This window comes from Carassius carassius, chromosome 34 (genome assembly GCF_963082965.1).
Source record: "Carassius carassius chromosome 34, fCarCar2.1, whole genome shotgun sequence".
NCBI classification, from domain to species: domain Eukaryota; kingdom Metazoa; phylum Chordata; class Actinopteri; order Cypriniformes; family Cyprinidae; genus Carassius; species Carassius carassius.
The window spans coordinates 3096239-3238551 of NC_081788.1; the positions used below are offsets into that span (position 1 = coordinate 3096239).

Sequence of the window (142313 nt, forward strand, 5' to 3'; positions counted from 1 at the left end):
TGTTTTAAAATTTTTTGTTTTTATTTTAGAAGATAGTACACTAGTAGAATTAAATAGTGCATTAAGAAGTACTAGGTTATCAGCACCGGGCATAGATCAGATATGCTATATATTGTCAAAAAAATCTAAGTGAATCATCAAAGGGTATTCTTTTAGAGTTATATAATAAGGTATGGGAAAGGGGACAATTACCTAGGTGCTGGAAAGAAGCTGAAGTAGTTACAATATGTAAAGCTGGGAAAGAAGGTAATATTGTATAAAATATAAAAGTATGCACTTTATACAATCTGTGTTTCTTATACAGGGGCCTGCTCGAAACAAGGAGGGACTTCACAATATTCTCATACAGGGTGCATAGCTCAATACCATGTTGAGGGTTCTTGCAATTAATATCATAACATGCCATAGAATCTTTAGGTAATTCAATGTTATTCAACAAGATGTCAGACTGAATATAATATTCCTTAAGGTCTTCCTCATTCAGATTAGACCAATCTATTTTCCCCACACACATGTTATCTACAGACACAAAAGCAGGTATATTGCCTAAGCTTACAGAAAAAGAGAAAGGCACATGATCAGTAGTAGCAAATTAATTAATTAATTTTTATGGCCTCTATAGAATCATGTGCATCAGCCGTGCAAATGCAGTGATCTAGCCATGAGGTTGTGTGCCATGCCTCACTGACATAGGTGTAGCTACTATCAGGCAAAAGCACTTTGCTAGAAAGAATTAGACCATTATCAGAACAGAACTGCATTAAATGTTTGGCAAATAAAGCGCTGCCATCAGAAACATCTGCATTCATGTCACCCACAATAAAGAAGCATGTGGAAGCATTATCTTGATTAAAGGACATAACACAAGCCAGCCTATTAAGATATTCCTCTTCATTTTGAGAACACTCATAGGGTGTGTAAATGTTTAAGATAATGAAGTTTTTATCACCACAATTAAACTCAATTCCTATAGCCCAATCAACATCCAGTCTAACCACCTTAACCAGCTGATCAAATTTTTTATGCCATAACAGGGCAACACCACCAGGTATTCTACCATAAACAATTCTGGTACTCAGGTCAGTAGTAGATTCACCCGCCCCATAAAAGTCCTTATGCAGGGAATTTAGACCCTCTAAATCCTGCTTAGGTAAAAAAGTTTCTTGAACACATAGTACATCACAGGCCTCCAAAAGTTTATCCACTACTAGGCGGCGTGATTTTTCTGCTTCACTGTGCCCAACGCCCAAATCTAGTCGCAAAGACACTCACCAGCTTCGTTTTAATTACTGGAATGTTACTCACTGTGCCGGTACCAACTATTCCCATTCTGCGTTCTCGCTTTCGACGGATGTGCATGCCGCCAGGTATCGGTTGCATGACCACTTTTGGGGGCTTCTGAGACTTACGCCTCTTTTCCTTCGCGACAATATTCCATGCTGGGGACGGGGGTTGGATACTCATAGCCTCTCCCAGAGACTGGCGGACAAGACTCGCCGACCCCTGCGTTTCTCTCTCCTGAGATCCTGACGCATCACCAGCCCGGTCAGAAACTCTGTGGATTTCCTCAATATCCTTCATCCGTCGATCTAGAGCCGCAGTAGCTTCCCCAAGGTTTTCACTCACGCTTGCCTGCGTTTCCAGAATTCCCCTTAAAGTAGACACTTCCCGACTCAATCGTTCCATCCTGCCAAGTAACGCCGAGGCATCCATGTTGCCAAACCCAACAGGTGGAAGTTCATCCAGGAAGTGTGAGACAAACCTGGGAATGTCTTCACCGCGCTCATTGAGCAATTTCAAACAGTCCTTGATATTATTAACGTCCTTCTGTGCGCCTTTGTGCTTGACATTGCGTTGCGTTGTCGGGCACAGTTCAAACAGAAGTCTCTTGGAATGCTCAATCCAGTCAGAGGAGAAGTTGTTTGAGGCTACCAAAACAATTTCATCCTGTGATAGTGTCTTGATTTTAATAGAAATAAAGTTTAAAAACTCATCTTCCACTATCACTTTCCCATCAGAGGTTTCATAAACCTCAGGTTTTGTACGGGAACATACAGCACCAGCATCACACAACACAGCCGCAGCCGCCATCTATATTATGTAAGGAAATGGAAAAAATGGAAAAATGGAAAAAAATTATAAATCAGAGACTAACACATTATATGGAAACTAAAGGGAATATTTGTAACTATCAAAGTGGGTTTAGAAAAGGTAGATGTACTATGGACCCTACGGTATGTCTGGAACATGAAATACGAAGAGCTCAGGCTAACAGAGAAAGTGTAGTTGCATGATGTGTTTGAATATCCCTTGGGGGCAGGGATATTTAGATCCAATTACTTTCTATGTCCTAAAGAAATTGTTCGGCAGCAGACTATGCAGTGGAGCACAGAGTGGATGGAATGATGTGTCACTGAAAACAGTTTCCCAGTGAAGCCTAACTCTGGAACTTTGATGTCTGCACAACTTGTGTTTCTATTGTGGTGAGGCCAGACATCATAAGTTGAAGTGCCCACACAAGACTCAGACGTTCTCCAATCCCATACCCCAGGTAAATATTAATTAGTTATTTCTCCTGCCATTTAAAACACTCACCATTCCTGTTCAGTTGGCTTCTGATGATAACTAAATTTTGTTGACTGCACTGATCGACTGTGGAGCTGCCTTAAACCTCATTCACAAAGACATCGTCATCAAATACAATATTCCCACTCAACCTTGTAAACAAACTATCAAGATCTGACCAATTGATAATTAACCCATTGGAGATGGCATAATGGAACAAACTCACCCCATTCAACTCCAGGTCGGCCTGTTCCATCTCCTATTTATGTAATCGACTCTCCAAGAAATTGAATCATCCTAGGGTTTCCTTGGCTGTCAGTTTATGACCCAGTTATTTCCTGGCATCATGGTGAGTTAACCCATTGTATGCACTCCAGTTAGGATTTAGACCTTATCATAGTACTGAGACTGCTCCCCTTAGAGTTACAAATGACCTGCTCTTATCATCTGATCGTGGTTGTATCTCTCTATTAGTTCTATTGGATCTTAGTGCTGCATTTGACACTATTGACCACAACATTCTCTTGCATAGACTTGAACACTTTGTTGGAATTAAAACCTCTTAGCCTGCACCCCAACGCCCTCGTCCTGACAGCCTCTCAACTTCCACATGTCAGTGTTAATGAATAGATTAAATGAAACGGGACAAATTTAATCTTGACAAACTATGTATCATTATAAAGATCTAAGCCTCAAGCATCAACGACATATTGCTGTTTTTCAATGGAAAGCTTATAAAGACTGTATTTGCTACATTTGTGTAAGCAGTACACATAAAAAACATGAACATTAGAAACGCTGTACATACCAGATCCGTCGTAATAACGAGTCATAAACACATACACAGCTGTAAATCCCGGTTTAGTTAGAAAGGTAAGGGTCCACTGAATGACATCTCATGGAGCATGTTTAGTCCAACAAAGCAATAACGTTGTAATATGGATCATAATTCCTTTGTTTACGTTTCAGTTCTTCAGCGACAGAACTGTTTGCGTCCGTTATGGAATAACTCACGGTCAGAAACTGCGTCTTGGTAATAAAACAACGGCATGGTTTTGCAGCGTACAGTGTCACAAACAGAATGAGACAATCCACCAGAAAAAACAATGAATGAAAGATAGGCGAAAGATAGTTTATTTGAATTTTGGCGCTCCCTCGTGACGCGCTCTGACGCACCTGTCAGCTGATGGAGGCGGAATTTATAGCGATCGCCTTTTTCTTTGTTTGTTTTATTTTTCAACAGTTTTTATATATGTGAGAGTGTGTTTTATGTTGAATGTGAATGTATCTACATGATTACCATCTGTTTGAGTGCAAATCAGCCCAAATCAACTCGCTATTACTGTATGATCACGGCTATCAAAGTGAACCCGTCTATGTGAATAGAGAGAGTGGATTATTTAGTTTATGGCACATTTGTGTTATTACCATCAGCACATCAGCACTTATTTGCATCGTAATTCATTGTAAATACTGCATTTCTAGCAATCTCAGGATGTTCTGTAATTGGCAAACAAATTTAAATATTTTTATATTTTTCTTATTATTCTTATTTTTCTTACTCAAATTATTCTTATTGTATTTTTCTAGTGCTCAAATAAATCACTTATATGATGTCTAAGTTTGTGTCTAGTGTTTTATAACTGAAAAAAAAACTATTCAGTGGTATGTTTACTGACTAAATAGTTTGTAGAAGCCTTCAATACTGTTGGTAAATATTTTTTTTTTATATTTGGGGGGTGAGGGGGTCTAGACATGGTCTCAGAAAAATATTTGCAGCAGTCTCATTTTTCATGATATCTATCTTAGAAAATAGAAACTCATGAGACATGTGGCTTTCAACCCATTCCTTTTCTAGATTGCTCCAGGACTCATTTAATGTTTTTTATCAAATAAAAAAAATATTTAAGTGTGGTAAAAAACATTTCAAGGCACTTCAGTGTCTATAACTTTTAATATTTTTGAGCATTATCAAATCTGGTTGATAAAAAGTAAAGCCCAAAAGGTCTTCTTTCCAAAGACACCAAAATTATGTTTGTAACACACTGAAGTAGGAAACTGTTACAATTATAAGTTAGGTAGAGCACTTTCAGCTGTGAGTCCCATAATGGGGGGTGCTGGCTAACAGGTTAATGGAAGTGCATTAGCATGGTTTAAATCGTACTTATATGACCACCATCAATTTGCAGCAGTGAATGAAGAGGTATCATATCGATCACAAGTGCAGTTTGGAGGACCTCAAGGCTCAGTACTAGGGCCGCTACTCTTCACGCTTTATATGTTACCCTTGGGAGATATCATCAGGAAACATGGTGTTAGCTCTCACTGTTATGCTGATGATACTCGGCTCTATATTTCTTCGCGGCCCGGTGAAACACACCAATTTGAAAAAATAATGGAATGCATAGTCGATATAAAAAACTGGATGACGAGTAATTTCTTACTGCTAAATTCTGAAAAAAAACAGAAGTGTTAATTATAGGACCTAAAAAATCAGTATGTATTAACATAGAAGACTGTCTAAGACTTGATGGCTGCTCTGTCAATTCTTCGTCATCAGTTAGGAACCTAGGTGTGCTATTTTATAGCAATCTTTCCTTAGAAAGCCACGTTTCTAGCATTTGTAAAACTGCATTTTTCCATCTCAAAAATATATCTAAATTATGGCCTATGCTCTCAATGTCAAATGCAGAAATGTTAATCCATGCATTTATGACCTCAAGGTTAGATTATTGTAATGCTTTATTGAGTGGTTGTTCTGCACACTTAGTAAACAAACTACAGCTAGTCCAAGGAAGGACCTCTACAGCCCTGAAAGACAGCGGAGACCAGGACAACTAGAGCCCCAGATACAGATCACCTGTAAAGACCTTGTCTCAGACGACCACCAGGACAAGACCACAGGAAGCAGATGATTCTTCTGCACAATCTGACTTTGCTGCAGCCTGGCATTGAACTGCTGGTTTCGTCTGGTCAGAGGAGAACTGGCCCCCCAACTGAGCCTGGTTTCTCTCAAGGTTTTTTTCTCCATTCTGTCTCCAATGGACTTTTGGTTCCTTGCCGCTGTTGCCTCTGGCTTGCTTACCTGGGGTCACTTCATCTACAGCGATATCGTTGACTTGATTGCAAATTAATGCACAGACACTATTTAAACTGAACAGAGATGACATCACTGAATTCAATGATTAACTGCCTTTAACTGTCATTTTGCATTATTGAAAGTTGTTCAGTTGCTTTGACGCAATGTATTTTGTTTAAAGCGCTATATGAATAAAGGTGATGACTTGACTTGACCAGTCATTCATTAATGAGATACTTCATGATTTGTTAAATCTATATGTGATTGCTCATATCGATGACATCTTAATCTATTACAAGTCAGAAACAGAGCACATCCAACCCGTCAAGATGATTCTTTCACGTCTCCTCGAGAATCAACTCTTTGTCAAGGCAGAGAAATGTGAGTTCCACATTTCCAAAAATTATTTCTGCGGTTTAACATCAGCCATAAAGGGGTAGAAATGGATGAATCCAAATGTAAGGCAGTCAGCAAATGGCCAAAACCCACTACCATCAATGAACTGCAGAGGTTCTTGGGATTTGATAACTTTTACAGACGTATCATCCCTGGTTACAACTCCATTGCCTCCCTGCTGACTTCCTTCCTCAAAGGTAAACCATCCAAACTGAAGTGGACAGAAGATGCAGCCAAGGCCTTCAATACCCTCAAGGCTAGCTTCACAGCAGCACCCATATAATGACATCCAGACCCTAATCTCCCCTTTGTGGTTAAAGTGGACGAATCTGATAGTGGCATTGGAGCTGTACTCTCCCAGCGCAATCATGATGTGGGTAATAAGGAGCTGTTATCTATGAAGGCCACCATTGAAGGGTGGATACACAGGTTAGAGGGAGCAGTCCATCCATTCCAAGTTTTCACATACCAAAAGAACTTGGAGTACATCAAAAGTGCCAAACGTCTAAATCCTCGCCAAGTTTGATGGTCCCTGTTTTTGCCAGGCCAGCAGAGGGAGTATTAACTGTCTCACTCCCTCTGCTGCCTCATTGGTGACTTCCTGTTTGGCAGCCATAAAGCATGTAGTGAAGTATTGCCAGTCTCACTGCCTTACCGAGCGCTCTAGTATCATTGCCTGTTGATATTGTTTATGACTTCTTGCTTGTTTGATTCTACTTCTGATTATTGGATAACTGCCTGATTTCTGATGCTAATTCTGGATTGCCCTTTTAATAAACTTCTGCATATGGATTCTCATTCGGCTTCAGCCTCTTTGTTACAATAGGGTTAATTCAGATCATTCGGGACACTTTTGCCATTGAGATCAATGCTCATAAATGCTTGTAAATGTTAATGACATTTGTTAGCAATTAAATGTACATTAGCAAATAAGCTTTTCCTCATTGTATAACATGATCATATGAATTGGAAGTTTAATGACATCTCTAAGTTACATTAATGATCTGTTAATCGTTTTGTAATGTTTTATAAGTTTACAAGCATGTTATCTTGCAGCTATTTGAATATATATTAACGAATGATCTGTTAATCATTAGATAATAGGGGTGTAACGGTACGTGTATTCGTACCGGACCGTTTCGGTACAGGGCTTTCGGTACGGTGCACGTGTGTACCGAATGACAGAATGCAATATTTTGTCTGCGGAACATAAGTACATTTTTGTGTTTCCAAACGAACATATTAAGTGGCAGAAGTCTCCGCGTTCAGCGCAAATCCCGCCCTGCAGCTGATTCTAAGGCCGGCGACACACTGCGTGGCGTGAGCGTGGCGTTTCTGTGTCAGTTGCGTGACGGCTGCTTCGCGTTTTCTGTGTCTTTACACACCAGAATCGTGCCTGACGCAGTGCTGGCGCGCTGCTCCTTTTGTACGTGACATAGAGGGAGGCCGCCGACAGACCAGGATCTTGTCTTCACTACAACAATATCTATACTGAATGTTGAGCATAAATATAAGGCCTACTGATAAAGGACTCCGTCAGCAGTATTGACGGCAAAATAGACTATGTTTGACAGGTGCAATATGCCAGTGTGTCACCGGCCTAAGGTTTTCAAAAGGCATCACGCGAATGTGAACATCACTACAACTAGGAAAAAAAACGATTGTAATTCAAACGCAGCTCCCGTCGGCATTTAAACAGACCTTTGCTCTTAATTCCAATCGGTCCAACGCAATAACGAAATCTGAGCAGGTCTAAAAACTGAAACTGTTGATGCTGCACTTTACACTTTGGAAAAGTTATATATATTTTTTAAATATGAGCAGGCCTACAAGCTGGGATTGGTAATGCTGCACTGTAACAAACTGTCTCTGACTGTAATCATAGTTATGTATTTATATTTTTCATTATATTTTATTATATGATATTGGTTTGAGACTGACAGTATTTTATTTAGTGGAGAACTTTGCAGCAGTATTTTATTTCTTATTCTTTTTTATTTTATATATATTTTATTAAAAAGTATTTAAAAAAAGTGTAAACAAATTGTTAAAAAAAGTTTATAGTAATAAACAACCTGCAGTTTAATGTTTGCATTTCTTTCCCTTACTGTACCGAAAATGAACCGAACCGTGACTTTAAAACCGAGGTACATACCGAACCGTGATTGCGTACTGTTACACCCCTATTAGATAATGTTTGGGGAAGTCGTGGCCTAATGGTTAGAGAGTCGGACTCCCAATCGAAAGGTTGTGAGTTCGAGTCCCGGGCCGGCAGGAATTGTGGGTGGGGGGAGTGCATGTACAGTTCTCTCTCCACCTTCAATACCACGACTTAGGTGCCCTTGAGCAAGGCTTCGAACCCCCAACTGCTCCCCGGGCGCCGCAGCATAAATGGCTGCCCACTGCTCCGGGTGTGTGCTCACAGTGTGTGTGTGTGTGTTCACTGCTCTGTGTGTGTGCATTTCGGATGGGTTAAATGCAGAGCACAAATTCTGAGTATGGGTCACCATACTTGGCTGAATGTCACTTCACTTTTGTTAATGCTTCATTAACGAAGCTTTTTGTCATTGTAAACGATGTCAAATTAAATTGAAGATTTTCAAAGTGTATGATCATATGAATTTAAAGTTTAATGGCACTTGTAAGCATTTCAGTTTACATTATACAATAATAATGGTGTGTTAATCAGTATGTAATATAAGTTCATTAATAATGTTATACAGTACTGATTGTGTCCTTGAAGCTTTAGTCGAAGTCGAACAGGAAAATAATTTGTCAATAATACAAGAGGACTATAACAGTCAAATTTATTTATTTGTATTTTTTCTATAGCCAGAATCAGTTAATTGATGATTTAGTGCCGTCATCTTCCAGTTCAGCTCTCTTCCAGTAGTAGTTCAAAGGGCCAGAGGAAACCAGCATGGTATGGTTTAATATTTGGTTTGTGCTGAGGACTTGTCTGGTTCCCGTGGTCTTGATTGTCAAGGTAGTAAACATTAATGTCAATGTCAATGTCACCTTTATTTATATAGCGCTTTAAACAAAATACATTGCGTCAAAGCAACTGAACAACATTCATTAGGAAAACAGTGTCAATAATGCAAAAATGATAGTTAAAGCAAGCCAGGGGCAACAGCGACAAGGAACCGAAACTCCATCGGTGACAGAATGGAGAAAAAAACCTTGGGAGAAACCAGGCTCAGTTGGGGGGCCAGTTCTCCTCTGACCAGACGAAACCAGTCGTTCAATTCCAGACTGCAGCAAAGTCAGATTGTGCAGAAGAATCATCTGTTTCCTGTGGTCTTGTCCTGGTGCTCCTCTGAGACAAGGTCTTTACAGGGGATCTGTATCTGGGGCTCTAGTTGTCCTGGTCTCCACTGTCTTTCAGGGATGTAGAGGTCCTTTCTAGGTGCTGATCCACCATCTGGTCTGGATACGTACTGGATCCGGGTGACTGCAGTGACCCTCTGATCTGGACACAGACTGGATCTGGTGGCCACGGTGACCTCGGAACAAGAGAGAAACAGACAAATATTAGCATAGATGCCATTCTTCTAATGATGTAGCAAGTACATAGGGTGTTATGGGAAGTGTTTCCGGTTCCGGTTTACCTAATTAATGCAGCCTAAAAATCCTTTAACGGATTTGGATAATAAAAGCATATTAGTATGTTATGTGTATGCCAGGTTAAAGAGATGGGTCTTTAATCTAGATTTAAACTGCAAGAGTATGTCTGCCTCCCGAACAATGTTAGGTAGGTTATTCCTGAGTTTGGGCGCCAAATAGGAAAAGGATCTGCCGCCTGCAGTTGATTTTGATATTCTAGGTATTATCAAATTGCCTGAGTTTTGAGAACGTAGCGGACGTAGAGGATTATAATGTAAAAGGAGCTCATTCAAATACTGAGGTGCTAAACCATTCAGGGCTTTATAAGTAATAAGCAATATTTTAAAATCTATGCGATGCTTGATAGGGAGCCAGTGCAGTGTTGACAGGACCGGGCTAATATGGTCATACTTACTGGTTCTAGTAAGAACTCTTGCTGCTGCATTTTGGACTAGCTGTAGTTTGTTTACTAAGAGTGCAGAACAACCACCCAATAAAGCATTACAATAATCTAACCTTGAGGTCATAAATGCATGGATTAACATTTCTGCATTTGACATTGAGAGCATAGGCCGTAATTTAGATATATTTTTGAGATGGAAAAATGCAGTTTTACAAATGCTAGAAACGTGGCTTTCTAAGGAAAGATTGCGATCAAATAGCACACCTAGGTTCCTAACTGATGACGAAGAATTGACAGAGCAACCATCAAGTCTTAGACAGTGTTCTAGGTTATTACAAGCAGAGTTTTTAGGTCCTATAATTAACACCTCTGTTTTTTCAGAATTTAGCAGTAAGAAATTACTCGTCATCCAGTTTTTTATAACGACTATGCAATCCATTATTTTTTCAAATTGGTGTGTTTCACCGGGCTGCGAAGAAATATAGAGCTGAGTATCATCAGCATAACAGTGAAAGCTAACACCATGTTTCCTGATGATATCTCCCAAGGGTAACATATAAAGCGTGAAGAGTAGCGGCCCTAGTACTGAGCCTTGAGGTACTCCATACTGCACTTGTGATCGATAGGATACATCTTCATTCACTGCTACGAACTGATGGCGGTCATATAAGTACGATTTAAACCATGCTAATGCACTTCCACTGATGCCAACAAAGTGTTCAAGTCTATGCAAAAGAATGTTGTGGTCAATTGTGTCAAACGCAGCACTAAGATCCAATAAAACTAATAGAGAGATACACCCACGATCAGATGATAAGAGCAGATCATTTGTAACTCTAAGGAGAGCAGTCTCAGTACTATGATACGGTCTAAATCCTGACTGGAAATCCTCACATATACCATTTTTCTCTAAGAAGGAATATAATTGTGTGGATACCACCTTTTCTAGTATCTTGGACAGAAAAGGGAGATTCGAGATTGGTCTATAATTAACTAGTTCTTTGGGGTCAAGTTGTGGTTTTTTGATGAGAGGCTTAATAACAGCCAGTTTGAAGGTTTTGGGGACATATCCTAATGACAATGAGGAATTAATAATAGTCAGAAGAGGATCTATGACTTCTGGAAGCACCTCTTGTAGGAGCTTAGATGGTATAGGGTCTAACATACATGTTGTTAGTTTAGATGATTTAACAAGTTTATACAATTCTTCCTCTCCTATGGTAGAGAATGAGTGGAACTGTTCCTCAGGGGGTCTATAGTGCACTGTCTGATGTGATACTGTAGCTGACGGCTGAATGGTTGCAATTTTATCTCTAATAGTATCGATTTTAGAAGTAAAGTAGTTCATAAAGTCATTACTGCTGTGGTGTTGGGAAATGTCAACACTTGTTGAGGCTTTATTTTTCGTTAATTTAGCCACTGTATTGAATAAATACCTGGGGTTATGTTTGTTTTCTTCTAAAAGGGAAGAAAAGTAATCGGATCTAGCAGTTTTTAATGCTTTTCTGTAGGATATGTTACTTTCTCGCCAAGCAATACGAAATACCTCTAGTTTTGTTTTCCTCCAGCTGCGCTCCATTTTTCGGGCTGCTCTCTTTAGGGTGCGAGTATGCTCATTATACCATGGTGTCAAACTGTTTTCCTTAACCTTCCTTAAGCGTAAAGGAGCAACTTTATTTAAAGTGCTAGAAAAGAGAGAGTCCATAGTTTCTGTTACATCATCAAGTTGTTTTGGATATGCTAAGGAATTTGGATACATCAGGAAGATAACTTAAAAAGCAGTCTTTTGTGTTAGAAGTGATGGTTCTTCCATACTTGTAACAAGAAGTAGAATTTACAATTTTGGCTATATGAATTTTGCAAAGAACTAAATAATGATCTGAGATATCATCACTTGGCTGAATAATTTCAACACCATCAACATCAATTCCATGTGACAGTATTAAATCTAGAGTATGATTTCGACAATGAGTAGGTCCTGAAACGTGTTGTCTAACACCAATAGAGTTCAGAATGTCTATAAATGCTGATCCCAATGCATCGTTTTCATTATCAACATGGATATTAAAATCACCAACTATTAAAACTTTATCTGCAGCCAGAACTAACTCGAATGTAAAATCACCAAACTCTTTAATAAAGTCTGTATGGTTCCCTGGTGGCCTGTATACAGTAGCCAGTACAAACATAACAGGGGATTTATCATTAACATTTGTTTCTTTGGATAATGTTATATGAAGCACCATTACTTCAAACGAGTTATACTTGTAGCCTGCCCTCTGAGAAATCCTGAAAACGTTGTTATAAATTGAAGCAACACCTCCACCTTTGCCTTTTAGACGTGGCTCATGTTTATAACAGTAATCTTGGGGGGTGGACTCATTTAAAATAATGTAATCATCAGGTTTTAGCCAGGTTTCTGTAAAACAGAGTACATCTATATTATGATCAGTGATCATATTATTTACAAAAAGTGTTTTCGTAGAAAGGGATCTGATATTCAATAAGCCAAGCTTTATCATTTGTTTATCCATATTGCTTCTGTTTTTTATTTGTTGAACCTCAATTAAATTGTTAATCTTAACTTGGTTTGGACGTTTTTTCTAGTTCGGGGAACAGACACAGTCTCTATAGTGTGATATCTAGGTGAAAAAGTCTCTATGTGCTGAGAATTAACTGACCTCTGTGACGGGAGGCAGCTAGCAGACGGTCGGTTTAGCCAGTCTGTCTGCTTCCTGACCTGGGCCCCAGTTAGTCAAGTATAAACACTAAGACTATTTGCCATATTTCTAGAGAGAAGAGTGGCGCCACCCCAGGAGGGATGAAGACCATCTCTTTTAAACAGGTCAGGTCTGCCCCAAAAGCTCGTCCAATTGTCTATGAAACCTATGTTATTCTGTGGGCACCACTTAGACATCCAGCCATTGAGTGATGTCAATCTGCTATGCATCTCATCATCACGGTAAGCAGGGAGGGGACCAGAGCATATTACAGTGTCTGACATCGTGCTTGCAAGTTCACACACCTCTTTAATGTTATTTTTAGTGATCTCCGACTGGCGAAGTCGAACATCATTAGCGCCGGCATGAATAACAATCTTACTGTATTTACGTTTAGCATTAGCCAGCACTTTTAAATTTGCCAAGATGTCAGGCGCTCTGGCTCCCGGTAAACATTTGACTATAGTGGCTGGTGTCTCTATATTCACGTTCCGTACAATAGAATCACCAATAACTAGAGCACTTTCATCAGGTTTCTCAGTGGGTGCATCACTGAGTGGGGAGAACCTGTTTAATGTTTTGATCGGAAAAGAAGAGCGGTGTTTTGACCCACGACTACGCTGCCTCACCGTCACCCAGTTGCCCTGCTGCTGGGGCTCTGTTTCCGGAACCGAACAATGTACAGGAATCCCTGAGCTAGACGCATCCAAAGCCGTATCTAGAGCCCTAACATTCTTACTGTCCTCAATTAAAGTTTGGATGCGTGTCTCTAATTCTGAAATCTTCTCTGTCAGCCTAACTATTTCCCTGCATTTATTTCATGTGAATCCCTCATCTGCGACAGAGATAGATAAACTGTACATGTGGCAAGAGGTGCAAGTAACAATGACGGGAGAAGCCATTACTCACTGTGCTTGATGAAATATTCTTACTGCGGTTGTTTGATGAACTTGTGAAAAACTGGAACGAGGGAGAGGAGAAAAGAAAACAGCGATAGGTTCGAATGAAAACGCTAATGACAAGCTAACGAGTGCTAACGCTTTGCAGGTGTACTGCAATCACGGATTTAAAATAAAAGTGAACGATCAAAGTTAATCTGATAAGATTGATCGATAATATCAGAAATATGGTGTGAATTAAGTTATATTTTACCACTTTAAAAAACAGAGAGTGATAGTAAGATAAAGATTCTAGAGAAAAAATAAAATAAAAACAGCTACACGGAGCTACAATTTGCTACAGAGGGCCAACAGGAAGTAGAGAAAACACTGTCCAACAGCGACACCCATTAACAAGCACATTGTATCATAGCTATGTGAATATTTATTAACTAATGATCTGTTAAGCATTATACAGTGTTTTACAATGATTTATTAATGAAAGTTAATGTGAAGTGTTTCCACTGGTTTTATATAAACAAATCAGCCTGTGAATGGCATAGTAATAGTTGTTTCTGCATACAGTATTACACTGGGAAAAAAGTGTAAGTCTAAGTCAAAACAGAGAAGTCTTAATTAGGCTTCTGTCAGACTTGATTATTTTATTATTATTCTGGCAGAAGACCTAGATCTAGTATTAAATCTCAGTGCGGAACTTGAGAGTGGTGTTCTTCATTTTTACTTTGTAGACCTCATCAAACTGTTCATTTTGTGCTACGGTGAAAAGATTTTTCCAGTCTCCAACTTTACCTTTTGGAAAGAAAACCAAAAGAAGATTATAGCAAGTGAAATAACTCAATTCAGAAGGACTAAATTAATTTGATTTTGTGGTTTATTAACCTTTCCGCATGAAGGGTGAGATCTTGAAATCCATGACTGGGAGAGTGGAATAGTTGGTCATCTTGTTCTGTTTCATGGCATCAAACTGAACCCCTTTTGTTATTTTCTCCCTCTGTTCAGCTGAAATGGACAAACCCAAGAAGGAACACAAACGTTCCACCTCACGTCCTGTGTCCTAAGGAAGACATGCACATCTGACGTACCTTACAGATTTTATGCTAATATATTTAATAAAATGTATTTTTATATAATGAACTTACTTCAACCAAATCCTCATAGAACATGTATATTAGGTTAGAATATGTCTGTTCTTTCTCCCACCATCCACTGACATGGTCGTACCAAGGACCAAACACATCTATGGGGTAATTGTAAATGTTAAAACAAATTCTTTAGTGAAACATTTCATGATTAATGACATACAGTCAAGTATGGTGACCCATGCTCAGAATTCGTGCTCTGATTTTAACCCATCCAAAGTGCACACACACAGCAGTGAACACACACACACCGTGAACACACACCCGGAGCAGTGGGCAGCCATTTATGCTGCAGCGCACACACACACCGTGAACACACACCCGGAGCAGTGGGAGGCCATTTATGCTGCGGCACCCGACGAGCAGTTGGGGGTTCAGTGCCTTGCTCAAGGGCACCTCAGTCGTGGTATTGAGGGTGGAGAGAGCACTGTACATGCACTCCCCCCACCTACAATTCCTGCCAGCCCAAGACTCGAACTCACAACCCTTGGATTGTGAGTCCAACTCTCTAACCATTAGGCCACGCCTTTCCCCACGACTTTAGGGGTTGCAGATAATAGAGCAATCAAATCACTTTACTCTCCTAATGTTTATGTATTGCAGATTATAGATTGTATGAGGGTGGGGGGGCAAGTTAGTCAATTGTTAGTTATGGAATTGGTGCAATTGGAGTGCTTAGCCAAGTGCTAAATACTCTCAACATGTGTTTGTAGCGTTGAGTAATGTAGCCTATCACAGACATATCTGTTGGTCTCTTGAACGCAGTGGCCAATCAGAAACGTTTTGTCAGAATTCACTCACCACTGAAAACAGCTAGCGACCTGAGCGAGATCTAATTCATGGACCAAAAGAGTGTGCAAACTTTACTGAGATCGGGACATAGCAACCAGTTATTTAATTTAATTTCCAGTCATGGACAGAAGAAAGTTCAGCAATGAATGGTATGCGACTTATGACAGAATATTGTCCCAAAATTGCTCTTTTATTTTTTTCCTTGACGTGCGAAAAAGACACCGAAAACTTCAGTGAACATCAGAAAAGCAGCGTGCACATTTCTTGTTTAAAATTAAAGGCCATCAACTGACAAACGGGAAGCACTGCCATTCAAGTCAGCAGCAAGAGTCAAAGCTCCACAGTTTACTAAATGGTGGAAACCTCTTTAAGTTATTCTTGACTGTTTTGTATTGACTTTAATGTGTTGCAATGCAGTAGGGCATTGTTTTAATGCTTACATCAGAAAAAAAAATCCTTTTATTAATTTATTTTATTTATTTTTGCTTTTTTTCCTTGCCCCCCTTGACACAAGAGTCAAATATCACCCATGATTGTATGTTTATGTAAACATTATTTATGAACTTATTAAAAAATATCTGTCCCAGCTTGGCATGAAATAGCAAGGATGCAGCTTCTTTTTCCACTGTCATGCTATGAAATCAGAATAAATATTTTCTTAATAAATATTTTCCCTAATTGTAAGCAGGGTGATTCAATGTTGAGTGGTGCTCAAGTTAAAAAGCAAAAAGGTTGAAAAGTAAGTTTAGTAATATCCACATTATTAATGAACAATAAGATGTTGTTTCATTATTTAACTTTTCAAATATTTTACTTACTCTTTCCTTCCATAAATGTCTGTAAGTACGTGTTCCAGTCTCGTGGTTCAGGCTGCGCCATGTTCATTCGATCAAAATGAAAATAGGAAACTGCATTGTCTTTTGCATTCCGTGCTACATACACAATCTGAATGAGTGCAAAATAAATGACAAGAAACAAGATTTTCATTATATTCAGCTAATAACGTAACTATTGCTGTCCCAATCAGATGTAGTTAAAATTGGCCTGCAATACAGACCATAACTTTATTTTTTATGAAGTTCTAATGCTGTTTTGAGACAAGTTGTTTTGAGACATTTTCCAAGTCAAACTGACTTGCCTGTTTCAAGAGCAAAGTTCAATTATGTGCTGTAGTAAACTGCTAATTATGCCCATCATAATTTGCAGTTTAATATTAATTAACAGTTTACACTTTTCTGAAATTCACTTTGAGAAAAATTGCCTTTGTTTAGCCTTTGTCTACCTCTGATTTATGTATAGTTGTTAGGCTATCCATGAACCTCCTTCATAGCTATCTTGAATGTAGGCCTCCTCTCACTTTAGAAAATCCATCATGCTGATGCCTTCATCCATAGAGCCAAGTCATGCAGTGTTGCCAGGTTATTAGGCTACCTTAGAGTCTCTTCGTTAGCTGCCTTTACATAGGTGTATTATTAGGCTTCCTTTCACTATAGAGAGTCTTCCTGCTGAGGCCTCTGTTCCCTAGAGCCCCACCTGGACAGCAGTTGTTAGGCTCTCTGTAAGTCTCATTGATAACTGTCATGGTTGTAGGATGTAGTCATACCTCATCTTGTTTTAGAGAGTTGTCACGCTTAGGCCTCCATCCTTTGAGCACAGTCAGGCAGTAATACCAAGTTATTAGGCTCTCTGTGAGCCTCCTTGGCTAGTTACATCTGCAGAGGAGTTTTGCAAAGCTTCTTCCGACTATAAAAGCCTTTTTGCTGACTATATAATAATCTGAGATATTATCACTCTGTTGCAGAATTTCAACACCATTAACATCAATTCCATATGATAGTATTAATTCTAAAGTATGATTATGACAATGAGTAGGTCCTGACATGTGTTGTCTAACCTCAATAGAGTTTAGAATGTCTATAAATGCTGATCCCAATGCATCTTTTTTCATTATCTACATGGGTATTAAAATTAAGACATTATCTGCAGCCAGCACTAACTCAGATAGAAAGTCCCTTGATCACACTCAGCTCTGTTCTGATGTTGTAGTACTGAGAACATTCTCTTCAAGCCCAGCTCATTCAGATGTATAAAGACCTGTTGCAGATATCTGTCTTTCTCAGTCTCCACTGCAATTAGATTGAGCTTCGTGTCTATGACTGGAAGAGTTTCAGCTACCATATTTTCATGATGAGTCACCTCAACATCTTTTGAGTTTTCAGCATGCTTTCGACTCCATACCGCAGCTATGGAGCATCTGCCAGAGCAATGTACTTCCCTTGAGTATAAAATGGCTCCATGTCATACCTCGGCAGACGCATCGTTAGTCGCTGAATTCTTGGAGACATTTGATTTAAGTTCTTAAGATTATATTATTATTATGGCTTTTAATGGTTTGTGATCAGTCTCTGCCACAAATGTCGGTAACCCATACACATAGCTATGAAATCTATATCTGTTCACTGTGAGTGCCATCAGTCAAATCCATTCCACTTTATAAACTTAATAAATATAGGGCATTCCACATTTTAGCTACAGCCTTGACTTCCACGCTGCTGCTTCCTCAAATCCATTCCACTTGGCTGATTCAGAGTCCATATAAATTAAACTCCATTCCGTGTTTTCAGCACTTCAGTACTCTCGCTACACAGTAAGATAAACAAAACATCAGATCAAAGCATCTTTGCCGCTCAGGTTGGTCTGGCTGTGTGTTCACATAGGCTGCCTTCACCAAACAAGCTGCTATTTAACTGAATGTTCATTATTTGTTTTCCTGTTGCTTTTAAAGGCATCATATAGTCTTTTTTGCAGCACTGAATAACAGTTACATTTACACTATGTTGCCTTTAATTTTATGTTCCATGGCCCAGGAGCTGAGGAAATTCTGAATGCCATCCTCAAGAAGCAATATCAGCTGAAGGGTGTGTTAAATGTGCAATACCTTGTACTGCCATTATTTAGCCAAAAGCTCTGAGATGCATCCATCTTCATAAAGAACTTTGCATATGCCATCTTGCTTATGATTTCTTCTTGTGTCAGAGTTTGATAATGTTCTCACTTAAAGTTGTCATTTACATTTACATTACATTTACATTTATTCATTTAGCAGACGCTTTTATCCAAAGCGACTTACAGATGAGGACAGTGGAAGCAATCAAAAACAACAAAAATAGCAATGATATATAAGTGCTATAACAAGTCTCAGTTAGGTTAACACAGTACACCTAGCATGGGATTTTAAATAATAAAATATAAAGAAAACAGATAGAATAAAAAAATAATAGAGCAAGCTAGTGTTAGAGGTCTTTACACACACACACACACACACACACATACAATTGCATAATTAATGAAAAGAAAATAGAATATAAAAAGATTAGAAAGGTAGTTAGATTTTTTTAAAGAATAGAATTAGAATAGTGAGTGTTAAAGTTAGAGGGTCAAATAAAGATGGAAGAGATGTGTTTTAAGCCGATTCTTGAAGATGGCTAAGGACTCAGCTGTCCGGATAGAGTTGGAGAGGTCATTCCACCAGGAAGGAACATTTAATTTAAAAGTCCGTAAAAGTGACTTTGTTCTTCTTCGGGATGGCACAATCAAGCGATGTTCACTTGCAGAACGCAAGCTTCTAGAGGGCACATAAGTCTGAAGTAACAAATTTAGGTAAATGGGTGCAGAGCCAGTGGTAGTTTTCTAGACAAACATCAATGCCTTGAATTTTATATGAGCAGCTATTGGAAGCCAGTGCAAATTGATAAACAGAGGTGTGACATGTATTTTTTTTTGGCTCATTAAAAATAAATCTGGCTGCCGCGTTCTGAATTAATTGTAAAGGTTTGATAGAATTGTCTGGAAGACCTGCCAAGAGGGCATTGCAATAGTCCAGCCTGGACAGAACAAGAGCTTGAACAAGGAGTTGTGCAGCATGTTCCGAAAGAAAGGGCTTGATCTTCTTGATGTTGAATAAAGCAAATCTGCAGGATCGGACAATTTTAGCAATGTGGTCTGAGAAAGTCAGCTGATCATCAATCATAACTCCAAGGCTTCTAGCTGTTTTTGAAGGAGTTATGGTTGATGTGCCTAACTTGATGGTGAAATTGTGATGAAACGATTGATTTGCTGGAATCACAAGCAGTTCTGTCTTGGCAAGGTTGAGTTGAAGGTGATGGTCCATCATCCAGGAAGAAATGTCTGTTAGACAAGCTGCGATGCGAATAGCTACCGTCGGATCATCAGGATGGAATGAGAGGTAGAGTTGAGTGTCATCAGCATAGCAGTGGTATGAAAAGCCATGTTTCTAAATGACAGAACCTAATGATGCCATGTAGACAGAGAAGAGAAGTGGTCCAAAAACTGAGCCCTGAGGCACCCCAGTAGTTAGATGTTGTGACTTGGACACCTCACCTCTCCAAGATACTTTGAAGGACCTATCTGATAGGTAAGACTCAAACCATTGAAGTGTGGTTCCTGAGATGCCTTTTGCCAGTAGGGTTGATAGGAGGATCTGGTGGTTAACCGTGTCAAAAACAGCGGACAGATCAAGCAGGATAAGTACTGAAGATTTGGATTCCGCTCTTGCCAGTCTTAGAGCTTCAACAACTGAGAGTAAGGCATTCTCAGTTGAATGTCCACTTCTGAAGCCAGATTGGTTGCTGTCAAGGAGGTTGTTGTGTGTGAGAAATGTAGAGACTTGGTTGAACACAGCTCGTTCAAGTGTTTTTGCAATGAAAGGAAGAAGGGAAACTGGTCTGTAGTTCTCTAAAAGAGATGGATTGAGATTGGGTTTTTTAAGTAGTGGAGTTATACGTGCCTGTCTAAATGATGAGGGAAAAAACTGTTGTAGGGTGATTAGAAAGGATGAGTGTAATGATATAAACCTTCATATTCATCCGGAAGAAGGAGGCGGGAACCGGCGGACAATCAAAAACATTTTAATAACAAAATAAACACAAAAACAGCGCACCAGCCCCTCACGGACGACTGGTGCGCGCAAATAAAACCCAAAACACAACTAAAAGCCCAGGCCTGGTCCTCTCTCGTCCTTCACTGTCGTCGCTCCAGTTTTATATCCTTCTATCTCCTCCATGGGCCTCGAGACCGGTGGGTCGAACAGGTGTAGTTCATCTCCAATCACTCCCCCGGCCTCGCTCCCATGTCCCTCGGCCCCGCCCCACTCGTCACATACCCCCATCGCCCCTCGCAGGCCGGGGGGTACTCCCGAGACTGCGCTCTACTCCCCCCCCCCCTCCCTCCGGGGGGGCCGCTCACGGGGACCTGCGGGAACCTGGGGGTAGGACAGACGAGGCGAGAGAAAAGGAGATGGAAGGAGGAGCGACAGAGACGAGAGAGGGGAGAGAGGAAAAAAAAAAAAAAAAAATTCCGGTTCCCAGACGCACCGCTGCTCGGCCCTCCACCAGCTGGGCGATCTCCTCCGCGGTGCCTGGCGGTGGCACTGGACGGCCCTCGGCGGACGGCACGACACTCCTCCGGTTTTGGGCAGCCGGCAGGAGTCCCCCGTTCCCTGCTCCTCCCCGTTCCGGCGGATGGCAGCAGGCTCCGGCCACCTGGCGAACGGCGCCGACTCCTCCGCTCCCTCACGGACGGCAGCCGTCTCTCCACATCGTGGGCGGCCGGTAGCGAGCTCGCCCGTCCCCGGCAACTCGCTCCAGCCCACCGCCTCGAGCGTCCATGGCGGCACACTCCTCGCCAGCTCGATGGCACCGCGGATTCACCACAGCGGCGAGGGATCTTCAGCAGCGCGTCCCTCCTTCTCCCGGGCTTCGGCACCACTGTAATGATATAAACCTTCATATTCATCCGGAAGAAGGAGGCGGGAACCGGCGGACAATCAAAAACATTTTAATAACAAAATAAACACAAAAACAGCGCACCAGCCCCTCACGGACGACTGGTGCGCGCAAATAAAACCCAAAACACAACTAAAAGCCCAGGCCTGGTCCTCTCTCGTCCTTCACTGTCGTCGCTCCAGTTTTATATCCTTCCATCTCCTCCATGGGCCTCGAGACCGGTGGGTCGAACAGGTGTAGTTCATCTCCAATCACTCCCCCGGCCTCGCTCCCATGTCCCTCGGCCCCGCCCCACTCGTCACAATGAGTTTTTAGACTTCTGCCTCAGAGAGTGAAGAGAAAGATGTAAATGAGTGTAAGTTTGTTGGTGATATGAGCTTGACTGATTGTGGAAAATTGTGCACTAATGTGTTTAATTGTATTAATGAAAACGTTGCAAAGTCGTCAGCTATTAGAGATGAAGCAGGAGGGGGAGGAGGAGGACAAAGAAGTGAGTAAAATGTTTTTAAAAGCAGGCGAGAGTTAGACGAATTGTTAATTTTGTTATGGTAGTATGTCATTTTAGCAGTGGAGACATTTGCAGAGAAAGAAGATAGGAGTGACTGATACATATTAAGGTCAGTAGTATTTCTGGATTTGCGCCACACCCTTTCAGCAGCTCTAAGCTTAGAACGTTGTTCGCGTAGAACATCAGATAACCAAGGGGCATAAGGGGTGTTACGGGCTGGCCTGGAAGATAAGGGGCAAACAGCGTCTAAACAAGATGTAAGAGTGGAGCAGAAAGTATCAGTAGCACTGTTAGCATCCAAAGATGCAAACAGTTTAGGGGAAGGAAGTGAAGATGAAACCATTGGAGAAAGCCGGGAGGGTGAAAGTGTGTGTAGGTTACGTCGAAAGATGACATGTGGAGGGGTAAGTGAAGTGTCAGGGACCATGATGAGGTTAAGAGTGAGGAGGAAGTGATCCGACGTGTGCAGTGGAGTAACCAGAACATGATCAGTAGAGCAGTGTCGTGAGCAGAGTGTGGAAATCAGCATACAGAGGTTTATCTAGATGGATGTTGAAATCTCCAAGCATAATCATTTAAGACTTTTGGTTCCAGACACACATGTAGATCACCATTTGCTTTTTTTCATGCACACCATCGAATTGACCCAATCGGTAGGCTCTTCCACTTTTTTATGACTCCCATTGATATAATTCTTTCCAGCTCTTACCTAAGCTTTTCAGAACTGTATTCTGTATTTTATTAACTGTATTCTGTATTAACTGTATTTTGTAGATGAATGGTAATTCTCTGAACCCATCAGAAATGTCAGGAAACTGCTTCACTATATTTTCCACAATGTTTCTCTCCATTATTTATGATTTATATTCTTTCCACTAGACCTAGGTCTTCACATTACTTGTCTCCCAACACCAAATCATGTCCACCCAAAACAACCAGAATATCACAACATGAGGTGATATTCTTTATTTTGTTATTTGTTTTTATCTTGAGTCTGCATGTTCCTTTTGTTGGGATGTTCTGTCCATAATAGGCTTTGAGTTGCACCATTTTCTGTTTTATACATGGCTTGATTGTCATTGCTCTGACATCATCCTCTGAAATCAGACTGACTTTTGCTTCTAGCTTGAATGACACAATTATTCGATTTCTTTCCATTAGTATGTTCTGTTTTTTCCGGACTGGAATCGGCCTATGCCACCATTCCAACAATGAATGCGTCGCTGGGCATTGCTTTGGTGTTTTTTTTTCTTTTTTTCTGTCATATCTCTTACAGTTAAACAGTTCCTTCTCTTTTGTTGCTTCAATTTACTCATTCTGCATTCCCGCATCTTGTCTGTTACTACAGTCACAGCTGAACTCTCACTTCCACTCATCTTGGCGTTTTCATCAAAAGAGCTGAAGAGCTATCTCACTGGCATGACATATCCACACAGCTTCATTCAAAGTAAGCTCAGTCTCTCTCAAGAGCCTCTCCCTCACTTTTTTTTCATCACTGATGGCAAACACAGTTTGGTCAAGACTCATCGGATCTCGCAACAGTCCAAAATTGCATGTCCTTGCTTGCTTTCTTCAAGTGGCGCCGATACAGGATGGCTGCCTCCGTGACGTGCTCTGCATTTGTTTTTGTGTTTTTGTTAGTTTGTCCTGTCTTTAGTTATATTCCTGCAATCAGTTTCACCAGGGACGAATTGCTGGATATTCGGCAACACACATCTCCCGATATTTCACCGGTTTTCGACTATTCTGATGTTTTGCTGGACATTCTTGTCGGCGGAGCGGCTGCGCTGATCACACGCTTCAAGAGGACGCGCAGACGGGGAAAAAGAGCTGGCGCGCTCGTGAGACTCAGAAAACGCGGATTTCGAACGCCGTTGCCTAGCATCCATCTGGAAAATCTCCGCTCTCTACCCAACAAAACGGACGAACTGCTTCTGCTCTCTCGGACAAATAAAGATTTCTCTCACTCTGCTGCTCTGTGTTTCACGGAAACTTGGCTGAATGACACCATACCGGACAGCGCGCTCCATCTGCCGGAATTTCAGCTGTTTAGAGCGGATCGCGACGCAGAATCAACGGGGAAATTGCGCGCCGGCGGGACATGCTTTACATCAATGAACGGTGGTGTACAGATGTAACTGTGTTAAAGAAGACGTGCTGCTCAAATCTCGAAACGCTCTTCATTAACTGCAAGCCGTTCTATTCGCCGCGGGAGTTTCATTCGTTCATTCTGGTAAGTGTTTACATCCCTCCTCGAGCGCACGTGAGCTCAGCTTTACAGAAACTCGCTGAGCAGATCACAGAGACAGAACAACAACACCCAGACTCTGTTTTAATCATTCTTGGGGACTTTAATAAAGCCAATCTCTCCCGTGAACTGCCAAAATACAGACAGCATGTTACTTGTCCCACAAGAGACAGTAATATATTGAATCACTGTTACACAACAATAAAGGATGCATTTCCCTCTGTTCCACGAGCAGCTTTGGGACGTTCTGATCACCTTCTGGTTCATCTTATACCGACCTACAGGCAGAAACTAAAATCAGCTAAACCTGTATTAAGGACTGTAAAAAGATGGACTAATGAAGCAGAGCAGGCTTTACAATCTTGTTTTGATCTCACTGATTGGAGTGTTTTTGAAGCTGCTGCCACCGATCTGGATGAACTCACAGAGACCGTAACATCATATATCAGTTTCTGTGAGGATATGTGTATTCCTACCAAGACTCAACTAAATTACAACAATGACAAACCGTGGTTCACTGCAAAACTCAGACAGCTCCGTCAGGCCAAAGAAGATGCTTACGTGAAGGGGGACAATGTCGTGTATAAACAGGCTAAATACACACTGGAAAAGGAGATCAAAGTGGCAAAGAGGAATTATTCTGAACAAATGAGGACTCATCAGTGTGGAAAAGCCTAAAGAAGATCACCAATTACAAGACACCACCCCCCAGCACTGTGGAGAATCAACGACTGGCAGACGATCTGAACGAGTTTTACGGCAGGTTTGAAAGAACACCCATCACCTGCCCTGAACACCTCCCCACACAACCATTCACACCATTCACAACTCCTGCAACCAACCCTGAATGCCTCTCCAAACAACCGTTCACACCATTCACAGCTCCTGCAACCCATCCTGATCACCTCTCCAATCAACCGCTCTCACCATTCACAACTCCTGCAACCAACCCTGAATGCCTCTCCAAACAACTGTTCACACCACTCACAACTCCTGCAACCCACCCTGAACACCTCTCCAATCAAGCGCTCTCACCATTCACACCTCCTGCATCCCCCCTCTCCCCCACACCTGCAATACAGATCAGCAAGGATGCGGTGCGCCAGGTCTTACGGAAGCAGAAAAGGAAAAAAGCACCAGGCCCAGATTGCGTTACACCAGCCTGTCTGAAATCCTGTGCTGACCAGCTGGCCCCCATCTTCACACAGATTTTCAACAGATTGCTGGAACTGTACAAAGTCCCTTCATGCTTCAAACGCTCCACCATCATTCCTATCCCAAAGAAATCCAAAATTACAGGACTAAATGACTACAGGCCTGTGGCTCTCACATCTGTAGTCATGAAGTCATTTGAAAAACTGGTGCTGGCCCACCTGAAAGACATCACTGGACCCTTGCTAGATCCTCTTGAGTTTGCCTACAGAGCAAACAGGTCTGTGGACGATGCAGTAAACATCGGACTGCATTATGTTCTGCAACACCTAGACAGACCGGGGACTTATGGGAGGATCCTGTTTGTGGACTTCATCTCTGCCTTCAACACGATCATCCCAAACCTCTTCTTGCCCAAACTAACTCAGCTCTCCGTGCCCACCTCCGCCTGTCAGTGGATCAACAGCTTCCAGGCAGCAGCTAGTGAGACTGGGAAAATACACATCCAGCACCCGTACAATCAGCACCGGAGCTCCCCAGGGCTGTGTTCTCTCCCCACTGCTCTTCTCCCTGTACACTAACTATTGCACATCTAAGGACCCCTCTGTCAAGCTCCTGAAGTTTGCAGATGACACCACACTCATCGGCCTCATTCAGGATGGTGACGAGTCTGCTTACAGACAGGAGGTTAAAGAGCTGGCTGTCTGGTGCAGTCTCAACAACCTGGAGCTTAACACGCTCAAAACAGTGGAGACGATCGTGGACTTCAGGAGAAACCCCCCTGCACTCCCCCCACTCACCATCATGAACAGCACTGTGACTGCAGTGGAGTCATTCAGGTTCCTGGGCACCACTATCTCTCAGGACCTGAAGTGGGACATTCACATTGACTCCATTGTGAAAAAGGCCCAGCAGAGGTTGTACTTCCTTCGCCAGCTGAGGAAGTTTAACCTGCCACAGGATCTGCTGAAACAGTTCTACTCCACCATCATCGAATCCATCCTCTGCACTTCAGTAACTGTCTGGTTCAGCTCAGCTTCTAAATCTGACCTCAGAAGACTACAGAGGGTAGTCCGGACTGCTGAGCGAATTATCGGTACAACCCTCCCATCTATTCAAGAACTGTACTTATCCAGAGTGAGCAAAAGGGCTGTTAAAATCACTCTGGACCCCTCACATCCAGCACACTCCCTCTTTGAACTGTTGCCATCTGGTCGACGCTACAGAGCACTGAGCACCAGAACGACCAGACACAGGAACAGTTTCTTCCCTCAGGCAATCCATCTTATGAACAGCTGATAATAACTGTGGGACACACTACACTATTTATCTTTATATACACTACACTTTTTATCCAACACACATACTTAGCGTACACGTAAATATTTTGCACATAATATACATGTACATACATGGAACACACTACACTACTTATATTTATATTTATATTTATATACACATACACTTATTTATCCAACACACATACTTAGCGTACAGTTAATATTTTTCCACATAATATACATGTACATACATAAATGCTCATTTTAATATACCTGCCATACATTGTCAATTTGTATATTGTCAATCCTTACCCACCTATTTGTATTTTTTTGTATTTTTTATTCCTTATTGTGTTTTTTGTTCTGTCGCTGTTATGTTGCACTGTGGAAGCTCTGTCACGAAAACAAATTCTTCGTATGTGTGAACATACCTGGCAATAAAGCTCATTCTGATTCTGATTCTGATTAACTTTAAATCCATTAATAAACTGTCTCTCCTTGTTGCTAATTATGAGAACGAAAGCATAACTTTCAAAAGTGTTTTTTTTTTTTGGCAAGCAATTTGAATCAAACTTCTCAATAACCATGTCACATTTGCCTTTATCTTTGGCCTGTTCAAACACAAGCATGTTAAACACCTCTATAGATTGAGGTCCCACGACAGTGAGTAGCAGTGCGGGGTGTCGCTGTTGGACAGTGTTTTCTCTACTTCCTGTTGGCCTTCTGTAGCAAATCGTAGCTCCGTATAGCTGTTTTTATTTAATTTTTTCTCTAGAATCTTTATCTTACTATCACTCTCTGTTTTTTAAAGTGGTAAAATATAACTTAATTCACACCATATTTCTGATATTATCGATCAATCTTATCAGATTAACTTTGATCGTTCACTTTTATTTTATTAAAACACTGTCCAACAGCGACACCCATTAACAAGCACATTGTATCATAGCTATGTGAATATTTATTAACTAATGATCTGTTAAGCATTATACAGTGTTTTACAATGATTTATTAATGAAAGTTAATGTAAAGTGTTTCCACTGGTTTTATATAAACAAATCAGCCTGTGAATGGCATAGTAATAGTTGTTTCTGCATACAGTATTACACTGGGAAAAAAGTGTAAGTCTAAGTCAAAACAGAGAAGTCTTAATTAGGCTTCTGTCAGACTTGATTATTTTATTATTATTCTGGCAGAAGACCTAGATCTAGTATTAAATCTCAGTGCGGAACTTGAGAGTGGTGTTCTTCATTTTTACTTTGTAGACCTCATCAAACTGTTCATTTTGTGCTACGGTGAAAAGATTTTTCCAGTCTCCAACTTTACCTTTTGGAAAGAAAACCAAAAGAAGATTATAGCAAGTGAAATAACTCAATTCAGAAGGACTAAATTAATTTGATTTTGTGGTTTATTAACCTTTCCGCATGAAGGGTGAGATCTTGAAATCCATGACTGGGAGAGTGGAATAGTTGGTCATCTTGTTCTGTTTCATGGCATCAAACTGAACCCCTTTTGTTATTTTCTCCCTCTGTTCAGCTGAAATGGACAAACCCAAGAAGGAACACAAACGTTCCACCTCACGTCCTGTGTCCTAAGGAAGACATGCACATCTGACGTACCTTACAGATTTTATGCTAATATATTTAATAAAATGTATTTTTATATAATGAACTTACTTCAACCAAATCCTCATAGAACATGTATATTAGGTTAGAATATGTCTGTTCTTTCTCCCACCATCCACTGACATGGTCGTACCAAGGACCAAACACATCTATGGGGTAATTGTAAATGTTAAAACAAATTCTTTAGTGAAACATTTCATGATTAATGACATACAGTCAAGTATGGTGACCCATGCTCAGAATTCGTGCTCTGATTTTAACCCATCCAAAGTGCACACACACAGCAGTGAACACACTCACACCGTGAACACACACCCGGAGCAGTGGGCAGCCATTTATGCTGCAGCGCACACACACACCGTGAACACACACCCGGAGCAGTGGGAGGCCATTTATGCTGCGGCACTCGACGAGCAGTTGGGGATTCAGTGCCTTGCTCAAGGGCACCTCAGTCGTGGTATTGAGGGTGGAGAGAGCACTGTACATGCACTCCCCCCACCTACAATTCCTGCCAGCCCAAGACTCGAACTCACAACCCTTGGATTGTGAGTCCAACTCTCTAACCATTAGGCCACGCCTTTCCCCACGACTTTAGGGGTTGCAGATAATAGAGCAATCAAATCACTTTACTCTCCTAATGTTTATGTATTGCAGATTATAGATTGTATGAGGGTGGGGGGGCAAGTTAGTCAATTGTTAGTTATGGAATTGGTGCAATTGGAGTGCTTAGCCAAGTGCTAAATACTCTCAACGTGTTTTTGTAGCGTTGAGTAATGTAGCCTATCACAGACATATCTGTTGGTCTCTTGAACGCAGTGGCCAATCAGAAACGTTTTGTCAGAATTCACTCACCACTGAAAACAGCTAGCGACCTGAGCGAGATCTAATTCATGGACCAAAAGAGTGTGCAAACTTTACTGAGATCGGGACATAGCAACCAGTTATTTAATTTAATTTCCAGTCATGGAAAAAAGAAAGTTCAGCAATGAATGGTATGCGACTTATGACAGAATATTGTCCCAAAACTGCTCTTTTATTTTTTTCCTTGACGTGCGAAAAAGACACCGAAAACTTCAGTGAACATCAGAAAAGCAGCGTGCACATTTCTTGTTTAAAATTAAAGGCCATCAACTGACAAACGGGAAGCACTGCCATTCAAGTCAGCAGCAAGAGTCAAAGCTCCACAGTTTACTAAATGGTGGAAACCTCTTTAAGTTATTCTTGACTGTTTTGTATTGACTTTAATGTGTTGCAATGCAGTAGGGCATTGTTTTAATGCTTACATCAGAAAAAAAAATCCTTTTATTAATTTATTTTATTTATTTTTGCTTTTTTTCCTTGCCCCCCATTGACACAAGAGTCAAATATCACCCATGATTGTATGTTTATGTAAACATTATTTATGAACTTATTAAAAAATATCTGTCCCAGCTTGGCATGAAATAGCTAGGATGCAGCTTCTTTTTCCACTGTCATGCTATGAAATCAGAATAAATATTTTCTTAATAAATATTTTCCCTAATTGTAAGCAGGGTGATTCAATGTTGATTGGTGCTCAAGTTAAAAAGCAAAAAGGTTGAAAAGTAAGTTTAGTAATATCCACATTATTAATGAACAATAAGATGTTGTTTCATTATTTAACTTTTCAAATATTTTACTTACTCTTTCCTTCCATAAATGTCTGTAAGTACGTGTTCCAGTCTCGTGGTTCAGGCTGCGCCATGTTCATTTGATCAAAATGAAAATAGGAAACTGCATTGTCTTTTGCATTCCGTGCTACATACACAATCTGAATGAGTGCAAAATAAATGACAAGAAACAAGATTTTCATTATATTCAGCTAATAACGTAACTATTGCTGTCCCAATCAGATGTAGTTAAAATTGGCCTGCAATACAGACCATAACTTTATTTTTTATGAAGTTCTAATGCTGTTTTGAGACAAGTTGTTTTGAGACATTTTCCAAGTCAAACTGACTTGCCTGTTTCAAGAGCAAAGTTCAATTATGTGCTGTAGTAAACTGCTAATTATGCCCATCATAATTAGCAGTTTAATATTAATTAACAGTTTACACTTTTCTGAAATTTACTTTGAGAAAAATTGCCTTTGTTTAGCCTTTGTCTACCTCTGATTTATGTATAGTTGTTAGGCTCTCCATGAACCTCCTTCATAGCTATCTTGAATGTAGGCCTCCTCTCACTTTAGAAAATCCATCATGCTGATGCCTTCATCCATAGAGCCAAGTCATGCAGTGTTGCCAGGTTATTAGGCTACCTTAGAGTCTCTTCGTTAGCTGCCTTTACATAGGTGTATTATTAGGCTTCCTTTCACTATAGAGAGTCTTCCTGCTGAGGCCTCTGTTCCCTAGAGCCCCACCTGGACAGCAGTTGTTAGGCTCTCTGTAAGTCTCATTGATAACTGTCATGGTTGTAGGATGTAGTCATACCTCATCTTGTTTTAGAGAGTTGTCACGCTTAGGCCTCCATCCTTTGAGCACAGTCATGCAGTAATGCCAAGTTATTAGGCTCTCTGTGAGCCTCCTTGGCTAGTTACATCTGCAGAGGAGTTTTGCAAAGCTTCTTCCGACTATAAAAGCCTTATTGCTGACTATATAATAATCTGAGATATTATCACTCTGTTGCAGAATTTCAACACCATTAACATCAATTCCATATGATAGTATTAATTCTAAAGTATGATTATGACAATGAGTAGGTCCTGACATGTGTTGTCTAACCTCAATAGAGTTTAGAATGTCTATAAATGCTGATCCCAATGCATCTTTTTCATTATCTACATGGGTATTAAAATTAAGACATTATCTGCAGCCAGCACTAACTCAGATAGAAAGTCCCTTGATCACACTCAGCTCTGTTCTGATGTTGTAGTACTGAGAACATTCTCTTCAAGCCCAGCTCATTCAGATGTATAAAGACCTGTTGCAGATATCTGTCTTTCTCAGTCTCCACTGCAATTAGATTGAGCTTCGTGTCTATGACTGGAAGAGTTTTAGCTACCATATTTTCATGATGAGTCACCTCAACATCTTTTGAGTTTTCAGCATGCTTTCGACTCCATACCGCAGCTATGGAGCATCTGCCAGAGCAATGTACTTCCCTTGAGTATAAAATGGCTCCATGTCATACCTCGGCAGACGCATCGTTAGTCGCTGAATTCTTGGAGACATTTGATTTAAGTTCTTAAGATTATATTATTATTATGGCTTTTAATGGTTTGTGATCAGTCTCTGCCACAAATGTCGGTAACCCATACACATAGCTATGAAATCTATATCTGTTCACTGTGAGTGCCATCAGTCAAATCCATTCCACTTTATAAACTTAATAAATATAGGGCATTCCACATTTTAGCTACAGCCTTGACTTCCACGCTGCTGCTTCCTCAAATCCATTCCACTTGGCTGATTCAGAGTCCATATAAATTAAACTCCATTCCGTGTTTTCAGCACTTCAGTACTCTCGCTACACAGTAAGATAAACAAAACATCAGATCAAAGCATCTTTGCCGCTCAGGTTGGTCTGGCTGTGTGTTCACATAGGCTGCCTTCACCAAACAAGCTGCTATTTAACTGAATGTTCATTATTTGTTCGCCTGTTGCTTTTAAAGGCATCATATAGTCTTTTTTGCAGCACTGAATAACAGTTACATTTACACTATGTTGGACCCACCCACATTTTTGTTGCTTCTGATGCCCATGCTCTCAAGGACACTGTTTTTAAAGAAAAGTTTGGTACGAACTTTCCGACAAACCTGATCATCCCCATGACTCTTAGTACAGCTTTTCTTTCTGTGGGACTGGACATTTAGACTATTGCTTATACTTTACTCTTATCTGGTTCCACTCCCCCTTCCATCAACTTGTCTCCAAGAAACATTATTTCCTTAACTTCAAACTGACATTTGTCCTTATTCAATTTCAGGCCATACTTCCTTACTTGCTGTAAGAACTTTGCATATGCCATCTTGCTTATGATTTCTTCTTGTGTCAGAGTTTGATAATGTTCTCACTTAAAGTTGGCATTTACATTTACATTTATTCATTTAGCAGACGCTTTTATCCAAAGCGACTTACAGATGAGGACAGTGGAAGCAATCAAAAACAACAAAAATAGCAATGATATATAAGTGCTATAACAAGTCTCAGTTAGGTTAACACAGTACACCTAGCATGGGATTTTAAATAATATAATATAAAGAAAACAGATAGAATAAAAAAATAATAGAGCAAGCTAGTGTTAGAGGTCTTTACACACACACATACAATTGCATAATTAATGAAAAGAAAATAGAATATAAAAAGATTAGAAAGGTAGTTAGATTTTTTTAAAGAATAGAATTAGAATAGTGAGTGTTAAAAGTTAGAGGGTCAAATAAAGATGGAAGAGATGTGTTTTAAGCCGATTCTTGAAGATGGCTAAGGACTCAGCTGTCCGGATAGAGTTGGGGAGGTCATTCCACCAGGAGGGAACATTTAATTTAAAAGTCTGTAAAGTGACTTTGTTCTTCTTCGGGATGACACAATCAAGCGATGTTCACTTGCAGAACGCAAGCTTCTAGAGGGCACATAAGTCTGAAGTAACAAATTTAGGTAAATGGGTGCAGAGCCAGTGGTAGTTTTGTAGACAAACATCAATGCCTTGAATTTTATATGAGCAGCTATTGGAAGCCAGTGCAAATTGATAAACAGAGGTGTGACATGTATTTTTTTTGGCTCATTAAAAATAAATCTGGCTGCCACGTTCTGAATTAATTGTAAAGGTTTGATAGAATTGTCTGGAAGACCTGCCAAGAGGGCATTGCAATAGTCCAGCCTGGACAGAACAAGAGCTTGAACAAGTAGTTGTGCAGCATGTTCCGAAAGAAAGGGCTTGATCTTCTTGATGTTGAATAAAGCAAATCTGCAGGATCGGACAATTTTAGCAATGTGGTCTGAGAAAGTCAGCTGATCATCAATCATAACTCCAAGGCTTCTAGCTGTTTTTGAAGGAGTTATGGTTGATGTGCCTAACTTGATGGTGAAATTGTGATGAAACGATTGATTTGCTGGAATCAAAAGCAGTTCTGTCTTGGCAAGGTTGAGTTGAAGGTGATGGTCCATCATCCAGGAAGAAATGTCTGTTAGACAAGCTGAGATGCGAATAGCTACCGTCGGATCATCAGGATGGAATGAGAGGTAGAGTTGAGTGTCATCAGCATAGCAGTGGTATGAAAAGCCATGTTTCTAAATGACAGAACCTAATGATGCCATGTAGACAGAGAAGAGAAGTGGTCCAAAAACTGAGCCCTGAGGCACCCCAGTAGTTACGTAAGACTCAAACCATTGAAGTGCGGTTCCTGAGATGCCTTTTGCCAGTAGGGTTGATAGGAGGATCTGGTGGTTAACTGTGTCAAAAACAGCGGACAGATCAAGCAGGATAAGTACTGAAGATTTGGATTCCGCTCTTGCCAGTCTTAGAGCTTCAACAACTGAGAGTAAGGCATTCTCAGTTGAATGTCCACTTCTGAAGCCAGATTGGTTGCTGTCAAGGAGGTTGTTGTGTGTGAGAAATGTAGAGACTTGGTTGAACACAGCTCGTTCAAGTGTTTTTGCAATGAAAGGAAGAAGGGAAACTGGTCTGTAGTTCTCTAAAAGAGATGGATTGAGATTCGGTTTTTTAAGTAGTGGAGTTATACGTGCCTGTCTAAATGATGAGGGAAAAACTGTTGTAGGGTGATTAGAAAGGATGAGTTTTTAGACTTCTGCCTCAGAGAGTGAAGAAAAGGATGTAAATGAGTGTAAGTTTGCTGGTGATATGAGCTTGATTGATTGTGGAAAATTGTGCACTAATGTGTTTAATTGTATTAATGAAAACGTTGCAAAGTCGTCAGCTATTAGAGATGAAGCAGGAGGGGGAGGAGGAGGACAAAGAAGTGAGTAAAATGTTTTTAAAAGCAGGCGAGAGTTAGACGAATTGTTAATTTTGTTATGGTAGTATGTCATTTTAGCAGTGGAGACATTTGCAGAGAAAGAAGATAGGAGTGACTGATACATATTAAGGTCAGTAGTATTTCTGGATTTGCTCCACACCCTTTCAGCAGCTCTAAGCTTAGAACGTTGTTCGCGTAGAACATCAGATAACCAAGGGGCAGAAGGGGTGTTACGGGCTGGCCTGGAAGATAAGGGGCAAACAGCGTCTAAACAAGATGTAAGAGTGGAGCAGAAAGTATCAGTAGCACTGTTAGCATCCAAAGATGCAAACAGTTTAGGGGAAGGAAGTGAAGATGAAACCATTGGAGAAAGGCGGGAGGGTGAAAGTGTGCGTAGGTTACATCTAAAGATGACATGTGGAGGGGTAAGTGAAGTGTCAGGGACCATGATGAGGTTAAGAGTGAGGAGGAAGTGATCCGACGTGTGCAGTGGAGTAACCAGAACATGATCAGTAGAGCAGTGTCGTGTATAAATAAGGTCCAGTTGGTTGCCTGATTTGTGAGTAGCAGTAGTTGACACTCGGTTGAGATCAAAAGAGGCAAGCAGAGTGTGGAAATCAGCATACAGAGGTTTATCTAGATGGATGTTGAAATCTCCAAGCATAATCATTTAAGACCTTTTGGTTCCAGACACACATGTAGATCACCATTTGCTTTTTTTCATGCACACCATCGAATTGACCCAATCGGTAGGCTCTTCCACTTTTTTATGACTCCCATTGATATAATTCTTTCCAGCTCTTACCTAAGCTTTTCAGAAAAAAGTTCCGGAAGCCATCTTGGGGCTGTGTACCTTTTTTTAACTGTATTTTGTAGATGAATGGTAATTGTCTGAACCCATCAGAAATGTCAGGAAACTGCTTCACTATATTTTCCACAATGTTTCTCCATTATTTATGATTTATATTCTTTCCACTAGACCTAGGTCTTCACATTACTTGTCTCCCAACACCAAATCATGTCCACCCAAAACAACCAGAATATCACAACATGAGGTGATATTCTTTATTTTGTTATTTGTTTTTATCTTGAGTCTGCATGTTCCTTTTGTTGGGATGTTCTGTCCATAATAGGCTTTGAGTTGCACCATTTTCTGTTTTATACATGGCTTGATTGTCATTGCTCTGACATCATCCTCTGAAATCAGACTGACTTTTGCTTCTAGCTTGAATGACACAATTATTCGATTTCTTTCCATCAGTATGTTCTGTTTTTTCCGGACTGGAATCGGCCTGTGCCACCATTCCAACAATGAATGCGTCGCTGGGCATTGCTTTGGTGTTTTTTTTTTCTTTTTTTCTGTCATATCTCTTACAGTTAAACAGTTCCTTCTCTTTTGTTGCTTCAATTTACTCATTCTGCATTCCCGCATCTTGTCTGTTACTGCAGTCACAGCTGAACTCTCACTTCCACTCATCTTGGCGTTTTCATCAAAAGAGCTGAAGAGCTATCTCACTGGCATGACATATCCACACAGCTTCATTCAAAGTAAGCTCAGTCTCTCTCAAGAGCCTCTCCCTCACTTTTTTTCATCACTGATGGCAAACACAGTTTGGTCAAGACTCATCGGATCTCGCAACAGTCCAAAATTGCATGTCCTTGCTTGCTTTCTTCGAGTGGCGCCGATACAGGATGGCTGCCTCCGTGACGTGCTCTGCAGTTGTTTTTGTGTTTTTGTTAGTTTGTCCTGTCTTTAGTTATATTCCTGCAATCAGTTTCACCAGGGACGAATTGCTGGATATTCGGCAAAACACATCTCCCGATATTTCACCGGTTTTCGACTATTCTGATGTTTTGCTGGACATTCTTGTCGGCGGAGCGGCTGCGCTGATCACACGCTTCAAGAGGACGCGCAGACGGGGAAAAAGAGCTGGCGCGCTCGTGAGACTCAGAAAACGCGGATTTTGAACGCCGTTGCCTAGCATCCATCTGGCAAATCTCCGCTCTCTACCCAACAAAACGGACGAACTGCTTCTGCTCTCTCGGACAAATAAAGATTTCTCTCACTCTGCTGCTCTGTGTTTCACGGAAACTTGGCTAAATGACACCATACCGGACAGCGCGCTCCATCTGCCGGAATTTCAGCTGTTTAGAGCGGATCGCGACGCAGAATCAACGGGGAAATCGCGCGCCGGCGGGACATGCTTTACATCAATGAACGGTGGTGTACAGATGTAACTGTGTTAAAGAAGACGTGCTGCTCAAATCTCGAAATGCTCTTCATTAACTGCAAGCCGTTCTATTCGCCGCGGGAGTTTCATTCGTTCATTCTGGTAAGTGTTTACATCCCTCCTCAAGCGCACGTGAGCTCAGCTTTACAGAAACTCGCTGAGCAGATCACAGAGACAGAACAACAACACCCAGACTCTGTTTTAATCATTCTTGGGGACTTTAATAAAGCCAATCTCTCCCGTGAACTGCCAAAATACAGACAGCATGTTACTTGTCCCACAAGAGACAGTAATATATTGAATCACTGTTACACAACAATAAAGGATGCATTTCCCTCTGTTCCACGAGCAGCTTTGGGACGTTCTGATCACCTTCTGGTTCATCTTATACCGACCTACAGGCAGAAACTAAAATCAGCTAAACCTGTATTAAGGACTGTAAAAAGATGGACTAATGAAGCAGAGCAGGATTTACAATCTTGTTTTGATCTCACTGATTGGAGTGTTTTTGAAGCTGCTGCCACCGATCTGGATGAACTCACAGAGACCGTAACATCATATATCAGTTTCTGTGAGGATATGTGTATTCCTACCAAGACTCAACTAAATTACAACAATGACAAACCGTGGTTCACTGCAAAACTCAGACAGCTCCGTCAGGCCAAAGAAGATGCTTACGTGAAGGGGGACAATGTCGTGTATAAACAGGCTAAATACACACTGGAAAAGGAGATCAAAGTGGCAAAGAGGAATTATCTTGAAAAAATAAGGACTCATCAGTGTGGAAAAGCCTAAAGAAGATCACCAATTAAAAGCACTGTGGAGAATCAACGACTGGCAGACGATCTGAACGAGTTTAACTGCAGGTTTGAAAGAACACCCATCACCTGCCCTGAACACCTCCCCACACAACCATTCACACCATTCACAACTCCTGCAACCAACCCTGAATGCCTCTCCAAACAACCGTTCACACCATTCACAGCTCCTGCAACCCATCCTGATCACCTCTCCAATCAACCGCTCTCACCATTCACAACTCCTGCAACCAACCCTGAATGCCTCTCCAAACAACTGTTCACACCACTCACAACTCCTGCAACCCACCCTGAACACCTCTCCAATCAAGCGCTCTCACCATTCACACCTCCTGCATCCCCCCTCTCCCCCACACCTGCAATACAGATCAGCGAGGATGCGGTGCGCCAGGTCTTACGGAAGCAGAAAAGGAAAAAAGCACCAGGCCCAGATTGCGTTACACCAGCCTGTCTGAAATCCTGTGCTGACCAGCTGGCCCCCATCTTCACACAGATCTTCAACAGATCGCTGGAACTGTACAAAGTCCCTTCAAGCTTCAAACGCTCCACCATCATCCCTATCCCAAAGAAATCCAAAATTACAGGACTAAATGACTACAGGCCTGTGGCTCTAACATCTGTAGTCATGAAGTCATTTGAAAAACTGGTGCTGGCCCACCTGAAAGACATCACTGGACCCTTGCTAGATCCTCTTGAGTTTGCCTACAGAGCAAACAGGTCTGTGGACGATGCGGTAAACATCGGACTGCATTATGTTCTGCAACACCTAGACAGACCGGGGACTTATGGGAGGATCCTGTTTGTCGACTTCAGCTCTGCCTTCAACACGATCATCCCAAACCTCCTCTTGCCCAAACTAACTCAGCTCTCCGTGCCCACCTCCGCCTGTCAGTGGATCAACAGCTTCCAGGCAGCAGCTAGTGAGACTGGGAAAATACACATCCAGCACCCGTACAATCAGCACCGGAGCTCCCCAGGGCTGTGTTCTCTCCCCACTGCTCTTCTCCCTGTACACTAACTATTGCACATCTAAGGACCCCTCTGTCAAGCTCCTGAAGTTTGCAGATGACACCACACTCATCGGCCTCATTCAGGATGGTGACGAGTCTGCTTACAGACAGGAGGTTAAAGAGCTGGCTGTCTGGTGCAGTCTCAACAACCTGGAGCTTAACACGCTCAAAACAGTGGAGATGATCGTGGACTTCAGGAGAAACCCCCCTGCACTCCCCCCACTCACCATCATGAACAGCACTGTGACTGCAGTGGAGTCATTCAGGTTCCTGGGCACCACTATCTCTCAGGACCTGAAGTGGGACATTCACATTGACTCCATTGTGAAAAAGGCCCAGCAGAGGTTGTACTTCCTTCGCCAGCTGAGGAAGTTTAACCTGCCACAGGATCTGCTGAAACAGTTCTACTCCACCATCATCGAATCCATCCTCTGCACTTCAGTAACTGTCTGGTTCAGCTCAGCTTCTAAATCTGACCTCAGAAGACTACAGAGGGTAGTCCGGACTGCTGAGCGAATTATCGGTACAACCCTCCCATCTATTCAAGAACTGTACTTATCCAGAGTGAGCAAAAGGGCTGTTAAAATCACTCTGGACCCCTCACATCCAGCACACTCCTTCTTTGAACTGTTGCCATCTGGTCGACGCTACAGAGCACTGAGCACCAGAACGACCAGACACAGGAACAGTTTCTTCCCTCAGGCAATCCATCTTATGAACAGCTGATAATAACTGTGGGACACACTACATTATTTATATTTATATACACTACACTTTTTATCCAACACACATACTTAGCGTACACGTAAATCTTTTGCACATAATATACATGTACATACATGGAACACACTACACTACTTATATTTATATTTATATACACATACACTTATTTATCCAACACACATACTTAGCGTACAGTTAAAATTTTTCCACATAATATACATGTACATACATAAATGCTCATTTTAATATACCTGCCATACATTGTCAATTTGTATATTGTCAATCCTTACCCACCTATTTGTATTTTTTTGTATTTTTTATTCCTTATTGTGTTTTTTGTTCTGTCGCTGTTATGTTGCACTGCGGAAGCTCTGTCACGAAAACAAATTCTTCGTATGTGTGAACATACCTGGCAATAAAGCTCATTCTGATTCTGATTCTGATTAACTTTAAATCCATTAATAAACTGTCTCTCCTTGTTGCTAAATATGAGAACGAAAGCATAACTTTCAAAAGTGTTTTTTTTTTTGGCAAGCAATTTGAATCAATCTTCTCAATAACCATGTCACATTTGCCTTTATCTTTGGCCTGTTCAAACACAAGCATGTTAAACACCTCTATAGATTGAGGTCCCACGACAGTGAGTAGCAGTGCGGGGTGTCGCTGTTGGACAGTGTTTTCTCTACTTCCTGTTGGCCTTCTGTAGCAAATCGTAGCTCCGTGTAGCTGTTTTTATTTTATTTTTTCTCTAGAATCTTTATCTTACTATCACTCTCTGTTTTTTAAAGTGGTAAAATATAACTTAATTCACACCATATTTCTGATATTATTGATCAATCTTATCAGATTAACTTTGATCGTTCACTTTTATTTTATTTCCGTGAGTGCAGTACACCTGCAAAGCGTTAGCACTCGTTAGCTTGTCATTAGCTTCTTCATTCGAACCTATCGCTGTATTCTTTTCTCCTCTCGCTCCAGTTTTTCACAAGTTCATCAAACAACCGCAGTAAGAAGTTTCATCAAGCACGGTGAGTAATGGCTTCTCCTATCATTGTTTCTTGCACCTCTTGCCACATGTACAGTTTATCTATCTCTGTCGCTGATGAGGGATTCACATGTGATAAATGCAGGGAAATAGTTAGGCTGACAGAGAAGATTTCAGAATTAGAGACACGCATCCAAACTTTAATTGAGGACAGTAAGAATGTTAGGGCTCTAGATATGGCTTTGGATGCGTCTAGCTCAGGGATTCCTGTACATTGTTCGGTTCCGGAAACAGAGCCCTTGCAGCAGGGCAACTGGGTGACGGTGAGGCAGCGTAGTCGTGGGTCAAAACACCGCTCTTCTGTTCCGATCAAAACATTAAACAGGTTCTCCCCACTCAGTGATGCACCCACTGAGAGACCTGATGAAAGTGCTCTAGTTATTGGTGATTCTATTGTACGGAACGTGAATATAGAGACACCAGCCACCATAGTCAAATGTTTACCGGGAGCCAGAGCGCCTGACATCTTGGCAAATTTAAAAGTGCTGGCTAATGCTAAACGTAAATACAGTAAGATTGTTATTCATGCCGGCGCTAATGATGTTCGACTTCGCCAGTCGGAGATCACTAAAAATAACATTAAAGAGGGGTGTGAACTTGCAAGCACGATGTCAGACACTGTAATATGCTCTGGTCCCCTCCCTGCTTACCGTGGTGATGAGATGCATAGCAGATTGTCATCACTCAATGGCTGGATGTCTAAGTGGTGCCCACAGAATAACATAGGTTGCATAGACAATTGGACAAGCTTTTGGGGCAGACCTGACGTGCTTAAAAGAGATGGTCTTCATCCCTCCTGGGGTGGCGCCACTCTTCTCTCTAGAAATTTGGCAAATAGTCTTCGTGTTTATACTTGACTAACTGGGGCCCAGGTCAGGAAGCAGACAGACTGGCTAAACCGACCGTCTGCTAGCCGCCTCCTGTCACAGAGGTCAGTTAATTCTCAGCACATAGAGACTTTTTCACCTAGATATCACACTATAGAGACTGTGTCTGTTCCCCGAACTAGAAAAAACAAAAAACGTCCAAACCAAGTTAAGATTAACAATTTAATTGAGGTTCAACAAATAAAAAACAGAAGCAATATGGATAAACAAACGATGAAGCTTGGCTTATTGAATATCAGATCCCTTTCTACGAAAACACTTTTTGTAAATAATTTGATCACTGATCATAATATAGATGTACTCTGTTTGACAGAAACCTGGCTAAAACCTGATGATTACATTATTTTAAATGAGTCCACCCCCCAAGATTACTGTTATAAACATGAGCCGCGTCTAAAAGGCAAAGGTGGAGGTGTTGCTTCAATTTATAACAACGTTTTCAGGATCTCTCAGAGAGCAGGCTTCAAGTATAACTCGTTTGAAGTAATGGTGCTTCATATAACATTATCCAGAGAAACAAATGTTAATGATAAATCCTCTGTTATGTTCGTACTGGCTACTGTATACAGGCCACCAGGGCACCATACAGACTTTATTAAAGAGTTTGGTGATTTTACATCCGAGTTAGTTCTGGCTGCAGATAAAGTCTTAATAGTTGGTGATTTTAATATCCATGTTGATAATGAAAACGATGCATTGGGATCAGCATTTATAGACATTCTGAACTCTATTGGTGTTAGACAACACGTTTCAAGACCTACTCATTGTCGAAATCATACTCTAGATTTAATACTGTCACATGGAATTGATGTTGATGGTGTTGAAATTATTCAGCCAAGTGATGATATTTCAGATCATTATTTAGTTCTGTGCAAACTTCATATAGCCAAAATTGTTAATTCTACTTCTTGTTACAAGTATGGAAGAACCATCACTTCTAACACAAAAGACTGCTTTTTAAGTTATCTTCCTGATGTATCCAAATTCCTTAGCATATCCAAAACCTCAGAACTTGATGATGTAACAGAAACTATGGACTCTCTCTTTTCTAGCACTTTAAATAAAGTTGCTCCTTTACACTTAAGGAAGGTTAAGGAAAACAGTCTGACACCATGGTATAATGAGCATACTCACAGCCTAAAGAGAGCAGCCCGAAAAATGGAGCGCAGCTGGAGGAAAACAAAACTAGAGGTATTTCGTATTGCTTGGCGGGAAAGTAACATATCCTACAGAAAAGCATTAAAAACTGCTAGATCGGATTACTTTTCTTCTCTTTTAGAAGAAAACAAACATAACCCCAGGTATTTATTCAATACAGTGGCTAAATTAATGAAAAATAAAGCCTCAACAAGTGTTGACATTTCCCAACATCACAGCAGTAATGACTTTATGAACTACTTTACTTCTAAAATCGATACTATTAGAGATAAAATTGCAACCATTCAGCTGTCAGATACAGTATCATATCACACAGTGCACTATAGACCCCCTGAGGAACAGTTCCACTCATTCTCTACTATAGGAGAGGAAGAATTGTATAAACTTGTTAAATCATCTAAACCAACAACATGTATGTTAGACCCTATACCATCTAAGCTCCTAATAGAGGTGCTTTCAGAAGTCATAGATCCTCTTCTGACTATTATTAATTCCTCATTGTCATTAGGATATGTCCCCAAAACCTTCAAACTGGCTGTTATTAAGCCTCTCATCAAAAAACCACAGCTTGACCCCAAAGAACTAGTTAATTATAGACCAATCTCGAATCTCCCTTTTCTGTCCAAGATACTAGAAAAGGTGGTATCCTCACAATTATATTCCTTCTTAGAGAAGAATGGTATATGTGAGGATTTCCAGTCAGGATTTAGACCGTATCATAGTACTGAGACTGCTCTCCTTAGAGTTACAAATGATCTGCTCTTATCATCTGATCGTGTGTGTATCTCTCTATTAGTTTTATTGGATCTTAGTGCTGCGTTTGACACAATTGACCACAAAATTCTTTTGCATAGACTTGAACACTTTGTTGGCCTCAGTGGAAGTGCATTAGCATGGTTTAAATCGTACTTATATGACCGCCATCAGTTCGTAGCAGTGAATGAAGATGTATCCTATCGATCACAAGTGCAGTATGGAGTACCTCAAGGCTCAGTACTAGGGCCGCTACTCTTCACGCTCTATATGTTACCCTTGGGAGATATCATCAGGAAACATGGTGTTAGCTTTCACTGTTATGCTGATGATACTCAACTCTATATTTCTTCGCAGCCCGGTGAAACACACCAATTTGAAAAACTAATGGATTGCTTAGTCGATATAAAAAACTGGATGACAAGTAATTTCTTACTGCTAAATTCTGAAAAAACAGAGGTGTTAATTATAGGACCTAAAAACTCTGCTTGTAATAACCTAGAACACTGTCTAAGACTTGATGGTTGCTCTGTCAATTCTTCGTCATCAGTTAGGAACCTAGGTGTGCTATTTGATCGCAATCTTTCCTTAGAAAGCCACGTTTCTAGCATTTGTAAAACTGCATTTTTCCATCTCAAAAATATATCTAAATTACGGCCTATGCTCTCAATGTCAAATGCAGAAATGTTAATCCATGCTTTTATGACCTCAAGGTTAGATTATTGTAATGCTTTATTGGGTGGTTGTTCTGCACGCTTAGTAAACAAACTACAGCTAGTCCAAAATGCAGCAGCAAGAGTTCTTACTAGAACCAGGAAGTATGACCATATTAGCCCGGTCCTGTCAACACTGCACTGGCTCCCTATCAAGCATCGTATAGATTTTAAAATATTGCTTATTACCTATAAAGCCCTGAATGGTTTAGCACCTCAGTATTTGAATGAGCTCCTTTTACATTATAATCCTCTACGTCCGCTACGTTCTCAAAACTCAGGCAATTTGATAATACCTAGAATATCAAAATCAACTGCGGGCGGCAGATCCTTTTCCTATTTGGCGCCTAAACTCTGGAATAACCTACCTAACATTGTTCGGGAGGCAGACACACTCTTGCAGTTTAAATCTAGATTAAAGACCCATCTCTTTAACCTGGCATACACATAACATACTAATATGCTTTTATTATCCAAATCCGTTAAAGGATTTTTAGGCTGCATTAATTAGGTAAACCGGAACCGGAAACACTTCCCATAACACCCTATGTACTTGCTACATCATTAGAAGAATGGCATCTACGCTAATATTTGTCTGTTTCTCTTTTGTTCCGAGGTCACCGGGGCCACCAGATCCAGTCTGTGTCCAGATCAGAGGGTCACTGCAGTCACCCGGATCCAGTATGTATCCAGACCAGATGCTGGATCAGCACCTAGAAAGGACCTCTACATCCCTGAAAGACAGCGGAGACCAGGACAACTAGAGCCCCAGATACAGATCCCCTGTAAAGACCTTGTCTCAAAGGAGCACCAGGACAAGACCACAGGAAACAGATGATTCTTCTGCACAATCTGACTTTGCTGCAGCCTGGAATTGAACTACTGGTTTCGTCTGGTCAGAGGAGAACTGGCCCCCCAACTGAGCCTGGTTTCTCCCAAGGTTTTTTTCTCCATTCTGTCACCAATGGAGTTTCGGTTCCTTGCCGCTGTCGCCTCTGGCTTGCTTAGTTGGGGACACTTCATCTACAGCGATATCGTTGACTTGATTGCAAATAAATGCACAGACACTATTTAATTGAACAGAGATTACATAACTGAATTCAATAATGAACTGCCTTTAACTATCATTTTTTCATTATTGACACTGTTTTCCTAATGAATGTTGTTCAGTTGCTTTGACGCAATGTATTTTGTTTAAAGCGCTATATAAATAAAGGTGACTTTGACTTTGCAATCTGACACATTATCAAGGCCCACTGCTTGCAGGTACAGCTTAAATCTTCTTTAAACATTCTCCATTTTCAATCGATATTCCAAGTCCAGTACACAGCTCCAGGTGGTTTAACACTTTCCAAGACGACTGTGGGTGTCGGTGATCATAACCAACCCATAGTATCATGTATTGATTTCTTGATCCAGTAAAGAAGCAGTTTTGTAACAAACAATTTTTTATTATATTTTCAGGACAGGAACACAGGTTCACTTCTGATTCATGATCTACGCGCTCTTCTGGTAAGTGTAACACTGCTGATATCTAGTGGTTAGTTTTAGTACTGGCAAATACATTATGTCACTAAATGTGCCTCCTTGATAGCTATTCCTGACCAGGACATAGTTAGGCCTCCTCTCACTTTAGTTGTCATGTTAAGGCCTCTTTCCTTGGAGCTCGAATTAGGGTTGTGCTAGGTTGTTATTCTCTCTGGGGCCTCCCTGGTTACCTTAATTAAGACCGTTTATTAGGCATCCTCTCACTATTAGAGTAATCTCTTTGAGGCCTCCGCTCCTAAGAGCTCCGCCTGAATAGGACATCCGAGTGTCCTCTCATTTAAGAGAGGACTTCCTCTCACTTTAGAGATTTGTCATACTGAGGCCTTCATTCTTAGAGCTCAGTTAGGCAGTGATATTGAGTTGCAGGTTCTCTTTGTGCTTTCTTGCTATTCCTGGGTTGTTAGGCCTTCTTTCACTATAGAAAGTTGTCATGCTAAGGTCTCCACTCCCCTGAGCTCCGCCTGGTTGTTAGGCCCATTCATAGGCCTCCTTGACAATAGTAGAATGTAGCTAGACTTCCTCTTACTTTTCCTAATTGTTGAATGTAGTTATGCCTCCTCTTGCTTTAGAGAGTCATCATACTGAGGCCTCCATTCTTAGAGCTCCAGTCAATGACTAAATTCCCTTAAAGATATTCTCTTGAATACCAAACATTTGAGCACTGCCCACTTAGTTTATTTTTTGTCTTGGCCCTTCAGAGAAAGGAGGAAGGGTGCATACCAGGACTGATAGGGTATGTTGCCTGGGTTTTGGTTGTAAGGAATTAAGTCACAACAGCTATTGCTATTGTGCTATTGGGACTTTAATGTTAGCTATTTAGGCAATCATCTGATTTGATCAAGAAGCTGTAAAGACAGATTACAGTTACAGTGTTGATGAATCTCATGTCGGAGACCAGGGTCCTTTCCTCCAAGGATGAAAAAAAAACAGTAAAAACTGTGCAAAGATAAAACAACGCAAATATGACATTAAAAAGTGTATAAATCACTTGTTTTTCTAAAGAAACATTGTCCAACAGCAACACCAGTGGGTAAAGTTACAGTGGGAGTCGGCCTCTATCGTGTTTCCCCTGAGGCCATTGCATTTTAACAGACCCTCTAAAGCATGCAGTGGGTTTAGTGGGGGGTAATTGAGAATGATGAATAGGGAAAAGTCATGTGAGAGAAGGCAATGCTTGTCTCGGTTCATGAATGCACTGTCTCCTGCTGTATTCATGTTACGTCATGTTGATTGTTTCATGTGGGTGTTGCCGCTGATTGTCTGATCAGCGGCAGGTGCAGCTCATTCCAACAGCCTACTTAATGCCCTGTCTTTCGTCTCTTGTTTGTCAGATCGTTGTTTGAGGTCCTCCGTGTTGATGTCTGTTCAGTCTCTCGTTTTCCTGCAGTTGCTTTGTCTCCTGTTCGGCCGTCTCTGGATTGTATCTTTAACTCACGGATTATCTTCACCTCTCACTGATCTACCACCACCATCATCTCTACCAGCGCACTCAAACCACCTACTCACCAGTCTGTGCTGCCATCGAGGTCCCTGCGTCACTCTCCAACCTTCATCCATCACACCTCTCTTTAATAAACTCTGTTTACTTGCATTTGCCTCCTGTCCTCCATACGAGTCATTACAGAACGATCTGACCAACATGGAGGCAGCAAGTATTCAACCTTCCGCCCTTGAGGAATTTCTCAGCGGCAGTGTTCGGAGGATGGACTCCCAGGAGAGGAATCTTAACGACACTGGTCGCTTGGTTCAAGCCTTGGTGACGCAGGTGTCCGAGCTCACCCAACAGTTCCAGCTACTACGAGCTCCCACTGTGCCACCCACACCGCCTGTTCTACCAGTACCATCGGAGACCCCCTCCCAGCCGGAACCACGTCTCCCGATTCCGGAGACGTACTCGGGTGAGCCCAACTTCTGTAGAGCATTTTTAACCCGCTGTGACATTCACTTTTCCCTACATCCCAGAACCTTCGCCAATGAAAGGGCCAAAGTGGCCTTTTTGCTAACTCTGCTTTCTGGGAGGGCGGCATTATTGGGGACAGCGGTGTGGGAGAACAAGGATCCATGCTGCGCCTCGTTTCAGGCACTCTCCGCCGAGATGAGACGGGTCTTTGATCGGGCCGTCGCCGGGAGGGAGGCGGCCAGGAGGCTGGCAGAGTTACGTCAGCATGAAAGATCCATCTCGGACTATTCCATCGAGTTCCGAACCCTGGCGGTGGAGTGTCATTGGAACGAGGAGGCGCAGTGGGACATGTTCCTGCATGGGCTGGCTGACCGCGTCCAGAAGAAGATCTACGCCCTGGATCTCCCTACGTCTCTCAATGGACTGATTGAACTGGCTTTGCGGGTCGACGCATTTCTGACGCGGATGGAGAGGAGGAGCTTACCCAGCACCACATCCAGAACACCGGCGGACGTGCGGTTCAGCGGCGGGGAAGCGGCCAGCCCCTCCTACGATCACGATCCCATGCAGGTAGGGCGAGCTCGGCTTTCCCGGGAGGAGAAGGAGAGGCGGAGGTCCCTTGGCCTGTGCCTCTACTGCGGGGGAGCCGGACATCAAGCCTACACCTGTCCAGTAAAAGGCCAAGCCCGGTAGTACGTATGGGGCTACTATCGGGTGGGATCTCCGCCGAGAAGACCTCATCATCATCATCATTATCTACGCTCTTTCCGGTAAGGCTGAGATGGTCAGCACAGACCCACCACTGTCAAGCACTACTGGACTCAGGGGCAGAAGGTAATTTCATGGACAGCACTCTGGCACACAAACTCCACATCCCCCCTCAGACCCCTTCCGCACCACATTACAGTTCACGCCCTCAATGGACAGAAACTCCCAGCTATTTTGCACATCACTGAAGACATCACCCTCATCACATCAGGCAATCACTCTGAAACTATTTCCTTCCACATACTTGACTCTCCTCTTGCACCCATTGCACCCATTGCACGCACCTCGGTCACCCTTGGCTCCTCCTCCATAACCCCAAAATAGACTGGTCCTCCAATTCCATTCTTTCCTGGTGTAAAAAGTGTCATGAGACTTGTTTAGTGTCTGCCTGTCCGTCTGTGTCTATGTCTGTGTTACAGGAGGAGGCGGTGGATTTGTCTAACGTGCCCGCGGAGTACCTCCATCTGAAGGAAGTGTTCAGTAAGTCTTGTGCTGCTTCTCTTCCTCCACATCGTCCCTACGACTGTGCCATAGATTTATTGTCAGGTAAGTTATATAATTATATTCACTTTCTGTTCCGGAAAGGGAGGGTATGGAGAAATATATTTCTGATTCTCTAGCTTCGAAGTTCATCCGCCCTTCCTCTTCTCCTGCGGGGGCGGGGTTCATTTTTGTGGGAAAGAAGGACGGGTCACTGTGACCTTGTATTGATTACCGGGGACTGAACAACATCACGGTAAAGAATACTTATCCTTTGCCGTTGAATTTTCACAAAACTGGACTTACGCAATGCTTATCATTTGGTCCGTATCAGGGAGGGGGATGAATGGAAGACCGCCTTTAATACCCCCAGAGGGCACTTTGAATATTTGGTCATGCCCTTCGGGCTTTCCAACTCCCCAGCGGTCTTCCAGGCACTCGTCAACGACGTGCTGCGAGATATGATTGATCAGTTCATATATGTCTACCTGGACGACATATTGATTTTTTCTTCTTCTCTCCAGGAACATGTGCAGCACGTCCGACGAGTGCTTCAGAGGTTGCTAGAGAATGGGCTTTTTGTCAAGGCGGAGAAATGCGAGTTTCATGCACAGTCAATTCCATTTCTGGGGTATATCGTGTCGACTGAGGGAATACGCATGGATCCCGAGAAAGTTAAGGCTGTAGTAGAGTGGCCAAGTCCAGATTCCCGTAAGGCCCTACAGAGGTTTCTGGGGTTCGCCAACTTCTACCGGCGTTTTATTCACAACTTCAGCCATCTAGCCGCACCTCTGAACGCCTTGACCTCCGCCAAGACTGCGTTCAGGTGGTCAGACACAGCTGAGGCTGTGTTTGCCAAACTGAAGAGCTGCTTCGTTTCAGCCCCTATATTGATCACCCCTGACCCAACACGTCAGTTTGTGGTGGAGGTCGATGCGTCGGAGGTGGGGGTAGGAGCGGTGTTATCGCAACGTTCTCCCTTGGGAGTTGGGAAGTCGTGGCCTAATGGCTAGAGAGTGCACTTTAGATATGTTAAAAGCAGAGCACAAATTCTGAGTATGGGTCACCATACTTGGCTGAATGTCACTTTCACTTCACTTCACTTCATATCATTTATCTCCTGCCGAACGAAATTACGATATTGGTAACCGAGAATTGTTGGCAGTTAAGATGGCATTGGAGGAATGGCGACACTGGTTAGTAGGATCGGGGGTTCCTTTTATTGTATGGACAGACCACAAGAATCTAGAATACATTAGCACTGCCAAAAGGTTGAACTCCAGGTTGACTTTACCATCTCGTACCGCCCGGGTTCCAAAAATATTAAACCCGATTCTTTGTCACGTATTTTTGACCATTCCGAACGCCCGTCCACTCCCGAGTGTATTTTTCCTGAGACATTAGTGGTCTCCACACTCACATGGGAGATCGAATCGAAGGTCAGAACGGCCTTAGAAGGGGTAATGCCTCCGCCCGGGTGCCCATCGAAACGCTTATTTGTGCCGGAGGGATTAAGGTCCAACATCATCCAGTGGGGACATTGCTCTAATGTAGCTTGCCACCCAGGGATTAACCGCACTAGATTTTTAGTCAAGCAACGATTCTGGTGGCCACTTATGGCTCGCGACATTCACAGTTTTGTTTTGGCTTGCTCGGTTTGTGCCACTGGTAAGACGTCCAATCGGGCCCCTGATGGGTTACTTCAACTGCTGCCGGTCCCTTCGAGACCCTGGTCCCACATCGCTCTAGATTTTATTACCGCCCTCCCGCCCTCCCAGGGCAACACGGTAGTTTTAACCGTGGTGGACCGGTTCTCGAAGGCGGCCCACTCTATTACCTTGCCCAAATTACCCTCAGCCAAGGAGACAGCGTTGACCGTCGTAGATCACGTCTTTCATTTACATAGCCTCCCGATAGACATGGTTTCCGACAGGGGACCCCAATTTGTGTCCAAATTTTGGCGAGAATCCTGTAGATTGCTGGGAGCGACTGTAAGTCTGTCCTCAGGGTTTCATCCCCAGAGCAATGGTCAAACCGAGAGAGCCAACCAAGATTTGGAAAGGGTGTTGCGATGTTTGGTCTCCAAGAATCCTTCCTCCTGGAGCCAACAATTGTCTATGGTGGAGTACGCCCACAATACCTTACCAGTATCAGCTACGGACCTATCTCCTTTTGAGTGCAGTTAAGGTTACCAGCCACCTATTTTTTCCAGTCTGGAATCCGAAGTCGCGGTCCCCTCCGTTCACGCCTTCGTCCAGAGGTGTCACCACATTTGGACTAGAGCCCGCGAGACTCTACTCCAAGTGGGGGCGCGCACTAAGGCCAAAGCCGATCGCCACCGGTCTAGGCCTCCCGTATACGTCGTGGGTCAAAAAGTGTGGCTTTCTACTAAGAATATTCCTCTCCACTCCGTATCTAATAAGTAGGCTCCCAAATTTATTGGCCCGTTTACTGTCACCAAGATCATTAGCCCGGTGGCAGTCCGCCTTAAACTCCCTCCTGCGTACAGGAGAATTAATCCCGCCTTTCATGTGTCTAAAATAAAGCCCATTAATCCGCCTACCCCGGTCCCCCAACACCCCCCCCCCTCCCCCCCCGCCGTGACTCATAGATGGGGAGACCACCTATAGGTGTATATATATATATACCCATATAAAAAAAACAACTCACACACTCAGATATGACCACTTTGTTACGTCAAAATAAGACTTCAAAAATGGCCTGAAAACATTTTACTGAGTAAACAGCTTGGTGAAATTTAAGGTAAATATCTGTGCCTGTGACCAATATTTACCCAGGTTTGATTACTGGTAATCCAAAATAATTCAAAAATAGTTAAAATTTAGCTATTAAAAAGAATACCTGAATAAGTTATCAAATAAAATATATAGTTTAAATTGTTACTGCCTTGAGTTATTATTTTGGAATAGGCCTAAATGTAAAATTGTTAAAAACACCAACTTAATTAGATTCATAATTGGCTTTAATAAACAGAATATTGATTATATTGTTAAAGTTAATGTAAAAATATAAAATAGAATCGTTTCTCTTTCTCTCTCTCTCTCTCTCTCTCTCTCTCTCACACTCTGTGTGTGTGTGTGTGTGTGTGTAAGTGATATTTTTATATTTTATATTTTTGATATTGTCTCTCTCTTTCTTTTTAATTATGAGACACTGATGTGTCATTGAAGTATAAAAACATAAAATCATTGCACTGTAATTTTTATTACCAAAACTGTCAACATGATCTATCTACATTGCAGAGCTTATGCAACATATCCACACAGGGCCGTATTAAGACATGTGGTGCCCCTGGGCACTATACCTCAAATGACCCCCCCCCCCCCAGATATAATTAAGGTGATTTCTCAAATCAAATGTAATTTATTAACTTGATGCCAAAAATCAAAAATGAAAAAGGAACTCCAAGGCACTCTCAATTACAAAAGTAAAAAAAACCTTTATTATTATGGCTTGGTCACATAAACCTTCTAAAAAACTCCAATGCATTTCGGCTACATGCCTTCTTCTGGGAGTTAAACAGCTCTCAAACAAACAAAGTTTCTTAGGAACTAACAGTCCACCAATCAGAAGTCTCCATCTGTCAACTGTGTTGCTAAGGTTACAATTGTTAGTACACACAAGAGACAGCAGATGTCATAATTTCCACTTCTTGACAAATCAATTAATTACATACAAAAACTAACTTCATGAAAGGACCATACCTGTGCCCAACACGGTGACCCATAAAAGTAAAATACAAGCATAGTATTTAAATTTCAAACCACCATAGGACAACAGAACATCAAAGATATACACTAAGTTCAAGTTCCTCATTCAAGCCTGGATATTTAGTAGCCTGTAGGCGAAATATCCAGAAAGCATCCCGTTGATTCAGCTTCCTTTGCCTATTGCCCTTTCTTAAGGACAAAGGAATGTGGTCAATCCCACAGACCTGTAAGGTGGATTGGTCACTATTGTGATGTTCCATATAGTGTCTTGCCATGGGATAGGAATGTTTCCTGTGCGAATTGCGTATTTGTGTTCAGCCAGTCTGTCCAATAAACGCCGCTTAGTTCTTCCTACATAAAAGACTTCACACATAGGACATTCCAATCTATAAATGACAAAGGTAGTTTGGCAGTTTATAAAATGGTTAATAGTGAATTCCTTTTGAGAACCAACATCATGAAAAATTTTGGTTTGTCTTACATTAGCACAATGGTTGCAGTGATGGCATTTGTAAGAACCCCTGGGCCTAGGGCCTAACCATGTTTGTTTTACTTCTGGTTTAAGATAACTGTGATAACTTTGTTTTGAACCAAGAAAATAATGCGTTTCACAAGTTTATTATCTGGTGGGGGCGCTATATTGATGACATATGTCTTTTTTGGTCTGGCTCGGAAACAGAGTTGATTGAATTTCATGGTTATCTGAATAGCATTAATCCAAACATCAAGTTGTCTTTAGAATATAGCAAAGTGTGTATTCATTTTCTTGATTTGACAATTTCAAAAGATAACCAAGGAACCTTGCATACATCAGTGTATAGAAAACCGACAGACAGAAACACAATTGTACATGCCAAGAGTTTCCATCCAAATTGGCTTAAAGAGAATGTCCCATATGGGCAGTTCCAGAGAGTGAAGAGGATCTGTGACCAAGATCATGTTTTTGAGAGTAAGTCACTAGAGATGATGGCACGATTTAAGGAAAGGGGATATAGAAGCTCCACTCTCCAAGAAGCTTACACCAGAGCCAAACATATAGATAGGGCATCATTACTACAAAGGAATACACCGAAACTAACAAAAGAGAGGTCTGTTTTTGTCACTACATACAGTACAGAGGCTGAACAGATAAGGCAAATCATACAAAAAAACTGGGAAAATTATTGAAAGTGATGGGGTACTAAGTCAGGTCTTTCCTGAACCACCTCTCATTAGTTTTAGAAGATGTCCCACCCTACAAGATAGACTGGTTCACAGTTATCTTAAACCAGAAGTAAAACAAACATGGTTAGGCCCTAGGCCCAGAGGTTCTTACAAATGCCATCACTTACTTAATTGTACATGTACTTAATTGATTTGTCAAGAAGTGGAAATGATGACATCTGCTGTCTCTTGTGTGTACTAACAATTGTAACCTTAGCACCACAGTTGACAGATGGAGACTTCTGATTGGTGGACTGTTAGTTCATAAGAAACTTTGTTTGTTTGAGAGCTGTTTAACTCACAGAAGAAGGCATGTAGTCGAAACGCGTTGGAGTTTTTTAGAAGGTTTATGTGACCAAGCCATAATAATAAAGGTTTTTTTACTTTTGTAATTGAGAGTGCCTTGGAGTTCCTTTTTCATTTTTGATTTTTGGCATCTAGTTTCCCATCCAAGAGCACCTCTATTTTAACCAATGTTGGAGTCCAGGAAGCGCTCCTCTACCATTCCTTTTTTCATTAATTTATTAACTTGTCCAACTACCATATTTTTCGGACTATAAGTCGAACCTAAGTTTAAGTCGCATCAGTCCAAAAATATGTCCTGACAAGGAAAAAAACATATATAAGTCACACTGGACTATAATAGCATTAATTTAGAACCAAGAACCAAGAGAAAACATTACCGTCTACAGCGGCGAGAGGGCGCTCTATGCTGCTCAGTGTAGACTACAGGAGCACTCAGCAGCATATAGCGCCCTCTGCAGTCAATCGCTTCTGTGTCATTGTCGTCCTGAGATCATTCTTCACTCGTTTTAAAAAAAACTTTCGATCCCTGGAACATTTTGAATTGTAGCTAAACGTCTAGCGTCCTCGTCTTTCTTTAACTTTCTTTTTGCAAAACCACTCAATTGACGTCTGTCCATTTTGATTCATTTTCTGTAGCCGTTAAAAAAATTACACATTTGCGCGTACTTGTTGTGGACCAACTCAACTCTGACAGATTGGCGACGGAAGGGGGGGACTGATAGTGGCCCAAGTGCCCTTATGGATAATCTGGCTCTGTATCCACATCATTATGATAAACTGTTGGTTACTCACTCCTGTTATTTTTGTGCTTATTTTATTATTAAGAGGAAAGGGCACAGCACATATTTGCATCTAAATGTTGCTCTCAGTAACATGGATGTTCGATATCAGTTCAAATATCACTTTGTATATCACTAAATTGTATTTCCAACTTATTTTAAGCAAAGAATGTAAAAATGCAATTTAATAGGGCATTTTCTGTTAAATCTCTAAAGCAAAAATGCGAACTTCTTTAAAACAAATGAATAGGATGATCATAATAGAGTGCTGTTTCAAAGCTGTGGTGGTTTAATGGCATGTCACCTACTGCATCACTAAATGAAATTAAGCCCTATATACTTTACCCTTGAGTTTTGCTCCCAGAAGGATTTGGGCACAATCTGAACAGGTAAATGAGTTTTGATGAGGCGAGGAGAGGTGGGCAGATCATCAGCCAGTTCTGTCCCTGTAAGTAAAAAATGTAATGTTCTAAATGAAATGTTCTAGTGGTCATTCCAGTGAAGCCACAACATACAGATAAGTATCATATAAACTGGTTATATAAACTGGTTATATATATATATATATAATATATATATTAGTGGTGGGCATAGATTTTTTTTTTTATATCTAGATTAATCTCACTGTAATCTTGTAATTAATCTAAGATTAATCTAGATTAAAATGGCTCATTTGAATTCTGCAGAAGGCATTCAGAATATGTGTGCTACCCAAATAAAATAATAACTTAAACTAACGTTAAGTCTTTGAGAACGGGTTTCTCAAGCCAGGTGGTGCATTAGACCAGGAGCTCATCTCCTGTTTCCAAAATGCATCAAAAGCTGCTTGAGAAAGATGTAAACGAATTCCACATTGCACAAGGTGCAAACAACCTTACGCCTGTTTCACACATAATCCGTCTGCAGTGCGTATGCTTTTCATATTTTTTTTACGCACCCATGTTAACAGATTCCAGCTTTCACGCGGTTGTGGTCCGTCAGTGCGTTCCAGGAGCGTTGCGTCTGCAGCAGTGCAGCGAACTTTTACACCTGTTTCACACATAATCGGTCTGCAGTGCGTATGCATATGCTTTCACACAGGACGCGTTTGCAGTCCACTACTGATCCGCGGCTGTTTAAGCCACAAAACACAACATTTGTCCATTATTTTGATATGAAATCATGTAAATAAAAAAAATCTAAAAGCTTTTTCAGCGTTGTGATACTCTTTCATCACAGTACAGTAACAATCTTTCATAGACATTTAAATTCAAATATAAACAACGTATTACTCATGCATTTGACTGCTAGGCTTTTATAATAAGTTGCTGAAACAAGCTGCAACACATTTAAACACAACATTAGCCTACTTTTCTTGTTAGGCTATCACAAACATTTAAAATTAAAACTCACCACTGACAGAAACGACTCGACTCTCGTGCCTTTTGCATTTAAATCTTTATTACACGAAAATCCAACGGGTCATAAATAACTTTGTTTTTCTGCCTCTATAAAAGTGCATATATAATGTTGCCTTGTTTCTCTAAAGTTGCTCTTTTTCTTGTTTTAAATCTATCCAAAACCCATGTGTTGCGTTTGAAACACAGTAGGCTTTAATTAGTATACATTTATTGTGAAATGACTGCATTTCCGTGTCAATCCATGTTCATCTTTACTGCAAACAATGCGCTGTCACTTTAATTCAGCGCATGCAGCACAGCAAAAATAGACTCGGTACGTAAACAATCACTGCACTGTTGCAGACCGCATGCAGTATGAACGCTGGAATCCGTTAAGATGGGTGCATAAAAAAATATGCAACGCATACACACTGCAGACAGAGTATGTGTGAAACGGGCGTTATGTACCGAGTAGCGGACTGAACAAAGCTGAACAAAGCAAATTTATTTCACATATATTACGTTAAGACTGTTAGGAATATGATTAATACTGAATAAACAGCCTATAAGGTAAGGCTATTAAATATCAGTCCCAAACTAGTTTTTGTTAATACAGTTCAGTTGGTGTGAGCCACCACAGTCAAACATATACAAAATGACACAAAATTAAATTAACATGGTATTTTTATCATTATGAAAAAAAGACCTCTAGATTAGATTAGATTCAACTTTATTGTCACTGCACATGTAAGGTACAAGGCAACGAAATGCAGAGAGCATCTAACCAGAAGTGCAATAAGCAGTAAGTACAGAATATACAAGGTCTATAATATGTACAATAACTATACAGATAAGTATTATGGGCATAATTTACAGATTTTAAATACTATAAGCATGATATACAGGTAGGTGTACTATGAACATACTATACAGATGGATTATGTAAAAGTGTATGTACACTATAGGCAGAACTATGAACATAATTTACACTAGTGCAATGGACAGTACAGTGCATAGAAAATATTTCAGTGTGCAAATGGATTACTCAGTGTTTCTGGATGAACATACAGTAGTGCAAGTAATAACAAGTTTACTGTTTTTTGCTTGTTGTAAATAAATAAATAAATCAGTCAGATGCAGTGGTGAAGAGGGGGAGGAGTCTGTGTGTGGTGTGGGGTGGTGTCAGAGGGCAGAGTTCAGCAAGGAGACAGCTGTAGGGAAAAACTGTTCCTGAATCTAGTGGTCCTTGTCCGGAGGCTTCTGAAGCGCCTCCCAGAGGGCAGGAGGTAAAACAGTCCATGGTCAGGGTGAGAGGAGTCCTTAAGAAGACTCGAGCTCGACGTAGACAGCGTTTCCTCTGGATGTCCTCAATAGCAGGAAGTGGTGTCCCTGTGATGCGCTGGGCAGTTTTCACTACCCTCTGCAGTGCTTTGCGGTCAGCCACTGAGCAGTTCCCATACCAGACTGTGATGCCACTGGTCAGGATGCTCTCGATCACACACCGGTAGAAGTTCATCAGGATGGCTGAAGACAGCTGGTTCTTCTTCAGTGTCCTGAGGAAGAAGAGGTGCTGGTGAGCCTTCTTGACCAGGCTGGAGGTGTGTGTAGTCCAGGACAGTTCCTCCGAGATGGTGGTTCCCAGGAACTTGAAGCTGGAGACACGTTCAACAACCATACCGTTAATGTGGATGGGGTCATGCGTGCCTCCTTTTTTCTTCCTGAAGTCCACAATGAGCTCCTTTGTCTTAGTGGTGTTAAGGAGCAGGTTATTGTCAGCGCACCATGTGGCCAGGTGCTGTACCTCTTCCCTGTAGGCAGTTTCATCGTAGTTACTGATGAGGCTAATCACCGTGGTGTCGTCTGCAAACTTAATGATGGAGTTGGATCCATGCACAGGCTTGCAGTCGTGGGTGTAGAAGGAGTAAAGGAATGGGCTCAGCACACAGCCTTGTGGTACGCCGGTGTTGAGTGTGATGGTGGTGGAGTGGTTGTGGCCTGACCGAACATGCTGAGGTCTGTTGGTCAGAAAGTCCATAATCCAGTTGCAGAGGGAGGTGTTAATGTCTAGGTCTCCAAGTTCTGTTGTCAGCTTGGAGGAAATGACGGTGTTAAATGCTGAACTGAAGTCAACAAACAACATCCGTACATATGTGTTGTTATTGTCCAAGTGTGTGAGTGCAGAGTGCAGCACTGTGCATACTGCATCCTCTGTGCTCCTATTTTTACGGTAGGCAAATTGGTGTGGGTCCAGTGTGGGTGGGAGACCAGCCGCTCAAAGCACTTCATGTTGATGGGTGTGAGTGCTACGGGGCGATAGTCATTCAGGCACATTGGGGAGGAGTTTTTTGGTACTGGCACAATGGATGTGGACTTAAAACATGTTGGCACAGTTGCTTGGGTGAGGGACAGGTTGAAAATGTCTGTGAAGAACACTAGCTTGCTCTATTCTTTTTCTATTCTATTGGTTTTTTGTTGATTTTTGATTGCTTCCATTGTTCTTATTTGTAAGTCGCTTTTGTTAAATGACTAAATGTAATGAGGTGTAATGTAAATGACGAAATGAGTAGGGGCCACTGAGAGGGCTGGAAGATCTCCAACTCTCCTCAAAGGTAATAGCCAACAGGTCAGATGTCTATCTGATATATCTTGAATCAGCTTGAATGGAGCTTTACAGAGCCTCTAACACCACAACCAAGTCCCAGGGGGAAACCGTACTGACCGTACTGGAGGCCTCAGCCTCAGCGCACTGAAAGAAACTTATCAGTAGGATGGGCCTGAGAGAGCAGATCTGTACTGATCGGAATCTCCCATGGAAAGCCGTCGAGCAGATTAGATCTGAGAGCCATACATGGCCCAGCCAGAATGGGGCTACTAATAGAAGACAGACCCCATCCCGGCATAATCTTGCCAGAACTCCCGGGAGCAGAGCGATTCGGGAAAAACGTACGGACAAAGCCTCGGCCAAGTCTGTACCATAGCGTCCAGTACGAGAGGAGGTGGATGAACTAGAGAGAACCAGATTGGACATTGCAATGTCTCTTGAATTGTAAAGAGGTCCAAAAACTCTCCATATCTGCTTCACCACCTCCATTCCCTGGGCCTCAGTCTCGACAGTGTGTGTGCTCCAACATTCAACCTCCCAGGAATATAAACTGCTCTGAGTGAGTGGAATTTATCCTGGGACCACAGAAAGATCTGGTGTGCCAGCTTATACAAGGGGTATGAACACAGACCTCCCTGGTGGTTGATATAAGAGACCACCGATGTGTTGTCAGTGCGCACCAACACATGGTGACCTCTCAGGTCTGGGAGGAAATATTTTAATGCTCAATGCACAGCTAGCTTCTCTAGCCAACTGATATGCCATGTCAGATGGCGACCGCTCCACAGACCGCGGGCAAGGTGACCACTCATGACCGCACCTCAGCCGGTGAGGGATGCGTCTGTCGCTTTGAAACTAGCATTACGCGGCGACAAGGAGCTCCCAACACCAGGCCCTAATTAAAGAACCAAGGTTTCTTTCACGTGTCTAAGGCACGGAGGCATCGCTGCGTGACCTTGATATTCTGAAGTGGGTTCCCCCTCAGGGAAAATCCCTTGGTCTTGAGCCACCACTGTAGGGGTCTCATGTATAGCAGGCCAAAAGGTTTCACGTTTGACGCAGCTGCCATCAGTCCCTGCAGTCTCTAAAACTGTTTGACAATAAATGACTGGCCTTCTTTGACTCTCTTGACTGACGCGAGGATCGACTCAATACCACATAAAGTATAAAGTCCCACACTACGCCTAGATAGGTGGTTCTCTGAACTGGAGAAAGTACACTTTTCTGGCGAAAGTGGGACAGACACCGCGAGGAATGCTGGCAAAAGCTCCCTCTCGAGGAGAGCCCTCCGGGATCGAAGCGTCCACACTGGCTCGTACACAGTGCAGGCAGTCGGCTCCCTCAAGAGCCTAAACAGAGAGGATTCTACCATAGTTTTTCAGCACATAGACCAGCGTCCCTCAGCTCACGCGAGTGACATGGTTTCATTTGGTCCCACAGAGCTATTAGATGACAGCATGTCTCTAATAGCATCAGAAGCGGAAGAGATTTTGCACTCGATTGCCAACCCCACCCCTTTGTCGTCTGCCAAGCTCATTGACTCTAAGCCAGGGATGGATGCCAAACTTTTCCGCATCCTCTCTAAGGAAGCTGACAAACTCCACCTCAGTGCACAGCAGGAACACTCACATTCTGCTGGGCAGAGGTAAATAATTTGCTGGTAAAAGGAGACACAGAAATAGTTGCACCAGCTCAGAGCAAGTCGGGCTTCTATAGCCGTGACTTCCTCATCCCCAAAATGGATGGCTGCCTGTGGCCCATCCTCGATCTCAGACACATGAACAGTGCCCTCATGAAACGGCCATTCAGAATGACTACACCGAAGCAGATCCTCTCACAAATCTGCCCAGGGGACTGGTTATTTTCACTGTATCTGAAATATACTTACTTTCACATCAAGATACTTCCCCAGCATAGATGATTATTGAGATTCGCCTTCGAGGGAGTGGCTTATTACACGGTCCTTCCCTTCGGGCTGCCTCTGGATCCCTGCACTTTTATGAAGTGCAAGGATGTGGCCCTTTTCCCTCTGAGACAGATGGGAATCCGTATCCTTAATTACCTTTATGACTGGCTTGTTTTAGCACAGTCAGATTCCAAGCTGATAGCCCACAGGTCCCTCCTTCTCAGCCACTTAGCAACTGGTCCTCAGGATCAACTTTGCCAAGAGCTCTCTGTCCCCCAGCCAGCGAACTTCATTCCTGGGGGCAGTTTTCAACTCAGTCCACATGAGGGCGATAGTCATGCCAGACCGTGCTCTGGCTATACAGCAGCTCGCGGCTTCCTTCAAAATTGGAGACTCCCATACCTCAAGAGGTTTCAAAGGATGCTGGCCTCATGGCCTCTGCATCACCAGTACTTCAGTTGGGCCTGCTCAGAATGAGAACCCTTCAGTAATAGTTAAAATATCAAATTCCACCCCATGCTTGGCATCATGGACGCATCCGCATCAAGGTGGAACAGGCCTGCTTGATGGCCCTGGCCCCTTGGAAGGACCAACAGTGGTTTAAGCAGGGTGTGACTATGAGATTGGTTTACAGAAGGAAAGTGAGGTGGACCAGGAGTTTAACATTCTCTGCCCAGTTAGGGTATTGAGAATTCACATTGAGTCCTGCTCCCTTCAGACAGTCGAACAACTCTTTGTATGCTTTGGCGGGTGCAACAGTCCCCGGTCACAAAGCAGAGGATCTCTCGATGGTTAGGTGACACTACCACACTAGTTTACTCCTCCCTGGGCCTTCAGAGTCTCTTAGGAGTGAGAGCCCATTCCACTCTTCCTGGGCATGGTCTAGTGGTGTGTCTAGATAGACATAGGTGACACTAGCCCCTCTAGGAGGTCTAGTCTCAGGCTATGCCTGACTCTACAGAAATGTTCTTGGCCCTTTTATTAGTACTAAGGCTGTACATATGACCATTGGAACGATTATCTGAAGGCTGGGCTGACCTCAATGAGTTCAGCCCTCTTGCCTCCTGCAGGGCTCACCCTGTTCATAATTGTGCAGGACCACTGGTGAGCCATTGGTTATTTTTTATAATCACTGCATGAACCGATGGCTTTGCAGTTACACTGCATTATTGAATAAGTCTTCAGTCCTTGGAAAAAAAGGAGTTCTCCCCCATATGCATCTAGCTGATGCAGTACTCATTCTTGTTTCTCAGGGAACCAAGGTCCAAAAGTAGCTGAATAAATTTTCTCAGGCATTCTTTACTTAAACTGCATCTGACAGAAGTGTCAACAGCTTTCATGCTTTCATGAGACTTTTAGAATAAAAGTCTTGCATCAGAAAAATATTAATATTTTTTTTTGTTGTCGATGTCGTTTCTTTTGCTGACACTCTGCAAACCAGTGATACTGATACTGATATAAAGTATATGCGGGGCATCCTCAGACAACAAAGAGAATTGCTTGGTCAACCAATAAAGAGCTGTTGACCAAGGATGATAAATATAAAGATAAAGTTCTAAAAATCATTATCAATATTAAAGAATATCAGGGTCCAGACCACAGCTATAACAAACTATATTGGAATCACTTTCAGAACAATTTTTTCCAGCTCATGAACAATAAAAACACTTAAAGCCAATCAGAATCAATCCTGCCATAATAAGCTCAAGAATTTAAAGCAGCAGACGAGTGTGGGCTTGGAATAAACAGAGGATATCGTCCGCTGGTGTGGACTCTAATATAGTTATCTTTATAGTTATCGTTCTTGGTGTGAACAGGCCTTAACTCGTTTCTCTCTCATTACTGTTAAGGGAGTAATTCATTTCGGCCTCCTCTTGTGCTGATTGTGCCTCATCCAGCTTTGTTAAATTAAGTTAATATAATTCATATAATTCAAAAATCTATTGCCCATGAATCAGACAATTTGACCAAAATTTCTACCTGCAAAATTAAGTCAACTCCAGGATCACAGTGTGGTTTTATCACTCAAATTAGCATGCAAAATCCACTTTGAACAAAGCTGTTTGTAACAGCTGGTCTGGCATGTTTGGTTCTACCAAATGCAGGAAACAGTTTCCTCTCCACACTAAACATTAGGGAGGCCCCATTTCTAGCACACAAAGTCACTTCTAGAAAGATGGGCCATAGTGAAGATTCCCCTTACCTCTGAGAACATAAAGGTTCAACATTCTAACATTCAATCATCATATGTCTCAAATTTGAACAGTGAACTTCTGCTTAGATTTTGCCCCTGGACTAGTCAAAATTTCCTGCATCCTAGACCTGACTATATTCTTAATGTGCATTCTTCTCTTCTCTGCCGTTTCAGTCGTCCGGTCTCTTAGGATTTATGTGGATTGTTCTAACCAGTCTGGACAGGCCTGAGGAGCACCACCAAGTACATATGACTTTTGATTTGATGAGACTCGAATCTGACTATCTGGTCCTTATTACATTCAGACATAAACCAGACATAACTTTCAGACATAAACCAGCCAATCAAATTATATATTACTATAGAGAGAAAATGTTTTCTGCTGTTGTGTTTAATATGGACCAGGTGAACAATGTGGGAAAAGTAGACACCCATATATATATATATATATTTTTTTTTTTTTTCGTGATAATGTGTACTAAATAGTTACGAAGAGACCAATTTCATTGTATTGTACTTGTTACTATGGTGGGGCGATACTTATAGAGGTCACTAAATGGCGTTGAGCGCCGGGAGGAACTTAAAACCATTATGAGACAAGCGCTGCAGAATAAATACTGCAGTTGAGCTGAACAGAAGCTAAAGTTTTCGTCTTAATGTTTCTATATACAGGTGGGTTAATGTTCCTCAAAATGGTATGCATGTATCTCAGTATAAGAGATAAGAGTGTTGTGAATCGGTAGTGAGTACGTGCAATGTTTAGAGTTGAGTAGTTTTGCCGTAATGTGTGAAATCATGATGTTCAGCTATACACTGCCATACTAAGCTAGCGGACCTGTTGCTATGAGTAACCAAGTAAACAATAGAAAAGCGAATGGTCTCGTTTTGTGTTGTTAACTGATCTGAAAAATGCATTTAGTGCTAATGTGGGTATAACACATCATGTTAAATGTTTTTCCTGTGTTTAAACAGAGTAGTTGATTTTAAAAGTGATGCAAATTTAGTAATTTGTGTAAATTGATGGAACTAATGTTTATTACAAGAACCAAATAAGAATAAGTAAAAAAGGTTGTTGTTGAACTGGTCAATATACAATTCATGTCAAATGAAGCACAATGAAAAGTATGGACATTATATGTTTTATTTTACTGTGCTTCCGTTATTATTATTCCATTGTATATTTTGGTATTTTCTGAAGATATGGTGATATCTTACATACTTGAAAGTATTGTGAAATACCTGATGCTACAACAAGCATTTTGTTTATTACCTCAAGGAGTCAAATATTATTATTTTTTCCTTTGTGGAAGCAGAATAAATACTGCAGTTGAGCTGAACAGAAGCTAAAGTTTTCGTCTCATTGTTTCTATATACAGATACAGGATTTAAAATCACACTCATTCCCCCTGACACTCACCAGGCCAGGGGGGCAACACATGCACTGTGGACTGTGCATACATTGATTGCTTTGGACACCTAATATATATATATATATATATATATATATATATATATATATATATATATATATATGATTAATTAGTAAACACTCATTGTACTGTGGTGTCTGACCTGAAGGTATCCCTTAAATACAGCACTCCAAGAATGGCACTCTCATATAGATAGGCTGGGAATTCTGGCGCTCTGGAGCATCATTACCAAAGTACAGCAGGTCAAGTATATAAGAAACCCATGTGGTACCTAGACAGTGTTAGAAACATAACAACTCTCAAAAAATTATGAAAACATTATAAACACTGTAAAACTTTGTGCATGGTCTTAAATCTTAAGCATTAGATCTTTCTTTTATATATATATATATAAAAGAAATCATCATCTTATCACTTCACTTTTCACTTTTTCACTTCACAAATCTTAAGCATTAGATCTTTCTTTTATATATATATATATATATATATATATATATATATATATATATATATATATATATATATTAGGGGTGTAACGGTACGCAAAAATCATGGTTCGGTACGTACCTCGGTTTTAAAGTCACGGTTCGGTTAATTTTCGGTACAGTAAGGGAAAGAAATGCAAACATTAAACTGCAGGTTGTTTATTACCATAGACTTTTTTTTTAACAATTTGTTTACACTTTTTTTAAAATACTTTTTAATAAAATATATATAAAATAAAAAAAGAATAAGAAATAAAATACTGCTGCAAAGTTCTCCACTAAATAAAATACTGTCAGTCTCAAACCAATATCATATAATAAAATAATGAAAAATATAAATACATAACTATGATTACAGTCAGAGACAGTTTGTTATAGTGCAGCATTACCAATCCCAGCTTGTAGGCCTGCTCATATTTAAAAAATATAACTTTTCCAAAGTGTAAAATGCAGCATCAACAGTTTCAGTTTGCAGACCTGCTCAGATTTCGTTATTGCGTTGGACCGATCGGAATTAAGAGCAAAGGTCTGTTTAAATGCAGACGGGAGCTGCGTTTGAATTACAATCGTTTTTTTTCCTAGTTGTAGTGATTTTCACATTCGCGTGATGCCTTTTGAAAACCTTAGGCCGGTGACACACTGGCATATTGCACCTGTCAAACATAGTCTATTTTGCTGTCAATACTGCTGACGGAGTCCTTTATCAGTAGGCCTTATATTAATGCTCAACATTCAGTATAGATATTGTTGTAGTGAAGACAAGATCCTGGTCTGTCGGCGGCCTCCCTCTATGTCACGTACAAAAGGAGCAGCGCGCCAGCGCCGCGTCAGGCACGATTCTGGTGTGTAAAGACACAGAAAACGCGAAGCAGCCGTCACGCAACTGACACAGAAACGCCACGCTCATGCCACGCAGTGTGTCGCCGGCCTTAGAATCCGCTGCAGGGCGGGATTTGCGCTGAACGCGGAGACTTCCGCCACTTAATATGTTCGTTTGGAAACACGAAATTGTAGTTATGTTCCGCAGACAAAATATTGCATTCCGTCATTCGGTACACACGTGCACCGTACCGAAAGCCCTGTACCGAAACGGTCCGGTACGAATACATGTACCGTTACACCCCTAATATATATATATGAACCAATCAGACACGTAACTATTCGTTATATTTAACAAATAATATCTAACCCCCCTCACCTAACCAAAGGGTCTATGGACCCTTCCCCCAAAATGCAACTAACACCTCAAAAAGGCCAACAGGCCTTTGGTTCCATGGTAGCCAAAGACATACTGGTCAAGTCATCTTTATTTATATAACGCTTTAAACAAAAAAGATTGTGTCAAAACAACTGAACAACATTAATTAGGAAAACAGTGTGTCAATAATGCAAAATGATTGGATTCAGTGATGCCATCATTCAGCTCAGTTCAGTTTAAATAGTATGTGCAATCATTTGCAATCAAGTCAATGGTATCACTGTAAATGAAGAGTCCCCAACTAACTAAGCAAGCCAGAGGTGACAGCAGCAAGGAACCAAAACTACATCGGAGACAGAATGGAGAAAAAACCTTGGGAGAAACCAGGCTCAGTCGGGGGGCCAGTTCTCCTCTGGCCAGATGAAACCAGCAGTTCAATTCCAGGCTGCAGCAAAGTCAGATTGTGCAGAAGAATCATCTGTTTCCTGTGGTCTTGTGGACTTGTCCCGGTGGTTGTCTGAGACAAAGTCTTTACAAAGGGGCTCATATAGTTGTCCTGGTCTCCACTGTCTTTCAAGGCTATAGAGGTCCTTTCTAGGTGCTGATCCACCATCTGGGCTGTAGGTACTGGATCCGGATGACTGCAGTGACCCTTTGATCTGGATACAGACTGGATCTGGTGGCTATAGTGACCTCTGAATAAGAGAGAAACAAATTTTAGCGTAGATGCCATTCTTCTAACATTGTAGCAAAAACATCAGGTGTTATGGGAAGTGTTCCCACTTCTGGTTTACCTAATGAATGCAGCCTAAAGATCCTTTAACGGATATGGATATTAGAAGCGTAATAGTGTGTTATGTGTAAACCAGGTTAAAGACATAGGTATTTAATCTATATTTAAACTTTGATATGTTCTAAATCTTGACTGGAAATTCTCACAGATACAATTTTTCTCTAAGAAGGAATATAATTGTGAGGATACTATCTTTTCAAGTATCTTGGACAGAAAAGGGAGATTCAAGATCGTCTGTAATTAACTGGTTCTTTGGGGTCCAGTTTTTTTTTTTTTGATGAGAGGCTTAATAACAGCCAGTTTTAAGGTTTTGGAGACATATCCTTATGACAACGAGGAATTAATAGTAGTCAGAAGAGGATCTATGACTTCTGGAAGCACCTCTTTTAGGAGCTTAGATGGAATAGGGTCTAACATACATGTTATTGGTTTAAATGATTTAACAAGTTTATACAATTCTTCCTCTCCTATAGTAGAGAATGAGTGGAACTGTTCTTCAGAGCATCTATAGTGCACTGTCTGATGCGATTGTATAGATAACAGCTGCATGGTTACAATTTTATCTCTAATAATATCGATCTTAGAAGTAAAGTAGCTCATAAAGTCATTACTGCTGTGATTTTGGGAAATGTCAACACTTGTTGATGCTTTATTTTTCTTTAATTTAGCCACTGTATTGAATAAATACCTGGGGTTATGTTTGTTTTTTTGTTTTTTTCTAAAAGAGATGATAAGTAATAAGATCTAGCCTTTTGTAATGCTTTTCTGTAGGCCAAGCAAACATACTTTACTGGTGACAGGATTCTGATGGTTCACCACTAAATTGCCTTTATTCTTAAGACTTTTTTACAAATTACGAAAAGTAATCAGATCTAGCATTTTTTAATGCACTGATAATGCATTAATTGCCAGTACTCTTAATAATCTGATAACACTAGTTTTATTGCCCAAAGGAATGCGGGCAGAGCAACACTCACTTAATTTCCCCTTTAGGACAGACACATAATGCCCATAAAACGGACTCTTCTCTACTAAGTCCATAAGAAAACCTCTCTTTGAATGACACACATATCCTTCAAATCATTGTGTATATTAGTGCTGTTGTATATTTGTCTGTTGAATTTGACTGTTTTATTCATGTGGAGCCTGGTTTCTCCCAAGGTTTTTTTCTCCATTCTGTCACCGATGGAGTTTCGGTTCCTTGCCGCTGTCGCCTCTGGCTTGCTTAGTTGGGGACACTTCATCTACAGCGATATCGTTGACTTGATTGCAAATAAATGCACAGACACTATTTAACTGAACAGAGATGACATAACTGAATCCAATGATGAACTGCCTTTAACTATCATTTTTGCATTATTGACACTGTTTTCCTAATGAATGTTGTTCAGTTGCTTTGACGCAATGTATTGTGTTTAAGGCGCTATATAAATAAAGGTGACTTTGACTTTGACTTTGACTTTGGAGTGGACAGCACATTCCAGGGCCCATTTTGTGCCGGGGCCCCTCTCTGACCACAATAGTGGACAAAGGTTTATTACATTTTGATTGGATCTTGGTGGACTAACATAAGCAAACTGTCCAATGCCATCAGTTAAAGATGTCGGGACAACAGCCAGACACCTCTTAGAGGGCAAGAAGAAGACCTTTTGTATAAAGCCTGGGAAGGACAGGACTTCCTATTGGTCAAAATGCAGTTTCTGTCATTCAACCACCAATAGACTGATTCCTCAGGTTTTGGCCTTTGACTGCAATAAAAATTTCTTTGGACATCCGGTAGCAGCAGCATTGGGTGAAACAAAGAGGGATCACAGAGTTCCATCCAAATCCATTCATAACTATGTTCTCAAACCTTAAACTGATGCAAACTACAAGATGCACATTTTATACTTATTCAGAGAAATAAGTTTTCTTAGTGACAGTGATGTGTAGTGCAGAATCTTACGCAAACACTGTTAATGGACAAATGAATAAATGCATGACAGTTAAATTTTTCCCATCATGTTTATACTTAATGTGACACTTTTCTGAATGTGTGTTTGGACTATGCAAATAAGTTGCACAGGAGGAAGGAAGGGTGGGCCACACTGTGTCCCCCACTCTGATCGAAACAGCCAATAACAGCCTGGAAATTGAGAAGTGCCAGATTGCAATCTCCTCCTCATCGAAAAGAGATAAATGTACCTTGCCAAAGACACTCTTTGTACTGAGTCCTGTGAGGGAAGAGGCAATAACCACTACACTGTTTCTAAGTCTGAATCATGTCAGGGAGAAACACTAACAGAGCAAGTTCTGAGTCTCTGACACATCAAGGAGTCACTAACAGATCAACAAACATTATGAGTCTCCGGCTTGTGAAGGTGAGATTGCAACAGATCAACCTCCGTTCTGAGTCTGAGTCCTGTCAAGGAAAGGACTACAACAGATTACCAACATTCTGAGCCTCAGACCCGTGAGGGAAGAGGCAATAACAGATACCAAGTCCTAAGTCTACAGCTTCGAGGCAGCAACAGGTACAATCACGTTCTGAGCCTCCAGTCTGCGAAGAAAGAGATAATCTACGTTCAGACTTCATTCAAAGTCTTTGTCCAGTGAGACAACAACAGATGTAGCACGTCCCGTAACTTTGCTTGTGTGTTCCAGGCTAAGGACCTTCTGCACCTTCTCCAGGGCCACATCTACATTCCAAATTTTAGGAGCCTTTGGTGCTGCAGGAGATCAGCGTCCTCCAGCGCTTCATGGTCAAGGCTGTCAAAATGGATTCCTGCTCCATTCCCCACTGCATTGGTACCAACACAACCAGTGAATGAAGTCACCACTACCGGACTGTTCACTCAACCATAGAAAGTAAATATCACTAATACAAACCTCTTTCAGAGACCTTGGCATTGTTCGTTATTATCAGTATATTAGTTGTCTAATTTACATTAGATATTATATAGCTGATTACAGTTTATAGCAAATCTTTTATGTATTTGTTTGTTGCTAAATATGGTTCTTCACCTTATTTGTTTCAGAGTAGCAACAGTTTATCTTTCCACATAATGTAGCTCTGACATTGCAACACCCAACATAATCTCTTGCATTGTATGCCTCTTATGCACTTTTTCCCATTTCATTTATGGCATTCATTTAGTAGTTGTTGATTACTCTTGTCTATCTTTTGTTAATAAAATAAATTTTATTACACTTGTGTCGTCCTTGCGTTGATGATACAGAAGACATTCTACAAGCTAGATTCCAACCAATCTTTCTTATGTGATGTACTCATAACCACACCTTAAGTGACACGTGATCAAGAAATATCATAACGTCATTGGTGACGCGAGTACCCATCACTACACTGATTTGCCTCCCTAGCTTGGCGAAAGTGAATATCATGCTTATGACAGTTCAATAGTTGATATCACCTCACCTATACCATGTTTGGTCTCAATCAAATAGTCTTCTGATGATCTAAACGAGAGTGCATATTATATGTTGATATCTATGCAACACATTAGTTTTCTAAGAATCTTTACTAGTTTGTATATCAACTTCTGATCCAGTTACATTTGCAAACTACCATGCTCTCAGGCAAAGGGTTGTAAAACTCCACAGTATTTCCAACCTCCCACTTGGAATTTCAGCCTTTCTCATTGGACTGCTCTCCTTAGAGTTACAAATGATCTGCTCTTATCATCTGATCGTGGGTGTATCTCTCTATTAGTTTTATTGGATCTTAGTGCTGCGTTTGACGCAATTGACCACAACATTCTTTTGCATAGACTTGAACACTTTGTTGGCATCAGTGGAAGTGCATTAGCATGGTTTAAATCGTACTTATATGACCGCCATCAGTTCGTAGCAGTGAATGAAGATGTATCATATCGATCACAAGTGCAGTATGGAGTACCTCAAGGCTCAGTACTAGGGCCGCTACTCTTCACGCTTTATATGTTACCCTTGGGAGATATCATCAGGAAACATGGTGTTAGCTTTCACTGTTATGCTGATGATACTCAGCTCTATATTTCTTCGCGACCCGGTGAAACACACCAATTTGAAAAACTAATGGAATGCATAGTCGATATAAAAAACTGGATGACGAGTAATTTCTTACTGCTAAATTCTGAAAAAACAAAGGTGTTAATTATAGGACCTAAAAACTCCGCTTGTAATAACCTAGAACAATGTCTAAGACTTGATGGTTGCTCTGTCAATTCTTCGTCATCAGTTAGGAACCTAGGTGTGCTATTTGATCACAATCTTTCATTAGAAAGCCACGTTTCTAGCATTTGTAAAACTGGATTTTTCCATCTCAAAAATATATCTAAATTACGGCCTATGCTTTCACTGTCAAATGCAGAAATGTTAATCCATGCATTTATGACCTCAAGGTTAGATTATTGTAATGCTTTATTGGGTGGTTGTTCTGCACGCTTAGTAAACAAACTACAGCTAGTCCAAAATGCAGCAGCAAGAGTTCTTACTAGAACCAGGAAGTATGACCATATTAGCCCGGTCCTGTCAACACTGCACTGGCTCCCTATCAAACATTGTATAGATTTTAAAATATTGCTTATTACTTATAAAGCCCTGAATGGTTTAGCACCTCAGTATTTGAATGAGCTCCTTTTACATTATAATCCTGTACGTCCGCTACGTTCTCAAAACTCAGGCAATTTGATAATATCTAGAAGATCAAAATCAACTGCGGGCGGCAGATCCTTTTCCTATTTGGCGCCTAAACTCTGGAATAACCTACCTAACATTGTTCGGGAGGCAGACACACTCTTGCAGTTTAAATCTAGATTAAAGACCCATCTCTTTAACCTGGCATACACATAACATACTAATATGCTTTTAATATCCAAATCCAAGGATTTTTAGGCTGCATTAATTAGGTAAACCGGAAACAATTCCCATAACATAATGTACTTGCTACATCATTAGAAGAATGGCATCTACGCTAATATTTGTCTGTCTCTCCCCCATTATTCCGAGGTCACCGTAGCCACCAGATCCAGTCTGTATCCAGATCAGAGGGTCACTGCAGTCACCCGGATCCAGTACGTATCCAGACCAGATGGTGGATCAGCACCTAGAAAGGACCTCTATTGCCCTGAAAGACAGCGGAGACCAGGACAACTAGAGCCCCAAATACAGATCCCCTGTAAAGACCTTATCTCAGAGGACCACCAGGACAAGGCCACAGGAAACAGATGATTCTTCTGCACAATCTGACTTTGCTGCAGCCTGGAATTGAACTACTGGTTTCGTCTGGTCAGAGGAGAACTGGCCCCCCAACTGAGCCTGGTTTCTCAAAGTTTTTTTCTCCATTCTGTCACCGATGGAGTCTCGGTTTCCTTGCCGCTGTCGCCCGTGGCTTGCTTAGTTGGGGTCACTTCATCTTCAGTGATATCGTTGACTTGATTGCAAATAAATGCACAGACACTATTTAACTGAACAGAGATGACATCACTGAATTCAATGATGAACTGCCTTTAACTATCATTTTGCATTATTGACACACTGTTTTCCTAATGAATGTGGTTCAGTTGCTTTGACGCAATGTATGTGTTTAAAGCGCTATATAAATAAAGGTGACTTGACTTGACTTGATGATAGCATTTGGGTGCTTGGTTTGTTTTTGTCCTGGGGCCCGTTTCACTAAGGAGGTTCAACCAACTCTGAGTTGACTTACCCTGAGATGGGAAACTCTGAGTTCTCTTACGAGAGCTCTCTCGTACTGCGTCTTAGCTAAGACGCTACGGGAAAAGTCTCTTTTCACGAAATACTGAAGCAAAAAATTATCCTTAATTTTGTATTTTTGTAAAGCGCATTTGCAGCAGTACACAGCCATAGGCGAGACGGCTCGTTCGCTCATTGGCTTGTTCTGCGGCAACTGCACAGCCTATCGAGCGCGGGCTGATGCAACATCAGACCAATAAGGGCGCTTCGCGCCCTTCTTGCCACTTCCCGCCGAAACGGGTGTGGCCCAACCTATAAAAGGAGCTCGAAAAAGCTGACTCACCTGATTTTTCATCTCTTCAGCGAAGCTCACGCATCGCTGGATCACGGAGGAAGCAAGCGCCGTCTGAGAAAGCACATCAGCAGGACGAGCCATTCTGAAGCTGCTGGCATCGCCGCCTTCCATTGCCGTTCCTGCTGCGCTATCCGGCGCCTATATCCTTTCAATCCTGTTATATACAAGCTGTTCTTTATGTGTGTGTGTGTGTTCACCCTGCGACACACACTCGTAAAAGAGCTCGCGTCTTTTTTAAGATGCCTTCCTGCGGCTCGTCAGAGCCCCACTCAGCGAGGGAGACCGGTACGTCATCTGTGTCTCCTGCCTGGGTGAAGATCATGCAGCGCTCGCTCGCTGACGGCGGATGCCCCCACTGCGAGCTGTTGCCATGGTGACTCTGAGGACTCGCCTGGCCTTTTTCTCTGAGCCTGCATTCTCCGCTGCGCTGAGGCGCCGTAAAAGCATCGCTTCCAGCGGATTCCGGAACCGTCTTCAGCTCAACCGAGCTCGCCGGTTCGCCCTGCTTCACCGGCCCCCCCTGCATCGCTTCCCGGTGGGCAGCGCCCGCTGTTTGCCGGCGCGTCGTCCGAGGAAGTCGATCTCAGGGCCGCGTCGGGGGAAGAGGACACGCGCTCTCTGCTAGCTTCGGGCAGTGAGGGCTGGGCGAGCTCCGAGGATCTCGCGCCTTCTGCTCAGAAGCCCAGCAGACGAGCTGACATCGAGAAGGAGCCGGGGCGAATGATCGTGTTGGCCGCGATGAGTCTCGGCCGCGAGTGGTTTGCACCAGCGCCCCCCCCTCTCGTTCCCGGCTGGATGGTATTTCCCTTTCGGATGAGCGTACTTCTCAAAGCCCGCCTCATTTCTTCCTGAGCTTCACGAAGAGGTGGCGAAGGCTTGGAACGCTCCATATTCAGCACGAACTCGTTCGTCTGTCTCACTAGCATTCTCCACACTGATGATGCTAAAAACAGGAACTACCACTCACTTCCGCCGGTGGAACAGGCGATAGCGACGCACCTTTGTCCGCCCTCTGCTGGACGGCGGCAAAAGCGGTGTTGCCATCTAAAGCCTCCTGTGTGACGCTGCGTCGGCGCTACTAACGATGGCTGCTTCATCGAAGCGCAGGTGTACGAGTTCCGCTGTGGCCGAGCTCTCACCCAAGCGCGCCGCTGTTTCAGTTCCAGGAATTGTGACTGTCTCAGCGTTTTCTGCAATGCGCAAGCCTGCACAGTTGCCCGCTTGCCTGCACACAAAAGCCGTTATCACAACAGCTTCAGCAACGCAGCTCGAAACCCCCGTTCTCGCTCTACTGGCCGTCGCCCCGCGCCGCGGGGACCGCGGCAGAGGATTACGGTGAGGCCGGGAGCCCCGAAGCCATCCTGGGAAAGCCATCTACGCATGCTGCATGTCGCTGCGTCGGCACTACACACGATGGCTGCTTCATCGAAGCGCCGGTGTACGAGTTCCGCTGCGGCCGGGCTCTCACCTAAGCGCGCCGCTGTTTCAGTTTCCAGAGATTGTGACTATTTCAGCGTTGTTTGCAATGCGCAAGCCTGTACGGTTGCCCGCTTGCCTGCACACGAAAACCGTTATCACGGCTATTTCCCGAAAAGGTGTAATTTCTGGTGTCCCGGCCACGGCCGATGGTGCTATAAATGTAGTGACGATGCCCACTGCTCAGTGCCCATCTCCGCATATAAGCACAGCCCTTCACACAGGGCTCGCGCCTATAAAAGCGACTCAAGTCGATCACGCGCACTACATAGTAGACGTGCCCACTCCTCAGTGCCCACAATCACTATGTCACACGCGTCATGTGGTTTCTGTAAAAACGAAACCCGTGCACGTTCGTCCGGCCACGGCCGATGGTGCTATAAATGTAGTGACGATGCCCACTCCTCAGTGCCCATCTCCACATGTAAGCACAGCCCTGCACACAGGGCCTGCGCCCATAATGTCGACTCAAGTCGGTCGCGCACACTGCATAGTAAACGTGCCCACCCCTCAGTGCCCACAATTACTATGTCACACGCGTCATGTGGTTTCTGTAAAAACGAAACCCGTGCATGCTCGTCCGGCCACGGCCGATGGTGCTATAAATGCAGTGACGATGCCCACTACCCAGTGCCCATCTCCACATATAAGCACAGCCCTGCACACAGGGCTAGCGCACATAAGATCGACACAGATCGGTCGAGCGCGCCGCATAGTAAACGTGCCCACTTCCCAGTGCCCACATACACTATGTCACATACGGCGCGGGGCTTCTGTAAAAACGAGGCCCGTGCACGTACATTCTGCACAGGCAGACAGCGAGTTTAAAGTGGTAAAAGTGCACACATGCAGCCCACGGTTACTCGCAGATATATCGAGTCCCACGGGACCCGCTCAGCCTCCCTCCAGTCGGTTAAGCGCCGGAACGGGGTCGAGGAAGAGCGATCTGCCCGCTGTGATCAGCGCGCTCCCCGCCTCAGATGCGCAGCACACTCGAGCGCCGCCGTTGCCCAGTCAACAGAGCGCGTTTCGCATCCAGCCCTTAGCCATTCATGCAAATGCATGGTCAGTGCTTCCAGGGGTTTCGGATTGGGTGCTAGGCATTATAAAGAGAGGCTACACGCTACAGTTTTCTCGACGCCCACCGTGCTTTTCAGCGCGCGTCGAAACTACGGTCAAAACAGAAGTAGCACACATACTTCGGGCCGAAATATCAAAACTGTTGAGCAAAAGGGCTGTAGAGCCTGTGTCTCAAAGCGAGGGGGGGCTGTACAGCAGATACTTTCTGGTGCCCAAGAGAGACGGGGGTCTCCGGCCCATACTGGATCTAAGACAGCTGAACAGGCATTGATGAAACGCAGTTTCAAAATGCTCACGACCAGGAAGCTCCTCGCGCAGATTCGCAGAGGGGACTGGTTCATGTCAATAGATCTGAAGGACGCGTATTTTCAAATACAGATAGCGTCAAACCACAGGCGATATTTGAGATTCGCCTTCGAGGGCCAGGCATACCAGTTTGCAGTCCTGCCATTCGGCTTGTCCGTAGCTCCTCGTACGTTTATGAGGTGCATGGATGCAGCGCTCGCTCCTCTTAGACTCAGAGGCACACGAGTGCTGAATTATTTGGACGACTGGCTGGTTCTGGCCCGATCATGAGCGGAGCTCATGGACCACAGAGCCGTTTTACTCGATCACCTCGAGAAGCTCGGCCTCAGTGTCAATTGGGTGAAGAGTTCGCTGAACCCCAGTCAGACGATCCTGTTTCTGGGTATAGTTCTGAACTCGTGTTCCATGACGGCGCGGCTGTCACCACAGCGCGCGATGGGCATTCAGCGTGCAGCGAGTTCTTTCCGCTGTGGCGCGACTGTGTCGCTCAAACACTGTCAAAAGATGCTGGGTTTCATGGCCTCAGCATCTCCGGTTCTGCGGCTGGGCCTGCTCCGCATGCGCCCCCTGCAGTTCTGGCTGAAGGCTCGGGTGCCGCGCAGAGCGTGGGCGTCTGGCCGGCTGCATTTCAAGGTCGATCAGAGCTGTGTTGCGGCTCTAGCACCTTGGACAGCGAACGGCTGGTACCGATCAGGTGTAAGCCTGGGGACTTCCCCGAGTGTGAAAATGGTGTCGACGGACGCCTCCACTTCGGGATGGGGAGCGCTGCTCGAAGGCAGACCGTCCTTTGGCCTATGGTCAGAATGGGAAAAGCTCCATCATATCAACTGCCTGGAAATGCTGGCAGTGGAGAACGCGCTGACGCGCTTTTGTCCCCATATCAAGGATCACCACGTCATAGTCCGTTCGGACAACATGTCCGTGGTGTCCTACATAAATCGCCAGGTCGGTCTCGGGTCCAGAAACCTGTGCAGGCTGACGGAACGCCTCCTGATTTGGGCTCAGCGCAACGTGTGCTCGCTGAGAGCAGTGCATGTGCCTGGACTGCAGAATCTGGGTCCAGACAGGCTGTCCAGAGGCAATGTTTCTACGGGCGAATGGTCTCTACACCCGCAAACAGTCCGGCTGTTGTGGCAGAGATTTGGCATGGCGGAGGTGGACCTCTTTGCGTCCCACGAAGACGCTCACTGCCCCGCGTTCTTTTCCAAGAACGAAAGCGCGCTGTCACGGAGATGGCCGTGCTGCCCGCTTTATGCGTTCCCTCCCGTCTCCCTCCTTCCAGAGGTGATAGAACGGGTGAGAGAAACGAGATGTTCAATACTGCTTGTAGCACCTCTTTGGAAGAACCAACCATGGTTCCCAGATTTGATGCAGTTAGCAGATGTCGCCCCGTGGCCGGTACCAGTGAGGAGAGACCTCCTCTCGCAGGCCAGGGGCTCGATTTGGCACCCTCAACCGGAGTTGTGGTCCCTCTATGTATGGGCACTCAATGGTTACCCGCTGATCTCGCAGTGAGAGTGCTAAATACCATCACTCAGGCTAGAGCTCCGTCGACACGACGTCTGTATGCCTCGAAGTGGTCGGTGTTCTCCAGCTGGTGCACAGCTCGAGGTTATTCACCCCTTAGTTGTGAGGTGACGGAGGTCCTCTCCTTCCTTCAGGAGCTGTTGGATAAGGGCAGAGCCCCATCCACGCTCAAAGTTTATGTGGCTGCCATCGCGGCGTTTTCTGAAACGGCGTCCGGTCAGTCAATAGGAAGGAATGATTTAGTCATCCGGTTCCTCAGAGGAGCTAGGAGGCTGAATCCTCCAAGACCTCCGTCAGTCCCTATGTGGGACCTCGCGGCGGTTTTGGAGGCCTTGAAAGGTCCCCCTTTCAAGCCTATCCAATCGATTAGCCTTCAGCATCTGTCGTTCAAGACAGTATTCTTGTTGGCTCTCGCTTCTGTGAAGTGTGTGGGTGATTTGCACGCGCTCTCGGTGAGCCAGTCGTGCTTGGAGTTTGGGCCCAATGACTCAAGAGTCATACTCAAACCTAGGCACGGTTATGTGCCGAAATCCCTCAACACACCGTTTCGGGCTCAGGTTATTGCCCTGTCTGCCCTGCCGGTGTCAGGGGAGGATGGAGACTCGAGTCTTCTTTGCCCTGTCAGGGTTTTAAGAGCTTATGTGTCTCGCTCTGCTGCCTTTCGGCAGACGGAGCAGCTATTTGTCTCGTTCGGTGGGCGTTCCAAGGGAATGGCTGTTTCGAGACAGACTCTATCCAGATGGATAGTTGACGCCATAGCGTTAGCTTACGCTTCCAGGGGCCTTCAGTGCCCGTTGGGCGTCAGAGCACACTCCACAAGAGGCATCGCCTCGTCGTGGGCGTGGTCTACTGGGATCTCCTTGCAGGATGTATGTATGGCGGCAGGTTGGGCCTCGCCGTCTACATTTATCAGGTTCTATAACCTGGAGGTTCCCGCCTTGCAAGCAAGGCTGCTGTCGGTATAGGCGAATCAGGGCCCTGAGGGGAATTCTGAGTTCACGAGCGCTATGCGCTGCCGACTGTTATATGGGCAGTATTGCGTAAGACCCGCATTGCCACATTGGTCAGGCCTTGCCTCGGCTGTGTGACGTCATATTGCCGCATCTACGGATGCTGCTAGATATGGGACGGAGGGCTTTTTCCCTTTTCTGTCCTGGACTCTCTGTGAGTCCCTCAGGTGACTGTGCACTGTAAATCCTGGGCGTTGCTTCAGGTTTATTGGTGTGTGATCCCTGCGCGCACGGCGTTTTACATTGGGTTCCCGTAGCGTCTTAGCTAAGACGCAGTACGAGAGAGCTCTCGTAAGAGAACGTACTCGGTTACTAAACGTAACCTCGGTTCTCTCTAGAAGAGCGAACGAGTACTGCGTTCTCTGCCGTGCGCACGATTCACTCTGGTTCGCTTCGGCGATGAAATAAATCAGGTGAGTCAGCCTTTTCGAGCTCCTTTTATAGGTTGGGCCACACCCGTTTCGGCGGGAAGTGGCAAGAAGGGCGCAAAGCGCCCTTATTGGTCTGATGTTGCATCAGCCCGCGCTCGATAGGCTGTGCAGTTGCCGCAGAACAAGCCAATGAGCGAACGAGCCGTCTCGCCTATGGCTGTGTACTGCTGCAAATGCGCTTTACAAAAATACAAAATTAAGGATAATTTTTTGCTTCAGTATTTCGTGAAAAGAGACTTTTCCCGTAGCGTCTTAGCTAAGACGCAGTACTCGTTCGCTCTTCTAGAGAGAACCGAGGTTACGTTTAGTAACCGAGTACGTTTTCAGTTACAGAACAGCTTAAATGAGTTGGTTCAATCAACTGTACATTGACTGACTCTGAGTTAAGCATGTGCACCACAACTATAAAAAGTCATTATCAATGGAGCGCCAATATTACGATTCACCATGGCAACAGCTCCTGCCAAAAAGCCGTCTGCATACTTCAGACTCAATAAAAATATAATTCTTCTCAGTGTTATAATATCACAGGTGAAAACTGACAGAACGTTAGATTAATTAACTAATAGCTAATCATTTTATGGTATCTCATGGGCAAAAAATATATATAAAATAATAATATTAATAATAATATTTTAAGTGCATTTTTCTTATTTTACAAATGATCTGCCAATAGAGTAAGAAAAATGCACTTAATTTAGACCCCCCTCCCCCCAGGAAACAAGACTAAGTATCTTTTATCATTTACTTATATAGAGAATCAATCTTCTAGTTAGTAAGCAGAGCATTTTTCCAGCTTGCATCAATGAAGTGTTTAAAAAGGGGGAGGAGACCGAAAGAAACTCTGGGTTTACTGAAGAAAACCTGCTCCTGGCCAGGTTAGGTTCATAGAGTAAGTTACCATGGTAAATGACTCTTAGTATAAGTTAGCTCTCTTTCAGAAACAGGCTTGACTTACCCTGCTTTCTCGGGTTTGACAAACCTCCCATTCTGAAACAGAAAACCCAGAGTTTCCCTCATTTAAGGGTTAACATACTCAGAGTTTTCACTTAACCTCCTTTGTGAAACAGGCCCCTGTTCTATCTTGTTGTTTGGATACTATTCGTGATAAAGTTTGTGTTCCTTTGATAACTCTCTCGATCTTTCTTCTCTCTGAGGTTTTTTTACCGTTTCTGTTACCTGGTTGTCAAAAGGGAAAAAAACAGGTAAGATATCACCTGATATACATGTGCCACACTGAGGTTTCAATTGTGTATAGAACACTAGTTTAGTGACACATGCCACCTGATTGTATGTTTTGTTTGGCTGGAAGCTATAGTAGTTTATTTAGGGCGTCTTTCACGCTTTAGATTTTTCTTTTATTCTATATAGGGGTTTGTTTGTGAATATTGATGGTAGAGTTGGATTAGAATTTTCGGTTTTGTTTTTTTATTAAGGTTGGTGTGTGACAGTTGGTTATGTTTTGTTTCTTTGTTTGTTTGGCACTGTCTTGCTCCTCCCTCTTTTGATATTTTTGCTTGGTTACAAAGTGTATATAATTTGTAAAGTTATGTAAATATTCTGGGTTAATATGTTGTTTTGCTTAATCACTTTAATAAACAGACACTTGTTTAAATTTAGAACGGGTTGTGTGTCGTTTTTTTTTTTCAGTACATGTTCAGTTTTTTAAATGTTACACCCCTTTATTTTTCTCCTAGAATTCAAAAGGGCTTGTAACAGTGTTCTAATGAAGAAACAAAGTCACCTACATCTTGGATGCCCTGGGGGTAAGCAGATAAACATCTAATTTTCATTTTTGGGTGAACTATCCCTTTAAGCTTTGACGCTTTTTCCTATGCCCTGTGTGTGTGTGTGTGTGTTAGACTAGTTTAAGTGTTTATGTAGTTAATAAAGTCTTACTTGTATCACACTTGAGGTTGTTCATAGTTTGATCATAACTGGAGTCCATTATCATGCAGATTTTTGCTACAAGCTCTGAGTAATAATGTACAGTAAGAAAGTTATTTTCCTTAACCAAGTGAAAGTGGTTATGAAATAATCACATTATGAAATATTTTTCTTCAATGCACCATGGCCACAAAATGGCCTAGATATTTTTGAGCAAAATACCTCTAAAGTATATTCCCATTCATACTTGCATGAATTGGGGAGCAATTTAGGGTTCAGTACCTTGCTAAGGGGCAGCTCAAATGTGGGTAACAAGGGTGGAGGAGAGTGTTGTTGATTCACTCCCTCCACCTACATTTCCCGCTGTTACTGAGACTCAAACCTGCAACCTTTCGTGTTACAAGTCTCACTCTCTAACCATTAGGCTTCACTACTGGGTCTATGTTGTCTTAAAGCAAGACAAAGAAATCGTTATAGTGCCCAAAGTCTCTCCAAGGATCACAGCTTGGAGAATTTCAGAAAAAAAGTTAGCCTCGGGTCAGAAAGCCTATAAAAACATCACATAGCACGTACATTACCATATGTTGTTTTGGTTTCAAGAAAAAAACAACAACACTCCAGCATACTCCGCTGTCAGACAAGATTGGAACTTCACATGGGCCTGGGTTTTAAGGTCAGATGAGACGAATAAAATAGCTTTTTACCAGCAAACACTCAAGATGGGTTTGGTGCACACAGGGGTAGAGAGAATCACATGTGTACAATTAAATACACTGCTGTATCTGTAATGCCATAGGCCTATTTTTCTGTTTAAGCTGCTGGACATCTTGTTCAGATAGATGGCATCATGGATTCTAGCAAATACATTCAGATAAAAAAAAAATAATAATAATAATTAAAGAAAAATCTCACTGCCTCTGCTAGAAATCTTATAATGGGTTGGATATTCCAACAGGACAGTGATTCAAAAGCAAACACCAAAAGAAAAACAAAAATGGACCTGACCTGAATCCTATAGAAAATGAGTGGGGTCAACTGAAGAGGAGAAGCACCAACATGGAGCTAGGAATCTGAAGGATCTGGAGAGAATCTGGATGAAGGAATGGTCTCTGATCTCTGATCTCTTGATAGGTTTTCTCCAAACTCATGAGGTATTATAGAAGAAAACCCAGAGCTGTTATCTTTGCAAAAGGTTGGTTGTAAAAGGTACTGAATAAAATGGTAACATTAATTGTTGCCAAGGTGCATTAGAGAAAAACATTTATTTCAGAATGAAATTTTCAACCCATTTTAAATTTCCAATCTTCAGCGAAGTGTTACATTTATTTAATTTTTTTATTTTTATAAATGGATCAAATCAAATGGATTAACAATGCAGATTTATTTTCACAGGCTTCTTTGATCATATTTACCAAGGGTAACAAATCTGACCATGACCATATATGGATTTTTGTTCATGTTTCGTTCACAAATATATATTTGAGTATATACTCACGTGCTCTAAAGGCTGTATTATGTGCCCTCACAGTCACATCCAAAGCTCGTGCGTATAAAGCTGACTCGCAAGTATTATATAAGTTATTTTCCGTAGTTTGTTGAGTTTAAGCAGATTGGTGTTGACAAATAAAACAGTTTCATGGAACACTCTGCTAAAATACAGGGGGGAAAAGAAAGAATAGGGGTAACAAATCAATAATTAAACAACACTACGTCGTCATTGTTGGTGTTGTATCAGACACTTGCAATTAACATCAGGCTATATGAAAAACAAGATCAAATGGAGTTAACAAGGTCTTTGGCCGGCGAATGAGGAGATCTGTGTTTTGTCCGCATCTGAGGAAAGTGCAGTGCATTATATGCCATTATCACCTTTTACAGGTTAGGATATAATGGTTATTTGTTAAGTTTTTTTTTTTTTGCTGTTCAACACTTGGCCAAAATCTCAAGATGTAAAAGATTAAGCACTTATGCACAGATATTTTAAAAGTACAAAATTATATTGGCTAGATGGCAAAAAACCTACTTCTCCAGTCTTCAAGCACACATAAACAATAGCCTTTACAGACATAGTGTTTGAGTAAAGAAATGCTCTACTATTCAAAGTTATTTGTTTACCCTTGCTTTGCAAATAAGCGGAGATCTGTCTCATCCAGGCTGTGCGTGGCGCGTCAATCTGAGTGGAGGCGGGGTGAAGTGACGAGGTTTCGCGAGAGCTTGAGGATCCAATGGCATTACAAAGTTTTAAAAGCTCCTTTAAATACTTGTCATTGGTTAAATATGTATAAAACCCTGTGATTTAAAATAATAATAATAATAATAATTAAGACTTAAAATACAATGAAGAGGTCATATCACATGGTCACATATCACATGCTGACTATTTAATTTTTTTTTTTTAAACCTCTAAAGTGCTCTCACCTGCTTTAGGGTAAGTGGCAATTAGAATGTCATCAGGTCTTGCCTGAACATTTTTCACCTTTTCCCAGTTGTCAGTGAAGTAGTGGCTCATAGAAATTCCTTCAAAAGCATACAGCTCAGGTCGACAAGTTAGTTTCATCTGTAATAGTGAAATGTGTCAGATTAATGCTGAAAGCTACACAGCAATTAATGGTCATTAGAAAATCAACGTTGGGTAATAACAGTCAATGAGAAAACAAGCAAGATTTTGGATAATCAATTAATAAATATTACATTTATTAAAGTAAATAATAATTAAAGAAGTTAAATCATCTTCATTTTCATTTACAGGATCATATTTTATGAACATAATCACAAATATGATGAATAATGACAGGGATATCCTTATGATATGAAGCACTGCAAAATTGTGTATTTACATGCACTGCGTTTGTTTCAAAGTTATGTTGATGCTAAATTATTTATTATTTATAACTTGCCAGTTATACTCCCACATATTCACACCCAAAGGTCAATGAAACAGCTGTTAATCCAGTGGTCTCGAAGCCTGTTCCTGGAGAACTACTGTCTAACCTCTGTCAAACACACCTGAACCAGCTAATCAAGGAGTTCAGGATCGCTTTATATTTATAGGTGTGTTGGAGCACAGTTGCAACTGAAGTCCGCAGGACTGTAGCTCTCACGCAGCAGGGTTGGAGATCCCTTTGAAAATCTCTAAATGAAGATCAAGTATTTCCTCAACTATCTGAAAATATATTAATGAAATGTATTTACTTACTGAGGACATACCAGCGATTTCCATTATTTTTGTTTCCATTATATTTCAGGGACTTTCTTTTTTGTTTGTTTGCTCCTCTCTTCTGCTCTCCTCAAACGTATCTTCGTTCTCTTCCGTGTTAAGCTATATTTCGTGCTGTCATGTAATAATGTCTACAAATCACAGCTAATCTTATCTTCAGAGTGCTAATTAAGGTCAATTTACTGTACATTGCTCCAACAATAAAAAAAAAAAAAAAATGCTCTCTGAAGTCAGTAATTTCATGAAAGTGAAAAAAGTGAAAGTGACATGACATACAGCCAAGTATGGTGACCCATATGTGCAGTGCCCCAACACTCCAGGTATTTTATGATGTGGTTGGAAACCAATAGGCTTCATTAAGATTAGCACGTCTAACATGTATTATATTCATAATAAATATATTTTCCCATATTTGTTAATCTTGGTTAGTTAATTTATAAATATAGCTACCTTTGTTCATTGTAAGTTCTTGATGTTACAAAACTTTAATATTATAAAACTGATTAGTGGACAACTGACACAATTTAAATACTTTTAAGAATAATGTTCAGTCTTAGTTCATGTTAACAAAAATCAGTGTATAAGGAACCTTACTGCAGTGTTATTGATACACTGAACAAACAGCAATCATACAGTTCTTCCAATGATAGACAGCCCTATGTACTATGTACTTTCCTAATTAATTCTAAACTAATTATTCCTACTGAATAGTAAACAACTACAACAAAAACTGCCCTCTTTGAACCCTTTCACTGGCTGATGATTTTTGTCACTGGTGACTGACATTATTATTCTTAATAAGAGGTCCTATTTTAAATAGTGCATTATGTCAGATCATTTTGAGTAAACTGTTTTTGCGATTTTCTGATAGATCTGATAGCCATGCATGTTTTATAATTATGAATCAATCGTTCTGAGTCATACACAATGTTAATACTTGACTATGTGCAATAAAGTAGTACTAAAGCTCACTTTGTCCAGATAAGCAATATAATCCTGTTATTAATTTACAAAAAAACCTTGAGATCGAAGGGGTTTTGTCATAAACTGTGGCTGAGGGAATGACGCAGAAATGTGGATCAAGCAAAAGTCTAATCCAACCACAAGGAATAAGTGGGTGATACATGAACATGACAATTAGTAGACCTGACAAACACAAACTGAACAGACTAGAACCTAAGTACATTGGTAAATGGGGATAATTAACAAAACTTGAATCACATGACACAATCAACAGAAAATAGGTCACACAGAGCACACAGGGCAAGAAAACACAACCAAACGTCCATACTAGGGACAGTTTGCCCCCCTCCCAGAAGGCGCATCCTCTGGCCACAGAAACAAAAAAGGGTGGGATGGTGGGGGACTTAAGAGGGGGACAAAGGAGTGGAAGTGGGACGGAAACAGGGGATGGCAAAGGACTGGTAGGAAATCTGGCAAAGAAAACTGGTGGAGGTTCAGGAGGAGGACGGACAACCGGGAGGAGAATGACACACTGAGCCCAGGGGAGAGAATATGGAGGAGCCAGGGCGGAGACATGAGGGACTTGGAGCAGGTGGAGCCAGGCGGGACCCAGGCCACAGCCATGAAGGCAACCCACGGCAGAGCTAATGGAGGGAGGAGCCATGGTGGAGGAAGGGCTGACAACGAGGAGCCTAAGGCAGAGACGGAGAGCCGATGAGCAAGGGCGACGGGAAGGACCGGAGGGCCAAGTCAGGGGCAGGTGGCTCAGGTGTCCGAGAGGGAGGTGGGGATTCAGGAGGCTGCTGTGGAGCCTGAGTGACAGAGGACCACAGAGGAGCGGAAGGGAAGGAAAATGCTGACAGAGCCAGAGGGATGGAGAGAAGAGTAGAGTCTCGAGGCAGCGGATGGTAGTTAACTGACCAAGGTGGAGCCGGAGGGATGAGGGAGTCTGGCGGAGCTGGAGGACTGACGGGCCATGCCGGAGAGGAGGGAGCTAGGAGCTATAGTGGAGCAACTGGGTCAAAGGGCCGAGGTGGAGTCTTGGACTTAGAAGCTGGAGGCGGAGGCAAGGGATTCTCCATCCATTACTGATGATGGAGAATGGAATACTATTAGAGATAAAATTGCAACCATTCAGCCGTCAGCTACAGTATCACATCAGACAGTGCACTATAGACCCCCTGAGGAACAGTTCCACTCATTCTCTACCATAGGAGAGGAAGAATTGTATAAACTTGTTAAATCATCTAAACCAACAACATGTATGTTAGACCCTATACCATCTAAGCTCCTGAAAGAGGTGCTTCCAGAAGTCATAGATCCTCTTCTGACTATTATTAATTCCTCATTGTCATTAGGACATGTCCCCAAAACCTTCAAACTGGCTGTTATTAAGCCTCTCATCAAAAAACCACAACTTGTCCCCAAAGAACTAGTTAATAATAGACCAATCTCGAATCTCCCTTTTCTGTCCAAGATACTAGAAAAGGTGGTATCCACACAATTATATTCCTTCTTAGAGAAAAATGGTATATGTGAGGATTTCCAGTCAGGATTTAGACCGTATCATAGTACTGAGACTGCTCTCCTTAGAGTTACAAATGATCTGCTCTTATCATCTGATCGTGGGTGTATCTCTCTATTAGTTTTGTTGGATCTTAGTGCTGCGTTTGACACAATTGACCACAACATTCTTTTGCATAGACTTGAATACTTTGTTGGCATCAGTGGAAGTGCATTAGCATGGTTTAAATCGTACTTATATGACCGCCATCAGTTCGTAGCAGTGAATGAAGATGTATCCTATCGATCACAAGTGCAGTATGGAGTACCTCAAGGCTCAGTACTAGGGCCGCTACTCTTCACGCTTTATATGTTACCCTTGGGAGATATCATCAGGAAACATGGTGTTAGCTTTCACTGTTATGCTGATGATACTCAGCTCTATATTTCTTCGCAGCCCGGTGAAACACACCAATTTGAAAAACTAATGGATTGCATAGTCGATATAAAAAACTGGATGACGAGTAATTTCTTACTGCTAAATTCTGAAAAAACAGAGGTGTTAATTATAGGACCTAAAAACTCTGCTTGTAATAACCTAGAACACTGTCTAAGACTTGATGGTTGCTCTGTCAATTCTTTGTCATCAGTTAGGAATCTAGGTGTGCTATTTGATCGCAATCTTTCCTTAGAAAGCCACGTTTCTAGCATTTGTAAAACTGCATTTTTCCATCTCAAAAATATATCTAAATTACGACCTATGCTCTCAATGTCAAATGCAGAAATGTTAATCCATGCATTTATGACCTCAAGGTTAGATTATTGTAATGCTTTATTGGGTGGTTGTTCTGCACGCTTAGTAAACAAACTACAGCTAGTCCAAAATGCAGCAGCAAGAGTTCTTACTAGAACCAGGAAGTATGACCATATTAGCCCGGTCCTGTCAACACTGCACTGGCTCCCTATCAAGCATCGCATAGATTTAAAAATATTGCTTATTACTTATAAAGCCCTGAATGGTTTAGCACCTCAGTATTTGAATGAGCTCCTTTTACATTATAATCCTCTACGTCCGCTACGTTCTCAAAACTCAGGCAATTTGATAATACCTAGAATATCAAAATCAACTGCAGGCGGCAGATCCTTTTCCTTTTCCAAACTCTGGAATAACCTACCTAACATTGTTCGGGAGGCAGACACACTCTTGCAGTTTAAATCTAGATTAAAGACCCATCTCTTTAACCTGGCATACACATAACATACTAATATGCTTTTATTATCCAAATCCGTTAAAGGATTTTTAGGCTGCATTAATTAGGTAAACCGGAACCGGAAACACTTCCCATAACAACCTATGTACTTGCTACATCATGAGAAGAATGGCATCTACGCTAATATTTGTCTGTTTCTCTCTTGTTCCGAGGTCACTGTGGCCACCAGATCCAGTCTGTGTCCAGATCAGAGGGTCACTGCAGTCACCCGGATCCAGTACGTATCCAGACCAGATGGTGGATCAGCACCTAGAAAGGACCTCTACATCCCTGAAAGACAGCGGAGACCAGGACAACTAGAGCCCCAGATACAGATCCCCTGTAAGACAAGACCACAGGAAACAGATGATTCTTCTGCACAATCTGACTTTGCTGCAGCTTGGAATTGAACTACTGGTTTCGTTTGGTCAGAGGAGAACTGGCCCCCCAACTGAGCCTGGTTTCTCCCAAGGTTTTTTTCTCCATTCTGTCACCGATGGAGTTTCGGTTCCTTGCCGCTGTCGCCTCTGGCTTGCTTAGTTGGGGACACTTCATCTACAGCGATATCGTTGACTTGATTGCAAATAAATGCACAGACACTATTTAACTGAACAGAGATGACATAACTGAATCCAATGATGAACTGCCTTTAACTATCATTTTTGCATTATTGACACTGTTTTCCTAATGAATGTTGTTCAGTTGCTTTGACGCAATGTATTTTGTTTAAAGCGCTATATAAATAAAGGTGACATTGACATTGACATTGACCCGCAGTGATTCCACCGGAAAGATGGAGGAATGAGGGTGAGCAGAGGGGCTGCCAGACAACAACAGTGGAGGAGGCAGGAGCAGGAGGGTGGGTGGTAATTTGTGACCCTCTGGGCTCTCAGGGCTGGAGTGCACTGCCCACACACACCAAATCGTGACTCCCAGCACTGGGAGCACTTCAGACAGGGGAACAACAGGGCTGGCAGACAGTTCAGGGCAGACTGGCAAGTTAGAGGAAGGTGGGAGGAGGATGGGCATGTCCGCATATATATCTGCCTCCCAGTATGAAGTCCTCTGAGTCCAGCAGCAGCTTCCCCCCAGCAGAGGTGCAGTGGGCAAGGCTTTCCAAAGTGCTCTCGCGCTCCACTGTGGAATCCTCCATGGAGGGCCGGATCTCGCACCTAGTCAGATGTCATTGGAGGCTCTGACTCCAGGGCGATCCTCAGCTCTGTCGCTCCTGTGGGTGATGGCTCATTGGTCGCAGCGGCCATAGCCTCTTCTTCTGCGGTGGGCTCAGGCTTGGCTCCTTGCAATGGGGTGATGGTCAGAATTCACCTAAGGGCCATCTTCGGACGACGGCACTCTGCACACAGTGTTAAGGCTGATGTGCATCGTAGAACATGCAGAGTGCATCATCCGGGTAGCTGGTGTAATGAGCTACCTCCAGGAACAGTCTTGATATATCTTTCCCCCTGCTCCAGCAGGAGGAGAAGGAATTTTGGGCAGTCCATGAACAAAACAAAATAAAACAAAACACTTAAAAAACACAAATAATTAAATGGAGAGAGTGCATGCAGTTAAACTTCCTTTTGTTGGTTGGGTCTTCTGTCATGGACTGTGTCTGGAGGGAATGACGTGGAGATGTGAATCAAGCATCAGTCTTTAATAAATCCAAGTACAAGGGATAATCCACACAACGAATGGTGGGTGACACATGAACATGATGATTAGTAGACACGACAAGCACAAGCTAAACAGACTAGAATTTAAGTACATAGGTAAATGGGGATAATTAACAAGATACACTTGAACCACATGACACAATCAACTGGAGACAGAAACTAGGTCACACAGAGCACATGGGGCAAGAAAACTCAACAAAACGTCCATACTGGTCAAGGCAAGGCAAGTTTATTTATATAGCACATTTCGTACACAATGGTAATTCAAAGTGCTTAACATAAAAGAAAGTAAAATAATCATGAAGAAAAAAAAGAACAAAAATAAAAACAAGCAATTTTAAAACTTTGGAAATGTTTTTAAAATGGACTTATTTAAAATGAATTTAAAAGTTAAAAATAGAAAATGATTTTACATAAAATACAGTGGATACGTAAAATACAGTGAAGTCAGTTCGGGCATATCTGCAATATATTTCGGTCCTAGGTCATTGAGTGATTTATAAACGAGTAAAAGTACTTTAAAATCAATCCTAAATGTAACTGGAAGCCAATGTAAGGACCTGAGGACTGGTGTGATATGCTCAGATTTTCTGGTTCTTGTCAGAATCCTGGCAGCAGCATTCTGGATGAGCTGCAGCTGTCTAATGATCTTTTTGGGAAGGCCGTTGAGGAGCCCATTACAGTAGTCCACCCTGCCGGTGATAAAGGCATGAACAAGTTTCTCCAAGTCTTGACTGGAAACAAAGCATCTAAATCTTGCAATGTTTTTAGATAATAGTATGCTGATTTAGTTACTGCTTTGACATGACTACTGAAACTAAGGTCTGTCTCTAGAATCACACCAAGATTCCTGACTTGATTTTAGTTGTTTGACCCCTAGAGTCAAGGTATGCATTCACCTTGAAAACTTCATCTTTGTTTTCAAATGCAATAACTTCAGTTTTTTTCTTGTTTAACTGAAGAAAGTTCTGGCACATCCAACTATTAATTTCACCAATACATTGGAATAGGGAGTCAATGGGGCTGTAATCATTTGGAGATAAGGCTAGGTAAATCTGGGTATCATCAGCATAGCTGCATGGCAATTTGGTTCTTTCTCATTATTTGACTTATTGGGAGCATATACAGGCCAAACAAGAGCGGTGCAAGAATTGAGCCTTGTGGGACTCCGCATGTCATGGACGTCCACTTAGACTTATGCTCTCCTAGACTTATGCTCTCCTGTCACATGGAATTGATGTTGATAGTGTTGAAATTATGCAGCCAAGTGATGATATCTCAGATCATTATTTAGTTTTGTGCAAACTTCATATAGCCAAAATTGTAAACTCTACTTCTTGTTACAAGTATGGTAGAACCATCACTTCTACCACAAAAGACTGGTTTTTAAGTTATCTTCCTGATGTATCCGAATTCCTTAGCATATCCAAAACCTCAGAACAACTTGATGATGTAACAGAAACTATGGACTCTCTCTTTTCTAGCATTTTAAATACAGTTGCTCCTTTACGCTTAAGCAAGGTTAAGGAAACCAGTATGACACTATGGTATGATGAGCATACTCACACCCTAAAGAGAGCAGCCCGAAAAATGGAGGGCAGTTGGAGGAAAACAAAACTAGAGGTATTTTGTATTGCTTGAAAACTGCTAGATCCGATTACTTTTCTTCTCTTTTAGAAGAAAACAAACATAACCTCAGGTATTTATTCAATACAGTGGCTAAATTAACGAAAAATAAAGCGTATTTCTTCGTGGCCCGGTGAAACACACCAATTTGAAAAACGAAGGGAATGCATAGTCAATATAAAAAAAACTGGATGACGAGTAATTTCTTACTGCTAAATTCTGAAAAAACAGAGGTGTTAATTATAGGACCTAAAAACTCTGCATGTATTAACATAGAACACTGTCTAAGACTTGATGGCTGCTCTGTCAATTCTTCGTCATCAGTTAACCCCTTTGCGTGCAAGGTTCGGCGACAGCCCCAGTTTATTATTGATTCACTTTCACAGCACGTTAAACATTAATATCTTACTTGATCTGGACAAACTGTGCATCAATTGAAAGTTTAAAGACTCTAGCTTCGATATTTGACCAATGTTTTGATAAAACACTGTTGTAGTTATAGTTATTTAGTAATTTATGTCAGGAGTGCAAAATAATAAATCCGTATTATGCCACATTTTGAACAAAAAGTCACCACTCATTCATATTCAGTCAATGTCAATGTCACCTTTATTTATATAGCGCTTTAAACAAAATACATTGCGTCAAAGCAACTGAACAACATTCATTAGGAAAACAGTGTCAATAATGCAAAAATGATAGTTAAAGGCAGTTCATCATTGGATTCAGTTATGTCATCTCTGTTCAGTTAAATAGTGTCTGTGCATTTATTTGCAATCAAGTCAACGATATCACTGTAGATGAAGTGTCCCCAACTAAGCAAGCCAGAGGCGACAGCGGCAAGGAACCGAAACTCCATCGGTGACAGAATGGAGAAAAAAACCTTGGGAGAAACCAGGCTCAGTTGGGGGGCCAGTTCTTCTCTGACCAGACGAAACCAGTATTTCAGTATTGAAACCAGTTCAATTCCAGGCTGCAGCAAAGTCAGATTGTGCAGAAGAATCATCTGTTTCCTGTGGTCTTGTCCTGGTGCTCCTCTGAGACAAGGTCTTTACAGGGGATCTGTATCTGGGGCTCTAGTTGTCCTGGTCTCCACTGTTTTTCAGGGATGTAGAGGTCCTTTCTAGGTGCTGATCCAGCATCTGGTCTGGATACGTACTGGATCCGGGTGACAGCAGTGACCCTCTGATCTGGACACAGACTGGATCTGGTGGCCACGTTGACCTCGGAACAAGAGAGAAACAGACAAATATTAGCGTAGATGCCATTCTTCTAATGATGTAGCAAGTACATAGGGTGTTATGGGAAGTGTTTCCGGTTCCGGTTTACCTAATTATTGCAGCCTAAAAATCCTTTAACGGATTTGGATAATAAAAGCATATTAGTATGTTATGTGTATGCCAGGTTAAAGAGATGGGTCTTTAATCTAGATTTAAACTGCAAGAGTGTGTCTGCCTCCCGAACAATGTTAGGTAGGTTATTCCAGAGTTTGGGCGCCAAATAGGAAAAGGATCTGCCGCCTGCAGTTGATTTTGATATTCTAGGTATTATCAAATTGCCTGAGTTTTGAGAACGTAGTGGACGTAGAGGATTATAATGTAAAAGGAGCTCATTCAAATACTGAGGTGCTAAACCATTCAGGGCTTTATAAGTAATAAGCAATATTTTAAAATCTATGCGATGCTTGATAGGGAGCCAGTGCAGTGTTGACAGGACCGGGCTAATATGGTCATACTTCCTGGTTCTAGTAAGAACTCTTGCTGCTGCATTTTGGACTAGCTGTAGTTTGTTTACTAAGCGTGCAGAACAACCACCCAATAAAGCATTACAATAATCTAACCTTGAGGTCATAAATGCATGGATTAACATTTCTGCATTTGACATTGAGAGCATAGGCCGTAATTTAGATATATTTTTGAGATGGAAAAATGCAGTTTTACAAATGCTAGAAACGTGGCTTTCTAAGGAAAGATTGCGATCAAATAGCACACCTACGTTCCTAACTGATGACGAAGAATTGACAGAGCAACCATCAAGTCTTAGACAGTGTTCTAGTTTATTACAAGCAGAGTTTTTAGGTCCTATAATTAACACCTCTGTTTTTTCAGAATTTAGCAGTAAGAAATTACTCGTCATCCAGTTTTTTATATCGACTATGCAATCCATTAGTTTTTCAAATTGGTGTGTTTCACCGGGCTGCGAAGAAATATAGAGCTGAGTATCATCAGCATAACAGTGAAAGCTAACACCATGTTTCCTGATGATATCTCCCAAGGGTAACATATAAAGCGTGAAGAGTAGCGGCCCTAGTACTGAGCCTTGAGGTACTCCATACTGCACTTGTGATCGATAGGATACATCTTCATTCACTGCTACGAACTGATGGCGGTCATATAAGTATGATTTAAACCATGCTAATGCACTTCCACTGATGCCAACAAAGTGTTCAAGTCTATGCAAATGAATGTTGTGGTCAATTGTGTCAAACGCAGCACTAAGATCCAATAAAACTAATAGAGAGATACACCCACGATCAGATGATAAGAGCAGATCATTTGTAACTCTAAGGAGAGCAGTCTCAGTACTATGATACGGTCTAAATCCTGACTGGAAATCCTCACATATACCATTTTTCTCTAAGAAGGAATATAATTGTGTGGATACCACCTTTTCTAGTATCTTGGACAGAAAAGGGAGATTCGAGATTGGTCTATAATTAACTAGTTCTTTGGGGTCAAGTTGTGGTTTTTTGATGAGAGGCTTAATAACAGCCAGTTTGAAGGTTTTGGGGACATATCCTAATGACAATGAGGAATTAATAATAGTCAGAAGAGGATCTATGACTTCTGGAAGCACCTCTTTTAGGAGCTTAGATGGTATAGGGTTTAACATACATGTTGTTGGTTTAGATGATTTAACAAGTTTATACAATTCTTCCTCTCCTATGGTAGAGAATGAGTGGAACTGTTCCTCAGGGGGTCTATAGTGCACTGTCTGATGTGATACTGTAGCTGACGGCTGAATGGTTGCAATTTTATCTCTAATAGTATCGATTTTAGAAGTAAAGTAGTTCATAAAGTCATTATCAGTCATATCCAGTCACGTCAGCAGTGGTTTATTTGTGTTCACATAGACTCACTGAACAGCGTCAATAAGGATTTATAGACCAAAGATGCATATCTCCGGAGATATATGGATATATTTACTGATGCTTACTTCATATTTCTTCAGACTGAATCGTAATTTCTATTCATTTTCCACTGATTTACGCGATCTGGTGATAAATAGCCTCTCCCAGCAATCTGTGTGTGTGTGTGTGTGTGTGTGTGCCATCCCGTGTACTCGTGGCTCAGACAGACTCTGATCTGTCCTTTGCCTTGTCAATCTTTAAAGTGTCATAACTGGACACCGCCACATCGTGTCACATGGTTCCTGTACACTTCCTGGTTGTTATCTGCTCATAACAACACAGATACACCTCTGTACACACAAAATATCTGAATAATAAACCCATGATTACGATAGTAAAGCTTGGTATGAGATTTTCTTGAGATCTTGAGATTTTTTCAAATATAAAAAATGTACATCTGAAATGCTAACTTGTGCAGCGATGTGAAAGGCTATAAAAAACATATTTTTACAACAGTAAACAACCAAATTCCACCCGTGATTGCAAAAGGAAGTTATTACAAACACTCAATAGGGGTTTAAAGTGAGTTTTGTGTAAAAGTGTACTAATAATTTCATAAATTGTTTGATGTAGCTTGATGCTAACGTTAGCTCTAATGCATTTAGGTGCATTTCTTCTTCATAATGCATTTCTGTCACAATAATTCACGTTAAGGTCGTGAGAAAATGTTTTGTTGTATTTTTATAGTCTTTTAAAAAAGACTTTTGATAAATAAGAGGTAAATGCATACTGAGACTGAAGTGAGATTGCAACTTGGTGGATTGTAAAGCTTGAAATACTACAACGAATGCTAATAAAGGTGGAATAAAAACAAAAGAATAATGATAAAAGAATAAAGCAGATAATGTGTACCTGGCGGAGGTGTGAAAGACTCGTTTTATGAGAACAATAGAATCATTAATGGGGGAGTTTTCATAGCCAAAAACACAGACAGAGCACACAGGATTGTTTAAATGTGTGATCTTACAGAGATGACATACGCCAAAAATCAATCAGATTAACCTTCTCTAAAAACACACATGACATGGCCTTATCACCTTTATTTATTTATTTATATAGCGCTTTAAACAAAATACATTGCGTCAAAGCAACTGAACAACATTCATTAGGAAAACAGTGTCAATAATGCAAAAATGAGAGTTAAAGGCAGTTCATCATTGGATTCAGTTATGTCATCTCTGTTAAATAGTGTCTGTGCATTTATTTGCAATCGAGTCAACGATATCGCTGTAGATGAAGTGTCCCCAACTAAGCAAGCCAGAGGCGACAGCGGCAAGGAACCGAAACTCCATCGGTGACAGAATGGAGAAAAAAAACCTTGGGAGAAACCAGGCTCAGTTGGGGGGCCAGTTCTCCTCTGACCAGACGAAACCAGTAGTTCAATTCCAGGCTGCAGCAAAGTCAGATTGTGCAGAAGAATCATCTGTTTCCTGTGGTCTTGTCCTGGTGCTCCTCTGAGACAAGGTCTTTACAGGGGATCTGTATCTGGGGCTCCTCTAGTTGCTAACATCTAGTTGTCCTGGTCTCCGCTGTCTTTCAGGGATGTAGAGGTCCTTTCTAGGTGCTGATCCACCATCTGGTCTGGATACGTACTGGATCCGGGTGACTGCAGTGACCCTCTGATCTGGACACAGACTGGATCTGGTGGCCACGGTGACCTCGGAACAAGAGAGAAACAGACAAATATTAGCGTAGATGCCATTCTTCTAATGATGTAGCAAGTACATAGGTTGTTATGGGAAGTGTTTCCGGTTCCGGTTTACCTAATTAATGCAGCCTAAAAATCCTTTAACGGATTTGGATAATAAAAGCATATTAGTATGTTATGTGTATGCCAGGTTAAAGAGATGGGTCTTTAATCTAGATTTAAACTGCAAGAGTGTGTCTGCCTCCCGAACAATGTTAGGTAGGTTATTCCAGAGTTTGGGCGCCAAATAGGAAAAGGATCTGCCGCCTGCAGTTGATTTTGATATTCTAGGTATTATCAAATTGCCTGAGTTTTGAGAATGTAGCGGACGTAGAGGATTATAATGTAAAAGGAGCTCATTCAAATACTCATACAAAATATTATAAAATATTTAATAAAATTCACTGTTTTACAGATTAGATTATGAAATTTCAAGTGAAGTTTTGGTAGACTTGTGGCTTTAGCTACACTGTGTTTCTAAACTCATATCCTACATCAACATTTTTTTTTAATAAATTAAAAAAATATGTTTTTAATATTTTTATTTTTGTTTTTATGTTTGAGTTTATATATCTCTATTATCATAAAAGTCTAAGTATTTCTGATTCCTGGACAGTAAACTTTGAAGTGTCAGCTTTGTGAACAAATGTTGAGTATCTAGTCAGAAAGAATCATGAGCAAAAACCTTTTTATTTTGAAAATGTAATTTCTGTCTCCATGCCAAAAAATGGGGGGGGGGGGGGGGGTGACTGCCATGTTTCTAGCATTTGTAAAACTGCATTTTTCAATCTCAAAAATATATCTAAATTACAGCCTATGCTCTCAATGTCAAATGCAGAAATGTTAATCCATGCATTTATCTCCTCAAGGTTAGATTATTGTAATGCTTTATTGGGTGGTTGTTCTGCAAGCTCAGTAAACAAACTACAGCTAGTCCAAAATGCAACAGCAAGAGTTCTTACTAGTACCAGGAATTATGACCATATTAGCCTGGTCCTGTCAACACTGCACTGGCTCCCTATCAAACATCGTATAGATTTTAAAATATTGCTTATTACTCATAAAGCCCTGAATTGTTATCACCCCAGTATTTGAATGAGCTCCTGTTACATTATAATCCTCCACTTCCCCTGCATTCTCAGAACTCAGGCAATTTGATGATACCTAGAATATCAAAATGAACTGCGGGCGGCAGATCCTTTTCCTATTTGGCACCTAAACTCTGGAATAACCTACCTAACATTGTTCGGGAGGCAGACACACTCTTGCAGTTTAAATCTAGATTAAAGACACATCTCTTTAACCTGGCTTACACATAACGTACTAATATGCTTTTGATATCCAAATCCGTTAAAGGATTCTTAGGCTGCGTTAATTAGGTAAACTAGAACTGGGAACACTTCCCATAACACCCGATGTACTTGCTACATCATTAGAAGAATGGCACCTACGCTAATATTAGTCTGTTTCTCTCTTATTCCGAGGTCACCGTAGCCACCAGATGCAGTCTGTATCCAGATCAGAGGGTCACTGCAGTCACCCGGATCCAGTACGTATCCAGACCAGATGGTGGATCAGCACCTAGAAAGGACCTCTACAGCCATGAAAGACAGCGGAGACCAGGACAACTAGAGCACCAGATACAGATCCCCTGTAAAGACCTTGTCTCAGACGACCACCAGGACAAGACCACAGGAAACAGATGATTCTTCTGCACAATCTGACTTTGCTGCAGCCTGGAATTGAACTGCTGGTTTTATCTGGTCAGAGGTTTTTTCTCCATTCTGTCAGAGATGGAGTTTTGGTTCCTTGCAGCTGTTGCCTCTGGCTTGCTTAGTTGAGGTCACTTCATCTACAGCGATATCGTTGACTTGATTGCAAATGAATGCACAGACACTATTTATCTGAACAGAGATCCCATTACTGAATTCAATGATGAAATGTAGTTTCATAACAAGGTTCGGGAGGAGACCCATCAGATACTTAGCCTAATTAGCACAGGTGGAGCCACTTAAGATAATCAACCTTAGAGTATAAATACATCTGAATTAGCCTACCTGTCTCCATCGACGGTTTATCCGCATCCCCCCTCCACCCCATCTCCTCCAATAGAGTTCATTTTACACTTTTAAATATGCATTAAAATACTTCAGATAATTATATGTAAGTGTGAACTCGTGAACTGCCTTTAACTGTCATTTTGCATTATTGAAACACTGTTTTCCTAATGAATGTTGTTCAGTTGCTTTGACGCAAAGTATTTTGTTTAAAGCGCTATATAAATAAAGGTGACTTGACTTTCTCCACTGTTACCTTTCACTTAAGACATAAGACATTTTTTTTGGAGAATACTGTCACGGTTGGTAAACCATGATCTCTGGGTTTTTCACTATGTGGGTGAAGTCTGTGTGTTACGCGTCAGCACTGATGGTTTCTTGTGGGCGTCTCCGCTAATTGTCATTAGCAACAGCGGTCACTCATTACTCATCCCTATATATTGGCCTGTCTAGCGTCTTGTGTTTGTCAGAGCATTGTTTCCTGTTACTCGTCTGATGTTTTGCTCTCTTGTGTGTTTCTGCGTTTCGGATGTCCGTGTCTCCCCGGAACCCCGTCCACTCATCGGATATCACCATCGGATCATCACTTACCTCTCGGCTCGCTTCCCCGCAGTTCCTGTGTCACCCTCTCCTGCTGGCACCTCATCACCGCTCTTCGGATCCTTCACTCACCTGCATCTTCCTGGACTGTGTATCCCCGGCCAAGTATCATCTGTGTTTCCATCTTGTACTGTGTCATTCATATAATTAAATATTCTTTACTCGCACTTGCTTCCTGCCACTCCTTTCATCCAGTCGTTACAAATACTCTCCAAAATGGGTATTTTGCCATAATCTTGTATGCATTTGTACAAAAGAACAAGAAGAGGCAAATTTCGGTGTTGAAGCGCTTTGAGACTTGTCTCTCTGCGTGCGCCCTGTGCACACAGAACACAGAGTACGCTGCTGCTGAAGTGGGCTCTTTTACATATTTTTCTGATTGCATGTTTAAACTGCGATTTATATTTGTTCATTCAGGTGTAGGAGGACGTGAAGGAGAGAGCTTGGTTTGGTGTTGCTGTCCATGAGACACAGCCCTGCATGCACACTGAACATGGCACACATGTAGGCCTACTCAGTAGAGTTTTTCTGTGTCTCGTGTTTGAATGCTCTAAAGGGGTCATAAGATGCGATTTTAGTTTTTCTCTTTGGAGTGTAACAAGCTCTTGGTGCATAAAAAAGATCTGTAAAGTCGCGAAGACTAAAGTCTCAAAACCAAAGAGATATTCTTTATCAAAGTTAAGAATTGCCACTTCCCCCTAAAACGACTCGTTTAAACATGCCCCACATCTCTACATCACTATGTTGGAAGATTTGCAAAATGCTACACAAATGTTCAAGCAAAGAAAGAAGACATACCTTTTATTCTCTCAGTTGCTAGTGCCATTTCATGGAGAAGCTGTGTGTTTCATTGTGAAAGTGAAACTACTTTGTTTGGCCTTCCAAAACAGCATGATATCCGTTTCGTCATGCCTAGAGCTGTTCTGTGCTGGTCGCTCAGGAAATTTGTCAACTTTGCGCTGTGGCTTTCTCTGGGTCGTCACATGAGGCTTCCGCAATCCCCGGCCATTCCTCGTTATAGCCGCTGGCTGCTGCTCACTCATGCTGCGTCCCGTTCCTCACTCAAGCTCCCGGTTGTTCCTCACGCAAGCCCCCGGCTGTTCCTCACTTAAGCTGCTGGCCATTCCTCTCTCTTTGCAAGGACAGTCTGGCACTTCTGACTCATGGTAAGTAGGTTTACATAGGATTCGCCACTGATGATTCAAACGCAAGTTTTGAGCAGCATTGATTAGCACTTCTTTTTTGTCATTTCCCCGATCACAAATGCAGACATGGTTTTATGTGGCACCATATGCAACATAATGCGTGGAAAGCAGGGGCGTCGCACCCGTGGGAGATGTGGGTGTTTTAACACCCACACTTTTCCTGGTGAGAGGGTTCAACACCCGCACGTTTTCTGCAGTTTTTTCGCAGTTTTGCACAAACGCCTTACTACAGTCGCTCCTCCGTTTCTCTGGCCGCTCTGTGTCTGCTTCTGTGCTCGCTGCGGCTGCCTCCTCTCCCCCTCCCTCTAAAACATGACACCGGCTTTGAGTTTGACTGGCTGATGATTGGCTGTTCTGCCTTAAGTAAGGAACTTATGGTTATGGTTATTTACATCTCACTTTTCCAGGTACTTTGAATGAGTGTTTATGCTTTCGAGGTTTTAAAATAAGCTTGATATGTGTTTGGAGAGATGTTCTGTTATCGTTTTGTTGACATGTTGAGTGTTTTCGGTATTACATTTCGTTTTATAGACTAATGGTAATTGCTATTATTGGCAGAGGTGGAAAGTAACGAATTACATTTACTCGCGTTACTGTAATTGAGTAGCTTTTTTGTGTACTAATACTTTTCAAAGTAATTTTTAAAATCTGTAATTTTACTTTTACTTAAGTATATTTTGTTTAAAATATTGTACTTCGCTACATTTTAAAACACATTAATTACTGAGTAAAAAAAATAAATAAATAAAATAAATCGCTCCCTGGAAACTACGTCAGTAAATAATGGGCAGGAGGGCAAACTGGCGCTAAAATCACAAGAAAGATGCAGACGGTCAAAACAGGCGTTAGTGGTGCAGACACCGCTGAAAACGAAACCCCGTCATATTCTGAAGTTGAACTCGAAGGAAATGAAGTGAACCCCTGGCCATATGTATGCTCTATTATGCAGTGTAAGCTGTACTTGCCTAGGAAGACCAGCAGCTTATAAAATCTCGACAAGACATCAACCCTTCGCAAGAATATAGAGGTAAGCTAAGTAATTGCATCGTTGCATTGGTGGTTAAAATGAAGCTGTGACATTTTAGCAAGAGGTTTTGCATAAATTAGCCAAAAAGACAGTAGTGAGGAGTGTGCTATATATATCATCTGCGATAATATCATGTTTTTTGTTTTAATGATGTGCGCGCGCATTTATAGTGCGTTCTTTCACTGTGTCTCCTAAAGTGCATTTAGAATGATCACAAAATTTAAGATATAGGGGCAGAAAATTCACATATTTATATAATTTCATATATTAAATCAAAATCACACAAAGAATGCCGTCTTTTCCACCAAAAATCATCATGAATATATACATACATATATATAACAGTTCAGTTAAAAAGTTAATTAAGAGACTTGCGTTCAGACACAATATTGCCTTTTTTAGCTCTATTTCTACAACAGAAAATAATTCCAAACACAGCCACCAAAGCACAGTTTTGCGTCTCTGAGCAACGTGACACTGTTTCGTTCCTGAATGAATCAACCGTTTAAATGATTCGGTTCAGTCGCAATGACTCACTTATTAACAGTGACTTGCTGACACATACTGGCCATTTTAATTTCACATTTAAAGTATCTTTTGATTTTTTAAAAATAATTAATTTCTTATCATTTCAAATGAGTATTCAACATTTTATGTCTTGTATATCAAAACATTATTCATGCATTTGTAACTGCAGGTTAAATGTATTCTTGTCCTGCACTAAACAGTGTAATACATCTAAATGCCACTTCCAATGAATCTTCTGCATTTCCTCTGCATTAAAAGATGAGTTTGTTGATACTGATTTGCCTGGTAACAGCCCAAATTTTTTATTATTCTAAATAACTGATTCCTTTAATTAAAAACAACTAGTTTGAGATTAATAGACCTATCCCAGGGGTGTCAAACTCAGTTCCTGGAGGGCCATAGCCCTGCAGAGTTTAGTTCTAACCCTGCTCCAGCACACATATCATGTAGTTTTCAAATAAACCTAAATTATTAGATTAGCTGGATCAGGTGTGTTTAATTAGGGTTAAATCTAAACTGTGCAGGACTGTGGCCCTCCAGGAACTGAGTTTGACACCCTTGGCCTGTCCCATTATTGACTCCCTCCCACTGTTAAAATGTAACTAAGTAATTTTTACTCTGAGTAAATTTTAAATGAGCTACTTTTTACTTTTACTTGAGTTGATTTTTAGACTGGTACTTTTACTTGTACTTAAGTAAAATTTCATTAATGTAATGGTACTTTTACTTGAGTAGAATATTTTTGTACTCTTTCCACCTCTGATTATTGGGATATTGTTCAGCAGCTATTGTTTGCATTCCTGTTGAAGAACTTTGAAAGAAAAGTGTATATTATTTTAATGTTTAAAAACAGTAAATATTTACATTATTTATACCACCAGAGAAAAAGCATTGTGTGGGCGTTTTTTTTCTCCCCTTTTCTGATTTTTTTTTTTTTTTATTAAATGTAGGGATTATTTTTTTTCCCAGCCAAACGCTGCAAGCCGGAAATCCGGCCGGAGAACTTTAAGCCCTGCATTTTGTACCCCTCTGTCACTGTATTCATCATTTTCATTGTTTATAAACAAACCACATCCATCCCCCACACTTTAGAAAAGCTTGCTACGCCCCTGGTGGAAAGACATTAAAAGTCATTATAATCAGTAATTATGTTCCCACTGGATGCAACAACTGCCTCGTTTGTAATGGGTTTTAATGTTTTTGTCCTGTCATGCCGCTGTTCTGACCGGGACACGTCATAACAGTATATGTTGAGGGGCGTAACATTTTCGTCAGATGCTTGAAACATTTGTCCAATCACAACGCACTGGATAGCTGGCCAATCAGAGTACACTTTGCTTTTCAGAGCGATGAGCCTTGTAAAAATTAATGCGTTTCAGAAGGAGGAGGCATAGAGGAGAAACAATAATGTACATGTAATGTATTATTATTACATTATTTCATGTAATTTTTTAACCATAAACCACATAAAAACATTTCATTCCACCAAATACACAAAAGAATGTTATTTTAGCAACATCATATAACCCCTTTAAACTTGTTTGAATGTTTAAATTACCAAGGCTTAAAAACACGTGCAAATGATAATCTTTAGTGGCGATGTGCAGCAGCTGTCCTGAGCATCTTTTTAGGCTGGCCTCAGCCAGTCGGTTGAGATTGCAGGGGGGCCCTCAGACGTGGGCCCCAATAATCGTCGGGGCCCACGTCTGGGCTCGCCGGGCTTCACCAAAACCAACATCAGGCACTGATGGACCTCAAGCTGGAGCAGGAGGATCAGTTCTGGCTGTTGGTCCAAGTGCAGGATGAAGACCAGCGAGTCTCCCAGACCTTGCTTGGCCAGGAGGATGCCACATTAGCAGTCTCCTCCTTCGTTCACATCCCGCTGATGAAGAGGGGTCCACAAGATGATCCGGAGGTGTTTGTGGATCTCTTTGAGAGAAGAGTGGAGGCGTACGGTTGGAAGCACACCCAATGGCCGGTGAGCCTAATCCCGCTGCTGACTGGGGAGGCACAGGTAGCAGCCCAAAAGCTGCCTGTAGCGAACCTCCTGGCCTATGATGACCTGAAGCGAGCCATCCTTTAGCGAGTCGGATGTACCCCCGAACAACATCGGCAACGATTCTGGTCAAGGGAGCTGGGGGACAGCAGCCGGCCATTCATGATGAACAGTTGCGTGCCTGGGGGGTGGAGAGCCCCTTTCTAGCCCCCCCTTCCCTGCCCTCCCCTCTCCCTCTCGCCCTATTCCTGCTCCCAGGTTGTGGAGTAACATGCCCCCACAGCAGATTGGGGACTTCCATGTGAACAGATAAGGGCCACGGGTGGGCACAGGGGCTACTGTTCCATTACCCCCTTTTTCCTCTCTCCACCAATCTTTTCCAGGTGGCTCACTGTAGTCCCATGACAGCCCACTTGGGGGAAGCAAAGGCACGTGAGAACATCCGCCGGTGGAGTGCGGGGTGTCGGGAAAGGCAGCTGGTAAATCCTCCAGCCAGTTCTAAAGCGCTATTCCGTCTTTACCACTAGTGGAGGTACCCTTCAAGAGAATTGGTATGGATCTCATCGGGCCAATAGAACGCTCAGGATGTGGGCATCATTTTGTATTAGTTCTGGTGGACTAGGCAACACGATGCCCAGAAGCAGTGCCGCTTCACACCATCTCTGCAAAGAGCATGGCAGACACTCTGTTTCGAGTTATCTCCCGAGTGGGGATCCCCAAAGAGACCCTAACGGATCAGGGCACGGCATTTATGTCACATACGTTAAGCGAGCTATACGAACTTCTGGCTATTAAATCAATTTGCACCAGTGTCTATCACCCACAAACAGATGGCTTGGTGGAACGATTTAATCGCACATTGAAATCCATGGTTCATAAGTTTGTGAAGGAGGATCCCAAAAAGTGGGATAAATGGCTCGAGCCCCTGTTTTTCGCAGTGTGGGAGGTTCCACAAGCCTCCACAGGGTTTTCCCCATTCGAGCTTCTCTATGGTTGTCAGCCCCGCGGGGCTAATGCTTGACGTCATTAGGGAGTCTTGGGAGGAGGGGTTCAGAGAATTTGTCAGTACATCCAACCTGCCTCACAAAAACAGACCTTGTGTAATCACACCAGCCCAGGACCTCCAGATCTAGCATCTTCAACTCCAAGATCGTCTGAGACCAGCCACCTGGACAGCTGATGCAACAATTGGTTTGCATAACCAAATACATTTTTGCACAAACTGTCAGAAACCATCTCAGGGAAGCTCATTTGCATGCTCGTCGTCCTCATTGGGATCTTGACCCGACTGCAGTTCATCGTCGTAACCGACTTGAGTCGGCAAATGCTCACATTCATCGAGTCCAATAGATAGGACTGCTTCAGAGCTTGGCTATCCAGTGTTTGTACTGTTTTTGTTCATTTTTCCTCTTTTTTGTTTAACAAACACAATCAGTTTCACCAGGGATGAACGGCTGAACATTCGGCAGAACAAACCACAAGATCTTTTACCAGACGTCAATTATTCAGACGTTTTACTGAACGTTGTTATCAGTGGATGCATTGTTATTAAACACTACAGGACGCGCAAACGGGGAAAGCGAGCAGGAGCGCTCGTCAGACTCAGGAAGCGCGGATTTCAAACGCCGTTGCCTAGCATCCATCTGGAAAACTCCTTCTGCTCTCTCAGACAAATAAGGATTTCTCACACTCTGCTGGTCTGTGTTTCACAGAAACATGGCTGAATGATGCCATACCAGGCAGCGTGCGCCATCTTCCGGACTTTCAGCTGTCGCAGAATCAACAGGGAAAATCGTGGGGTGGTGGTACATAATTCAACATCAATGAACGGTGGTGTACATTTGTAATAGTGTTAAAGAAGATGTGCTGTTCAGATCTAGAAGTGCAGTTTGTCAACTGCAAGCCGTTCTATTTGTAGTGGGAGTTTCACTTGTTCATTCTGGTGAGTGTTTACATTCCTCCGCAAGCGCAAGTGAGCTCAGCTTTACAGAAACTCACTGATCAGATCACAGAGACAGAACAAAAAACACACAGACTCTGCTTTAATCATTCTTGGGGACTTTAATAAAACCAATCTCTCCCGTGAACTGCCAAAATACAGACAGCAATTTACATGTCCCACCAGAGACAGTAATAAATTGGATCACTGTTACACCACAATAAAGGATGCATATCACTCTGTTCCACGAGCAGCTTTGGGGCTGTCTGATCACTGTCTGGTTCATCTTAAACCGACCTACAAGCAGAAACTTAAATCTGCTAAACTTGTAGTAAGGACTCTGAAGAGATTGACTAATGAAGCAGATGTAAGGGAAACAGGTCAATTTAGCTCAAAGGGAATCATTTAAGATTTTAAAGGGAATTTGAACAGAATCACTGTTTCACGGCTGATCACTGAGACGCCCTGCGATTCACCGAACGAGCCGTTTAACATCAAATCTGCACTGGATATTAATATCCAAACTATAGTGAAAAAACTATTAATTAGCACAAGATCGGCAGTTTAAGACATTAACTTGTACGCAGAAAACACAAGATACTTCTCTTTTCAACATGAATAAGGCTTTAATAGATAAATCTAAGACATAAAAACTAATCTAACACATAAGCACACACACTCACACATTCACACAAGTTGCAGGAAGATAGAACGTTAGGGAAGAATGAGTTTAAGAGAATGAAAATGTGGAATTCCAAGTTTACAGCAATACGTGAAATTGCAGACATGAACAGCCATCAATCATTTAATTAACCCTCGCATTGAGTTCCTCAATGTGGTTACATTTATATTAGATACACCAGTATAGATCAGAGTCTGGAGGTACTTGCATTGACTGTGTAACGGGGGTTCCCTTTGTTGTTGTTGAAAAGGGGTTTCCCTAGGTTGCTGATTGGCTGGAAGTTCAGTAGTCCCTGAAGTGATGTCTTGGGAAGCCCGTGGTTAGGCGTTACCTGAAGATGCGGAGTTCTGTGGGCTGGTTGAAGTTGAACGGGCACTCGAGGTCAGACTCTGAGATATTTTTTTTTAAATGTTAAAAATCGTAGCTTCATCGGAATGGTCCGAAACTTGGTGACTTTATTGGTACTTGGTATATGAACACCCAAACAAATTGGGGACAGGATTTGAAAAGTCTAAGTGGTCGTAAAAAAAATAGTCACACTCAGGGTCTTCAGGTCAAAAATTACCCGCCATAGGAAATGAATGGGAAATTGGCAAAAATATGAAAATACTGAGTTTTTTTGTGTGTACAATCTACAAATCAGCCACGATGCAGAAAAAAAGCACACAACAGTGAAGGGGTGAATCTCTAAAACATCAATAGTGCAAAACAGACAAAAAAATTCACACACACACACACACACTTATACACACAAAAACACACGCACACACAAATGAACGCGTGTCATTGCAAAAGCTAATTTTGGGAAATGTGTGAAATAAAAGCAATTATTCATCAATGTAAGAAATAAAGTGCACAGGAATGAAAGCATGAGACTGTAAGCCATCAAGGTTGCAAAATAGACACACACACACACACAGGGAAATATGAGACTAGTGAAACTGTAACAGAGAAATGTGAGAATATGTGAAATAAAATCAATGAATCAAATAAAGGGGAGACATTGGATCCAAAATGCAAAAGTCACACACCATGTCTGTCTCTTGAACACACACACACACACACAAGCATGCGCGCGCATGCACACATTCCAATTTGTAAGGGACACTCTATTGTGATGTGTGACAACTGTGATCGGTAATTAGTTTGTAAATAATATGTAAATACAGTTAGAATGATTTTTTTTATTTCTCTAATTTACTGTGTGATAATTTTGTTTATATTTATTATAATTAATTTAGTTTGATAACTGTTAGTTTAGTTTTGTTCATAATTACCGTTGCCAATTTTGAATAAGAGTTACTGTTCATTCAATGTAAATAATATGCACATAATAACATGTAAATATTTAGGTATGATGATATTTAAAACACTTTTTTATTTTTCTATTTTCCATTTACATGTACTGTTTGATAATTATTATACGTTTGCTGTTATTTTTGTTTTTTGTTCATAATTGCTGTTGGCAATTTTGAAGAGTTACTGTTCATTGAATTGCAAAACATAATTTTAATGGAAATGTTTATTATAAAAGGTTAATAAAAATATGTTATGATTGAAAGAATTGCATTTTTATTAAGTTAGAATTATACAATGGGTAACAAAATGCTTTCCATTTGTTCTCTTTCTAATGCAATGTTCAGGTTTGACTGTATTATAAAGTAAAACTGGCACTTGAAATTACCATTTAAACCAACCATACAAAAAAAAAAAAAAAAAAAAACTTGACAGAAATATTCTTTGAGAATCTGTGATTATATATTAAAATCCACAACCTGAAATAAAAAGGCAAATATGTGCAAAAATCACTAGAATTCACAAGCCAGAGAGCTGTAAATTCTCTATAGTGGTAAAAATGTGTTATTGCATGATAAAAATGCTTAATGTGTCCACCAGATGGCACCAATCTAATTTCAAAAATTGTTTTCTATAGGCCTTGGCTGTACTTTAAAATAAAATACAGCATTAATAAAAAAAAAAAAATACATATATATATAAATTTTCTATTATATTCAATGGGAAAAAATGGATCATAATTATTGCATAAATATTCATTATTATCATAAAATTCTCTCAAAACACCAAAAAAAAGAAAGAAAAAATATTATTGAACAAAAATACATTTAATTGATTTTACTGAAAAAATGTATACCTGAATCCCACCCTCCGGGTCATTTTTGACCGAAGGTCCTGAGTGTGACTCATAAATGAAGAACCCCAGAGGGCTAAAAGCAAAGCTACAAGCTAAAGACTAAAAGCCGACATGACGGATAGCAAAAGCTAAACGCAAGCTAAAAGCAAAATTTGATGGTGTCTTGAGTATTTAAACTGGCCTTTTGGCCACACCTCAAATGTTGTCTTGACCAATTAGATATTGTCTTTGCTCGGGGTATCATAAATCATATGTTATATTATCAAGCACGTGGTCAGAATTTTCCCGCTCTTGCAGGGTCTAATTTTGGACATGATTCCTATAACAAGAATATGATACATTTGATACATTTGACATATGATACATATGATACATTTGACAAATAACTGATGGTCAGGAATGTTTCAAGTTAACAGATTTAAACACATACATAAGCTTCTCCTTCCTAATTCCCCTGTAACCACCATCTTTCCACCTGACCGAGGTTAGGCAGGAACTTCCTGCAAGAAAACAATGGTCTGAAGTAGCTGCTCATTTAAACGTTCTTGTTCGTCACAATCTGCTCAATCTTGGTGATGTCAATGCCCTAAACAATGTTCTAATTGACTATTTCACATCCAGAGATGAAGGATCAGATGATGCAGTTACCGAAGAGGAGGAGTCCAAAGTCTGTTATACATTAATCTTTATTTGCAGTAACCTGCACAAAACAATGTGCAAACAGCAGGAACAGGCAATTTTTTGTATGCAAACTATATACACAAACGGGCATACTATGTACAAGTTAGTACAAAGTATTAAGGTGCAATGATACACTATTAACAATAAAAATGCACGAGAAAACTGTACACAAAAGCTACAAACTATATAGTATAACCTGCACAAATAGGTGCAAACAGACAAAATTATTAAAAAACAAAATGCTAAAGTGCATACTATTTACAAAAATGTGCAAACAATAAAACCTGCACAAATAAGTGCAAACAAGCAAAATATGAATAAATGCAAAAGTGCAAACTGTATACACAAATGTGCTAACAGACAACTTACTAAAAGATGCAAAAGTGCAAACTATATAAAGATAGTGCACAGAATTAAAAGGTGCAATGTTGTAGAAGTAGGCACAATTGTTTATTTTTTCTGCTGCCACTCAAACAGGACCTTGGACACATCAAACATTGCCTGCGCCCTGTGCTCCTCCGGCACCCTTCGCAGCATGTCGGCAACAGTGTGCCCAAACCGGTCGCTCTCGTCATTTCCATGACTCAGTCTCTGTTGCAGCTCGACCCGCCGTTCCTCCAACTGAGCCTCCAACCGAGCAACTTGCATTTGGACCCAGTCCTCTTGTTCCTTCCTCTTCCTTTTCTGTGCCATCCTTGGACTGGGGGACTGAAGAGATGTCTGGGGGGACTGAGATGTCTGGGGGGACTGAAGCGATGTCTGGGGGGACTGAAGCGATGTCTGGGGGGACTGAAGCGATGTCTGGGGGGGCTGAAGAGATGTCTGGGGGGACTGAAGAGATGTCTGGGGGGCCTGAAGAGATGGCTGGGGGGACTGAAGAGATGGCTGGGGGGACGGTGGACATGCTAGTTGGTCTTTATTGGCTGAAGGTCTCACAACAGCCGAACCATTGGAGTTTGAGCTTGAATCGCTCCCATCCTGCGATTATGAAAGAAATAGCAAATAGTGTAAGTTAGTCTTTTATATATAAAATCTGATGCATCCAGTGTTAATTCACAGATAAACAGAGCTATGAATACTGCATATTCCTACATTGCAAATGCTACGTTGTTGCGTTTGTATTATCTGCAAGCCCAATATAATTACAATCTATTACATATAATATAAATACAATATAATTAAACTAATTCAACTAATTCTTCAACTAATCGCTCGGTCACTTGGTCCATTTCCATTTTCTTCACTGAACTTTCACCTGAACTTCTGAATTTAAAAATGGCGGGCGGTGCAGAAGAACACGCCGGAAATGCGTAGCCGGAAATGCGATGCTACCAAGCCGACCAATCACAGATCTTGCGGTCCGCGTCGCCGCGACGCGTAGTTACATTTTTTTGAGGAGGTGCGCGTCAGGGTACGGCGAAGGGTACGACGTATGGTACACGTCAATGCGTATGCTATGCCGTACCTTCTACGCGCACCCGACGCAGAAGTATAAATTGGCCTTAATAGCCTAGAACACTAAGACTCGATGGCAACAATCTTTTCTTTAAAAACCACAATTCAAGCAGTTGTAAAAATGCATTTTTCCATCTCAAAAATATATAATATTAAGTTCTTACTAGAACCAGGAAGTATGACCATATTAGCCAGGTTCTATCAACACTGCACTGGCTCCCTATTAAACAATGTATAGATTTTAAAATCATGCTTATTACTTATAAAGCCCTGAATTGTGTAGCACCTCAGTATTCGAATGGGCTCTTATTGCATTATAGTCTTCCACGTTCACTGTGTTCTCAAAACTCTGGCAATTTGATAATGCCTAGAATTTTAAAATCAACTGTGGGCTGCAGATCCTTTTCCTATTTAGCGCCAAAACTCTGGAATAACCTACCTAGCATTGTTTATGAGACAGGCACACTTTGTAAGTTTAATTATAATTTAAAGACCCATCTCTTTAACCTGGCTATCATTCAAAATCTGTTAAAGGATTGTTAGGCTGCATTAATTAGGACAACCAGAACTGAAAACACTCCCAATAACACACAAAGTACTTGCTACATCATTAGAAGGCATCTGTGATAATATTAGTATCACGCTACTACATATCCAGATGGTCACTGCAGTCACCCGGATCCAGTATGTATCTGTCAGGTATGACTCGGGACACAGAGGTAAAGGTGAATTCAGAATGGTGTTTATTATTAACCCTCTGGAGTCTAAGGGTATTTTTGGGGCCTGGAGAAGTTTTGTCATGCCCTGACATTTCTGCTTTTTTCAGTTTCTTATAAATATCTAAATGGGTAAAGTCTAATCTCACTGTAATCAGCACAAACTGGGCTATAATAATATGTGAAATGCATGCATGTACTGTACATGATTTTATTTTCGAGAAAAATAATGTTATGCGTGGTTAGTGAAAAACTAAAAATGTTAAATCACTTGAATAAGGCCGTAAAACACATAAAGAACAATGGTTCCCGGGATTTCTGAGAACTGGAGCTTGTAGCCTAGAGTTTTTCTTTCTAAATTATGTGAAAATCATCTTGTTTACTTACTTACAGAAAACAATATATTGATTTAAATTTTCTAAGACACTTTTTGTTGGTAAAAGTCATATGCGAGTAGGCATCAACTATCATAAATATCATTGTGATTTACACATGACAAGACAAAGGCCTGCATAATGAGCTGCATAATGAGCCTTTCAGTCAGCTGTGCCACTGAGAGTGAGGAGTTACAAGAAAGAATGTGAGAACAAAATAAATGTATATAATTTTATGTTTGTAGTTTATTAAGATATATTTAATTATCCCACTACATAATTTAATATCCACTTGGGGGAGCAGTTACATTTACATTACATTTACATTACATTTATTCATTTAGCAGACGCTTTTATCCAAAGCGATTTACAGATGAGGACAGTGGAAGCAATCAAAAACAACAAAAAGAGCAATGATATATAAGTGCTATAACAAGTCTCAGTTAGGTTAACACAGTCCACCTAGCATGGAATTTTAAATAATATAATATAAAGAAAAATAAAGAAAACAGATAAGAAAAAAAAGAATAGAGCAAGCTAGTGTTAGAGGTCTTTACACATACACACACACATATAATTGCATAATTAATGAAAAGAAAATAGAATATAAAAAGATTAGAAAGGTAGATAGATTTTTTTAAAGAAATAAAATTAGAATAGTGAGTGTTAAAGTTAGAGGGTCAAATAAAGATGGAAGAGATGTGTTTTAAGCCGATTCTTGAAGATGGCTAAGGACTCAGCTGTCCGGATTGAGTTGGGGAGGTCATTCCACCAGAAGGGAACATTTAATTTAAAAGTCAGTAAAAGTGACTTTGTGCTTCTTTGGGATGGCACAATCAAGCGACGTGGATTGAGTTGGGGAAGTCATTCCACCAGAAGGGAACATTTAATTTAAAAGTCCGTAAAAGTGACTTTGTGCTTCTTTGGGATGGCACAATCAAGCGACGTTCACTTGCAGAACGCAAGCTTCTAGAGGGCACATAAGTCTGAAGTAACAAATTTAGGTAAATGGGTGCAGAGCCAGTGGTAGTTTTGTAGGCAAACATCAATGCCTTGAATTTTATACGAGCAGCTATTGGAAGCCGGTGCAAATTGATAAACATAGGTGTGACATATTCTTTTTGGCTCATTAAAAATGAATCTTGCTGCTGCGTTTTGAATTAATTGTAAAGCTTTGATAGAATTGGCTGGAAGACCTGCCAAGAGGGCATTGCAATAGTCCAGCCTGGACAGAACAAGAGCTTGAACAAGGAGTTGTGCAGCATGTTCCGAAAGAAAGGGCTTGATCTTCTTGATGTTGAATAAAGCAAATCTGCAGGATCGGACAGTTTTAGCAATGTGGTCTGAGAAAGTCAGCTGATCATCAATCATAACTCCAAGGCTTCTAGCTGTTTTTGAAGGAGTTATGGTTGATATGCCTAACAGTTAAACAGTTTATTAGAACAATCAAAGCTGACTTTCAAACTAATTTTTTGGCATCCTTACTCCAGTCACACAATCCTTCAGAAATCCTTTTAACAATCTTATTTTCTACAAAAAAACATTTATTGTTATTATTATTATCATTATTATTAATGTTGAAAAGAGCTGAGAATATTTTTCAGGTTTTTTAGGGGGAATAAATTGAAAGAACAGCATTGTTTTTACACTTGTTACAGTTATTTATTTGTTACATTTATATTATTTGCATCAAGCTTTTGAATGGTATATTATTGTATATTGTTATTGAAACTTCATAATGTTTCACTTGATTATACATTTAGTCAGAAGTTATAGTTTGGAAAAAGTCTTTGGAAAAAGTTTAACTAGTAAAATGTTTACACGTTATGTGAAAACTAGTACAAGTATATAAATAAATAAAAAGAGACTTACTCATGTTTATGATCTCAGCTGAATAAAGTGCTTCATTCTTTTTTTCTGAGGAAATCCATTTCTCAAATCCTCAACCACATCACATCTTTTTGGGGTGATTTATGTCTTATTCCTCTCATCGCGAAGCAAACAGTAAAATAAAAAAAACTTGAAGTCTGGCTGCGTTTTCTTCTGTTATGGGCGTATTCAAGCCGCGCACTTCAGTTTGAATCTGAATAGCGCGTTCAGCGCGGGGGCGTGGTCACATTAGATATTATGAAGGGAGACGTGAAAAACGGACATCGCGTTGTTTTCATATGGATTACTTTATCACAGAATATCTGTTTTCGGCGGAACTAGTTTAAAAGTAGACATGTCAAGCTTTCTATAGACATCTCTCTCATGTCTCTTCGTTGAGTATTCACGGAGTTACAGTTCATTTTAATGACCTGTTTTTAAATGAAGATCAGCGCAGACAGGCTGCAGACAGCACACCTTGTTTGTTATCTTTATTTTATAAGTGTACACCGTTTTGTTGTTATTATGTCTGTATCAAAAAAAAAAACTATACCCTTTACAGATTCGATTGATGTAATGCTCTTATCTGTACGATTAAAACTGAAAGTGTAATTTAAGTTCTTTTCGGGGTCAGGAGAAAATGACTCATAATGCGTATCCGTGTTAATCGACTCCAGAGGGTTAAGAGTTCAAGTGCCCAGTGTATCGTCGGTGCTCATTGCACAGTGAATTTCCGTCTCTCCAGTGCATGTAGTACAGTTCGTAGAATGGCGAAAATCGCACAGGTGCGAGAGTTTGGATCTCAGATGTCACAGCCACAGTTATAGATCGCTCACTATTCTTTGCTTCCTTCTCACAAGCCAAAGACAGTATCCATTCAGAATGATCATGGGAGAATACAGCGAGCATAGAATCACATGGCATCGCACGGTGATCCACAGTCCTGGGTACAGCAGAACAAGAACACAGGTTAGCGTAACACTGAGGTGAGTATACGTTACGTCTGACTTGAAGGCGCTGGGAGACAACTGCGAGTATCTTTCCTGTTGGAGGCTTGACAGGGAACTGAGGGTGAGTGTTTTTATAGTGCTCTTGATTGGTTCCGTGATACGTGGCAGGTGTGGCTGGTTAATAGTCAGGTGATTGAGAGTGTTGGTGATTGGAGGGGCCCGGGCTTGCCAGATCCCTGACACTACCCCCCCCTCCAGGGTCCTAACTCTCCGACGTCGTTGGGGTCTACCTCTGGGTCGTGGAGCGGGATTTTCGGGATTCTGGTTATGAAAGTCCGTGAGTAGGTTGGGGTCTAGGATATCTTGACGTGGTACCCAACATCTCTCCTCTGGTCCATAGTCCTCCCAGTCAACCAGATTTTCCAGTCACCCACCATGACGCCGGGAGTCCAGTATCTCTCGTACTGTTTAGATAGGCGTCAATGGGTGGCAACGGGGGTTTGGCGTCAGGGACTGGGTCTGTGGAGGGAACAGAGACAGGAGCGTGATGGGGCTTTAGCAAGGACACATGAAAGGTGGGGTGTATCCTATATTGTGCAGGTAATAATAACCGGTACGTGACAGGGTTAACTTGGTGTTCGATGGGGAATGGTCCAATATACGTAGGGCTGAGCTTCTTACAGGGTTGTCTTAATAACGAATATCTCTGGTAGAGAGCCATACTAGCTGACCAGGTTGGTACGTGGGATTTGCTCTTCTATGGAGATCAGCAAAGCGTTGCTGCAGGTTCACTGCCTGTTGGAGATGCTGGTGAGCCTGGTCCCAAACCCACTCACTGTTCTGGAACCAGGTATTGACTGCTAGGATCTCTGAAGGTTCACCTGACCAGGGGAAGAATGGGGGTTGATAGCCTAAAATACATTGAAACGGAGTGAGGTTAGTGGATGATTGACGGAGGGAGTTTTGTGCATACTCAGCCCAGATGAGGTAATGGTTCCATAGGTTCTGTTTCTGGTGGCAGAATGTCCTTAGAAAGCGACTAATGTCTTGGATTTTGTCATCCGTTTGTCTGTTGGCCTGGGGATGATAACCGGAAGTGAGACTGACAGTTACATTTAACAGAGAAAAGAAGGCCCTCCATACCCTCGAAATAAATTGCGGTCCCCGATAGGAGATGATGTCTTCTGGGATCCCAAAGTTCCGGAACACGTATTCGAACAATAACTCTGCGGTTTCAAATGCTGTGGGAAGAGCTCGTAAAGGGATTAGTTTGCATGCCTTGGAAAATCTGTCAATGGCCACTAGAATGCATGTCTTTTCATCAGAAACTGGGAGATCCGTGACGAAATCTACCCCAATGTGAGACCATGGGCGATGGGGAATAGGTAAGGGTAACAGTTTTCCTGTGGGTAGATGTCGTGGGACCTTGGTTACAGCACACAGCACACATCCTCTTATGAATTCCTGCACGTCCTCCTGCATGCCTGGCCACCAATATTTGCGCTGCAAAGAAGCAAGAGTTTTTGTTACCCCTGGGTGGCCTGTCCCCACTGAGGAATGTACCTGGGAAATCAGAGCCTTGCGATGATCCTCGGGTACAAACGTCATTCCCGGTGGGCATGCGGGTGGAATGGGTTGCTGTCGAGCTTGTTCTCTGAGCATTTCATCTAAGTCCCATTGAATAGGATTTACAAACAACTTTGTGGGTAAGGCTCTGGATTTTCCTCCAAGGCGTACAGTCGGGACAGGGTATCCGCTCGGGTGTTCTTGGATCCAGGGTGATAAGCGATCTGAAAATGAAACCGAGTGAAGAAAAGAGCCCACCTGGCCAGGCGAGGGTTAAGTCTCTTGGCTTCTTTCAGATATTGGAGGTTTTTGTTATTGGTCAGCAAAAGAAAAGGTTGCCGGGCCCCTTCCAGCCAGTGTCTCCATTCTTCCAGCACCAACTTCACTGCGAGGAGTTCTTGGTTGCCGATGTCATAGGTCCTCTCTGCAGGGGACAACTTTTTAGGGAAGAAGGCACAAGACATGGGTTTAGTGGCGTTTTCAGAATACTGGGAGAGAATGGCACCGATGCCTGTCGTGGAGGCATCCACTTCAACTATAAATCTTTTTTCAGGATCTGGGTGTTGTAACAAGGGGGCTGTGGTAAACGCCTCTTTTAACGTCTGGAAAGCCTGGACAGGTACGTATGAAATGGTCCCCTCCCCCGCAGTACAGGCATAACCTCTGTTCTCTACGACGATTTCATTCTTCAGAAGACAGCGGCTGGGAGTCGACTTGCATTTTTTCGGGCGGTGGCTCAGGAGGTTTTTCAGGCATGCTTAGGCGAAGAGAATTGCTCACTTGGTTGGTTTCTCGATAGCAGGACTGTGACCGTGAGTGCACATGTTGAGCTTGCTGCATGAATTTTTCCAATCCCAGATTGCCATCGTAAATAGCGAGTTGGAGTCGGAGAGTGGGATTTAGTCCTCGTCGGTATACAGTTAGTAGAGCCTTTTCATTCCATCCGCTTGCTGTGGCCAAAGTGCGAAACTCTAGGGAGTATTCAGAAACAGTTCTTTTGCCCTGCCGTAAATTTAACAGCTGATCACTGACCGAGGAATCTCCCACCAGACGTCCAAATACCTCTTTGAATTGGCCGATGAAATTCTGTAAGGATGAGGTGATAGTAGATTCTTGAAACCATAATGCTTTGGCCCATCTCAGTGCTGGTCCAGACAATTGCTGTATGATAAATGAAATCTTTGATCTTTCTGTAGCATACTGGTGCGCGTGCTGTTCCAGTGCGAGTGAACACTGTAGTAGAAGACCCATTGCAATCTTCCTCCCTACCGAAGAAGGGCGCTGGTCAGGATATCGAGCTTGCCATGTACACCATCGTGGGAGTAGGATTAGCGGAAGCGATGTCTTCAGGTTGCGCTGAATTCATCCTTGTTTAGGTTTCGGTCAAGCCTTCTGTCATATGACTCGGGACACGGAGGTAAAGGTGAATTCAGAATGGTGTTTATTATTAAGAGTTCAAGTGCGCAGTGTATCATCGGTGCTCGTTGCACAGTGAATTTCCGTTTTTCCAGTGCATGTAGTATAGTTCGTAGAACGGTGGAATCACACAGTTGCAAGAGTTTGCATCTCAGATGTCACAGCCACTGTTATAGATCGCTCACTATTCTTTGCTTCCTTCTCACAAGCCAAAGACAGTATCCACTCGGAATGATCATGGGAGAATACAGCGACCATAGAATCACATGGCATCGCACGGTGATCCACAGTCCTGGGAACAGCAGAACAAGAACACAGGTTAGCGTAACACTGAGTTGAGTATACGTTATGTCTGACTTGAAGGCGCTGGGAGACAACTGCGAGGATCTTTCCTGTTGGAGGCTTGACAGGGAACTGAGGTGCGGGTGAGTGTATTTATAGTGCTCTTGATTGGCTCCGTGATGCGTGGCAGGTGTGGCTGGTTAATAGTCAGGTGATTGAGAGCGTTGGTGATTGGAGGGGCCCGGGTTTGCCAGGTCCCTGACAGTATCCAGCCCAGATGGTGGATCAGCACCTTGAGAGGACCTCTACAGCCCTGAATGTCACCGGAGACCAGAACAACTAGATGAGCCCCAGAGATAGATCCCCAGTGAAGACCTTGTCTCCTAGACGGCCACTGGGAAAAGACCACAGGGACCAAATGAGACTTCTGCAAAATATAACTTTGCTGCAGCCTGGAATTGAACTGCTGGTTTTGTCTTGCCAGAGGAGAATTGGCCCCCCGACTGAGCCTGGTTTCTCCAAAGATTTTTCTCCATTCTGTCATCGATGGAATTTTGGTTCCTTGCTGCTGTCGCCTCTGGCTTGCTTATTTGGGGACACTTAATATCTAGTGATATTGTTGACTTGATTGCACAGATACTATTTAAACTGGTAAAATTCAATGATGAACTGCCTTTAACTGAAAATGTGTTGTTTAACATTGTCTTTAAATATATTTTTATAGTATTGTCTTATATAATTATATATATATATAGTACAGACCAAAAGTTTGGACACACCTTCTCATTCAAAGAGTTTTCTTTATTTTCATGACTATGAAAATTGTAGATTCACACTGAAGAGTTATTATATATGATTAAATTATATATAGAATTATGAAACAATGAAACAACTGAAAATATGTCATATTCTAGGTTCTTCAAAGTAGCCACCTTTTGCTTTGATTACTGCTTTGCACACTCTTGGCATTCTCTTGGTGAGCTTCAAGAGGTAGTAACCTGAAATGGTCTTCCAACAGTCTTGAAGGAGTTCCCCCGAGAGATGCTTAGCACTTGTTGGCCCTTTTGCCTTCTGTCTGCGGTCCAGCTCACCCCTAAACCATCTCGATCGGGTTCAGGTCCGGTGACTGTGGAGGCCAGGTCATCTGGCGCAGCACCCCATCACTCTCCTTCTTGGTCAAATAGCCCTTGATGCCTTCAGTGTGACTCTACAATTTTCATAGTCATGAAAATAAAGAAAACTCTTTAAATGAGAAGGTGTGTCCAAACTTTTGGTCTGTACTGTATATATATTAGGGGTTGAACGACTTCTGATTTTGAAGTCAACTTTTATATGATGGAAGTCGAGTCGAAGTTGACTAGTCGCTTATGGCGTCATTAATGAACAAATAAGTGTGGAGCTGTGAAAAACACCTTGTGCACAGCTATTGCATATGACACAGCACTGCGTACATGACTATTGCTCTTATAACAGCTGTCAATGTCAATGTCACCTTTATTTATATAGCGCTTTAAACAAAATACATTGCGTCAAAGCAACTGAACAACATTCATTAGGAAAACAGTGTCAATAATGCAAAAATGATAGTTAAAGGCAGTTCATCATTGGATTCAGTTATGTCATCTCTGTTCAGTTAAATAGTGTCTGTGCATTTATTTGCAATCAAGTCATCGATATCGCTGTAGATGAAGTGTCCCCAACTAAGCAAGCCAGAGGCGACAGCGGCAAGGAACCGAAACTCCATCGGTGACAGAATGGAGAAAAAAACCTTGGGAGAAACCAGGCTCAGTTGGGGGGCCAGTTCTCCTCTGACCAGACGAAACCAGTAGTTCAATTCCAGACTGCAGCAAAGTCAGATTGTGCAGAAGAATCATCTGTTTCCTGTGGTCTTGTCCTGGTGCTCCTCTGAGACAAGGTCTTTACAGGGGATCTGTATCTGGGGCTCTAGTTGTCCTGGTCTCCGCTGTCTTTCAGGGATGTAGAGGTCCTTTCTAGGTGCTGATCCACCATCTGGTCTGGATACGTACTGGATCCGGGTGACTGCAGTGACCCTCTGATCTGGACACAGACTGGATCTGGTGGCCACGGTGACCTCGGAACAAGAGAGAAACAGACTAATATTAGCGTAGATGCCATTCTTCTAATGATGTAGCAAGTACATAGGTTGTTATGGGAAGTGTTTCCGGTTCCGGTTTACCTAATTAATGCAGCCTAAAAATCCTTTAACGGATTTGGATAATAAAAGCATATTAGTATGTTATGTGTATGCCAGGTTAAAGAGATGGGTCTTTAATCTAGATTTAAACTGCAAGAGTGTGTCTGCCTCCCGAACAATGTAAGGTAGGTTATTCCAGAGTTTGGGCGCCAAATAGGAAAAGGATCTGCCGCCCGCAGTTGATTTTGATATTCTAGGTATTATCAAATTGCCTGAGTTTTGAGAACGTAGCGGACGTAGAGGATTATAATGTAAAAGGAGCTCATTCAAATACTGAGGTGCTAAACCATTCAGGGCTTTATAAGTAATAAGCAATATTTTAAAATCTATGCGATGCTTGATAGGGAAACAGTGCAGTGTTGACAGGACTGGGCTAATATGGTCATACTTCCTGGTTCTAGTAAGAACTCTTGCTGCTGCATTTTGGACTAGCTGTAGTTTGTTTACTAAGCGTGCAGAACAACCACCCAATAAAGCATTACAATAATCTAACCTTGAGGTCATAAATGCATGGATTAACATTTCTGCATTTGACATTGAGAGCATAGGCCGTAATTTAGATATATTTTTGAGATGGAAAAATGCAGTTTTACAAATGCTAGAAACGTGGCTTTCTAAGGAAAGATTGCGATCAAGTAGCACACCTAGGTTCCTAACTGATGATGAAGAATTGACAGAGCAACCATCAAGTCTTAGACAGTGTTCCAGGTTATTACAAGCAGAGTTTTTAGGTCCTATAATTAACACCTCTGTTTTTTCAGAATTTAGCAGTAAGAAATTACTCGTCATCCAGTTTTTTATATCGACTATGCAATCCATTAGTTTTTCAAATTGGTGTGTTTCACCGGGCTGCGAAGAAATATAGAGCTGAGTATCATCAGCATAACAGTGAAAGCTAACACCATGTTTCCTGATGATATCTCCCAGGGGTAACATATAAAGCGTGAAGAGTAGCGGCCCTAGTACTGAGCCTTGAGGTACTCCATACTGCACTTGTGATCGATAGGATACATCTTCATTCACTGCTACGAACTGATGGCGGTCATATAAGTACGATTTAAACCATGCTAATGCACTTCCACTGATGCCAACAAAGTATTCAAGTCTATGCAAAAGAATGTTGTGGTCAATTGTGTCAAACGCAGCACTAAGATCCAATAAAACTAATAGAGAGATACACCCACGATCAGATGATAAGAGCAGATCATTTGTAACTCTAAGAAGAGCAGTCTCAGTACTATGATACGGTCTAAATCCTGACTGGAAATCCTCACATATACCATTTTTCTCTAAGAAGGAATATAATTGTGTGGATACCACCTTTTCTAGTATCTTGGACAGAAAAGGGAGATTCGAGATTGGTCTATAATTAACAGCTCATTTTTTATCAGTTATTTTGCCTTTGGGTCATTTTATTTCTCACAAATTTCTACTCGTTTTAAATGAGATACAGATAAAGTAGCACAGTAAAGATTACATTTATATGAATGCATTAGTGAGAGCAATTGCGTGTGGGGCCTTGCACTCTCACCCCAAATGTTTATGAATTGTGTGGATGCTGCTCTGGCTCCACTGCAACTCCAGGGCATCTGCATACTAAATTAGATTTGACGATTGGTTGATTCTAGCTCAATCGGAGCAGACGGTGGTTCCACATCGAGATGTTGTTCTCGCCCATATGAAAATATTTGGCTTAAGACTAAAAGCAAAGAAAAGTGTGCTTCCTCCATTACAGAGGACAACTTATCTGGGCATGGTGTGGGATTTGACCACGATGCAGGCACAGCTGTCTCCTGCTCAGATCGAGTTGATCCTTACTGCAGTCGCAAGAGTCAAAGAGGGCAGGTCACTCACTGTCAAGCAATTTCAAAAATTGCTGGGTCTGGTGGCAGCTGCATCCAACGTGATACCTTTTGGCCTGCTGCACATGAGACCCCTACAGTGGTGGCTCAAGACCTAGGGGTTTTCCTGGAAAATAAATCCCCTTTGCAAGATCAAGGATGGGAGTTTCTTGTCATCTCGTAACATTAACGACAGATGCGTCCCTCACCATTTGGGGTGTGGACATGAGTGGCCACCTGGTCTGTGGAACGGCCACCATCTCATGTGGCACATCAACTGCCTGGAGATGCTGGCCGTATTCTGAACATTGAAACACTTTCTCCCAGACTTAAGAGATCAGCATGTGTTGGTGCGCACTGACAACACATCTGTGGTCTCATACATCAACCACCAGAGAGGTCTGCAGTCACGCCCCTTGTACAAGCTGGCACACCAGATCCTTGTGTGGGCCCAAGGGAAACGCCTTCCACTGAAAGCAGTTCACATCCCTGGGCATCTCAAACAGGGAGCAGACAACCTGTTGACACAAGGCCCGAGGCCCAGGTAATGGAGGCTCAATCCAAAGGTGGTGTGTCAGATTTGACTGTATATGGCATCATAATGAAGATGAACTATATACTATATGAACTATATATTTATATGTGAAAATGTGGAGGGGACGTTGGATGGCATTTCGTGGTGATGTAATGATATGTGCCATTGATCGATCTATGTACTTTAACATGTAAAACAGGAACATGAAAGGAATATTCTAAAAGCAACTTATGTAAACACCTTAATTATAATATTGTCTTATTATAGAATATTATTACAGAATAAGGTAAATAATTAGATTACTGATGTCCATGTAAACAAAGTCACTGAAGACAAGTATCAGATTTCGTGGAAATTCTAAGTCAATCAATAAATGTGAAACTTAGAATGAAAAACTAAACCAAGAGCTTGTCTTTGTCTTTGCTTGAATTTTTGCAGAAAGGTTTAAATACAGTGAGACTTTATGTGCAAATGAGCCCCAGTACTCAGCTTATATATTAACAACCTTTTTAAAGATAAACAGTATCCCTTGCGATTAGTCTTTAACTAATCCTTTTTCTACCCTTTGGTCATACCACTGATAAGAAAGAACATGTTCTACTGACTGAGGGGTTCTGCATGTTCCTTTGCATGTTCTTTGTCAACTATATGTTATACAAAAGTCATTACATGCATATAGTCACGTACACACTCATATAGAATCAGAATCTTTTTATACACTGTGTATTCCACTTCCTGGGCACATCTATTTATACATGTATGAGGAATTTGTTGTGGTAAATTGGTGCTTGAAAAAGACAAAAGAAAAACAAGAATAAATAATAGAACGATGAGATATGCTGTTTTAAAACAAGACAAGTAAAAGCTATACAATAAGAGCAGAAAAAAATCAGGAAGCTAAAATGATAAACTACAAAATAAACATGAACATGAACATTAACTCTACATTTGTGCAGAATATAAAAAGTGGGGGAGTGCAAATGTTCACAGTTGAAACTTAAATTGTACATTCCTGAACCATGTGCAAAATGTGCAGCGAGGAGCCAGTACAAAGCTTATAGTCTGGGATGTGAGAAAATGAGAATAAAGCAGTGGTGTGTGTTGATGTAACACGTGTGAAACAACACGTGTGTGTATGGCGTTTATTTATTTTATTTTTTTATTTATTATTATTATTATCTCTTTTTTTTGTTAAAAAACCTTTCTTGGAATTTTCTTCAGGGGAACAGTAGTATAAAACGAAAAACAACTGTGAAAATTTAGAACCCATCCCAACCCGTCCCACCCCCAGTAGAAAAAAAATAATAAATAAATAAATAAAATAAAGAATAATAATAAAAATAAATTAAGTAATATTAATACATAACTAACAATAAAATAATTTTTACAAAGATTTTAGAAAAAGTGACAACATTAAAAGCTGAAAGCCATCAGTTTTTACATTAGATCCATGTAAACGAGAAGTTGTGAGTTCCATCGAGATAATATCCAACAAATACACAGTCCGTCTGTCCATTGCAGTGCTCTGAAGCGGTTCAAGGAAAGAAAACGAAAACCGGAAACGAACGAAATTTTGACAGGAAAGGACCATAAACAGAAACGAAATCAAATTTTATAGTTCCGAACAGAATCGAAAATTTGAAATAGCCATTAACCTTTAATAACGTTATTTTATCGTTCCATTTAATATTTGAAAGTTGCTGTCAATGAATCATGAATTCCAGAAGTACGTCCTATGCAAATGTGACGCCGAAGCCAGCGAGTGAAATGTCCGCTCAGCTGTAAACTCATCATAGGCAAGTCTCAATGGCAACGCACCGCACTGAGAGTTTATCTGAGGATAGTGTGAGATGAATTCAACAGATCAAAGTCAAAGTCACCTTTATTTATATAGCGCTTTAAACAAAATACATTGCGTCAAAGCAACTGAACAACATTCATTAGGAAAACAGTGTCAATAATGAAAAAAATGATAGTTAAAGGCAGTTCATCATTGAATTCAGTTATGTCATCTCTGTTCAATTAAATAGTGTCTGTGCATTTATTTGCAATCAAGTCAACGATATCGCTGTAGATGAAGTGTCCCCAACTAAGCAAGCCAGAGGCGACAGCGGCAAGGAACCGAAACTCCATCGGTGACACAATGGAGAAAAAAACCTTGGGAGAAACCAGGCTCAGTTGGGGGGCCAGTTCTCCTCTGACCAGACGAAACCAGTAGTTCAATTCCAGGCTGCAGCAAAGTCAGATTGTGCAGAAGAATCATCTGTTTCCTGTGGTCTTGTCCTGGTGCTCCTTTGAGACAAGGTCTTTACAGGGGATCTGTATTTGGGGCTCTAGTTGTCCTGGTCTCCGCTGTCTTTAAGGGATGTAGAGGTCCTTTCTAGGTGCTGATCCAGCATCTGGTCTGGATACGTACTGGATCCGGGTGACTGCAGTGACCCTCTGATCTGGACACAGACTGGATCTGGTGGCCACGGGGACCTCGGAACAAGAGAGAAACAGACAAATATTAGCGTAGATGCCATTCTTCTAATGATGTAGCAAGTACATAGGGTGTTATGGGAAGTGTTTCCGGTTCCGGTTTACCTAATTAATGCAGCCTAAAAATCCTTTAACAGATTTGGATAATAAAAAAATATTAGTATGTTATGTGTATGCCAGGTTAAAGAGATGGGTCTTTAATCTAGATTTAAACTGCAAGAGTGTGTCTGCCTCCCGAACAATGTTAGGTAGGTTATTCCAGAGTTTAGGCGCCAAATAGGAAAAGGATCTGCCGCCCGCAGTTGATTTTGATATTCTAGGTATTATCAAATTGCCTGAGTTTTGAGAACGTAGCGGACGTAGAGGATTATAATGTAAAAGGAGCTCATTCAAATACTGAGGTGCTAAACCATTCAGGGCTTTATAGGTAATAAGCAATATTTTAAAATCTATACGATGCTTGATAAGGAGCCAGTGCAGTGTTGACAGGACCGGGCTAATATGGTCATACTTCCTGGTTCTAGTAAGAACTCTTGCTGCTGCATTTTGGACTAGCTGTAGTTTGTTTACTAAGCGTGCAGAACAACCACCCAATAAAGCATTACAATAATCTAACCTTGAGGTCATAAAACCATGGATTAACATTTCTGCATTTGACATTGAGAGCATAGGCCGTATTTTAGATATATTTTTGAGATGGAAAAATGCAGTTTTACAAATGCTAGAAACGTGGCTTTCTAAGGAAAGATTGCGATCAAATAGCACACCTAGGTTCCTAACTGATGATGAAGAATTGACAGAGCAACCATCAAGTCTTAGACAGTGTTCTAGGTTATTACAAGCGGAGTTTTTAGGTCCTATAATTAACACCTCTGTTTTTTCAGAATTTAGCAGTAAGAAATTACTCGTCATCCAGTTTTTTATATCGACTATGCAATCCATTAGTTTTTGAAATTGGTGTGTTTCACCGGGCTGCGAAGAAATATAGAGTTGAGTATCATCAGCATAACAGTGAAAGCTAACACCATGTTTCCTGATGATATCTCCCAAGGGTAACATATAAAGCGTGAAGAGTAGCGGCCCTAGTACTGAGCCTTGAGGTACTCCATACTGCACTTGTGATCGAACAGATCACACACTTGCAGCACTTCTGTGAATGGAGCAAACTGAAAAAACTAACCCCTATAGGCTTAATAGAATATAGGCAGATACACTAAATATATTTCACTTAAATCATATTTACAGATTAACGAAACGAAAGAAAAAGTGTGCTAAATTATGGTTCATTGTGACACGTTCCAAAGTTTTCGGAAAGGAAGACGAAACTGCAGAGAGAAGTTTTCTTTATTTTGCAAAGGCTTTACAGTTTTAATTATTTTGCAAAAGCTGACAGCTTTGAATAATGTCTTGCTTCTATAACCAATCAGCTTTGGTATGACCATCGCGCTGACACAACACAAGAGAGAGATGAAGCACACTGTGTAATCAGATGTGGCTAATTCCTAATGTTCACCTCTTCATGTTTAATAAATCAAGTGTTATGATCTGTCGAGCTCCCTGTCGGTGTCCTCCTTCCAGCAAAGCCAACGAGCTAGCGCACGGTAAGAACTGTAAAGCCTGCATATAGAAATGAAGCGCGTTACATTATTATTAGGCAAATTATAGAACCATAATATTGTTTTTTTTAAAATAACATTATTAACTGGTATTTTTTCCACCCAAACCGGTTTCGGAATGGTAATAATTCAGAGGAACGCAGGAACAGAAACTTTAAAATATCGATTCTGCTCGGTCTTTTCGTTTTCAAGCCCTGGTCCATTGTGTGAGGAGGATTCCAACAGTTGACAAGTAACTTTTTTGCTGCTGTGAGAGTGTAACGACTGAAGGAGTGGCAGGAAGCAAGTGCGAGATTAATGAGATTTAATAAAGACAATGAGACAATACAAAACTGAGACACAAATAACGCTGGGAGGAATGCACAGTCCAAGATGGTGGTGAGGAATGACGAATCCGGAAGGCGGAGGTGAGTTGGCAGCAGGAGAGGGTGACACAGGAACTGCGGGGAAGGGATCCGAAGGTAAGTGGTGTTGCTTGGTGGTGTGTTGCGTAGAGTGGACGGGGTTCCGGGGAGACACGGACATCCAACGCAGAAACACAACAAAGCAAGGCATAGGTTACAAACATGAAACAACGCTCTCACGAACACAAGACGCTAGACAAGCCAATATATAGGGATGACCAGCCACACAACTCCATCTTCAGCCAACGTCCAACCAGGGCTTCCCAAGACGTCACTTCAACGACTACTGAACTTCCAGCCAATCAGCGACAACTTTACACAGGCAATGTACCTTCAGACATTTGTGCTGGTGTATCTAATATAATTTTAACCTCATTGAGGAACTCAATGCAAGGGCTAATTACGTGATTGATGGTTGTTCATGTCTATGCAATTTAACGTATTGCTGTAAACTTGGGATTCCACATTTCCATTCTCTTAAACTCATCTTTCCCTAACTTTCGATCTTCCTGCAACTTGTGTGAATGTGTGAGTGCGTGCGTTTGTGTGTTAGATTAGTTTATATGTCTTAGGGCTGCAACTAACGATTATTTTGATAATCGATTAATCTGTCGATTATTTTTACGATTAATCGGTTTATGTATTTATATTTTAGTTTTTTCCATTTTTTCCCCAGGTAAATTATTAATAAATGGTCTTTATCATTCAGCATAGATTTAAGAGATTTTAACCATTTTGCACTGTCATATCCTCATCAAAAATATACCTGGAGTTGTTTTATTGTGTTAGTAATCCTTTGTCGAACTCTTCTGCAATCAGAACACTGACCCATACTCTAGCAAATTTCACAAGGAGATTTCCAATAATGTTTTCACCATGGCAGTCCTTAGAGCTCCTAAAGTAGTTTAACATCCTGAACAAAGCTTATTAAGGAATCTTTCAGAACATATTTTCACGAAGAATAAGGATAAAACAGAATAAAATTGCAGTGCATTGTATTTTATTATTTACTGGGAAAAAGCTTTATAGCTTTTGCTGTGAAATTGTAAACAATCCTTCAAAAAAAGTGCCAATGGCATGAAACCTGAATGGAACTCACAATTTAAAGTAAAATCCATCAGAAGGTTGTCCAGAAAAAAAAATAGGACACACACAAAAAACCTGCTGTGTTAAAAAGAGCAGTGAATACTTAGAAAAAAAAAGTGCATTTCAAAGATCTACATTTACCTCTCTCATTCAGTCATAATTAGGCTGCACGACTGAATTTTGAACTGGTAAACGACAAACTGATCACAGAACATGTTTGTAAAGCTTTAAATGTTAACAGTTAAAAAGCAATGTTATCAGCTTTTACGACTAAACATTTGCAAACAATATTGTACTGGAGAATCTGCACAAATGAAAGTCTTAGGGGCCGTTCACAAATCGCGCCTAAAAACGAGTGGAAAACGCTAGGCGCACCGCTTTCTCCTTCTTTCCAAAGTGCTCGGGCAGAAGCGCCCCTGAGGCGTCTGCCTTTGATAAGCAACTATGACGTGCTCTCTCCTTGAAGACGCGGAAATTTCAGCAAAGGATAAATGGATTTGCAGCTCAAATAAATCGCTTGCAGTAGCTCTGCTACTAAGTTTATTTCAAAATGGAAATCCATATACAACTATGATCAGCTGTTCCTTTCATCTTGACTGAGCTTTTAACGTTGTTACGGGAAAGGATGAAGCTGATTGGTTAGTTCTTGTCACATGACCCGCGGTGCGGTTGCGGCATTCTGAAAAGTTTAAATGTTTTTAACTCGATGCGGTGCGGTGTTGGAAATAACGAACTTGAGCGCGCAAAAGACGCGATATGTGAACGTCCCCTTAAACAGTGCAGTAGTGCAGAGTTTACAGGTTCTTTTTTAAAGGCTCAATGTAAAGTACTCCCACATCACGCTGAATGCTGCAGACATAGACATCATATGATTTCTATGGCTGCAGAGATGCTGTTCGGGAAGCACGTGACATAAAACAAGGCCAGCTATTGGCTATTCGCTACTTCTCCTGCTGTACTGGCTGAGTAAAACCTCCGGTGGCTCATTACTGCCACACTTTGGTCACCGCAGATTTGAAATATGCACGAAATGAGCCGCTTACGGCAAATAAAAGTTATTTAGCAACGAATCGATGACTAAATTAGTTGACAACTATTTTAATAATCGATTTTAATCGATTAAATCGATTCGTTGTTTCAGCTCTAATATGTCTTAGATTTATCTAATAAAGCCTTATTCATATTGAAAAGAGAAGTATCTTGTGTTTTGTGCTTACAAGTTAATGTCTTAAACTGCCGATCTTGTTACTGTGCTAATTGATAGTTTTTTCACTATACTTTGGATATTAATATCCAGTGCAGATTTGATGTTAAATGGCTCGTTCAGTGAATCGCAGGGCGTCTCAGTGATCAGCCGTGAAACAGTGATTCTGTTCAAATTCCCTTTAAAATCTTAAATGATTCCCTTTGAGCTAAATTTACCTGTTTCCCTTACAGCAAAACCCAGAGATCACAGAGAGCAGCTAACAGTAAACATCTTTGTTTGATGGTCAAGGTGAGGTCCAAAAAGTCATTAATGAAAATGGCGTGGAGTCAAACAGTATCCAACAAATAAGGTCCTGTGAGAGCTGAGTCCAAAAAGGTGAGAGAGAGGGGTCCTTCATTTTGGACTTTGTAACACCCCCCGGTATTCCAAGCACTCGTCAACGATGTGTTGAGAGATGTGGTAGATCAGTTCATTTATGTCTACCTGGATGACGTACTGATATTTTCTCATTCTTTCCAGGAACATGTTCAACACGTCAGGGGGGGGGGGTGTGGCGCATGGATACCGACAACATTCAGGCTGGTAAATTGGCCAACCCCAGAGTCTCGCAAGGCCCTGCAGAGGTTTCTGGGCTTTGCCAATTTCTACCGTGGTTTATTCACAATTTCAGCCAGCTAGCCGCCTCTTTGACCTGCATCAAGACTGCCTTCAGGTGGTCTAGTGGAGCGGAAGCTGCATTTTCCAAACTGAAAAGCTGCTTCGTTTCAGCTCCCATCCTCATTGCCCCTGATCCTTCCCGGCAGTTCGTGGAGGTTGACGCGTCAGAGGTGGGGGTTGGCACGGTACTATCCCAGCGTTCCCTCATGGACGGTAAGGTGCATCCTTGCGTGTATTTTTTGCACTGTTTATCCCCCACCTAGCGTAATTATAACATTGGTAACAGAGAGCTGTTGGTAGTCAAGCTCGCTTTGGAAGAGTGGCGTCATTGGTTGGAAGGTTCGGGGGTTCCTTTTATTGTTTGGACCGATCACAAAAATCTTGAATACATCAAGTCCGCTAAAAGATTGAACTCTAGGCAGGCTCGTTGGGCTCTTTTTTTCGATCGTTTTGATTTTTTTTATTTCTTATCGTCCAGGTTCTAAGAACAGCAAACCGGACGCATTATCCCATATTTTTGATGTTTCGGATCGCCCATCTTTTTCCGAACCCATTTTACCACAGAAAATCTTTATTTCTGCTGTTACATGGGACATCGAGTCGAAGGTTCGCACAGCCTCACAGGGGGCAACGCCCCTGCCCGGATGCCCACCGGGTCAGTTGTTTGTGCCAGAAGCTTTAAGGTCCGAAGTTATCCAATGGGGTCATTATTCCAAGGTAGCTTGCCATCCTGGGTTTAATCGTACCATGTTTCTCGTTAAACAGCGGTTTTGGTGGCCAGCTATGGCTCGTGACATTCATCTTTTTGTTTTGGCTTGCTCTGTCTGTGCTGTTTCAAAGTCTTCCAATTGACCCCCTGCTGCACTACTTCAGCCGTTGTTAGTTCCTTCGAGACCCTGGTCCCACATTTCGCTAGATTTCGTTTCGGGCCTCCCTCCTTCACAGGGAAACACGGTGGTTTTGACCGTGGTGGACCAGTTCTCATAGGCAACTCATTTCATTCCTCTGCCTAAATTACCTTCTGCCAGAGAAATAGTGGTTGCTGTCATAGATCACGTTTATTGCTTACATGGCCTCTCGATGGACGTGGTCTCTGACAGGGGGCCTCAGTTTGTTTCCAAATTTTGGAGAGAATTTTGTAAATAACTGGGGGCGAATGTTTGTTTTCTTCTGGATTTCATCCTCAGAGTAATGGTCAGACGGAGAGGGTCAACCAAGATCTAGAACGAGTGTTGCAATGTTTGGTTTCTCAGAACCCCTCCTCTTGGAGCCAGCAGCTCTCATGGGTTGAGTACGCACATAACTCGTTACCAGTTTCAGCTACGGGCCTATCGCCTTTTCAGTGTAATTTAGGGTACCAGCCACCACTTTTTCCAGAATTGGAATCCGAAGTCGCGGTCCACACATTTATCCAGAGGTGCCGACGCACCTGGACCAGGGCCAGATTGACCCTGCTCCAGATGGGGGCGTGCACCAAGGTTCAGGCTGATCGCCACTGGTCGAAACGCCCGGTCTATATCGCAGGTCAAAAAGTGTGGCTTTCATCAAAGAATATTCCTCTCTGATCCGTCAGTAATAAGCTTGCGCCCAAATTTATTGGCCCATTTACTGTCACCAAAATTATTCGTCCGGTGGCAGTCCGCCTCAAACTAGTGGTGGAAATTATGATTCTTTCAAGAGATTCGTTTGTTTTCAGTTCATTCACCAAAATGATTCGTTCAGATTCGTTCACTGACCATTTCTTCGTATTACACAAAATATGCCAACAGGTGGCTAAAAAGAGTGTCTTTTAAGTTTTATTTAAGTTGTTCAGATGAACAAAGGTTTTATTGCATAATTAGCATTTTAATTGTTTGGTCAGACAGTTCATATATTAGCCTATATATTCACATTCATAAATTGGGGATTAAACATAGAATTATGTAATGTATGCTAAATATGAAAACAAGCGTATGTGCACAGTACCTATAACAGCACTTTAGTTTTTTATTTTGCGAGATTGACATGCTTAATGGCCAACTCACCAGGTTTACTCTCATTCATTTTGTTCAGGAACGAGATAAGCTATGTACCAGTTAATTTCATTCATGAACGACATGTATCCGTTCGTTTATCTCGTTCGCGAACGACATGTGAACCAGTTCAGTCATTTCATTCACAAACGAGATGTACTAAATCATTCAACTCGTTCACGAACGACATGGGTATCAGATCATCTCATTTCAGGTCATTTCATTCACGATATCTCTAGATCTCGTTCAGACTCATATGAAACTCGTTCAGTAAAGGGCGTATTCATTCACTACATTCAACAAATCACATGCTCCGTCACATCTCATACTCAAAGGCTATTGGCTCGAGGTTGAGTAACTCTTTGACAGGATGAAACAGTTCACAGAGCTTCCCGGTTCACCAAGCTGCGCATGCGCTTCTAATAGCGCCACACTGCTGTGGAGGGAGGAATTTCAGTGAACGAGAGATATGAGTCAGTGGATTACATAAATGAGAACGATTCGTTCACCTAAAAGATTCGTTCAAAAAGAAAGATTCCTTCACGAATGACACATCACTACCTCAAACTCCCTCCGGGGTACAGCAGAGTTCATCTGGTGTTTCATGTTTCTAAATTAAAGCCCGTTTTCGTTTTTCATTCACCCATTAATCCGCCTGTCCGCAATCCTAGGAGAGGGGTACTGTCACGGTTCATGGGTCAGTGTGTTCATCTTGCGTCTCTGTCTGATTGTGTGCATCTGTTAACTAGCAGCAGCTGCGGTAATGAGCACCAGCTGCAACTCATTTGCGCTGCCTTTAAGTTTGGCTGGCATCCTGTTCGTGTTGTTGGTTCGTTGATTTTATCGTCTGTCTCTCTTGTCTAGTTGTGCTCCTGTCCCTCCAGTTGGTATTCTCTGGACCTTATTCCTCGCCTGCCTAGGATTCCTGCACTGGGTTTGAGTTACTGCAGCTTGAGCTCTGGACCTTATTCCTCGCCCGCCTAGGATTCCTGCGCTGGGTTTGAGTTACTGCAGCTTGAGCAATCTGGACCTAATTGCTCGCCCGCCTAGGATTCCTGTGCTGGGTTTGAGTTACTGCTGCTTGAGTGGTCTGGACGTGATTGATCAGGGGTTATGCCATCGTCTTCCTACGTTCTCATTGCTGACTGTCTGAGCTACAAATAAACCATTTTTACCTCGCACTTGGATCTCGTGACTCCATCATTGTGACACTCGTATATGAAGATTTTATTGTGTATATATGAAAAAACATTGATTTATTTTGTAATTGTCACATGTCATTTAGTTTGGACTTTATTTCCCTCATGCATGGTTCCCTTTGTTGAGTTGATTGTGTCATTCTGTTCAGGTGTGTGTGGTTAATTATCCTGGTTTGGTCAGTTTATTTAAATTCTGGGGTTTCCAGTTCTAATTGGTCTGGTCTTGTCAATATCTGTTTTTATGCTACCATGTGTGTTGGCTTACCAATGTGTTGGATTAAAGACTTTATAGATCTTTGTCTTTGACTGAAAAGATCATGTACCGTTTTTTTTGGGGGGGAAATGGCTTTATAAAGGTAAAAATGAAGGTAAAAATGAAGGTAAAAAAAAAACTATTTAAACTTGTTGGAAAAGAAGATAACCAGAGTAGCCAAGGCAAGCTGACTGACATTGTTGTTCCATTTGCAGAATTACCACACTTGAGTATTCCCGAGTCGAACTTGCGAAGTTCGAACTTTGTGTACTTGGTAATGAGAAACAGCCCTTATCCACCTTTTTCCTGATGTAAAAATGGGTGCCACTATTTGTAAATTCTATGGGTCAAGCTTCCGGTCTCATTTGCATCCAGCTATTTTTAGCTATACAAAACAGTTTGTTTTGCTGCTTGATATTATTTACATCTGTTATCTTAATTAAGAACACACTGGTTTGTACTGCAAACAGTTTTATAATTTACTGCATGTTGTTATTCTCGTTATTTACCTATAGCGGCTAATGAAACAGAAGTCTCACCCATAGGCTTACTTCCGCTTTGAGGAAAAAGGTGGATACTACAGGGCCGTTTAATGCTTGAATCTGATTGGCTGATGAACGTTCTGAGGTGTGCAGTTATTTTCTGGGAAATGTATGGCAAATGTAGTTTCAGGAAGCTCTCTTGACCGCATTACAGTTCCATATCACGCATAGTAAAACTGTAATAACGGTCATGCAGTTTGCACAAAAAGGTGTTGTCAGCGCTGCCCTGATAATTTTATCAGTTAGCCTATATAATGTAGCAACTTAAAGGCTACACATGACATTTCTCACTAGCTAGGTCATAACAGTGCTGTTTAGAGACACTGCAGCAGAAGAGTGTTGAGGGACGCACAGGGGTATGTTAGCCTAATTCACACAAGCTCTTTCTCTCTCTCTCTCTCCGTGTCTCTGTTGCTCTCGCTCTCTTTCTAATAACTTAAAGACTGCATTAGAATGCTATCAACGGCTCAAGACTCCATTACCAGCTTTAAAATTACGTTTTGGAACTAGCAAAAGAGGCACTGGATGAGATGCGGAAGAAATAATCCTACTCACAATAGCGATTAAAGTACAAAAACCAAACGAATCCCTTTAAATATATCATATGATCAATGTTTTGAGGTGTGTTAACCGTATTATAAGCATTGTGGCCACATCACCACCTAGGGTGTGCATTAGTTTTCTAATAATTCAACAGCCCGTTGTCAATTATTCCTTAAAAATATAGGTGTGCTAAATAGGCTAATTGCACACACTGGAAGCAATATTGCTTTATTCAAGTCATGCCGAATACATCGTATTTATGAGTTAAACGCACATGAATGCGACCACAAAGTAATTATGAGTGGGAAACTCTGAATTTGTTTTTAAGATCCAAGTTTCCAAGTATTTATGTGACACAGATTAAAGTGGCTACATAAATTATACAAATAAAAACGCAAAACACACCTGATGCAAATTCTTTGCTCTTCATTTTCTAAAAGCAGAGTTAACAAACCCTGTTGTATTTTCTTGTAATTTATTAAAAGAAGGTACATCTTGTGCCAACTAAACTGACTTGAACGCACCCTATGTCATAATTACGACTTGTCAACTCGTAAGTACGAACTTCCCAGGAGGACTTGAACGCAGCATCCGGCATGATAGCCCGGGGAAAGGGAATTGAAGTTAAAAAACCAAGAGGCAATAATCATGGAGAAGTGACCTCTGGTGGATGTCATGAGAACACCAGCTGATGACTGTGACAAAAACATTCTGATTTTAAATTGTAACAGACATCTGGGTTATTGAACATACCTTGTTAATTTAATGTTGTTACCTGGACCACATTTACCATTGTAAGGGCTCAAATAGTGGTATGTAGATGAAGAAAGTCAAGCATAGAAAGGAACATAGAAAATACCAAAAACGATATTAGTGGTATTCAGGTGAAATAAATAAGGTTTTTACCAATTATTTACACACTAAAGAGTAAGACTAAACAGTGTGTCAATAATGCAAAATGATAGTTAAAGGCAGTTCATCATTGAATTCATTCATCGCTTAGAGCACCTTTAAGTTTTTCTGGTCCACCTTTTCTCATAATATTCTGGACAAGTACTCTTATCTCCAGGATGCAGAGTGATTCCCCTTGACTGATAGTCATAATAATTTTTTCCCTTTTCACCAGAGAGTTTACTGTTTCCACTTGCAATTCTGTATGCTTCTTTCATTCACTCTCCTTAGAGTTGCAAATGATCTGCTCTTATCATCTGATCGTGGGTGTATCTCTCTATTAGTTTTATTGGATCTTAGTGCTGCGTTTGACACAATTGACCACAACATTCTTTTGCATAGACTTGAACACTTTGTTGGCATCAGTGGAAGTGCATTAGCATGGTTTAAATCGTACTTATATGACCGCCATCAGTTCGTAGCAGTGAATGAAGATGTATCCTATCGATCACAAGTGCAGTATGGAGTACCTCAAGGCTCAGTACTAGGGCCGCTACTCTTCACGCTTTATATGTTACCCTTGGGAGATATCATCAGGAAACATGGTGTTAGCTTTCACTGTTATGCTGATGATACTCAGCTCCATATTTCTTCGCAGCCCGGTGAAACACACCAATTTGAAAAACTAATGGATTGCATAGTTGATATAAAAAACTGGATGACGAGTTATTTCTTACTGCTAAATTCTGAAAAAACAGAGGTGTTAATTATAGGACCTAAAAACTCTGCTTGTAATAACCTAGAACACTGTCTAAGACTTGATGGTTGCTCTGTCAATTCTTCGTCATCAGTTAGGAACCTAGGTGTGCTATTTGATCGCAATCTTTCCTTAGAAAGCCACGTTTCTAGCATTTGTAAAACTGCATTTTTCCATCTCAAAAATATATCTAAATTACGGCCTATGCTCTCAATGTCAAATGCAGAAATGTTAATCCATGCATTTATGACCTCAAGGTTAGATTATTGTAATGCTTTATTGGGTGGTTGTTCTGCACGCTTAGTAAACAAACTACAGCTAGTCCAAAATGCAGCAGCAAGAGTTCTTACTAGAACCAGGAAGTATGACCATATTAGCCTGGTCCTGTCAACACTGCACTGGCTCCCTATCAAGCATCGCATAGATTTTAAAATATTGCTTATTACTTATAAAGCCCTGAATGGTTTAGCACCTCAGTATTTGAATGAGCTCCTTTTACATTATAATCCTCTACGTCCGCTACGTTCTCAAAACTCAGGCAATTTGATAATACCTAGAATATCAAAATCAACTGCAGGCGACAGATCCTTTTCCTATTTGGCGCCCAAACTCTGGAATAACCTACCTAACATTGTTCGGGAGGCAGACACACTCTTGCAGTTTAAATCTAGATTAAAGACCCATCTCTTTAACCTGGCATACACATAACATACTAATATGCTTTTATTATCCAAATCCGTTAAAGGATTTTTAGGCTGCGTTAATTAGGTAAACCGGAACCGGAAACACTTCCCATAACACCCTATGTACTTGCTACATCATTAGAAGAATGGCATCTACGCTAATATTTGTCTGTTTCTCTCTTGTTCCGAGGTCACCGTGGCCACCAGATCCAGTCTGTGTCCAGATCAGAGGGTCACTGCAGTCACCCGGATCCAGTACGTATCCAGACCAGATGCTGGATCAGCACCTAGAAAGGACCTCTACATCCCTGAAAGACAGTGGAGACCAGGACAACTAGAGCCCCAGATACAGATCCCCTGTAAAGACCTTGTCTCAGAGGAGCACCAGGACAAGACCACAGGAAACAGATGATTCTTCTGCACAATCTGACTTTGCTGCAGCCTGGAATTGAACTACTGGTTTCGTCTGGTCAGAGGAGAACTGGCCCCCCAACTGAGCCTGGTTTCTCCCATGGTTTTTTTCTCCATTCTGTCACCGATGGAGTTTCGGTTCCTTGCCGCTGTCGCCTCTGGCTTGCTTAGTTGGGGACACTTCATCTACAGCGATATCGTTGACTTGATTGCAAATAAATGCACAGACACTATTTAACTGAACAGAGATGACATAACTGAATCCAATGATGAACTGCCTTTAACTATCATTTTTGCATTATTGAGACTGTTTTCCTAATGAATGTTGTTCAGTTGCTTTGACGCAATGTATTTTGTTTAAAGCGCTATATAAATAAAGGTGACATTGACATTGACATTGACATTCGTGCAGCCCATTTATCAGCATATCTTCTTGGAGAGTCATCTGTTTTTTCTGAATTCAATCCAAACAGTAGATCAACTGGCAGACGAGGAGATCGGCCAAACATTAAGTAGAAGGGTGAAAATCCAGTTGCCTCATGTCTCGTGCAGTTATAAGCATGGACAACACATGCTAGATGTTCTTTCCAGTTCTCCTTTTCCTTCTCTTAGAGTGTTCTCAGCATTTGTAAGAGAGTCCTATTGAATTTCTCAGCTGGGTTACCTTGGAGATGATAGGGTGTGGTCCTTTAGTGTTCAACTCCAGACAGTCCATAATCTATGTTGTAATGCTTCCCATTGGAGCTCTCTCATGGGTAACAGGCTTATTTTGTTAATGCATGACCATCTTCTGGTAACATAATTTTCGATGTCCATTTTCCAAATAAAATCTCTCTCTTGCCAGATGTATCACCCTTTCTGTGCCCACATGACCCATGTCATCATGAAGATGCTTCAGGACATTCAGGACTTAAATTCAGCAGGTAAGACCAGTAGTTTCTAGTGAGTGGTCCTTCTATACAGCAAGCCATTTTCAACGTGCAGTTTTTTCCACTCATGTAATAATTTCTTGACTGGGCCATGTAACCCTCTTCTGACTTCACTGGTGAGAGTTTGGTTGTTTTCTTTAACCTCTTAGCCTGCACCCCGACGCCCTCGTCCTGAATGCCCCTCAACTTGCACGTGTCAGTGTTTATGAATAGATTAAATGAAACGGGGCAAATTTAATCTTGACAAACTATGTATCATTATAAAGATCTAATCAGTTATATTATAATTATTTTCCAATTGATGCAACATTACAATCAGAGTTATTTGGATTCAAAGGAAGGGAATTAATAAATGGATTACTTTTAGAAGGTAACATATAACTTCTAATTAAATTATTAGCTAGTGTATTTTTCATGTTGATTAACAATCTTTTAAAACATTTTTTCTCATTAACACCTTATGATGCTTTAATTTGGGTTTATATAATTCTTTAATCTTTGTAGCAATATCTTTCAATCAATCATGCTTACATGGTCAACACAGTCACACACACACACTTCAACATTCAGCACGCAAAACACAACAATGGCAACAATTAAATTATATTTATTTTATTGTAACAATAACCTTTTATTTACTTGTTTTATTGTGTTGCTACTGACACAAGACGGCAAATAAAATTGACAAATTAAAAAACACAATAAAACCATTCCGCAATGCACTCTGGGAGTTAGTAATTCTGAGTAGCTATACTAAGTCAAGAGTAAACCTAAAGTAAATTATTAAATACTCCCTACAGTTATTTTTACTGTTACTTGAACTCTTGTGTAAGTGAACTATACTAACTAAGCTTTTGTCAGTACAAAATACTATTCCTATTTCACTTACCTTCGTTTTTTAAGGTGTTTTTTGGAAAGTTTTTATTTATTTATTTATCTTTTCTAAGTAAGCCTGACAGATTTTACAGCGCACCAGGCTACTCTGGTTCATCTAGTTAATTGAACAACTGATTCATTATATTCCACCCACCATATTCCCCTTTCCTACAGTTGTTATGGTTCCCCATTACAGTCAAGTAAGCCAATATGTTCTCTATCAAAAGTTACACTCATTGCTGCATTTCATGGGATGGGAATGAGAAGACCAGAGTCTGCAACCCCCCAAAGTTGTGTAGTATGTGCACACAATAGGCATGTGACATATCAAATCTTCATGTTGCGATTAATTGTTAATGTTTTTATCATGATATACGGTATTATCACAATATTGAAATTTAGTTGGAAAAAAAGTGTTGTCATAATAAATTATTATAGGTTTAATAATTATTTTCTTATAACAACAAGAAACTGAACATTTAAATAAAATAAAGCAATAAACAACAACAACAACAAAAAGTAAATAATTTCACGCAGATTAAAGTGCAAAAGAATTATAAAGACCAGTAGGTAACTCAAGTTTGAAAGTTTTGGGGACATATCCCTAATGACAATGATGAATTAATAATATTCATAAGAGGATCTATGACTTCTGGAAGCACCTCTTTTAGTAGCTTATATGGAATAGGGTCTAACGAACATGTTGTTGGTTTAGATAATTTAACAAGTTTTTACAATTCTTCCTCTCCTTTAGCAGAGAATGAGTGAAATTGATCCTCTAAGGGATCTATAGTGCATCTCTGATGTGATACTGTAGCTGATGCAGGGCTGGACTGGTGATCTGGCATACCGGGCAAATGCCCAGGGGACCGACGCACTTGGAGGCCGGTCGATATAATACGTTTTTTTTTTTTTTTTTGCGGAGAAGTTGCTTCAGTTTCCAAGCCTACAGTACCTGACGACATTTTGCAAAAACAGGTGAACATAGCACATGGAGGTGACTATCCATGGCGGCGCCGGCGGCACCCAGGCAGAGAAGCAGGTGTCTGATAGTGAGGTGAAGAAGTGACAGAGTGAGCAGGAGAGTGTTACTGAAACTGTAAGCATGGTAGCTACATGATTAACAGGGAGGGAGTGTTAGTCAGGGCGGGTGCAGGAGGATAGTGTGTATGTGGGCCTGCTGGGCCACGATGAAGATGATGATTTAATGTTACCTAAATTAATGAATATTATAAGACAACAACATAATCGTTGTCACTATTATAAAGTCGCAGATTGTCACCTACTGCACTAGCCACTCAGTCAGCTAAAGTCAAATAACACAGCATAATCTTTTTTGCATTGTTTTTGTAGCTAGGTTAGCAGAGTTAACTTATTCAATTGCAATTCGGCTGACTATTCTAATGTTAACCCTTTAAAACCCATAATGGCCGTATGGCCCTTCTCTAGAAAAACTCAAATGATGCCATTTGATTATTTTAATTATTACTCAAAATGGCTACGTCAAAGTGCCCATGACGAGTTACATGTTGGAAGAGAGGTAGCTAACGCATGCTATTTCGGGATTAAAACCCACCTTGCATTTTGAAAGCTGTATATTTTTGTTTAGCTGTATATTCAACGAAGTAGATATTTTTTCATGTTTCTAATGAATTTCCAATATCATTAATATGCTATTTCAACGGTGAGTGAATAATATGAATATCATATATATTATTAGGACATTTTGTGTGAGTAATTTGGTAGTATAGTTTTTTTTTCTTCTTTTTTTATGGGAAGTATCTGAACAATGAGAGGTAAATGTTGTTTGGTGTCATATTAAAGAGGGGTTTGTGCTGTTTAAAACAAAGTAGCCTATACTTGCATTTGTAAACTAGTTTTTCTGCTGTCTGGTTCATTGGAAAAAATATATTTTTTTTTGAATTCGCAGTATTCTACATTCACATTCTATTGTGTTCTAATGGATTAACCAGCTTTTAAAACATGGAGCATATTGTCCATCTAGAAATCCTGCTCTTCAAGAATACAGGACAATATAACCAGAATGGATCCTTACTAAGTGTACTTTTAATAACTCTTCCAAATAATTGTCATCATCTCTCTCTCTGTCCTTATGTATAGTCAAGCCAAATTGAGTTAGCAGTGGAGGAGAGCACCTTTGATCACCAGGGAGTCAGTCAAGAGAGAGTGAGTACACTGGTCCATTACATTTTGCTCAGTACTAGGGCCGCTACTCTTCACGCTTTATATGTTACCCTTGGGAGATATCATCAGGAAACATGGTGTTAGCTTTCACTGTTATGCTGATGATACTCAACTCTATATTTCTTCGCAGCCCGGTGAAACACACCAATTTGAAAAACTAATGGATTGCATAGTCGATATAAAAAACTGGATGACGAGTAATTTCTTACTGCTAAATTCTGAAAAAACAGAGGTGTTAATTATAGGACCTAAAAACTCTGCTTGTAATAAACTAGAACACTGTCTAAGACTTGATGGTTGCTCTGTCAATTCTTCGTCATCAGTTAGGAACCTAGGTGTGCTATTTGATCGCAATCTTTCCTTAGAAAGCCACGTTTCTAGCATTTGTAAAACTGCATTTTTCAATTTCAAAAATATATCTAAATTACGGCCTATGCTCTCAACGTCAAATGCAGAAATGTTAATCCATGCATTTATGACCTCAAGGTTAGATTATTGTAATGCTTTATTGGGTGGTTGTTCTGCACGCTTAGTAAACAAACTACAGCTAGTCCAAAATGCAGCAGCAAGAGTTCTTACTAGAACCAGGAAGTATGACCATATTAGCCCGGTCCTGTCAACACTGCACTGGCTCCCTATCAAGCATCGCATAGATTTTAAAATATTGCTTATTACTTATAAAGCCCTGAATGGTTTAGCACCTCAGTATTTGAATGAGCTCCTTTTACATTATAAACCTCTACGTCCGCTACGTTCTCAAAACTCAGGCAATTTGATAATACCTAGAATATCAAAATCAACTGCAGGCGGCAGATCCTTTTCCTATTTGGCGCCCAAACTCTGGAATAACCTACCTAACATTGTTCGGGAGGCACACACTCTTGCAGTTTAAATCTAGATTAAAGACCCATCTCTTTAACCTGGCATACACATAACATACTAATATGCTTTTATTATCCAAATCCGTTAAAGGATTTTTAGGCTGCATTAATTAGGTTAACCGGAACCGGAAAAACTTCCCATAACACCCTATGTACTTGCTACATCATTAGAAGAATGGCATCTACGCTAATATTTGTCTGTTTCTCTCTTGCTCCGAGGTCACCGTGGCCAACAGATCCAGTCTGTATCCAGATCAGAGGGTCACTGCAGTCACCCGGATCCAGTACGTATCCAGACCAGATGCTTGATTGCAAATAAATGCACAGACACTATTTAACTGAACAGAGATAACATAACTGAATACAATGATGAACTGCCTTTAACTATCATTTTTGCATTATTTACACTGTTTTCCTAATAAATGTTGTTCAATTGCTTTGACGCAATGTATTTTGTTTAAAGCGCTATATAAATAAAGGTGACTTTGACTTTGACATTTAGTTCTCAACTTTGTAGGGGTTTTTGGGAATGGAACAGTAGATATGCATATCTACAGGGACCGCAAGGATGGTGTACTGGTTGGTTGTGTCTGACCGATTGTAGTGGGCCAGTCTGAGCAAAAATGCCAGGGCCCTTTTTTTGTCCCAGTCCAGCCCTGAGCTGATGGCTGCATGATTATAATTTTATCTCTAATAGTATTGGTCTTGGAAGTAAAGAACTTCATAAAGTTATTATTGCTTGCTGTTGGGAAATATCAGCACCTGTTAATTCTTTATCTTTTGTTAATTAAGCCACTGTACTGAACAAATACTTGGGTTTGTATTTATTTTCTAAAAAATATGAAAAGTAAGCCACAGTAAGTAACAGTTTCTATGGCTTTTCTGTAGGATGAAGAAATTTCCCTCCATGCAATATGAAACAATTCTGGATTTGTTTTTGTAAGATTAATAAGGGAATTAAGATCAATATAACTCAAAGTGGATTGAATTACAGTAAATAAGAGCCTAATTAGTATGCAAATTATTCAGAAATAATATTTAAAACTTCATCAACTATTCGTCCACTGATAAGTTGAGGTTAGGGTATTTTATCAATTCTGGAAAAAATATTATACCGTGGCCTACGGTTTTAATATAATGAAATTATATTAACTGATTATGAGCAAGGTAACAGAATCTACAGTTTAAGGCAGTAACTTGTAAGCACACAGCACAAGACACTGGTATGTAAAATCAGACAAGACTAATCTAATTAATTTGATTGTTCACTTTTATTTTAAATCCCTGAATGCAGTGCACCTGCATTGCGTTACCACTCGTTAGCTTGTCATTAGCGTTTCCATTCTTACCTATCGCTGTTTCCTTTTCTCCTCTCCTCTCTCTCGCTACTCTCTCTCTCTCTCCAGTTTTTCACAAGTTCATTAGACAAATGTAGTAAGAATATTTCATCAAGCATGGTCAGTAATGGCTTCTCCTGCTATTGTTATTTCCACCTCTTGCCACATGTACAGTTTATCTATCTCTGTCGGTGATGAGGGATTCACATATAAAGTCA

General features: G+C 41.4%; 1 protein-coding gene and 1 pseudogene across 1 annotated transcript; both read right to left on the reverse strand.

The window, feature by feature from the left end:
• Positions 1-14061: 14061 nt before the first annotated feature.
• Positions 14062-15051, reverse strand: LOC132115335 (cytosolic sulfotransferase 3-like). Its single transcript, XM_059523751.1, has 3 exons — positions 14808-15051; positions 14548-14722; positions 14062-14457 (listed from the first exon to the last, which is right to left on the reverse strand). The coding sequence occupies exons 1-3, from the start codon at positions 14829-14831 to the stop codon at positions 14345-14347; spliced, it is 312 nt and encodes a 103-aa protein (XP_059379734.1). The 5' UTR covers positions 14832-15051; the 3' UTR covers positions 14062-14344.
• A 12576-nt stretch (positions 15052-27627) lies between these two features.
• Positions 27628-83334, reverse strand: LOC132115334 (cytosolic sulfotransferase 3-like; annotated as a pseudogene).
• Between the last annotated feature and the right edge of the window lie 58979 nt (positions 83335-142313).

Bases quoted from the DNA above. Each gene is read 5' to 3' on its own strand.
- LOC132115335 (XM_059523751.1), bottom strand. From the start codon at position 14,831: ATGTTCTATGAGGATTTGGTTGAA. The intron at 14,723-14,807 runs GTAAGTTCATTA...TGTCTTCCTTAG, and splicing joins TCTATGAGGATTTGGTTGAA to GACACAGGACGTGAGGTGGA. The intron at 14,458-14,547 runs GTTAATAAACCA...TCTTTCCAAAAG, and splicing joins CTCACCCTTCATGCGGAAAG to GTAAAGTTGGAGACTGGAAA.